Source organism: Melospiza melodia, chromosome 11 (genome assembly GCF_035770615.1).
Source record: "Melospiza melodia melodia isolate bMelMel2 chromosome 11, bMelMel2.pri, whole genome shotgun sequence".
NCBI lineage: Eukaryota > Metazoa > Chordata > Aves > Passeriformes > Passerellidae > Melospiza > Melospiza melodia.
This window is the reverse complement of record NC_086204.1, coordinates 31,439,717-31,561,612: the sequence shown is the minus strand read 5'-3', so window position 1 is coordinate 31,561,612 and position 121,896 is coordinate 31,439,717. Positions and strand designations below refer to the sequence as shown.

Genomic DNA, 121,896 nt, shown 5'->3' with positions numbered 1-121,896 from the left:
TCTCTCATTCCTGCAACCTCCTTTGAAATTGTTGTCTTACAAGTGTCTGGGAGCTGGCAGCTTGCAGCTGAGCCTGCTCTCATCATCCACAATGGCAGGGGGGAGGATGCTGAATTTGCTTCCTGATGAGTTACATTGAGGCACAGGACTGAAGGATTGGATGCAGATCCCGTAATCCCACTCTTGATGAGTGCCTCGGTGCTGCTCTTTGTAGATCTGGATGTTATAATAGACCACATTATGTTAAATAGAACATGTTATGTTATACCGAACATATTATGCATTTGTTATATATTTAACATTATTTATTTTACTTATACATGTAAAGCCAAACAAATCTGAGCTGTGAGGAACAGTTCTGCTGAAGTCAGTGGCTTTATATTGTATGGAATTGGTTGTAAGAGAGCAGTGGAGGCTGCAGGTATTGGCCAGAGTGGAGCCAAAACCTTGGCAGAGCCTTTGCAGAAAATGCTTGGGAAGTTGAGCTGCCCCTCGGCCCCTGCCCATCTCACAGCCTGCCCTGGCAGCATTGCCTGGGGCAGGGGCAGTGTGAGCCACATTTGCAAGCGCTGTTACTGCACCTCAGCCCCTCCAAAGTGCGCTCCCATAGCCCAAGCACACAGGGGAAAAGCCAACAGCCAAACTGCAAAACATTTAAAAGGGTGGCGTTACACTTTCCCTTTGCAAATTCTTCTATTCCTTCTGTGTTCTACAACAAAAGAAATGCAAAGGCCTCCTTTTAATTAAGCTCTTTATCCTTTGAAGTTATTTTGGACTTTTTTTTTCACATTGGTGATGTAATTTATGTAAATAATCATCTATCTATGAAAGGAGTGTGTCTGTCAAAAGCTGAAATAAAAAACATCCGTCATTTTGAAGTGATTAACATTCTCCAGATGTTTAAATCATCGGATTTCAGGAGTTTCCCTTTGTTGTGATAATGATATAGTATCCAGAACAAGAATGTTTACTTTTTTGTAGGGGTCAAACATAGATTTTTCACAATCCTATTAAAGCAAGCAGTTTATTGTAATTGTATGTGCAGATGAAAGCATATGCAGTTATTATTATTTCCCTTAATTGTAAACTGCTGCTGGTAATTTTACTGTAAAGCTGAAACAAAAGGAACATACTTGAAAGGACCACCACTGCCCACTTATGTAATCAATTTATAGATGTCAAGTTTGTACCGAGATGGTTATCCCTCTCCCTGGGAGCCCGGTGACAGGCTACCACCCTGCTTTGGGGCTGCCAGGAGGGCAGGAGATGTAGCTGATAATGATTAGTGACAGCTCTGAACCGCTGCTCTCAGCCTCGGCTGCAGGGAGGGAGCGAGGCGCACACTCCTGCCTGGGGCTGGGCCTGGTGCTGACCAGAGAATCCTGCCTGTCCAGTGCTGGCCAGCCCACTGTGGGGACTGCAACAGCACGGCCTGATGTAAGGAAAAGGAGGGGTATGGTCTTGGAAAAGGGGTACGTGTGAAGAATGGACCATTTTCTTTTGCTCTCATAGTCCTTGCAGAGCAACACCCTTCAATTCATAAAACTGGCCAACACACAGGGTGTGTATATCTGAAAAGTCACCCCAGTGGCAAGCTCCTCAGAGCTGACAAAACACAACTGGAGAGATCTCTGAGTGGGCTGATGGGCAACAGCAACTGGCCAACCTCCTTCAGTGTTTGTTTTTAACAGAACCTCTCCTGAAATATGAATTTAGAAGAAAAATTTATCTCTGGAAAAATACTAGATAGTTGTTCCACACAAATAACCACAGCATCTACCCCAAGATTTCAACTGAGCTGAAACTTTAACTAAGGATTGTTCAAAGTATAACATTTTTTCAGTTGATGGAAGGCTCTTGTCAGATGAGCAGATACACCCTGGGGCATGTTGCAGGGACAGAGGCAAGCTGGCCCTGTGACCACGGCTGCTCTGTGCCTCCCGTTTCCCCTCCGGGATGGTTTTGGCACCCATCCCTCTCTGGCTCCAAATGGGCTGTCCTTAGGAGGAGACACAACCCATTGGAGCAACTTCTGTGTCCCACCCAGGTGAGCTGGTGGCTGGTGGCTGATGTCAGTGATGCACCAGATCCTGCAAGCTGACATTCTGAAAAACATGTCTGAGGAACAGGTGAGTTACAGACATGCACTAAATACCTGTTCTGCTGCATTTGCAGTTTCCAGGACCTGGAAATATTAGTTCTGTTGTTTTTCCACTGCCTGTTGTTGCACACAGTCAACAGGACTATCCTTCTAATGCAACATCACATCACACTGCATCGCATCACATTTCATTGCACAGTAAACATCACTTTACATGGCTTTGCATGGCACAGCCTGGCCCCTGTGTTCCCAGGGCCTATCACACCACTGTAGTTGGGGATTTGGTGCATTTCCACTCACCATGGTTGTAGGGATGTGCCAGCGGCCCATGGAAGTGTTTTACTGGGTTAGCTGACACGGTTCCTGCCTGCAAATGGACTATGGGGCAAAACAGCTATTTCAGAGCAGCAGCAATTGAAGGAAAGAGGTCTGTGCCTGTGGCATGCTGCAGATGTGCTGATGTGATCCTGAGTCCAAAGTGTGGCAGGCTCAGTGGCTGGATGGAGCAGGGCGGCCCTGGTGCTGCTCTGCTGCTCTTGTGCACAGGCTGCATCAGTTCATGTCACAGCTGCGCCAGGCTGGGGTCAGGGTGAGCCTGGGGTCTGCCAGGCCCCAGCCCCTCAGCTGTGGAGCTCTAAAATACAGTATGCTAGCAAAGCAGATAACTTCTGGAAATAAATCCCGTAAATACAAATTCTTGGCTAAACTCTGAGTTTCAGGCAAACTAAACTCAACTCCAGCACCCAAACACCCGTCAGTGCTTCTGGCTTACTTGAGCAAATTACTTCAACTATTTTTATATTTTTCATGTAACTGCAGATCTGATATGTACATAGAGCCAGATGACAACCAGCCAGCTTCATCTGCCTTCTTTCAACTTCATACTTGTAACTAAAGTTCACACAATATTTTCAGAGACATCCATCCCCCCCATCCCCCCTCAAAAAAAAAAAAAAAAAAAAAAAAAAAAAGAAAGAAAAAGCATGAGGAAGGCAATGGGAGGATAAAAGACAAGCACAAAATGCAGTTCACTTAAAAATATCTCTGCTTGATGGAGGCTAAAAGGTGGCAGCTGTGCCAAAGTAGTGGACCCTAAATCGCTGAGCAAAAAAGAGCAGGGAAGACTCTGATTGCTCCCAGTACTGTGGTGAATGTGTGCTCTCAGCCACAAATCAAGCAAGCTTAAAAAAAAAAAAAAAACAACCCGGAAAAAAAAAGACTCAATCAAGGCAATAATGGCCTCCACTTCACAATCAGACAAGTGCTTCTACTTCAGAAATCCTACCATTTATGGCTGATTGCTAACCCTGGCCTCATTTCTAATCTAAAGGGTGAGTAATAATTTGGAAAAGGAATTATAACAACTTCCCAACCATTTGGTAAATCGTCATTACTTTTAAGGGGTGTTGGGGAGCTGTTGCTGTTTGTCAGATATTTTTTTCCTGCTACAGCTTTCCTACTTCCACCACTCCTTTTCTCCTTAATCTCATACTGGAAGGGAAGTAATGCACAGTGGAAATACGTAAGAAAGCAAAGTCTGAGGGATCCTCTGAGCGTGGGACTGTGCCATGCAGAAGCTGGCATGAAGCACAGAAAGGTGCAATGGCTCTTCCCTTTGTAGGGTGCCCAGAGATTCATGCAGGGGTCAGAGGGGCGCTGAGCATTGCTCCCAGCCCAGGGCTCCTGCGTGAGCTCCCTAGAGTGGGAAACCATCAGGAAATTCCCAGGGGAAAGGATGAGGACCACCCTGCAGGTGGATGGGCGGCGCTGGGCTGCTGGTGCAGGCAGAGCCTGCTGGAGCCCCCCTGGCCCAGTTGGATGGAGCCGGTGCTTTGCTGTCCCAATCCTGCTGGGACCGTCTGGAGCAGGCAAAGGGACATTAACCATTTGACCCATAGGTTATCCTGATGGGAAGTACCAAGTCTGGAACCCTGAGCTCCGTTTATTGCATTTATTTTCTGGTTCAAGCAGGGAGAACTGCATCTGTAAATATTTCAGTGTTTATGTGAATATTTTTTCCATCTTCTGCAAGTCTATTGTCATTTTCACATGCACGTCAGAGCTGATTGTAGAGGTTATTCCAACCAAAGCAATTCTGTGATTCTAGGGTTTTCGAGGGAGAAAATAACAAAACAGAGGACTTGGGCAATGTTCCTTTTGGCCATCACCTGTGAGGGCCACAGCTGCCCTGGGCAGAACTAAGGACTTTGCCTGGTGCTGCTGTTCTCACAGACAGAGTGTTTAAAAACAGATAAAACTTGATGCAGAAAAACAGAATCGGGGGGACCTGTGCTGGGGGAGACCTGTGCACAGCTTCACCTGGGTTACCTATTCCAATCCTGCAGAAATCATGATGATGTTTTGATAATAGCAGACATTTGTGATCAAAATACCTCTTATTTCAATGATTCAAGGACAAAATGGGATGCTATTGTCTCCCTGGATGATTGTGAGATGTTTTATGAAAGGTATGATCAGTGTGTTTGGAGAATGACAAAATTTCCTCCCTGTCTTGGGAGGTAACTGCAGTACTGGCTGTGCAACAGAGTCCCTTACTCCTGGTTTGTGCTGTGAAGGGATCTGTGTCTCAGTTATTTATGTCTGTATTTTAAATATGATTTGAAAAGAGGCTGATTCAAAAATTTTCAATGACCCAGTGAAATCTGAACTACTTATAGCAAGACAAGAAGTATAATGCTTCAATCAAAATAGCAGCTTGGAATGTGTTTTATTAAACAGAGTTCATTTAATACTACCCCAGAGTGCTGTGGATGTGAAAACACATTCTTGAATTGGAACTTTCATATCTAGGTAATAGGAATGAAGGGAAAATTGTCATTTTTAATATTGCATATTTTGGGACAAATTCTGGTCTCATATAGAACTACCCACAGCATTCCTGAGTATTTTCCAAAACTGGTGTGTCCCTGGATCCTGTATGTCACTACGAGGTGAATATGTTACAGGAAAAACAAGCAGATCCTGCACAGAGCTCTAAGTGAAATCCTGGCAGATTTAGCTTTCCTTTCATTCTCTCTGCAGTACTTTCAAGGTGTTTCAAGTGAGAGAAAACAAAACAAGTCTCGGACTAAGTGCGATTGAAGAAAACTCTGAAATAAGACATCAAGGGATGTAAAATAACAGAAAAAAAAAGTGGAGTATTTATATGAACCCTGGATGCATTTCCCTTGTAAATATTTCTTGATTTTTGCTAGCAATATTATGCAAAAATATTTAAATGAGCAGATTTTAAAAGAGCAGTGCTGCCTGTGTAACATGGATGCTCAATCTATCGGGGACAAGCGGTTGGGAAGTGGTGGGGCCGTCTGTATCTCCATGAGTGGACAGCTGCTGATCATCCCAAGGAAAGCAGGTTTTTCCTTGCCAGCTGTTCGGTGTTTCGGGAGTTTAAACGGCTTCGCCATCAGCCGGAGGGTGAGCAGGGGAGGCACGAGGGCTGATTTTTCCCGGGCGCCTGGCGAGCTCGGCGGCGCGGGGAGCGGGACCGGCGGCTGCGGGGGCTCCGCGCTCGTCGGTGCCCGCGCTGGGGTCCCGGTGCCCACGCTGGGGTCCCGGTGCCCACGCTGGGGTCCCGGTGCCCCTCGGCGCCGCCGCCGCCAGGCGCCCGCCGGGACACGAAGCCAAGGAGGGACTGGCGGACCGGAGCCGGCGCGGAGAGCCACGCTCCCTGCGCAGTGTTAACATACCATAAAAAAGAACTTACTGGGTCCTTATTGAGAGAAACGAAAAATCCTGTTCCGTTCACACGGAGGAGCTCCAGTGCCTGTACGAGTGAACTCTCACCCGCCGTTAGTGCTGGTCGCGCCGGCACCTTCCACCTCTCCCGAATCCCGAGACGGAGGGAGGGCGTCAGCTGAGCACCGAGGGGACGCGTCAGCATCGGGCTCTGCCCCCGCGGCACCGCGCTCACCGCCCGGGGCGGGCTGGGGCACGGCCGGGCGCTGGGGAACGCAGCGGGGCCGGGCGGTTCGGGCTGGGGCAGAGCAGAGCGGTGCGGGCTGGTGCAGAGCCGGGCTGTTCGGAAAGGAGCGGGGCCGGGCGGTTCGGAACGCAGCGGGGCCGGGCGGTTCGGGCTGGGGCAGAGCAGAGCGGTGCGGGCTGGTGCAGAGCCGGGCTGTTCGGAAAGGAGCGGGGCCGGGCGGTTCGGAACGCAGCGGGGCCGGGCGGTTCGGGCTGGGGCAGAGCAGAGCGGTGCGGGCTGGTGCAGAGCCGGGCTGTTCGGAACGCAGCGGGGCCGGGCGGTTCGGGCTGAGAGAGAATCGAGCGGTTCGGAATGGGGCAGAGGGCGATGCGGGATGGGGCAGAGTGGGTGTCCTCTGCCAGCTGGGCCAAGCACTCAGCAACCAGGCTCTGAGCTGTCAGAACTGCTCCGCAAAAATCACAATTACAACTATAAAAGCTGATTTTGAGAAAAATATTTCTCTTTTCTCGGGATCCTGCAGAAAATAAAAACAAGCTTTTCCCCTCACAGTATAAAATTGACCAAAATAGCATACCTGCTCAGGTACCATAAATAAACTGCATCCACAAAGCAGAACAAGATCTTTCATGTAATCTCTATATGGAATTTGGGTGTCATTCTCTGATTTAAGAAAAAAAAAAAACAAACGGAGAATTCTCTGACCTTGACCTCAGGTACTACTGTCACTGCCTGCTGTCACACCACTGCCAACACAGCATGCTTGACAGCAATTCTTGCCAGCTTTATTTTCTCCTGGTCTGAAGAAATGAAGCGAGCAGCTCAGGAAATTTAGGTATGTATATAATTTCTAAAGGCACAATTTTTTTAAAGACATACCTTTTCAAAAAAAACCACCCAGCATGTTCCCCTGGGGTACTTTCAAATATGGTTAGATCAGAAGTGAAATATCTCCCATAATATCCCACTATGTAAAATAAAATTCACAAGATATTACAAAATAATTGTGTATTTTCAGTAACCAAAAGTACTGAAGAGCTGCTAAGCCTCCAGTGCATTATACATATAATATGATAAATTCAAAAACTTGAGACTGATTAAATTAAATTGAGACCTGGTTAAATCCAAGTGAAGCCCTGGCAGGAGTGGAAGGTGAGAGGTGCAAAGCCACCCTGGTCTGGAGATGTTTAACCCCATGTGAGAACACGGATTTCACTGCACTCTGCAGCTGTTACTGCCATGCTCTTGTAAACCATTTTAAGTATCTGAATTTCAGAGGAAGCTGTTTCAAGCGAACACTTGTGATTTGCATGTACAGAATTATCCCAGCGAATGGGTCAAGGGACTTTGTGCCCAAGTGCATGATGCGCTGGGGAGCACAACTGGCTGGGAACCTGTGGCACAGCCACAGGGAATGCTGTGGCGCTGGTTTGAGTAGTTTCCTGGTGTGGATGTGAAATGCTACGGGGTGAGAAATGACAATCGGTTCCTGGAGTGAATGAACCCATCTGTGTCCCCTGGAAAACTGAGTACACAGGTAGTGAAACTGTAATTTAAAAAAAAATTTAACACAGTGAGAGCAAGTATAAAAATACCTTTTAGATTAATTAAGTGGCTAAGCACACCTACAAATGATAAAAATTTGACAGTTTTAGGAGTCTTGTTGCTTATTGGTGAATTTCCCTGCAGCCATAAGCCCCAGAATCCCCTTTTCAAGGGTGCTGCCTCCAGCTGCCTCTGGATGCTCTTCCCAATTGCTGCCTCAATTCCCACACTGACAGCCCAACAGAATCCCATACAGCAGCTGGAAATAAAACACAGCTTGATAAAATTAACCTCAAAATGAGCTGGTGCAACTTGGGTGAGCATGGGGCAAGGTGTAAGGGCAGTGGTGCACGGAGGAAGGCGTTGCTGGTCCCAGACACCTCCTCAGCATCACCCTCTGCAGCCTTGGATGGGGTTAGGATAACATTTTTGTGTTAAGACGCCAAAAAGTCTTCCTGAAGTTTTTATCATTTTTCAGAGGAATGTGGGATCAGTTTCTGACAACCTATTTCTCAGAATGTAAATACTGTAGTGCTGTTACACAGGGTGAGGGTTTGGGCTGTTACAGGGTCTGTGGGCACTGCTTGTGGTTGGTGCTGGTGCCATCAGTCCCTTGAGCCATGTCCAACAGACCAGTGCTAGACATTTTAAGAAATGTCACATGCAGAGGAGGGTTCAGACTATTCTGAACAAACTCCCTGAAATCCACAAGCAACAACTACCTCCTCTGTGTGCAAGACGTGCTCCCCAGGTGGTGAAGAGGGATCTGCAGGAATAGTGGGACTCCCAGCAGTGGGGATGGCAACAGGGGTTCCCCAGGGCTTTGCTAAGGCAGCAGCTTGGGAGGATCCTCTGCATGGAGGAAGATGCTGCTTTTTGTTGATGGAAGCCCTGGAGTTTCAGTTCAGTCCCGACAGGCAGTTGACCCTCAGAGCGGAGAGGAAGGTCTGACACAAGCCCGCATGCCAACAATGCTGCAGTACCACCTGCGGCAGAAGCCATGTCCCCACACCTGAGGAGCTGCTGTGCCTTGTCCTGCTGTGGGCTGCTCCCCCACCTGCCTGCTGCCCCACGGGCTGTGGGACTCCAGTTTTGTTCTCACAGCTCCTGGCCAGCAGCTCTGCACTGTTAGAAATCACGCCCCTGGGTTGAGTCATACTTTAGCCAGTCCGCCCAAACGCACATGAGGCCTGACACTGGTGCACACAGCGCTACTTTGGAAGGTTTCTGAGCAATTTCCACCGCATGTACTGGATGGTCTTCAGTCTTCAATGCCTGTCTTCCCCTTCCTGAAGGAGACACCTGCAGAGCCAGCTGGCTCTGCAAAACACAGAAGTTGTAAGTGAAATGCTGCCACACAGAACACAGTGAAAAGCTGCAGCAAACCAGTTATTTCTAAGATAACTGATGGAGTACCACTTTGTTAATTTAACAGTACACTTTAAAAACTCCCAAAACATTCTATGGCTTTGTTCTCTGTGTCCTGCTCACTATTCTGTTAGTTACCTTTTTTTCTGGTCTATGTCCATGAGAATATTACTACTTGGAGCACAGGAGAACATAAATCTCTTAAAAAGAGCATTACAATAACTTTTTCAGTTTGCCATTTGCTTTCAAATGTCTTAGTCTATATCATGATTTCAGCCAACAGACCAAGACTGCTTTCAGTATCATCCTGGGGTTCCAGCTCTCTGCTGGGATCAGCCTGTTCCCGAGCAGTCCGTCTCTTTCTTCTATGCACGTACACAGAGTGGCTCTTGTCTGGCCCCTCGGGAAACAAGGTGTCTGCGGGCACAGCAGCCTCCAGAGCCAGCTCCAGGCCTTTGTGGAATCTAGACAGAAACAATTCTCTAGTTACTGTCTTTACACATTTGCTCAGGATCTGAAAATTACTCTGAGAAACGAATGCTTTTAGAATGTAATCAAAACATGCAAGGGGAGAAAAGTGGTTGCTAACATTTTCCTTAATACTGAAGAAAAATTAGATGTCATGAACAGAACTGGTATTTTCTTACAAACCTGTCAATCCTCCTTATGTTTTCTTCCATTTTCTGATTGGCTACATGTACCAGAAATTCAATATATTCTTCAGAGACCATCAATCTCCCTTTGTGGCTCAATGGAACTTCTAAGCAGTGAGTGCTCCGCACAGCCTGAAAACACACACATGATTTACCTGGAATAAAGTTTTTTAGTTTATGAAGGTTATTTAAATAATGTAGGGAGTTCATTATAGCAAAAAACCTGCTTATCCATACAATTATTTAAGTTGCTGTCACCTAAAGCAGCAAGCTACCTCTTTGCTATAGCATGCCCTGTGACAGCTCCTAAGCACCAGTCAGGTCTTGGCTGGTACAAAAATCAAGGTTAACGTAACACCACAACTTCATTACATCCCTTACAGTAGCAGAGTACTTACCACTGTGATTTTTCCTCCTCTGCCAACTGTAATACCAGAGTTCCTGAACCCAGAGTCAATAGCCACTGAATGCTGCAGAAAAAATAAATACTTAAACAGGTCTTGTACACTTTCACAGCAAAAAATATTTATGGACGCCTTGCAATGCAACAATCTCAATTTTGCAAAAAACATATTCAAATAATCTACCCAGACTTATTAAAAAACGGTTACATTAAAATACTTTTTAAGATCAAACCCACAACTGGTGGGTGGTTTTCAGAGGCCCACGGTGGATCCTAATTGAATCCATCAGTGCAGAAGGGTGCAATGTCTCTCTGGGCACTGAACTGTTTTATGCCAAGGAGCTGGAACTGCACACAGTCGTGCCACGCCCTCACAACGATGAGCGCAGCTGCACTCTACCTGAGTCCCTCAGCTCTCCTGCACTAAACCCAAAACAAGCCCAGCTCAGCACACGTCGCTCTCCGCAGGCACGCTGGAAAAGCAGAAGGCAAAGGCATCATTCAGTGCACTGAAAACGGACCCAGATGGCCTGGCTGGTAGCAACGTACCATCTAAAATCCAGCCCCTTCAGCCAGTGAGAGCAGCCCAGGCCCCTCAGGCAGCGTTTCATGCAGCAGTCTGCTTCAGCTTGAGGACTCAATTGCAGGTGAGTCTTTTTTCTTTCTGAGTACAGTAAAACACTCACCAAGTTTAAAACTGTGTTTTTTCACCAGCTTACTTTACTACTCTAATTATTAAACACACAGCACACCTGGGACTGTTTCTAAGTGCAACTGCTTACCCAGGAGCCAATACTTTTATTTTTGCAGGCAAGAATGTAACAGAACAATGCCGCATTGCACTTGACGTGGCTTTACCAGCAGCTGCGCATCCTGCAGCTCTCGACACAGCACGTGAAGAACAAATGGTTCAAACTTGAACACAGCATCCCCAGTGGCTTTCTTCAGTGCTGTCATCTGGAAAATATACCATAATATTTACATAAAAATCATAGTACTTCCTCTCCTAAGAGTTAACAACACCCTGCTGTGTTCTCCTTGGCCTGAAACTTCAGCAAACTTTGCTTTGCTGGAACAAATACTAATGAAAACAAATATTCTGGAGGACGCTCCTGTGCATGTGTGAGAATGTATATGTATGGTAAAGTGAACTACAAATTGAGTGAGAACATGCTGATCTTGCAACTGCCTCTTTTGTGGGACAAAGCAATATATGCAAAGAGTAGATTATTTTGAAAGCATATTAAAAATGAAAAATCTGGCACTATAGATGTTTGTAATTTCAGGGTATTTAATGATACTAAATTAACAATGCTATATAAGAGATTCCCTGTTACACCACCTTCAGGTATCTGCCTGCAAGCACAGCAAGCTGGGCTCAAGAGATATTTTTTAATTCAAGAGTTTTAAATATGACTCCAGAGAGCAAGAAATTATCTAAGTTTCTGGAATATCAGCTGCCTTTATAACTGAGCAGAGAATCTGATACTGAGTTTAAAAGCATTCTCTTAAAATAGGCCTGAAGAATTTATTAAGCAACACATCTATGGAAAAGTTAATTTTGAGAGTCAAGTATCAATTCATGTTAGTAGCAGGAATAAAAACCCTTTGACACCATGTGTTTTCTATGACAACTGGAGCATTTCCATGAATAAAAATAAAGGCTGTATCTCACTGTGCCCTTACCACATCGCCTTTGACACACGGGTCATGTGTTACCAGGAGCCACGTGCAGTTCTTCTTCTGGATGCCCATGCCGTCTGTGTCCTGGTGATGGACAGAAACCATTAAAGTGGCTCGGCAGCTCGGTGAGGTTTAATCTCGTGCTGCTACAAAAACGCTCCTTGGAAATAAAGAAGCAGCCCCTTGAAGCAAGAGCCAAATCACACCGCGATCAGACCCACTGCCACGATCACCCGGCCGGTCCCTCACGCACCACCACGATCCCCCTGCCGGTCCCGTCCCTCACCCACCGTGACCATCCCCGTGCCGTTCCCGGTCCCTCACCCATCGTGACCATTCCCGTCCCTCACGCACCGTGACCATCCCCGTGCCGGTCCCGGTCCCTCACCCATCGTGACCATCCCCGTGCCGTTCCCGTCCCTCACGCACCGTGACCATCCCCGTGCCGTTCCCGTCCCTCACGCACCGTGACCATCCCCGTGCCGTTCCCGTCCCTCACGCACCGTGACCATCCCCGTGCCGTTCCCGTCCCTCACGCACCGTCACCATTCCCCTGCCGGTCCCGGACCCGTCCCTCACGCACCGTCACCATCCCCCGTGCCGTTCCCGTCCCTCACGCACCGTGACCATCCCCCGGCCGTTCCCGTCCCTCACGCACCGTCACCATCCCCCTGCCGTTCCCGTCCCTCACGCACCGTGACCATCCCCGTGCCGTTCCCGTCCCTCACGCACCGTCACCATCCCCCTGCCGTTCCCGTCCCTCACGCACCGTCACCATCCCCCGGCCGTTCCCGTCCCTCACGCACCGTCACCATCCCCCTGCCGTTCCCGTCCCTCACGCACCGTGACCATCCCCCTGCCGTTCCCGTCCCTCACGCACCGTCACCATCACCCTCCCGTCGCACGAGCTCGTGGTGCAGAAGCTCTCGCGCGCGTTCAGCAGCCGCGCGAGCTCCGCGGCTCGCGCGTCCAGCGCGCGCTTCCGGCTGGGGTCCGGCCGCGCGAGCCGCTGCGCCTTGCGCCGCGCGAACGCCGCCATCGCGGGGGGACGGCGTCCCACGGCGGACAAACCTCGGCGCGCGGCCGGGCGGCGCGGCGGGGCGGGGCCGGTGGTGGTTCGGCCCCGCCCTCCTCTGCGTTCCGCCGCGCGGCAGCGGCACTCCGCAGGTAGGCGGTGGGCGCGGGGGCTCCCGGGCGCTCGTCCGGGGAGACGGGACGAGAAGGCAGCGGCTCTGCGCTACCCGTGTCAGGCTCCACAGCCACGGGGACACGGCCGGGCTACACGGGGGCGACGGCTGTACGAGGCGGCCCGAAGGGGCGGGGCCGGATCGCAAGGAGCGCTTCCGGGGCACGGCCTGACCGCGAGGCGGATCAAGAGGCGGGGCCTGGCGGCGAGGCGTCTGTGTGGGCGGGGCCTGGGGGGCAGAGGTGTGTTTGTGGGCGGGGCCTGACGCTACGGGTGTGTGTGTGTGCGGGGCCTGACGCTACAGGTGTGTGTGTATGCGGGGCCTGACGCTACAGGTGTGTTTGAGGGCGGGGCCTGACGCTACAGGTGTGTTTGAGGGCGGGGCCTGACGCTACAGGTGTGTTTGTGGCGGGGCCTGGCGGTGCAGGTGTGTTTGTGGGCGGGGCCCGGCGCTACAGGTGTGTTTGTGGGCGGGGCCCTGCGGTGCAGGTGTGTTTGTAGGCGGGGCCTGACGCTACAGGTGTGCTTGTAGGCGGGGTCTGGCGGTACAGGTGTGTTTGTGGCGGGGCCCGGCGGTGCAGGTGTGTTTGTGGGCGGGGCCCGGCGCTACAGGTGTGTTTGTGGGCGGGGCCCGGCGGTGCAGGTGTGTTTGTGGGCGGGGCCTGACGCTACAGGTGTGTTTGTGGGCGGGGCCCGGCGGTGCAGGTGTGTTTGTGGGCGGGGCCTGACGCTACAGGTGTGTTTGTGGGCGGGGCCCGGCGCTACAGGTGTGTTTGTGGGCGGGGCCCTGCGGTGCAGGTGTGTTTGTAGGCGGGGCCTGACGCTACAGGTGGGCTTGTAGGCGGGGTCTGGCGGTACAGGTGTGTTTGTAGGCGGGGCCTGACGCTACAGGTGTGCTTGTAGGCGGGGTCTGGCGGTACAGGTGTGTTTGTGGCGGGGCCCAGCGCAGCCCGGGGCCTTCCCTTGCCCCGCTGCCTCCCTTGCCCCGCTGCCTCCCCTCCAGTTCGGTTCGTTCTCACAGGATCGATCGCCCTTCGGCCCCGCGGTGTGTGCCGTGCTCCAGGCGGGGTCCGCAGGGCAGGTGGCTCAGGCTGCCCGTGACCTGCACAGGTACCAGGGGTGTCATTGTGTCTTTTAGCAGGTCCCCTGGTCGCCATGGCAGCCAGCAGGAGTGTGATGAGAGCGGTCCGAGTGTTTGAATTTGGTGGCCCTGAAGTGCTTAAACTCCAGTCAGATGTGTTAGTTCCTGCTCCAAAAGAAAACCAGGTACACGTGAGCTCTGTGAAGGGATATAGTGATAATGAATGTTAACAAGTGCCTGCAGGACAGAATGAGAGATACAACCAAAGCCCTACACCTAGAGTACATGAGTTTTGGTCAGTGTGTTCGTACTACTTGAGATATCATGCTTAACAGATGTGGGCTCTTTACTCTGCTGTGGGCTTCCACATCAAGATTTCCCTGAAATTAGCTTCACTTTGACACTGGGTTGTTACAGAGGCTGTTTGAGAATTCAGTAAAAATGCTACAGCACCATGCTGTGAATTCAAGGGCTAAATCATTTTAGTTATTGCTTAAGAAGTGTCTTTTCTTTTAGGTATTAATTAAAGTCCATGCCTGTGGGGTCAATCCTGTTGAGACATACATTCGCTCTGGGACCTATGCCAGGAAACCAGCTTTGCCCTACACTCCTGGCTCGGATGTGGCTGGGGTGGTTGAAGGTGTCGGGGAACACGTGACTGCATTCAAGGTATTTACACACCAGGGTATATTCACCATTGCTTCGTGGGTCCTCTGTGGCTGACTGCTGTGACACTGTACCTGGTTTTGTTGCTTATAATCACCTAATCTCTTCAAGGGGGGAAACCCTCCATGGACTGTACAAGCACTGGCAAACCAGTCTGCTGGTGGGGCTGTGAGGAATGCTGTGCTCTCCTGAAGCTCGGGGCTCTCACGAGGGGCACTGCACTCTGTCTGCTCAAAGCACTGATATCTGGTGTACAAAAGTTGGGGTTTGGAGCTATTTTTCTGGCGTTGCAGAAAAAGTTGAGATTGGAAGCTTCTTGCTGGGGGTAGTAATTTCAGGCAGAACTAAAAATTTTTCTGTAAAGTATTTGAGAAATGGAAATTGCTTACTTATAAAGCTCCATAAATTCTGTTATTTGTTACTAAAATTGTTCAAATACCCTATTACTCCTGTCTAGTAATTTTATTTGGATTTCTCAGTGGGAAAGTCTCGGGACAGGAGAAGGCAAATATCAGTTTGCTAAGAAAGATATCTATGACGCCAATTTAGTTTTTAAATTGGTTCTCCTATTTAAGTCATTAGACATTTGGTCCCAAACCAACATAAAAACTGTAGGTAAAATTGGGCTGGAATTTCCTGATTTGGAATTTATGTAACAATTTTGGGAGATCTGAGAGACAGGGTTATCAAGAGAGAAGAATAATCTTTTTTCATATTTTCTTACTAACAGCTTGCTATATCTGCTATGTGTGGCTTTTTGCTTCCTCTGACAATTGTGATGCTCTTGGCTTGAATGAGAGAGAGATGTCTTAGGGTATATTGAGGGGAAAAATATTTCCACATTTAAATAATTTAGAAATGTTTCTTTTGTATTTGTAAAAGCTTTTGAGGTTTTTCATTTGGAATCTGTGCATGGAATTCCTGACTTCAGTCAAAGTTCATTAAGGTTCATATTAATGAGGCAGTAAGTTTGTGTGTTACACTGCTGGGTGGGGTTATAACTATGATACTTAGATTTAAGTATAAGAAATTACACAGTTTGTGTTGCGTTGCTGGTATGTATCGGATTTTATAAAAATTTCTTTGACAAATGTAACTGGTTATTTTTGATAGGAGAACTGTTAGAAATAGCCCAAACCTCTGTTAATTTCATCTTAATGTTTATGAAGGAAAAACTAAGGGAAATGATTGATTTCTCTGTGTTGTCTCCGTCCATTCTAGAAAGGTGACAGAGTTTTCACCCTTGAAACGCTTTCTGGAGGATATGCAGAATATGCAGTGGCTGCAGCCAGCAGAGTCTTTCCTTTGCCAGACAAACTGGACTTCAGGCAGGGAGCCGCGCTCGGAGTGCCCTGCTTCACTGCCTACCGGGCCCTTTTCCAGAAGTAAGGCACCAAACCATGCTTGTGCACTTTAATCTTTGCTATTTACAATGCCAAAGTTCGTGTTTGCACTGCCCTATAAAAGGTGAGTGGGAGATGTTTAAAAACATTACGCTGATGGAATTGTCAAATAATTGTGATCTAGCAGCTTGTGACTGTGTTTTCCTGCTGAGCCTTTTTTCTTGAGAGAACCTACTGGGAAAGGCTTCATGGAATAAAATATGTGACTCCCTCTCAGTACTCACTGGTATTTTGGCTGGGGAAGAAAAAGAGCAATACTTCTAATTTCCTCAGTAAGCAGACAGGTGCTGTGGAGCAGAACCACTGCCTTCCTGTGGCAGGCCAAAGTCCTGAACTGAAGCTCAGTACCAGGCTCTCACTGGCTGCTGGCTGCACGTTGCTTCAAGTCATCAGTCACAGGATTTATTTCGCCTCCTTGTTTTCCCAAAAAGGCTTATGATATCTGTTTAGCCATAAATTGGAATATAATTGGAACATAAACTGGAAGCAGTGCTGTGTGAACAATGAGATTTGGTGTCAGTATCTGCAGCCCTATGTGTGAACAATGAGATTTGGTGTCAGTATCTGCAGCCCCGTGCTCAGTCACAGTGCCAGCATTTCTTGTGTTCTTCTCCTAGAGGCTGTGCCAAAGCAGGGGAAAGCGTGCTGGTTCATGGTGCCAGTGGGGGGGTGAGTATTCCAAGGGGGCAAGGGGTAGAGAGCACTGCTCTCTGTCCCTGCATCTGCTTCTTCCTGGGGTAGGAGTTATGGTCATATTTGTGTCAATAGATTAGCAGATTAGGTTTTTATTTCAGACACTCTAGGGTACACTTTCTCAGAAAAACCCCGTTATTCCCAATAACTGAGACTGCACGAGTGCTGGTGTGAGTTCCCAGTCAGAGGGTCACATCCTAAACAGGTGGTTGCTCTGGAAGCTTTACTGCTGATAGCAGAAAGCTCTAATTTTCCAATATGTACAAATTGTTCTCAGTCCTCTGAGAATAAGTCACTGGTGCAGGGTAACTGTGCATTTCTGTTTGCAGTCTCATGTTTTTACCCATGAGCCAACAGCTGGCTGCACAAGGAAAGGTGCTGGAATATATAAACCTGCGACTGAATACTGCATGAAATTGCACTTCTAGTTTTCTTTGGGTTTTCTTGACAAATTTACTTTAGATCTTTATGACTCAACATTTTAGTTTATCTCCCACACTCTGTAGTTGCTCATTTCTGGTGATGCACCAAACAGCTTCTGTGAACAGGCCAAGTTTCCTTAATTATTTGTTAGACAACAAAAAGATGAATTCATATCTTATTCTGAGATACTAGAATGGCATTTAGCATCGTAAATCCTTTTTTAAATTTTCATAAACTAAATGTAGTGCTTCTATTTTTACTGTAGTGCAAAGCTGGTAGGAGACATTGAGAATTCACTTTCTAAAGTAGTGTTAGTAAAATTTGTGCCTGCAGATTTTCTTTGCAATGTGTAATGCTGGTATTAATAGCAGGTGATTCTGTGAAGAGAAGAATTTCCTTGGATTTGTATAAGAAATATTGGGCTCAGGTTTGACAGATACTCGGCATTCTACATCTATGTGTGTCAAATGTTGATAGCTATTAAAAAACCTCAAAAATTTACCATGCCTTGGTAAATATCTTTTCTTTTTTAAAGAGTATTTGGCTGTCTTTGGGATCCAAATTATTGGCTAAAAAACACTTTACCAGACTAGCTTTTTAAATGGGGAAGTTCCAAGTTGCTGGTAGACTATTTAAAATGCTAAGAAAGAGGTAAAATGATTTCTCTTTTGTTTTTTTTTTTTTTTCTCCCTTGAGGTGGGACTAGCAGCATGTCAGATTGCCAGAGCTTGTGGTTTGAAGGTTTTGGGCACAGCAGGGACTGAGGAGGGCATGAATGTGGTCCTGAGAAACGGCGCTCACCAAGCCTTTAATCACAGAGACCCGGATTATACAGAGAAAATTAAGGTAGGCCTGTGTCTGGACTCAGGAATGCAGGTAGTGTTGTTCTTAACAACTTGTGAACAGTTGTTTGCAGGAGACTTTAAAATAGATTTATGTAGATCAATAGTGTACTACCTTTTCCATTTCTACACAAGGAAAAACTTTCTTGGGCTGGAAGAGCTGAGCTTTCCTCACAGGCTGTGGCATTTAGAACTTCCTACATTCAGCAAATTCTAGTGTGGGATCACATCACAAGTTAGCACAGCAAAATGTGCTGCAAATCAGCTCGTTTGCTGTCAGCTGCAGCACAAAGGCTGCATTGAAAATTTAAACAATGAGCTGTAAAGTGGATACTTTCTGTAGTGTTTAAAATTAAAGATGGTACCAAGCACTGAAGTACCATCCTGTGTCCTGCACAGGCGTGCACAGGGCCGGGAGGAGTGGACATCATCATAGAAATGCTCTCCAATGTCAACCTGGATGCGGACTTGCAGCTGCTGTCCCGTGCAGGGAGGGTGCTGGTGAGTGTTTGTGTTTGTGTCCTGGGCAGGGAGGTGCTGATGGGTGCTTGTGTCACTGACTTTGTGCGTTCAGCATCACGCTGAGCAGCTCTGACTCCTCTGGGCAGGTCGTGGGCTGCAGGGGACGCATCGAGATAAACCCAAGAGACACAATGAGCAAGGAGTCCAGCATTATTGGAGTGAGTCTGTTTCTTGCAACTGAGGTGAGAGGCATTTCTATTTCTAAGTATGCTTTATTGACTTGTTCCAGCACCCTTCTATTGACAGTTAAAATTATTTGGAAGAATGAAAGAATAATTTCACTGTAACAAACTTCTTAGTTCATTCCTTTATGTTTTGATTCAATCTCAGAACATCATAAAATATTTTCAGGTTGTGGAATTTGCTTTAATTATTGCATAAATTGCCAATAGTATTCTGAAACACTTGTCATAAACACTGTGTTTGTTGCATGCAGGAGGAAAGGCGTGAATGTGCCACAGCAGTCCTTGATGGCATAGAAGCTGGCTGGCTGAAACCAGTTGTGGGCTTGGAATATCCCCTGGAGAAAGTAGCCAAGGCCCATGAAGACATTATTTGTAGCAGTGGTGCCCGAGGGAAGATGGTGCTCCTTCTATAAAGGAGCACCCTTTTCCATTTATTTTGTAGCTGTTCTAACTGCACCGTTGCTTACATGGTTCACTGAATGTATGTTATAAACATACCTTTGATCATGTTTGACAGTAGCAGAAAATGCTCACTTAGATGAATTAGCTAACATTTTCTTTTTGTAATAAGCAGAGTTGCATTTACTGTAATGTAATTTTGGTAGCTTTTTTGATTGATGTGGCAATAATAAATTTTCTCTGCTGGCGTACTTTGTGCTGCAGGGAATGGTAGGGTTTGGTATCATGGAACATGTGAAGGCCACTGTAGGTAACAGAATGAAGATGCTTTTGACAGATACACAGAAGTAAACAACTCACTATGTGTGTTAATACAAATTGTAAATTCTTTTAGCCACAAAGTGTATACTGAAATTTTGTACTCAAATTTTGTCACGTAATTTACTTGAAATTAAAGCTTTTACTGACAAAATAGTTTTCTTTCCAGCTGAAAAGATGGGCAGAATCTCTCAAACGGGAACTGTTTGGAGCCGAGGCAGTTGTTCTTGTCTGTGCCTCTGAGGCTGAGGTGACAGCATCCTGCCCATCCAGAGGGACTGTCACTCTGGAGCTGCATCCTGGGATTCGCCTCCTTGGAAATGACAATCATGACCAAAACAGCTCATTTCTGGATGGTGAATGGCTGAGTGTGAAGATTTCAGTTCTTCCCATGAGCTTTAATAAAAGTCTCCTGGATCCCTGGCTGCCCTGAGAGCGGAGGGGAGAGTGTAGGCTGCATGGCTTTGTGGCAGGACAGTTCCTGTGAAATTCCTGAAATTCCAGCTGCTGAGGTGGGCAGGGCTCAGCCTCACACTGGGGCTGTGTGCAGGTGTCCATGTGGGGTCACTTTGCCATGACCCCGGGGTCATTTCATTGTGCCTTGTTCTCATAAACCTTCAGTCCATTGCAAACAGGTGGTGTTGCCAGGAAGATGGGGGAATGTCTCTAGAGTTAATAATTTCCATTTAGTGTTTCAGCGAGTGGTTTCAGCAAGCTGCCTGGGGAGAGAAGGACGAGCCAGCTCAGCTGTGGGACTGTCTGCCAAGGTGCAGTGGGCTCCTTCCTCCCTCTGGGCTGCCCCAGGGCACTGGAGCTGGTTTCCTTGTTCCTAGCACTTCCCACAGCAGTAGGGAGCTGTGGTTTTTTGTGAAGATTTAAGTGATTCCCCTGGTGTAAGTGGTGTGTAGCTAGTGTCTCTGCTGATTATCCAGGTGAAAGGTGCTGACTGTTCCTGCTGTCTCAAGCAGAATGTGGCCTGAGCAGTGGTGTCAGTTGGGAACCTGCTATTCCTCTTGACAACTGTTAGAGAAAGTAAATCATCTCTTAATATCAAAGTACTAAACAGAGGTTAAAAGTAATGGTTAATGACATAGATTTTGGAGATGTGCATAAAAAGTATATACCTTTCTCCTATATTCTGTATTCAAATAATATTTTTAATTCGGTCTTAATTTAGTAGGGGTCCATGACATGAATGAGAGGCTGATGGTTTGCAGTGGCTCCTTTCTTGCTTAGTGCTGCCACTGCATGGTGGATGATGTTCAGAGGAGAAATTCAGAGCAAGTCTCTGGTCTGCCCTCCCCGTTGCTGTCCCAAGGGCCGAGGTTGTAGTGGAGTTTGTCACCAGAAGGTGTCAGAGCAGCTCTGTGTTAGCACATTATCAAAGGGTGCCAGGTGACCTGGCAGAGCAGCGCAGCAGGACTCGGACTGACTTGTTGGCAATATCGTATAACGTTTATTCTTCTGTCAATTTCCAATGTATTGTATAAATTGAAGGATTTTTTTTAAATTTTGGAAGAAGTACTGTGGATAGAACTAATGAGGTATGTCTGATTTGTGCAAGCCACCAATCTAGGAGATGTCATCCTGGAGAGTCTTTGGTTTTGCTCTCTTTTTGGGACATGCTGCTCCTTGGCAGTGCAGAAAAGGGTGAGGAAGAGAGTGGGGGGCACAGACCATTGAATTTGGTGGAATAATTATCTCAGTTTGGTGGAGAATCTTCTCCTGATTTGACTGGGTGGGATTTTGGAGGCGGTGGTTCCCCATTGCAGCCTGCTTGGTGCTGCCATGGGTGATTGGAAGGGCTGAACAGGCTCTTGTATTTGTGCCGACTTTGGCATCTGCAGGAGAGGTTTGGGGTTCAAAGTGAGGACTTGTGTGCAATGCAAGCTATGGAAGCTGCTGCTCTATGTGTTTCTAGAACACAAAGGAGTGGAATTGTTCTGAAAAGCAGCTGCTCTTGGTTAATCTCATTGTGCCCCAACTAAAGAAGCTGCTGGGGAGGGTCCAGCAGAGGGTCGCAGAGATGATGAGGCACATTGCATCTGAAGCATCTCTAACTCTGAGAGACTGCCCCAGGTGGGCGTGCTTAGTGTGGAGAAGAGACAGCTGAGAGAGGATCTCACCAATCCATACAAATATGTCCAAGGGGCGTCTCAGAACGGTGTCGGGCTCTGTTCAGTGGTGCCCAGCGACACGATGAGGAGCAATGGCCATGACCTAAAGCACAACAAGTTCTACCTCAGTGTGAGGGAGAACTCTCCACGGAGGGTGGCAGAGCTCTGAAAGAGCTGCCTGGGGAGGGTGTGGGGACATTCCAAACCCACTTGTATGCGTTCCAGTGTCACCTGTCCCAGGCTGACCCTGCCTTGGCAGGGGATTGGACTTGGCCTCTCCAGAGGTGCCTTCCAACCCCAGCAATTCTGGGGTTCTGTGATTCTGGGGCTGCGGGCGGAGCACCGGCCCTCTCCCGTTTCTCCCTCCCCCTTGTGCGTCTCTGCCTCCCTTTCTCCCGTCCCTCCCTCCGTCCCTCCCTCCGTCCCTCCCTCCGTCCCTCCCTCCGTCTCCTGGCGACGCCCGGGACGCGCCGGTGCCGGGGCAGCGCTGTCCCCGCTGTCCCCGCTGTCCCCGCTGTCCCCGCTGCCATGAGCGCCCCGCAGCCGCGGTGAGTGGGGCCGGGGCCGGGGCCGGTCCGTGCCGGCCTTTGGGCGCTGCGGGAACCGTGCCGGGCTCGGGGCCACCTCCGTGCAGCCCGCGGGGGCGCAGAGCGGGGCTGGGGCACAGAGCGGGGCTGGGGCGCAGAGCGGGGCTGGGGCGCAGAGCGGGGCTGGGGCACAGAGCGGGGCTGGGGGTGCCCGACCTGCCTGGAGAGCCCGGGACCGCTCGGGGCTCCGCTCGGCAAGGCTCCTCTGCGCAGGGCCCTGGAGCCGTGGGGAAGGGGCTGCTGCCTGCAGGTGAGCCCCTGGTTACCTGCCTCCGGACCCGCAGGTGTTGAGTGCAGAGCATCCCGACTCCCCCCAGCTGATGTCACAGACAGACAGCGAGGAACAGAGAATCTGCAGGGCTCTGTGACAGAACTGGGCACATCCTGGTGTGGTGGGCGATGATCTGAGTAAGCAAGCAGCGGTAGAACTTGCTCCTGGGCCGCACAAGAGATCAGTAGCAGAACACACCTTTGGCTCCCAATTCCGTGTGTGGTTGTGAGGCTTAAAACTTCCTCTGGGGGGGGGGGGATGGCACACGGGTGCCAGGTAGAGCACAGGCACCATGGTGCCCTGTGACTCTGCTATTAATAACTGAAGCCTTGCTGCTCTCTTACATCATTTGTTTGGTGATCTCCAATTTAATTGCACTGTGAAATATTAATTGTGAAGGTTTGCTTTACAAAACACATAGGATGCCTGCTGTGGCTTTGTCTTGATATCCTTCCAAATGAGTGAGAGCAGTCTTAAAATTTACCGTGGTACACAGCTCTGGCTCTGAGTGTAGGGCTTTGGGTAAGCTGCCAGCTGAGAACAAATATACTGTCAATAAATAATAGTGTTGATGATCATAGCATCACAGAACTCTAAATAACCTGAAATATAAAATTACTGACCTAAGAGTGACATGTTGTCACTGGCTGCGATGCCAGGGAAACAAACATGATACTCATCTTGGGAAGAGGTTTCGACATACTCCAGGAATCTACAGATCAGTCAGTTTAGGTTCTGTGCCAGGAAAATTGTCTGCTGTTCTAATAAAACCCCAGCATTTTCAGAGAGAAGAATGAAGAGGATAAATAGGCAGAGATAAAGGAGTCCCAGGAATACTCAGAAAAGGGATGTGATTTCTGTGATGCACAGGCTGTATAGAGCTGTCTGAGGCTGGTGCTTTCCCTTTGCTGTGTTTTTTCCCGACATGGATTTTGTCAGTTCTGCACTTCTGCCTGTTGCAGAGGTTTTAAAGGTGACTTTTGTGTGTGGTTCTTCAATACTGGAACCTTGAACAAGACAGCTCAGACAAGAGCTTCTCTTATCGTTGTGTTGATACCAGGGGCAGCCTAAACGGGAGCAGTGGTTGCTTTGCTGGAGTGTTCCTGAAATATAAAATTACCCCCAGGCACTGGTGCATGCCAGCATTTCTGGCTGCAGGAGGTTCCAGGGCTGGAATTGTGGCACAGCCAGACCCTGATGGGCCTGCTTGCGTTCTTTACGATGATTTCATGGATGTTGGTTCAGGCCCAACACAATTCCTTATTTCCTCTCATACTCTTTTGAACTCTGAATTTAATTCAATATGTTTGAAGGCCAGCCTGTTCATAATTTAAATGAGAAAATACATGTTCTGAGATTTTGGTGAAGCAGAAATTGCCACATCACTGTGTTCAGATGGGAGCTGCATTTTAACTAGCTATGTGGTCCAGGATGTCTTAGGTGGAGGGAGGTAAATTAAAAGGAGTTGGATTGAGTTTCTCCTCTGCCTCAACATGCAGCTGCCAGGTGATACCATAAATTAATACTTAGCAAAATTGGTAGAATCCGGTGGTTTCAAATGCAAACTCTGGATTAAAAAGGTAACATGGAACAGTTGCTATAAATATCAGTATTTAACCAACAGGCATAAAAGGGTAACCTACATTGTTTATTTAAAGTTTAATTTATTGTGGGCAGCTACCTTTGAGGTTATTGTGAAACCCTATGTAAAATTCCTGTAAATCCATGATCTCTTTACTTCAAAGCATTTCTGGTTTCTTTCCTTGAATATGCTTTTGTGTGTGGCAGATCAGCCTGGCAATAAACACATAACTGAGTTGTCCAGCTGAAAGGGATGTAATAGAGGCACAGTGCATTTAAATCTACAGCAAAGAAAACAAAAGAGTTCAGTCTCTTGAGTAACTTGAGCCCAGAGAGCCCAGAGATCAGTCTGAACGTATTATGTGACATGTACCTGAGTGTGCAAACTGTACAAATGTGAAAGGATTTTGACTATTACCAACTGCATCCTCGTGTCACTGACTTCTCTATTTGTCCTGTTTTCCAGAGGGTGAAGTAAAATATGTTGTTCATTTTGTGTAGTAAACTGTTGGGTAGCTCTGTTTAACGTAGACTGTAATAATTTGTCAGTCAAGGAGATTATAAACATCTCCATTTTTTATTGCAGCATTCTTGAAACCTATAACAGTCTTACAGACAAACACCTGGTTGGATATTTCAGCAATGCCAGGATAAGACGACATCTTCAGAAATCAGGACTGGTGAGACTGAAAAGTTTTCCTCAATTCTACATTCAATTCAAAATGTTTTTATGCTTTTTTCCCCCCAAATATTTCCTTTTACTCATTTGAGTTTCCCTCTGCAAAGTGTTTCAGAATCACATGGGTTCACTCATGGTTTTTACACTGTGAAATGTAAGCATCTTTGGCTTGTTTAAATAGCTTCAGTGCTATTTTTCACAAGTGTTTAATGGAAAACTGAAGGATTTGGTAACGGTGAATATGCCGAACATTTTGTTAAAAGCCTGGTGCCCTCCTGGGTGTGCCTCGTTGGCACGGACAGGGGCAGTGGGGCAGCAAGTGTTGATCCTTGCCACGCCTTGGGCAGCGCCCGTGGCGGGTACGGCTGAGCCCTGGGCTGTCAGAAACGCGGCCGCTGCTCCTGCCATGGGGCTGGCGGAGCTCGTGGGGTCACAGACAGCACAGTGCTGGAAGGTGAGCTCCATCCACACACGGCAGGGGCGGAGCGGAAACAAGCCAGAGGGAGGAAGCGGTCTTCTGGGAAATTGTATTGTTTCCAAACATGCTTTATTTCATCTTGTACTTTTCAGTAACATTCTGTTTGTGCGTGGCAGATCTCCAGGAGCGGCAGAATCATACCGGAGAAGGAATACCGCCTCAATGCCATAAGGAGGGACCACCAGAGACACGTCCAGGGCTGCTTGGCTGATGCCATATATCACAAGGTCCTTGACATTGAGGTGTGCCCTTACTGAGGACGTGTGAGCCTGTTGTTATCTTGTTGTTGCATTTCTAGAGTCCCACACTGTCACAACCATATTTCTAAAGTCTCGTACCTCTCGGTGATACTTCTTGGGGGCAGTTCTTCACAGCTCTGACTTCTCCTGCTTGTTGCTCCTTCTTTGTCAGGGCTCCTTGTCAGCTCAGCTTGACTGGCCAAGCCCAGCCCCTTTTATCCCAGTTATCTTCACTAGCTAAAACTGCAGCCCAATTAAGGACATTGCAGCTGCAGCCCATCAAAAACAACCGGGGCTCATCAGGGCAAGGCCCATATACAGATATTCAATATACAATACAGATATTTTACTAAGACTCCTACTGTATGAGCCTTCTCGGGTGTTTCCCCACTGAGAGCCAGGGGCTGCTGACGTGTTCTGGGCTGTTTTCCTCGTGTGCCCTCGTGCTCCCCGGGAAGGCTCTTTCCTGCAGGGAAAAAGGACAGACTTTGTGCTTGAGGCTCCCCACATGAACCTCCACGGGCCTCTCATTGTCACACCATGCTATTGTGAGAGCAGGCACTGCCCTGCCTTCCTTATTGCTTTTTGACAGCTCTCAGATTATGAGATGATATTCACAGGGCTAGTTTGCTTAAAAAAATTCTGATAAAAACAAACCAGTTTGAACATATTTATATATATGCTGTCTGAGTACAAAATCTGGGCACATTCCTATGGGATATCAGGAATGGAGCTGGTTCCTACAACTTTACCAACTGTACCAGTGCTCAGTTGTTCCCTTGGCTGCGTGAATACATGCAGGTGAAATGCAAAGAGATTCAATACACAGTAGTTTTATTAGAGGGCTCACTGAGAGTAATGGCCAGGGAGAAGGCATGGGACAAGCAGGACAGAAGCAAGAGTTCTTGCACACACTGACATCTCATGATGGCCAGTAATGGGATTTCTCTTCCTCTTATATTGACAGCATCATCATCAGCTGGGTATTAACAGGAGACTTGATTGTTCTGCAAGGAAAGAGACAATGCAGTCAGCCAAGGTAAGGCTTCAGCAGTTTTGCTGTGTTGGGTGGCAACCGTGGGCCTGACCAGTGGTTCACTGAGACAAGTGCTCTGCCTCTGATGTGGAAAAGTACAAGAAACAGGCAAGCAGAGGATGATCCCGCCCCAGTTACATCTCCTTTGTCCAGAAGTTCAGGAGCTTCCATTTATGCATTTAATTCCCTCTGAATCTAGTTATTCTTCTACTTCTGCTGTGGTCTTGTTTGGGTGATTTAATAATGAATTGCATGAAATGGTATCTCCTTGCATTTCTGCATAGTAATAAATGTATCTGCTGTCTGATATGTCTGTTCGATGCTCCATTGTTCTCAGTATGACAAAAGTTATTAAATGTTCTCTTTTTCCAAGGCGTCTGTGGTTTTACATACGTTCTTCTCATTCCTTCTCAGTTTTCCAAGCTGAAGGTCCTCAGTCTGAGTTTTTCTTACATGAACCTCTCCAGGCTTCTCATTACCGTTGCTATGTTTTTACCTTTTCTCGTTCTACTATTTCTGTTTTGAAATGGGGAACCATACCAGAATGAATAATTCAAGACACGTTCTCCTCCCAGTAATTCTAGACCTCTCTGCTTTTGACTGCTGATGAGCACTGAGCTCATGTTGTTTGCCTCGCCACAGGATTTGGGCAGAACTGGCATGTGAGAAATCAAAGAGTTTTAGGAGTCTTCATTTAGCTGTCATGTAGGTTGAACTTGATTCTCTAGTTATAGTCATGGAAATCCCATAGAAGTCATTGGTTCTTCTCCCCATGCAATCACCTGAATTCATATGGGAAAAGTCATCCTCATTTTGGCAGAAACATGCTCAGAATTTTATTTCTGTATTAGGAACCTGAGTGCTTTGAGAAGAGTGCCTTGAGAAGATGGCTGCTTCATTGAGCAGCTGGTAAACAATGTCAGGTGTGTTAAACTGCAAATAATACATCTGTAAGCAAATCATGGCCTAAAGAGAGGAGGAGATTTTCCTGAAAGACACTGATAGCCATGGAAATTGCAAAGGTGTATTTTGCTGATGGAACTCCTGTGGTAGGGAGTCACCCCATGGAAGCAGTGATTCAGGCACCCTGTCAAGGGATCCTGGGCTTGAATAATTTTGGAACGTAAACCAGAACTGCTTCCTTCAGAAAGATACCTGCAGACACCCGATCTGTGTGTGCTGTGCTGCCATGCTGGGGTGCAGGAGCCTGGCTGGAGCCAGTGGTGTAATTGAATTCCCACCTCCTCTGTTCCGTGAATTCATCTGAGTCGCTCATCTGAAAGGAAAGGAGAAAGGCAGATGGCTGAGCAAGGGAGGGTGAGAGACAGAGCTGTCTGTTTCCAGGGGGGCAGCCATCCCAGCACTGGGCTGGTGAGGTGAGAAGGTGGGGAGAGGCTGCAGTCACCGCAGGAAAGTGGCAGGTGCGCTCAAATTTAAAACAGAAAGAGACCTTCAAACAAACCAAGAATTGTGAGATACACAGAAACAGACATGAATTGAATCCAGTGGGTCAGCAGCTGGAGAGAGCTGCAGGAAAATGAATCGGAGATGGGGACAAGTCTTTTAGCTTGTCCCTCACACTCTCCCATGATTTTTTTCTTTCCTTAACCAGCTGTTCCATCGGGTCCAGGCCAGCTGATTGTCACAGCTGTCCAGTGACAGACAGATGTAATGAGACAGACATCACTGTTTTGGATCCAGTGCCTCAGAGACATAAATTGCCTTTCTTTCAGATCGAGCGCTTGATGGGACAAGTGTCGCCCCTGTACGCCCCCCACCCGCCCGTGGCCCCCCGGAACCACCACGCGCTCTGTCCCTTGGTGTCCGGAGAGCGCACCGGGCGCTCGCTGCGGGTGAGTGAGCAGCTCCCCGAGGGCTGCCATGGGGCACAGCCAGCTGACAGTGTGCCCAGGGAGCCAGCACAGGGCACTCACTGCCTGGGGCACTCTGCCATGGGGCACAGACACTGAGTGTGCCCAGGGAGCCAGCACAGGGCACTCTGCCATGGGGCACAGCCAGCTGACAGTGTGCCCAGGGACCCCAGCACAGGGCACTCACTGCCTGGGCACTCTGCCATGGGGCACAGACAGCTCCAGGTGTGCCCAGGGCACTCACTGCCTGGGGCACTCTGCCATGGGGCACAGCCAGCTGACAGTGTGCCCAGGGAGCCAGCACAGGGCACTCCCTGCCTGGGGTACTCTGCCATGGGGCACAGACACTGAGTGTGCCCAGGGAGCCAGCACAGGGCACTCACTGTCTGGGGCACTCTGCCATGGGGCACAGCCAGCTGACAGTGTGCCCAGGGAGCCAGCACAGGGCACTCCCTGCCTGGGGCACTCTGCCATGGGGCACAGACAGCTGACAGTGTGCCCAGGGACCCAGCACAGGGCACTCCCTGCCTGGGGCACTCTGCCATGGGGCACAGACAGCTGACAGTGTGCCCAGGGACCCCAGCACAGGGCACTCACTGCCTGGGCACTCTGCCATGGGGCACAGACAGCTCCAGGTGTGCCCAGGGCACTCACTGCCTGGGGCACTCTGCCATGGGGCACAGCCAGCTGACAGTGTGCCCAGGGAGCCAGCACAGGGCACTCACTGCCTGGGCACTCTGCCATGGGGCACAGACACTGAGTGTGCCCAGGGAGCCAGCACAGGGCACTCACTGCCTGGGCACTCTGCCATGGGGCACAGACACTGAGTGTGCCCAGGGAGCCAGCACAGGGCACTCACTGCCTGGGGCACTCTGCCATGGGGCACAGACACTGAGTGTGCCCAGGGAGCCAGCACAGGGCACTCTGCCATGGGGCACAGACAGCTCCAGGTGTGCCCAGGGAGCCAGCACAGGGCACTCACTGCCTGGGGCACTCTGCCATGGGGCACAGCCAGCTGACAGTGTGCCCAGGGACCCAACACACGGCACTCCCTGCCTGGGGCACTCTGCCATTGCAGCACAGACACTCAGTGTGCCCAGGGACCCCAGCACAGGGCACTCACTGCCTGGGGCACTCTGCATTAGGGCAGCACAGACAGCTCCAGGTGTGCCCAGGGCACTCACTGCCTGGGCACTCTGCCATGGGGGCACAGCCAGCTGAGTGTGCCCACAGACCCCAGCACAGGGCACTCTGCATTAGGGCCACATCCTTCATCACTGGACGCTCATTTCCTCTTTGCTGGGTTGGGTTAAGGAATCTCTAGAAGCTAGTGTTGCAGGAATGGCACGTCAGAACCTGGGAAAAAACCCCCAAACCTTTGCTGTCTGATAAATCTGCTTCAGTCTTTCCCTTTGAGCTGCCTCAGGACCTCAGGCAGGCCAGTGTGAGTGTGCTGAGCATTGTCAGTGGGCACAGGGGCTGCGGACAAGGTTACGCATGTTGTAAAGCCCTGAAAAAGGTGGGAGTCTTTTAGAAAACAGAGTTGAAGGAATGAAATCAGACTGGAGCTCATTTCAGAAGGCTGTGTCTAGGAGCTCTGGCTGTTGCTCTTTGTGAACAGCAAAGGAGTGTTAATATAATGAAAATATACTTGAAATATAATAGTACTAAAGCCTGAAGTCAAAGGTCAAATATCTAGGTCAGTTTCAGCTGGTTCACTATATCAATAATGATAATTGATGCAGATTGAAGAGAAACTTTTGAGTCCTGAATGACCTTTTTTTTTTCATATAGAGGGGACCCAGACTTAGATTTGATTATGGCGATGGGCGTTATTATTTCCGAGCCAAGGAGCCTCCCGTCTCTAAGGTGGTGAGTGAACCTCAGTTCAACAGTGCTGTTGGATGTTAACATTTTAACTTGGCATTCTGAAGGGTATACAAGGAAAACATGAAATAAAGCAGTCAGAAAAATCTGTGAAATTGAACAAAAACGGTACATTTTTGTTGTGCATTCTCCCTGGGTCCGTGTGCTGAAGTCACAGTTTCTGTGAGTTCATTGTGTTTGCTACAAGACTGCATAGTGAGGAGGGGATAGTAGCAAACCTTGTATTTATGGCCAAGAGTTGTTTTGAATGGTCAGTCAGAGGTGCCAAAAGGCTCTTTGGAGGCAGACTAGAAAATGTCATGTCCTGTAGGTACCTGTAATCACTCACCACTTCCAGATATCTTCATCAGTGCTATTATTTTCCTTTGTGGTGCTGCTCTGCACTGGGAGCTATACACTGAGATTTTGTCATTGTTTTCTTTCTCCTTTTGTAGAGTTCCTTGTGACCAAACACAGCTCCAGGAAATATACAGGAAATATACCCCCCTTCTTGGTGGGGCTGCAGCAGGGTTTGTATCAAAGGCTTCCAAACAGAAGTGCCATGCACTGGAACATTGTCAGCAATTTGCCTGTGGGGTGAGGCTGCACTTCATTCTGAAAATAAACTGTCCCACTTTAGGGACAGTTTTGTAATATTGTTTAAGTACTGTGGTTCCCAGAACTGTATATATGACAGGGAACATCCCTTTCAAATGGCATCAACTTTTATTTAAACTGTCCTTTTTCACTTCCCCTCAATTTTCAAGACAATGTCTTACTGGTCTAATTCCCAGTTCTTGATCACAGTGAAGAAAAATGTGGTGACTTACCTTTTATAGTATAAAATCTTTCTGCATACAAAATTTTCTCCCTCTATGTAGATTTTCTCTTATGTAGAGAGAGAGAGAGAGGCAGCACCTGGTTGACTCCAGGAACTTTGGAATATTTTCAGTTGCAAGCCCTACAAGTTTTCATCATAACCTACAAAGGAGCTGCAAAGCAAAAAATTCCTTTTTTTTGATGATTCCTTCTACTAAATCACACTAGTGGGCTTAGAGAATTAGAGTCAAACATGGTCTTGATATATTTGCAGTTACTTTCAAGAGACATTTGGACTTGTCTTCTGTTCTAGAGAAACATAATGTAATTGGTTTTGTGATATGCATTCCATGGGGTGAGAGGGCTTTGGAGTGGGACTGTGATTTGCTACCACTGGTGTAAATAGCTCCCTTCTGATCTGTGCTTGCTGTGTATCAGCATGGTCATGGTTCTTCAAGAATTTGCTGGTTGGTCCTGTTTATGTCTACTCAAATTATGGGTGATTTAATGGTTTCTTAGATGAAAGTTAAATCAGATGTAATTTCTGAGAACATGATGCAGAACTCAGAGCCACAGCAGGCAGCCTTTACAGAACTTGTTCTCTATAATGTCTTACTCTTATGGGCTGTGGTCCATTTCATTCTGCAGAGGACTAAATCTGTAGTCAGATGAGCAAGCAGCATTTTGAAGCGCATCCTGTATAACTGATGCCAAGATGTTTCTGTTGGATGACTGGCTGCTCTGGGATGTGCTTTCCAGCTGCAAGGGAGCAGCAGTGCTGCAGGGCTGTGCAGGGTTCTGTCTGAGATGGGGTCTCGGTGGCGCTGGAGCCAGGGCTTGGTGTGCAGTGCTGTCTGTGTCTCTGAAGGTGACATTTTCAAGCAATATGGATGTTGCCTTGCAAATAAAAGAAAGTGGTTTAGCACAGGAGTATTTTCACGAGCAGAGTTCCAGGCCCTGGGTCAGGAGCTGTGTCAGAAGGGTTCCGGACTGCGGCCGGTTCCGTTCGCTCGGGGTTTTGCGGAAGCGGTGTCACGTCACTGCGGTGTTTTTCCAGAGGCAGAGCAGCGAGCTCAAGTTCAGGAACCCCATGGATTACATGTCCGGCGCGTCCCCGTACCGGCCCCGCAAGCGCCGCCGCCGCGCGGCCCCGGTGCCGCCGCCGCGCCCGCACGTCGGGGACAGGTGCATCCCCGGCATCCGGCGCGGGCTGCCCGTCGAGAGATGGTTCCACTCCACCACGGGCTTCAATGAGCAGTTCTTGATCAACGTGAGTGCTCTCTGGCCCCGTACAGGCGCATTGCATTCCTCACTGCTGTGTCTGCCTGATGCTGAAAGATGTGCATACCTAGTTTGCATAAAGAAAATGTATAACTATTAAAATATATATAAATGCTATGCACGTTCCCTGTAAACTAAAACATTTGGTGTTTTTCATCAGCTGGGGAGAAAAAAGGTGCTGAACAACAACGTAGATTAACAGTTATTCAAAGCCTGCCACTTCAGTCAGTCTGATCCTGTCTCTGGCACTAGAATCTCAGGGATTTGTGAAATGCCTTGAGTCTATGAACAGTGCATCAGTTACACTGTCTGCAGCCAGTTTTAACTCCTGTAAATAAAGGTGTAGGAGCCCTGGACTGGGTGGGATGATATGGGTCATTAAACCTGGTACTTGACATTTGGGGCTTTTCAGTGCATTGGGTTTTCAGTTGGAAATGTATCCCACACCCTCTGCATGTCACAAACACTTCCCCATTTGATCAGCTCGCCTCTTGTTATAAAAGCCTGGAAGTCTCAAGCGTGGGCTGCACAGATGTGAGCTGTGGTTTTGCCCCTTGTTGGAGCTGGGAGCTGAAGGCATTTCTGTGCATTTTCTGCTGCAGAATACCAATGGGTTCCCCAAGTCCCCATTATGCAGCAACGCCCTGGTCACCATGATCTACCTGGGAAAGAGTAAGCATGTGTCACTCCGTGATCACAAGGATGAAATCAAAGTCTATCAGCAATACTGTGGAACAGAAAACATTTGTGTCTATAAAGGCGACCTGTTGGAAGGAGGTAAGGATGGAGCCAGAGAGTTCGTATTGATTGTGGCAACGTCGTTTTTTTGCTAAAACTTTGCCCTGACATCAGAATGATTACAGCTCAGCTTGGTCAAGATATATGCATCCAGGGATGTTTATACCATCTGCCTCCACATTAAACCTGGATCTACTGTCCCATGATTGAAAGTGAGGTTACAATTACTTTTGCAATGATGGTAGAAGAATTTAGAGAATTGATTTAACAAAATACTTGTGGCTTATGCTAATTATCTCTAGAGTTATATGGTTAATAGAGCAGCTGTAGTAATAAACCATCCTTAAAGGGGGGTTATCTGAGTTGCTAATACAGGTCAGTGAATGTTGCTTCTTATTCCAGAAGTAAAAGTACATAGTGAGAGCCCAGTTCCCATCTCTTTTTGGGAAGTGTGAGTGCAATTTCATCACAGCAGTAGAAGATGAATTGTGTTCTGGAAAACTGGACACAGGAAATGGCTGGGAGGCTCTGGTCTTTGTCCTGCTGTAGCAGTGAGTGGCCAGGCTGACAGTGTGACACTTGTCCCAGCTGTCCCACCTTAGGAATCTGGGGCTGGCAAGAGCCAGGGCTGTGTGTGTGGAGGGGTCGAGTTGAACCAACTGTTGGACAGGCCTGAGAGCCCCAGTGCCTGTCCACAGAGGGTGATGTGGTGATGCTGTGGTGATGCAGTTGAGACAGAGCAGTTGCCACAGGCTGACAGTGAAGCACAATGTTCTTCTTTGAACCCTTTTTTTCTGTGATTGCAGACACCTTCCAGTTCATCTCTAAGAGGTACCTCGGTTACCCGTTCAGCCTCACCTTTTTCCTGAACGGGCTCCAAGTTGACAGGCTGAGCTCTTGCTGTGAGTACAGAGGCTTTCAGACCAAGAGGCCGTGCCGGCTGCAGCGCAGAAACACCTACTTCAGGGTGCTCCACGTGGCAGGAGCCCCTCCTTGCTACAGGTACGGCTACAGCGCGCTTTGCTCACAGGGACTCCGCTTGCAGAGTTTCCAGCTTGCTTCTCTTCTTTCATCTCCCTGGCTCCATCCACGCTGCTCTGTGGAGCCTGCTCTGTGTCTCAGTGCCCCGTGGAAGGGGCAGGGTGAGGGCACCTGTCAGGGCTCCCATCCCCGGGCACCAGCTCAGGTTCCTGTGGCTGCTCAGCCGGTTCCAATGCTGTGTGCCCACAGAGGGGACACTGCTTGTGCTGGAGCACAGGGCAGTGCCTCCGTGTGCCACCCGTGTGTCTGCGGCACAGTGGCAGTGGAACAAACACCGAGCGTGCTGCTCAGTTAGCTGTGGTTTCCGGAGGCTTTTTTTGTCATAATTGATTTTTAACCAGCTCTGCCTCTGAAGTGAGATTCTGTTGTAATAGTCCTAGCTTCAGAATAAGGCAGCACTGAATATTTGTTATGGTTCAGAAACCAAATCTGTGCAGAAAGGTCTTGGGCAAATGTCAGTGCTGTGACCAACAGCTGTGATTCTGCCAAGAGGATTTAATTTTCATAAAATCTTCCTTTTCTGTAATTGTTAATTCAGGCCATACATAAACTTACGGACATGTGGATAATTTAAAATCTTCTGTATTATTTTAATAAATAATTTTTAAAAGCGTAGCTAGCAGTTGGAACAAGAGACTCTTCACAGAGTTGTACTCTGTTCCTTCAGGAAAGGACTAAATTCTTGGAAAAAATGCTAGTTTATTGTACCATAGTTTTTGCTCCAGTCTAACAACGAACATGATTTATGTTCATTGCATGTTCAAAGGAGTGAGAAGCATCTGAACTCAGAATGCCTATAGTGGCTATAGATTTTAGGAAATGCCCCAATCTCAGCTTTTTGTGATTTCTATAAAGATGTGAAGTGAATTTTCATAATTTAATATAGTATCCAAAAACTGGATTGATTAATTAATTCCTAAGTTACTCTCCCTTTCTGTCCCCCTTTCCCTCTTACATTTAGTGATATCTCTCTTTTCCTGCCTCTTATCAATCCAGCTGACCTTATCTGATGACTAAAAATCATCTCCATTAACCTGATTTTCCCCATAAATGACAGCTATTTTCACGCCCCTTCAGGCCCAGTGCACTTGGGTTTGTTTTCTGCTGTATGACACACATGGAATGCCCACTCTTGTTCCCAGTAAAGTCCCAGCTGGTTCTCCCTGGTGGGGCGAGGCTTTGGCTCACAGCGAGGGGATGCTGCAGGGATTTCTGTACATGCTGCAAGCCTTGCTCTGAGAGCTTTCTGCTGGCCAGGGTCTGCAGTTCTGTGGAGCTCCTGACTGTGAGAGAGAGGGGGAGCATATCACTCCATTTTATACAAGAGGGGCAGTCTCAACAACTCATTCAAAATGCTTTGTTTTCCATCTCTTTGGGTTTCTTTTAAGTAGGTAAACAGAACAGAAACAGAAAATTACTTTCAACCTTCTTCTTCCCCCACAGTTCTAGACCCAGCAGATAAGTACAGAACCCCCCGTGTTACCCCCAAACCCTCAGCTATCACACTGCTGGGAGTTACAGCACGATCTGGGTCCAGAGCACGTCAGAGCTTGTCTGCCTTTCTCAGTGGTCCTGTCTTCACAGCCAATGCTCGGTGCAGCTTCAAATGAATGGGCACCTGTAATAGTTTTGGTTCTGTTTGTGTGTCAGTTGTTGCCTCAGTGTAGGCAGCATTACCGTGCTTCAAGGAAGAGCTGTGTCTGTGTTGGGGGAGCTCTCGGGGATTTCGGGGCGCTTCTCCTGCGGGCAGAGGCAGATGGGCATTGCTGTCCCTGCTGATGACGAGCTGAACTCGCTGTGTCTGCTGCCCTCTCTTGTGCAAAGGAGGAAAAATGTGACACTTCCCAATCTGCGTTATTTTATAGGTGCTTTCTCGCGATGGGTCTGGACAAAAAGCTGTACCCTCCCAAGAAGAAGCTGAAGTTCTACTCGAGGCCGCACATGTGCTCCTGCTCTCCTTACTGCGCGCACAGCGAGCCCTGTGACAGCAACGTGCTGCCCAAATCCATTGAAGACTCGGTGTCACTCACCATAGCCAGCCAAGAGGACAGCGTGGACACTATCGACGAAACACTCGACTCTGAACAGGAGTGCTGCGAGGAAGAAGAGGAAGAGGAAGGAGAAGAAATAGAAGGAGAAATAGAAGGAGAAGAAGTAGAAGAAGAAGCACAAACAGAAGACCGATCTTTTGTGGGGACCGAAGGCACCACTCAGGAAACCAACACTCAGGAAACCACCAGTGAAAGTGGTACAGTATTCCCAAACATGAGCGGGGGATGAGAAACGGGAGGGGATGGTTCTGGAGGAGGTCTGGGATCGTGGACCGCCAGCTCTGACTGGGGCATGAGAAACGCGGTGATGTCTGTATCTGGGCACAGAACTGGAGGGGCTCCTTTCAGCCATGCAACAGGATGAGGTGGTTTGCAAGAGCCAAGAAAGTGAGTAAGGAAGGGTGGTGAGGCAATGACACAGGATCCCCAGAGCAGCTGTGCCTGCCCCATCCCTGGAAGCATTCAAGTCCAAGTCAGACGGGGCTTGGAGCAGTCTGGGATAGTGGAAGGTGTACTCAGCTATGGAAGAGGCATCAAGCTCAGTCTCTGCCTTTACTTCCTCCTTATCATAATCTTCTTTGGAGGCAATCGCATTCACAGAGAGATTTTAATTCCTACTTCCTATTCCTATTTTTGCTTTCACAGTTCTGCAGTATTGCTACTCATCTGACAGTCGTTAGTCCCTCCGGATGTGTGTTTGGGATTAATGAAGCCTTTTTCCTTCAGGAGGAACTGCCCTTCTGACAGACACCTCACTGCCAACACTGCAATTGGAATCTCAATTGATTTTTAATACAGAAAAATAAATCTCCTTATTCCCTTAGTTCTCATTGTCTTGGTAATTGTTTGTTTGCCTGACTGGTTCTGCATCAGGAACTCTTCATTTCTGTCCTTGGTGTTCTGTCACTTCCGTGTGTTAAAAGCCCTGATGGAAGGAAGGGAGGGCAGCAATAAAACCTGCAAAGTGAGGAATGGTGTGGCAGCAGTGCAGCTGCCCTGCATGGTGCAGTGTGTTCCAGCAGTGCAGCTGGTGTGGCAGCAGTGCAGCTGCCCTGCATGGCGCAATGTGTTCCAGCAGTGCAGCTGCCCTGCATGGCGCAGTGTGTTCCAGCAGTGCAGCTGGTGTGGCAGCAGTGCAGCTGCCCTGCATGGCGCAGCGTGTTCCAGCAGTGCAGCTGCCCTGCATGGTGCAGTGTGTTCCAGCAGTGCAGCTGCCCTGCGTGGTGCAGCGTGTTCCTGTGCCCTGCGCAGGGAGCCCGCGGCTGCAGGGCTGCTCTGGATTTTGGGTGGGAATCCCCGACGTGCCCGTGCTGTGCCTGGGAGGTGCAGAGCAGAGCTTTGGGGCAAGGGGAGCTTCTCTAATGCGCCTGCATGCAGAGGGTTTCGCCTCCAGAGCCGAGCAGAGTGCTGAGCAGGGCCGGGAGCTGCACTCGAGGGTCCCTGTGGGTCCCTTCCAGCTCAGGGATCTCTCAGATTCTATCAGATGATTACTCTGTGGTCCATCAGACGTCAGGCCAGTGCCTGCCTGAGTTCCAGAATGTGGATATGAGAGTGGTGATTCTATGCAGGCTTTGTTTGAACTGGGTTTTCCCCCGGGTCCTGGAGGAGCGCGTTAGAGCACTGTGATAACAGAGTGCCTCTGCAGTGCCCTTTGGCTGTGTTCATTAAATTAATTGAGCTTATAGGACACTTCTTTGCTATTTAGCCATGTCAATATACGTTTATTGTACTTTGCAGTATACTATATTACCTTTCTCCAGCTTTCTCAATTGCTTTTAATTTCTTTTCATCACGTCCAGTTTTTTCTCCTGTTACAAGAGATTCTTACATTTAATTTCTGAGTTTTCCCAGCTCTAAATTTTCACTTTCCATAGCTGGTAACTTTGTTTATTTTTGGTTTAATGTATTACTCATACCTTTAGTTTTGCTACATTTTTGCTACTCTATGAAAAACACAATGCTTTTTTATGATAATATGCTCTCACAATTCCTATCTGTGGTCTTAGATTCTCTCATGGCTTTAAAAAGACTGTGCAAATTCAAGGGCAAAAGGAGATTAATGATGTTAATTAATATCAACTCAGAATGTTAACACTGGCTCAGTGTTTCTATCTGCTTAAAAAGAACTTTTAAAATTGTGAATTCTGTTTCCTGTCTCACAATACAATTCTTCTATTTTAGAATATGATGAAGATTTTGAAGATGAAGAAGTTAATGAAGAGGGACAGATTGGTGATCAAATGAATGGAATGTCAAAGTCATCCTCAAATGATAAAAACCATAATTTAGACTATGGAAAGGAGAGTGAAACCTCATCTCAGAAGGCACTGCAGGCCTCTGACAGTGAGAAAGACAAAAGTGGCAGATATTCTGATGACAGGGACTCTGAAGATGATCTGCCAGGTTAGTTTTGGTCATGACAAGGCTTGGAGAAGCTGACCTGATGCATGTTTTACAGTTTGCACGTGTCCAGTATGTATGTTGATCTGCATATGCCCTTCCTACTGAAATCTGTTTTATCTGCCATTAATGGTGCCACTGAAGTGCAGTGCACTTCTGCATGGATTGTAGCTCTGACACTTTATTTTCTTGGCCTGACTAGATTTTTCGGTCTTGAGTTAGACCAATCTCTTCTTGAACCCTGTAGATTGTGGACAGCAGCAAGGCTGTGCAGCAGTCAGCTCTGCTGTTCAGCTCACTGTCTGATGAACAATTACAGTCTTTTTTCCCCTCAAATTTTCCATTTAGGAATTTAATATGATGGTGCCTCTATGCTTTTCTAGAGGAGACAGTGAGCTTCATCTCCAGTTCAGCCTGAAGGGTTTACACATGGTTTTGGAGATCTTTCTAATATTCAATGAGTTAACAGAAGGGCGCTGAGGGATTGTTGCTGTAGTTGAAGTATTTTATCTAAGGAAGCTGAAGAGTCTGTATTAAACCCTGTCTGAGCCATATTTAAAGGTGCATTTGGAGGTGTATTTCTATGTGATTCATAGAGCTACTCTATAAATCTTTGATTTATTTCTATTATCAGAAAAAAACCCTCCATGTTAAATGGCTTTCATTTTAATACTTCATACATCTGGGCAATGTTCTTCTATTTACACTTACTGGAATTTTGTCACAATGTCCTCAGACGGTATAAAGGATTGTGTCCCTTTGTGAGTGTCCAGTGAATGCAGAGGTTTAGTGACAAATACTAAATTAAAATTTGCTGTTTTCAGAGAGGAGGCCTGCAGACTCTCTCTCATCCATGAGCACTCAGTGCAGCACCGAGACTGACTCGCAAGCTGAAATGAAGGCAGACCATGGGAATTGCAAAAAGGATTGCAATATCAAAAGTACATCTGATAGTGCAGCACATGCACACTGTGGAAATGAGAATGGGGAGAAGAAACTGCTCAGAGTGAAGGGAAATCAAGAGAATTCTGCACTGGAAAAGAAAGGAATATATGAAGCAGACAAGACAAAACCAGAAGATCTAACAGCAAGGGAAGATACTAGAATTTTTCATGAAAACATAAGGGCAATGCAGCATCAAAACCCTGAGGCTAACGGGGAATTCAAGCAGACTGGGTCAGGAGAAAGTAGCATGAATGAGGAGGAGGAGGAATGTCCTCCAGTGCCTTGGGAAAGCAGGGTATTGGGCAAGGAGGATGGCAACGAAGAGGAAGGAGCGGGTGAGTGCAGTCCCTCTGCCCAGCTCTGCATGCCTGTGCTGCTCTGTTTGCCTTGCACTCACCTGTGCTGCAGCACGGGCAGCTCAATATCCACTCACAACATTACACTGGCTCAGTGTTTCTCTGCTAGTGCTTAAAGTGAAAGGATTTGGCCAAAAATGAATTTTAAACCATTTTAAAGCTGAGATGGCTGAATGGCTTCTACTCCCTTTTTGTTTTTTAATGGTTTCTCTTTCTTGCTTCCTGTTTTCTTTGTGATAGTTTTTGAAGACTGCAAACCAGTCCAGGAGGAAACAGCAAAAGCAACTGGAAATGATCATCCTGTGAATTCTGACCCTGAGCCTGGTGATTTGTGTGCCAATGAGGAAGAAAAGAATGCAGCAAATACAGAGCATAGTGCCAGTGGAGGTAAGATTGGCTGTCAGTCAGACACAAGGATTACCTGAAGTCTTGTAATGGAAGCGTTTGCCCTTTCCCTTTCCTTTGGCTATCTAAGTCTCCTTGTGCTTTGTTTCTTACCTAACTTGTAAAAATCAGGTGATGACTAGGTGGCATCTGCAGTCATGTATAATTAATGCTTTTTTTGGCCGTTAAATGGTTCTGGGAGAAGAATCCAGGCCATGAAAAAACTGTGAGTCAGAAAATGGCTGTGGAAAGCAGGAATGTAGTGAGGTACCATGTGCTTCCTGGTAGCGTGCAGCCTCCTTGGGAAATGCCTTGGTTCCCAGGGGCAGGAATTAACCCTGTATTATTCCCTGGTGTAATTACAGAATCCACAGGAAGCTGAATGTTCTTTGTCCTTTCTGTGCATATTTCACATGAGCAATCTGTCAGCTATTTCTGACTTTCTGAGTGTCACTGTCAAGCTTACAGGTGTTGCACACGCACATGAGCTCCCTGCAGGTAGGGAGGGAGGCAGAGCAGGCAGGACAAGCATGACTGGCCTTGCATCAACACTTTTAGTTAAATTCTTTATGCCAGTGCCAGAACAGCAGTACCAAATCATGGTCAGAGTGCAGGGATGTGATGAGCAGCAGCACAGCACGTTCTCTTCGGGTGCCCAGGCTGCTGTCCCTCAAGGCTGGGCAGAAATGGCACCTTTAGCACTAACCCTGTGAAGCATGCAGCGCTGGCAGGCTGCTGAGCAAACCAATGTCTGATTGTCTCCCAACAGCAGCAGATGGAAGGCTCCTGGCAGAAGGGAGGAGAAGCCTGGATGTGCAGGAGGCAGCAGCACGAGCAGGGGAGGCGGCAGGGCCGGGACAGACCCCGGAGCAGGACGGGGCTGCTGGGGGAGATGCTGGCAGCAGAGAGGCCGCAGGAAAAGCTGCAGCGGCAGGGGATGCACTGCCCCAGGCAGGCACGGGGGCTGCGCTGGGCGAGCTCGCGCCTGAGGAGGGCACCGTGGCACAGGAACGGCCCCGAGGAAAGGGAACAGGGCCGGCAGCGGAGCTGGGCACAGAGGGGTCGCCTGGGGAGCAGCGGGTGCTGGCGGAGGGCACGGACAGAGAGGTGGCACTGGGAATGGCAGCAGCTGGCACAGAGGGGTCGCCTGGGGCGCAGGAGGTGCTGGCAGAGGGCACGGACAGAGAGGTGGCACTGGGAAGGGCAGTGGAGCTGGGCACAGAGGGGTCACCTGGGGAGCAGCGGGTGCTGGCAGAGGGCAGGGACAGAGAGGTGGCACTGGGGAAGGCAGCAGCTGGCACAGAGGGGTCGCCTGGGGAGCAGGAGGTGCTGGCAGAGGGCAGGGACAGAGAGGTGGCACTGGGAATGGCAGCAGCTGGCACAGAGGGGTCGCCTGGGGTGCAGGAGGTGCTGGCAGAGGGCACAGACAGAGAGGTGACACTGGGAAAGGCAGTGGAGCTGGGCACAGAGGGGTCGCCCGGGGAGCAGTGGGTGCTGGCAGAGGGCACGGACAGAGAGGTGGCACTGGGAAGGGCAGTGGAGCTGGGCACAGAGGGGCCAGCTGGGGAGCAGCGGGTGCTGGCGGAGGGCACGGACAGAGAGGTGGCACTGGGAAAGGCAGTGGAGCTGGGCACAGAGGGGCCAGCTGGGGCACTGCCAGGGGGGCAGGCACACAGAGCCGTGCCCCAGGGGCAGGAGGGGGCTGGGGGCACCACTGAGGAGGAGGCTGCAGACGAAGGCCGCAAAGGAGCAGGAGGGCCCCCAGCAGAGGAGGAGGGGGGCCAGCCAGGGTCCGGGGCAGGGGAGCCCCTGGGGCAGGGAGGGTCTGCCACGACGGTGGCGGCTGTGTCAGAGGGAGAGGACGCTGGGGAGGATGCTGATGTGGCAGCTACAGATGGGAATGCCGGAGCTGTGGGCCCTGAAGGAGAAAAGGCTGTTGAAGAAGACTTTTCTGAAGGGGAGGAGGCTTTGGGGAAGCCTGGGGCTCTCTGGGAAGCACTAGGGGATATGGAAACAGGAGAAGTAATGTCTGGAGGGGAAGGGTTTGTTAAGCCAAGTCAGTTTTCCCAGCTGAAAGTGTCAGAGGAAGAGTGGATGGAGATGGGGAAAGCTGTCCCCGGAGCTGCAGCAGCACTTGAGAGTGCTCAGGCTCTCCAGAGAGTGGAGGACACGAGAGAAGAGTCTGTGGAGGCCGACAAGGGTCCCGCACTGGAAGTGGCACCTGGGTTAGGGGCACTGGGGGCTGCTCGGGGGGATCCTGTCACTGAGGGCTCATCACAGGTGGAGGAGACACTGGCAGTGCAGGAGGAGGGTGCAGCAGAAGCACTCTGGAGTGGAAGCCCATCTGAGGGCAGCGAAGCAGAGACAGAGGGAGCAGTGGAAGGAAAACCCGAGGGAGAGGCGGTGGGAGGGTCTGCAGGGGCGGCCGGAGCGGGCTCGGGGGATGAAGAGGAGGCCACAGATGGAGCGGCAGGTTCAGAGGAGCCGGCAGCGGGGACAGAGGGGTGGCTGAGGTGTGGGCAAGCGGGAGGGCAGGAGACGTGTCCCGGGGAGGGGGCGGCGGGGCCGGGCGGGAGCCGGGCCGGGGAGCCGGGGCTGGTGGCCATCGCTGTGCTGGGCGGGCAGGCCGGGCCCGGAGCGCTGCCCGGGGGGCCCGCAGTGCCCGGGGGGCTGGCAGTGCCCGGGGGGCCCGCAGTGCCCGCAGTGCCCGCGGAGCCCGCAGTGCCCGGGGGGCTGGCAGTGCCCGCGGGGCCCGCAGTGCCCGCAGTGCCCGGGGGGCCGGCAGTGCCCTCGGGGCCCGCAGTGCCCGGGGCTGGCGGGCTGGGCACTGGGGCCATGGCACAGGCCGGGGTGACGGCAGCAGCGCCGGGGGCACAGAGCGGGGCAGGGGCACAGCCGGTGTCGGGGCCGGGCGGGGAGCCGGGAGGGGCCGGGGAAGGGCCGGCCGGGGCACCCGCGGCTGCCGGGCCCGAGGGGAAGCGGGAGGCGGCAGCAGGGGCCGAGGCGCGGGCCGCGGGGCCCGCCGGAGCACAGCAGCCGGAGCCGGGCGCGGGGCCGCTCGGGCACCCAGCGGGGCTCGGAGCGGGGGCGCTGGGGGAGCAGGCCGCTGCAGAGGCCGCCCCGAGCGCCCCCGGGCACGGGGGAGTGGCGGCGAGGGCGAGAGGAGCGGGAGGCGAGGGGCTGTGCCCGGGCACCCCGCCACAGCCGGCAGCCGCAGGGACAGCGCGGGGCAGGCACGGGCGGCAGGAGCCGGGCATGGAGCGGGATGCAGGGCAAGCCGGGGAGCGGCAGCCGAGTGCCCCTGAGAACACCAGAGAGGGCGAGGTGGCCGCTGTCTCGGCCAGTGCCGGGCCCGCTGCCGGAGCCGCGGAGCCGAGGAAGGACGGTCCCGTCGGAGGGAGCCCGAGTGTCCCGGCAGCCGCTGACGGGGGCGACAGGAGCCGCAGTTCCCGTCAGGTGAGTCCTGCCTGGGGCAGCCACTGCCCCCGGCAGTGCCCAGGCTGATTCCTGTCACAGACGGAATGCACCACCTCGTCCCATTCCTTATCCGTTCCTCAAATGTCTGCTGACGGTAGCTGGGTCAGGGGGTGGTAAGTCCTTTTGAGTGGCGGCTTCTGCGTTTTTTCCTATTCCCCAAATCGCGTGCAAATAAATCCCTTCGCTGTGGCACTAATTCTCACAGCCCCTCCGCCCTCCCTCCCCTCCGGGAGGTGTTACAGTTGTTGTGGCATCGAGTGAGCCCTGGGAGCATTCGGCTTCCCTGTGACTCCGGCCTCTCCTTGTAGGAGATGTCACAGCAGTACCTCAGCAGCTCCGAGTTCAGCGCGGTTTCTGTGATGTTTGGTTGTTGTTTTGTAGGATAGTGCATACCCAGACTCACTCATCATGTCCTCAGAAGAGGATGGGGAAGAAACCCTGCTCTGAGCTTTTCCTGCAGCCCTCGGTGTTGTGTACTGCCCCATGCTCTCAGCTGGCCGCGGGTTTGTGCCGGCTGGGATGTCGCTCCTCTCTCTCTTCACCCCGTGAGTAGCGCAGCCACCTGCCACGTCTCACTGGAGCAGCTCCTCAGCGTGCAGCAGACAACTGGAACAAGCTTGTGTCTGCCAGCCCGGGAAGCAGCACTCCTTTGGAAGGACGAGGACAGTAATCACAAGGATTGTTCCACACCTGTCTGCCTTGCTTTTCTTGAAAACCAGAGAAGTACTGGGCTGACTGAACTTGCCCTCGTCCCCTAGGCGCCGCTTGCTCCTGCAGGCAGGCAGGGCTGTTCTCCTGGCATCTTCCCCACCCATGCCAGGGCAGGGGAGCCCTCCTGCTTGCACAGTGCCCCCGTGCCAGGAGCGTGTGGGGGGCTCCCCTCCCCTTGGCATCCAGGCTTGCTGCTGGCCACACTCCAGGGCATTCTCAGCACGTGGAAATGTTGAAATTTGTTAAATCAGAACAATTGCAACAGGTATTTGTAAATGCATAAAGCTTGGCCTTCTGCTTTTGCTGGAGTCACTCAGGAGGAGTCAGTGGAGCCTCAGCTGAGGCTGCCAGGAGGGTGGTGAGTTTAGAGGTGCCTCAGCCTGGCTGCCCTTCCCTGCTGCCCCAGGCTCTTCCCAGCTCAGCTGCGCCTCTGGCAGCACTGGGGCCTCAGGACCCTTCTGGGCCAGGCAAAACCCCTTCGGGGCTGGGTGTGCAGCAGCCTGTAGGCACTCCAAGCTTGGTGGGTGCAGCAGACTCAGCCCCACAGAGTGGGGACTGTAACTGCCTTTTCAAGGAGGGAGAAGACGCTGAAATGGGCAGGATTTTGAGCGGATTGGTGCTGTGAGTCACGGCAGATCAATAGACACGGAACTGGAAACTCAAACGTGATCAAGTGGTTGCTGTGTGTTTGCTCCTAGAGACATTCCTGTACTAGAGCTGGTTGCATGTGTGTGTTTAGTCTGCACATGTCTCAGAGGGCTGCGCTTTCTCTGTCCATACCCATGCCTACGTGTTCACTCAGGCCTATTAAATACCTGTACAAGTCTGTGCAGCTCCTTCAGTTTGTGCCAGGGGTTTAACTGTAGGAATAAGCCCTGCCAGTGCAGCAGGGCTTGAGCTCCAGTGTCTGCCTCTGGTTGCCAATGGGCTGACTGATGTTGGGGTGAGTGTTTGTGCCATTAAAGCTGCCTTGTGCAGGTACCCTCTAAAGCTCACGCCCAGGGCTGCAGGTGTGGCCACACCTGGGTGTTCGGACCCAGGGGTGGCAATTCCCAGGGACGGGTGAGCAGAGACAGAGAGGGATGCAGGGATTTGCCTTGGCAGAGATTCCCTGGGAGCCCCTCTGAGGCTGCAGGAGACCCAGGGCATCAGAGAAGGCCTTGATGAACAGAGCAGTGTGACTGTAAGGAACTGGAATGCTGACAGATCATTATTTAACAGTCTTGAAATATTTATGAGTGACACTTGTGTGTATGGTTGTAACAGCTGGGGGAAAGAATCCTGTGGTTAGGAACATATATGTGGACTTCCAAAATGTTAGTGTCCCTGTCACTTGAGCAGGCAGAAGTTTGGTAATAAGCAAAACCATGGAAATGGATAATTGTATAGGTTTGGAAAAGCTTCCCATAGTCCTTTCTGCTTTCCTATATTGTGCTAATTAGTAATTAACTTCAAAATGAAAAGTAGGTTGCACTTAGGGAAAAACAAGATGTGCAGCAAAAAGAAAAAAAGACTAATTATTAAAGTGTGAGCATATGTGAGCAAAGCAAACTATCCAACAGTGTTGCCACTGGCAAAACTCATTCTTGGCTCATCAGGAAGGCTTTTTTAACTCCCTGAAGTGTCAGGTATTTTCAGTTGCCTGTCATTGGTTTCTGATGGTTGTGCCTCAGATGTGCCTCAAACAGCTGGAACCTGGTGACATTCCACAGCTGAAGAGATGCATTGAATCAGTTCAAAACCATGCCAGCTGTGCACTGTGGACACAGGATGGGAAAAGTCTAAAGTCTAGCTCCTGGAATGGGCACCAAGCCCTGGCATTGCTGGCAGATACGTGGAACAGTGACTCACAGACACCACCAAGGATGCTGGGGGTGCACAGCATGGGCAGCTCATCCATCTGTCTGAAACGAGGGCTGCAAGGTGGGTTTCCTGCCTGGGAATTGCTGCGTGGCTTTGGGGCTCAGCTGTACAAACCAGACAGGACCAACTCCTCTGCCTGCCCATTGGGGCTGAGCCTCTGAGGCAGCCCCTCTGTGCTGTGCCAGCCACGCAGTCCTGGCTGTGCTGTCCTGGCTGTGCTGTGCTGTCCTGTGCTGTTCTGTGCTGTGCTGTCCTGTGCTGTGCCATGCTGGGGAATGTTGGGACCTGCTGCTGGGCTCACTTCTGGCTGCTGTCCAAACCCTTGTCTTGTTGGACGCCAGATTGTTTTAATCTAGATCACCTATTGCTGATATGTTAAACCATTTAAAATATCACTACAGCTGCCAGGCACTGGCAGGTGTCCAAAACAGGGTAAGAATCCTCTTAGCATCTCATTCTTGGTAAATATTTTGGAGTGCTGGTGCTTCTCTGGGAACAGCACAGGCTACTTGCACTCTCACAAACTGCTTTGGAACATGTTCTACTCATTTACATATTTCAGAGTTTTTGTTTGTTTCACTAAGTGATCACTCCTATGAAACACGTTTTCCCCCTGAGCCTGATTTTCTGCTATAGAGAGCAATTAACTAAGACATTGTATCCTTCAAGGAACCAGTAATTTTAATTGGTATTAAAATTAGTTGCAAGCACTTGTCTTTTTAAAGAGCTTTTCAACTAAAAAAGTTTTGCATTCTGATTTTTTTGTTGTTGTTGTTTCCCTGTGTTCCCCTCTGACATGTTCTGAGAAGGTGCTCAGGGATGACACCAGCAGCTCAGGTATCAGTGAGTACACAGAGGTATTAATGCCCATGAAGTCTGCTTCCTTGCTCCACTTTTGTTTTCTAATCCAGTTTAGTTTCTGGTTTTCAGGCCCAGTCACTGAATGCAGAGTCACTGCCTGGTTACTTTAAGCCAGGGAAAAAGAATGCAGAGATATTAGTAAGATACCTGTTGAAAAACAATCTGTGCTGGAACTGATGGTTCAGATATGACACCAATGGTGTTTCTGGCCAATGCAAAGACCAAGGAATGAGACCTTATCTCTACCCACCCTCTTTCATCAGCCTCTTCCCTGCCTGTGCTTCTGTAGCTCAGCCATGTGGAGCAGATCATTATCTGGCCAGTTAGAGTCAGGCAGCCAATTTTCATCAGCATCCCAGATGCAGCTTCTCCCTTCTGCCCTGCCCCTCTTCCCTCACAGCATGCAAACTGCCAACCTTGCTTGCACTCCTAGAAAAAATACAGCAGATTTCCTCCAGTTGTAGACAAATCTGGGTGTTGTGTTGTTGTGGTTTGCTGGAGCTTTATAGTTCCTCTTGTTCAGCCCCTTCCATGGGAATCTCGTGACTTCCTGGAGGCTGCAGACAGGGTCCAGCAGGGTCCTGGTGGGCCCCATCCCAGGCTTTCCTGCGTATTTATTGTGGCATTTCTACTGTCCCAGCAGCTGCTGGTGTAAATGGAACAGCACCTGAGACATGAGCCCAGTGGAGCAGTGGTAACCACTGACTGGTACCAGGGGCAGTGCTGGGAGAGCTGTGACAGAGCTGTAACAGCTTCCTCCCAATCAACTTTTCAGCAAGTGAAACAGAACAAATGGAAAACGACCCTCTAAGCTTTACTTACTGAAATGTTCCCCATTTTTATTGCTTCAGCACTACTGAAGTAATGGCAGGTGTGCCATTGTCCGAGCCCACCATGCAGTCATAGCTCATGTCTGTCACACTGCTTGAGGCCTCTTTGCAGACCTGCTTCAGGGATCATGGCTGCAGAGAAACAAAATCCTCAGTAACATCACAGAACCCTGCCATCAATGGGAAATACTGATTCCTGCTCAGCCAGGAAGGCAGCTCTGCCTTGGCCACACAGGACAGTATTGCAGATAACTTTTGTTACTTTGAAAAAAAGACCCCAGAAAATATCAGCGTGATTAACTCTGTAATTGCTTCTAGAGGAAGAGTTCAACTTCTGCTGCCCTGCTTCTCTTCTCTTTTTCAATGCCCCAGGGTCAGAGGTGGTGCTGCAGGGCAGGGGGTGGTCAGCTGAGGGAGTGCAAAAGCAGAATGCAGGACAGGGACATTTGTCATCAACACCAAAGCTGTTCAGCCCAGGGATGGCAGCGTGACACTCAGGGCTCCGCGGTGATGCCGGGCGGGGGCAGGCGGGCGCTCCCTCCCTCAGCTGCCGTCCTCCAAGCTGCTGCTGCAGGAGTGGAACCTCATGGTGCTCAAGGGGTCTGACACGTAGCCTGCAGAGCAGAGAGGGTCCCTGCAGCTGGCACGGAGCGCTCCCCAGCCCTGCCCCGCAGTGCCAGCACGGCAGCCTGGCCCGTGCCCCGGCAGCGCGGGGAGCGCTCTGCAGCAGCTCACCGTTCTTGTCCACGGCTGGGTACTGGAAGGTCCTTCTCATGTCATCCAGAGACAGGCCCTGAGAAGGGGGCTGCCCACTGCTGCAATTTAAACACGAGGCGTCAGTTTGTAAGACTGATGATGGCACATCTCCAGACCACGAGCACTTTTTTTCCAGAGTGGAAGGAAAGACCATGAGACATCAGCGTGGGGCCTGGCCACAGCAGTGCAGTAAACAAAAAGCAAGAATAAGTCATGAAGTGAGACCATGGCCCCCAGGGCTTACTGACACACAGTTACCTTCTCAGAGTAACTGCCCTCAAATACTCCATTTGGGGCTTCACAACTGTCTCTGGATTGCCATCTTGGAAACAATTCCAGGCATCAATCCGGGGTCATTGACATGTATTTTATGTGTCACTGCTATAAGGTTCTTGCAAACACATTTCTCAGGCAAAGAAGATAGTGGAATTATCTTCCAGTCATGGACAAAACCCACTATCCTGCTAGCATGTGGTTCATCCCTGATCCTAGAGATGGGAGTTGCTATGCTTGCCCTTGAAACCAGTTCTTAATGGTACAATAATGTAGATCCCATGTGTGTCCCTACCTTAAAAATATCAGGCATTCTTACTGTTCTGTAGTCATGAAATGAGTGATACCCAGCTTTTAGGATGTACCCTGGTAGAACCAGTCCCAGCAATGCTGACTGCCACAAACCTCTGTCAGGCTCTTCCTTACATAGTTGTCTCCTGCCTCTGTAGCTGCTGCAAGGCTCTGGATTCTGTCTGTCCACCTGCCCCTTCCCTTCTCAGCAAGGACACTTTCACCTTCCCCCGCTGCTCTCCCAATGAAGCCTGTGCTCTGGGATGGACAAGCTGATGGCACAGGTCCAGTGCTCTCCCCTCCTGCCACGCCACCTCCCAGCAGCACAGCCTACTTCTGTCCTTCAGTCATGTCAGGGGAACCTGAAGGGCGCGGTGGCTCATACCCACCCCTGTGCCCAGGCAGGGTGTTGGGTGCCCACCCCGTGAGCAGCCCGGGTGTTGGTTCCATACCCACCCCTGTGCCCCGGGTGTTGGTTCCATACCCACCCCATGCCCAGGCAGCCCGGGTGTTGGTTCCATACCCACCCCTGTGCCCAGGCAGCCCGGGTGTTGGTTCCATACCCACCCCATGCCCAGGCAGGGTGTTCCGTACCCACCCCATAAGCAGCCCGGGTGTTGGTTCCATACCCACCCCTGTGCCCAGGCAGGGTGTTCCATACCCACCCCTGTGCCCAGGCGGCGCAGGCCCGCGCGTTCACGGCGTACTCCAGCTCGAAGCGGGTGCGCAGCGCGGCCACGTGGCTGCGGCCAGGCCCACCCCGGGCCACCAGGCAGTCCGAGGAGGACGAGGGAGACAGGGACCCGCTGCTGTTGCTGGAGGCTGGAGACATTAACTGGATTTAAAAAAAAAATAAAAAAAATAAAGGTACCATTATGGCATATTTACAAGTCCTTCCTCATCTCTCTCATAGGTCACATCCCACTTTTCCCTGGACTTTTGCAGCCGCTCCTAAGCCACCGCTGTCCCCGGCTGCTGCCGCTGTCCCTGTGCCCACTGGCACTCCCATCCGCTTGCACACACAGACCTCCCCTGCTGGCAGCCAGGTCCTTACCTCAATATTGCACAGACACTCCTCTAACTTTGTGACAACTTCTGAAAACTCTGGTCTCCCCTGTGAACACAGCAGGAAAACCAGAGCTGGGTTAAAAATGGAATGGGACAAATCTGATGGCATTAGATTGACACACAGGGAAGGGATGAGCCACAGTCCCCATCATTTCCCCTCTCTGAATTTCATGGCATAGCTGTCAGTCTGTTTGGGAATCTGATGAAATCTGCAAGTTCAGTGCTGAGCTACAACATGAAGACGTGTGTGTATATGAACTTTAACTGCAATTGATCTCTCTTTCTGTAACAATTAGATTTGAGCTAATGATGACTAGATCACAAAAAAACTATCAATAAATTATTGGCTCTGCTCTTTACGTTGACTTTCTCTCTGGCCATGAACAGGACTTCAGACACAGCAACAGCAGAGATGAGCAGTGGACGAGTTCCTGGCCAGCCTGTCTGTGTGGCCATCCTCCTCCCTCCCTTGTCCATGAGAGTTGCACTTAATAAAACTAAATGTTTACTTCTTTACAGAGCTCAGCCCTAGGCCTTATGGCAAATTCTCTAGCTCTAATTAAAGCTCACAAATCCAATTAGCCAATGAAAAAGACTTCTCAGGAGATGCTGCTAATCTTCTAATCACCAGTTTGCCTTTGGAAACAGCTGCTGTCAAAAGATTCTGGGAAACAGATGTTCAACTACCTGATAAATAGAAACAGGGACATGGCACATGGGAACTAGTTTTCAGCTGGGATGAGCCTTGAATGAAATGAAAGATAAATAAAAGGATACATTTTCTAACTTGGAGGCATGTCATGGCCATCCAGAAAAACCCCCACTCCCTTTCTTTCCTTTAAACTGAGCAGACCTTTGGGGACCAGTGGGGGATTTTACTTGAGAACACTCGTTGAGCCCCAAAACTCACCATTTTTCCATAACAAATGGTAGCAAAACACTTTTAGTAAAGCAAAATAGAGCCTAATAAAGAACGGTAGCAAAAAACCCTTAATAAAGATAATTTTGGCAAGTTTTTGATCACATCTTGCGCAAAGTTCTGGCCATCCATGGGCTGATTGAACCATCAATAGTTTTATAGTTCTGTCCTGAAGCTCTAAAGATGAAGTGACATTGGAGTCACAAATGGGCAACAAACTGTACTGGGACTCTGAAAAGATGGTGTCTCCTTACAGGGGCTGACTGGCTGTGGGAAAGGTGACAAGACACAGGGACTGTACCCATCTCAGTGCCCGCCTAAGTCAGCACTTTAATATGACATCTTATTAATGAATTTAAAATGAATGTGTGTAACATGCTGTCATTAACCACTGCTTACAAAAATCTGAGAGCAGCAAGGAATTTTCTACTCATTCTGTAACAGCTCAAGTCATAATCAGCATTACGTGATTAATTAAGTTTTTTTGAAAGGCTAAGTGTTAATTTACTTTCCTCCTCAATTCACCAACTCTCCTGTATTTCCTGACACACCGCATTACCTGCTTGGGGGCTTTCTGCAGTGACCCTTCCCACAGAAACTGTGATTTTGGGGGCACCAGCCAGAGCTAAGTGCCCATTTTCCCTCTGCTGGGGACACTCACCTCAGGACAGGCGTTCCAGCCCCTTATCAGCAAGGCAGAGATGGGCTTGGGGATGGAGTAGCCGATGGGGGGGCGGATATGGTGATAAGCCATGTCTGCTGCTGCTGCCGCTGCACGGGACAGCCAGAGACAACAACCATCAGCACCTGGGGTCACCCCAGGAACACCCCTGCCCACCACTGAGACAATCATCAGCACCTGGGGTCACCCCAGGAACACCCCTGCCCACTGCTGAGACACAGCCCTGCAGTCACACCAACCCCAGGAACACCCCTGCCCACCACTGAGACACCCAGCAGGTGTGGAAACCTTCTGCTGAGCTGTCCAACCAACGAATAAAGGCTGGCTGGAGGTTAAAGGAGGCTTTTTCCATCGGACCAAGAGCAGACTGGGATGCCCTGCCATGGCCCCAGGCCCACCTCTGTCACAGGTCAGACAGCAGTGGGGGTCTCACTGGCACAGGGGCTGAACCCTCCCTCCTTTCCCATGCTGGCTCTGACCTTGTCCTGCAGCACTCATCACCCCTAACAGCTCTTGTCAGACACCCAGGGGGCAGAATCTCACGAGTGCAAAGGCCAGCCCTGGAAATGTTGCTCTGCTGTTGTACACTCCCCTTTACCCCTGGTTTGTGGAGGCTGTCCTGAGGCACACCAAGGAGATGTACCAGAGAATGGCTCTGCAATCCCAATATTCATGTGAGAGACAGACACTCTGTAGTCAGTGTCTTGTTGCTAGTCCTAGACCTAGATAGGATAGTTCTGTGCTCTTCACCAAATGCTGTATCTCAGCACTTAATAGCACACTTCAGTATGGTATGGGTTAAAAATTACACAGTGCAGCTACTTCTCGACTTCAGCGAAATTTAAAACATTAATTCATTGAGCATGTTACCTGGTTTCAGGTGAGCAAAGGGAATTTCCCCCGTTAACAGCTCCCAGAGGCACAGAGCGTAGCTGAAGACATCGGCCTTGATGGTGTACCTTGTGCACTGGGTGAACACCTCAGGGGCCATCCAGCGCAGGTTCTGCACACCAGGAAACAGCAATCACACATTAGCAGTGTTTGCCTCCTCAAACAAGCACCTATTCCTGTATTTGTATGCTTGTTTTCCTTTGTTTCCATATTTCCTGCCTCCAACACTCCATAAAATAATTGGTAATCTGCCAGGAAAAGCTTTCACCTGGCTTGCAAGATCCAGTCAGTGTGTTACAGTGCATGATATGTACCTGCATTAGCTTGGGGCTGTCTCAGGTCCATAGAGCCATAGATGTTTCTTAAAACATCACAGTAGGGTGAGAATAAAAGCAGAACCCCAGGCTCAAAGTCCAGAGACCACATCACACGGTCTGAGAGATATATGCACACATGCCATTTAATGGGAATTAACCACTGCTCCAGCTGGCAGAAGTAAAAGCTGGCAATAGCTGCATTGGACTGGAGCCTGCTCTCTTGGGGTCTTGCTGCTCCCTGCAGACCCCCAGTTCTGAGGCTGCTTCACAAGCCACTCATCTCTCTCTGGGGTGATGGGTTCAGGGTGGATTTTTAGAGTCCTTGTGCTCCCTACCCTCCACCACGCAGTGAGTGCCACTCCTGAGCGTTAACGAGCTGCTTGCCAAGGCCTGGGGCAGCACCCCCATCCTCTGGCACTGCCCCCTCATTCCACGCCATCACCCACCCCGGCCCACGTTAACAGCTGGGATAATGTGAACATTCCTGGCCATGGAGTGACACACAGCACACATCTGGACGCAAACCCACAAAGAGAACAGCTGTCTTGTAAATCTGACTGTGAGCAGCAGGCTGCTGTGAAGAAAAGAACTGTGAAATAAGGGAACCAGTGCTGAGTAGCTGTTAGAAAAAGGAACCACCTGCCAACAGCATGTGAGTAGGGAAGAGTGGATTAAAAATAACTCTTTAGTAAGGAATTGGAGCAACAGAGCTCCAAAGATAGCCTTATAAAGCATTGTTTTCTGCTGCAGATGTTATATATTCCCTCATCTCTGTTATTGAAGACAGAGGAAAAAAATAAAATCAAGACAGAGAAACATTGAGAGAGATTTAAAACTACACCTGTCCACCTATTCCAATAAAGGTATTTCCAATGTCTTCTTCCCCTAAACTGCGTTTGCCTGCCTATTTGATATTAATTATGTGGAACAAAGCAAGAAACAAAAGACACAAACCCCAGGTTGTTTTGTCATGTTGTCTTCATCCAGGGATTGTAGAAATCGAGATTCTGAAACAGAGCAAGAAAAAGAATTACTCTCAGGCCAATACACTTACTATACAAAACTCCTACCTTAAGTGCAATTCCACAGGGATTTCCATGTGCCCCCTCAGAAAGCACATGTTTACTTTTAGAGAATTTGGGTTAATTTATAAGTGTTTCATAAAAACTCCTACCTCCAAAATCAGCAACTACTGCATGACCATCCTCATACAGGAGAATATTGTGACTGGGGAAAAAAAACATAGGTAATTGTTTGATAGCATCTTAAAGACGGTGAAAATGCTATAGTTTTTGGGTCCTAGCTAAACATTTGAGCTCAAATCACCTCCTCAGATAGCTAAATGTCTATAGGTACGCCTCATATTTACTGTTAGAAAGTACACATTACCCCAAGAGGGCAAGCCAACCTTTGACTGACTTGTATGCAACAAATCCAGAGAGACTTTTAGAAATCAGCAACAAAAACTCAGGGTTTCAAACAAAATGGAAACTTGGGGAAAGACCCACAAGCTGCTTTAGCTAGGTCACAGGTTTCCAGTACCTCTGGGGATGAAGATTTCCCTGCCCCAGTCAATACACCTTCATGGCACAGGGCTGTGGAAGGGCTGAGCAAATCACAACATAAGGAATGTGGACACAACAGTGCTCTCAGGATATTTATCAAATGCTGACTGAGCCAAGAAAATTCAGAAGAGTGAAAAGTGTATGAAAAACAGAAATGAAAAAGTTGGCAAGAGTTTACATGAGGAGGGAAAATGGAAGTAATATTGATGGTCTCAACAAAAAGCACAACTTGCTTATATTAGAGCTGCGGATACAAACAAGAACAGTCAAGTGAGGAACACAAATTTTACCAGATAACAGTCTTAGGACAGAAAAAAATTTAAGCTCTCTCAAGCAGCACTCCCACAAATCACTGTCTTCAAGATTTTCACCTTCACCTAAATCCAACCCTTGGGATGATAAATTTAACCATAAAATTGTAACCATGACTCTCTTGATTTATCTTTGATCTGATTTTAGCTCTCACACGTACTTTCCATCAAAATATTGACATGATTTTAGTATGACATGTGGAATTGTTTTGAGACCCACACCATATGCCAAATGAAAATATGAATCAAACACAAGGCTGAACTAGAGAGACTCTTGAAGGCTGTGCCCCAGGGTAGGTGCAGGTACACAAGCCATACAAAGCTACAGACTTTGCTGTGGTCTTTGTTCAAACTTGGCCTCTGTCAGCAGGGACAAAAAATATCACCGTGTCTCGATGTGAATAAACTGCACTGAGCCCTAGCTTCAACTTCAATCTATTCCAGGATTGTGTAGACCTGAATAAATCCAACTTGACAAGTCAAGACATAATGAAGACCTAGGCTGACAGTTTTTGTGGAGAAGCAGAGAAATAAACTGAAATTCCCTTTCTCCTCATGGCATGCATCAGCCTTTCATAGAACCACAGAATCTTTGAGACTGGAAAAGAAGACCCCCAAGATCACAGAGTCCAACCTGTGACCAATCCCCACCTTGCCCCAGCTCAGAGCACTGAGTGCCATGTCCAGTTGTTCCTTGGACATCTCCAGGGATGGGAAATACACTACTGCCCTGGGCCTGGCAGTATGTATCTTCCAATGCCTGGCCACCCTTTCAGTGATGAAATTCTCCCTGATGCCCAACCTGAACCTCCCCTGGGCCAGGATCTGAGCAACAGTGCTGAAATGCTCATCTTGGTGCTGAGTGCATTGATGGGCATATCTGAGAGCAGGAAGCAGGCTCTGGGAGGGCTTTGTCAGTCAGCTACCTCCAGGAAGCACTACAGTTACTGATTTTTCTTTTTTAAAGTAAAAAATACACCCCACAGATATAAGGCTTGGAAGGTACATCTTAAAAATGCTGTTATTGCCTCAGTGGCACTTGAAAATTTGAAAACCTCAGATGACACAGGTAATTCTTAAGCTTGTGTTTTTGAGAAATACAGCAAGAAAAATCCAAGCTGAACTGAGCTGGCAGAAGATTGAGTTCAGCAGAATCAGAAATTAATTGTCTTCTGTTAAGGTCACACAGGGAAGGAAGAAAACGAGATAAGAACGAGGAGCGTGCAATCATCCTGGCTTTGTGAAAGGACGTGGTGCTGGGTCTGCCAGGCACGGAGGCCTCTCTCTCCCATGGCAAGTGACAGGCTCAGCATGTCCCTTTCACAGGGATTCGGGCCATTAAAAGATCCTTCTGCCTTTAACATGCTGTGGGTGTAATGAAAAGCAATGGATATTTTAAGATTTCACAAGGGATATTTCAACAAAGAGGAGTCGCAGACTCCATCCTCATTACACCAGGCTGCCATCCTCTCTTTCATCTCCCTCACCAAGCAGCTCTCAGAAGTGTTCACAGATAGTTAGAGTCATCAAAAGCAGGTCAGTTGCTCAAAGGCTTCCTCCAGCCATGTTCAGCTGTTATGGCTTAAATTAAATGGATAATAAAATGGTCTCTTTTATTAAAGTGCTATAATCATCGTGGCTGCCATCCCTCACCATGGTGTAAGTGGAAATAAGTTGATGCATGTCACCGTTTCTGATGGCTGTCAGAACTGAAAAGCAAAATAAAACTCCCAATTATTCTTCAAATGGAAGGATAACCCCTTTTCCAGGGTAGAGACATGAAAGATTAATTTTCCTCTCTATTCTGTCAAGCCATATTGCAGGTTTATTTAATGCATTATATGCAGTGCATTAGATTTCAGAATTCACAAAGGTGGTTATGAGTTATGCGAAAATTTAAGGTAAAAAACATGAGGCTCCTGTGAAGCCACTGGCAAAACTTAACACAGAATTTCACTCTTAGTCTTTCTCTTAAGCTGTTGCAAAGATTTTCATCTGGTAATTGTGCCTGGGGGTTGGCTGGGACTCATGCTGCAAACATGACTCCTGCTCTTGCACTAAACTTTCAGAAGTTGAGTTCTCTCAGCAGCACACATGAATGGCACCAACAACCCCAGAGCACATTATCTTCTGACCCTTACAAATATGATCTGTATGGCTGCTGTGGGGCTTTCTGGCTCTCTAGGAAGGTACTGGTTTGGGTTTTCTTTTGAGGAAATAATTATCTAAAATCCTGCAATGCAGAATTGTTCTCCTCAGAGCCACCAAGGCATTGGGCTGCACTGTGAGGTCTGAGCCTTGGCTGCCCTGGTCTGAGCCCTGGCTCCCCTAGAGCAGTTCCACAGGCTGCAGAGTCAGCCATGGGGCTCTTGGCTCGTGCCACTGCCCCAGGAGCAAGGCTGTCCCTTGGAACAGCACAGGTTTGTGGCCTGGAAGCACTGGGCAGGGATGCAGGTATGTGAAGGAGGCTCAAAGCACAGTGCAGATGCCATTCCAGCCTGCCTATAGCTCTGTCAGCCCTCGAGAGCAAAGGACCATGTTTTGGCTTTAGCAAAGGGTCATTTTCCTCCAATCTTGCAATCAGCGCAGCTCAGGTATTTCATCCCCTGTTGCTGCAACATGCACAGGACTGTTCCCATAGCTAGAACAGAAAGAACAGGCTTTTCCCTGCAGACACCGAGGCCTCAGTGCTCCCACTGGGACACCACCAAGGAGATGGAGGAGTGCCCAGTGCCATGCAAGATCCCAGCTCCCAGGGGCAGCAATCAGAGCTGCTTGCTGTTTGTTAGCTGTAACAAACGAGCTCAGCAAACCGAGAAACACACCAACTCAGTGACTGGGGGGAAATATTTACACAAAAGAGACAAAGCAAAGGGATGAAGAGGAAGTGATGAGGGAATGTGACCAAGTGCCCTTTGACAGACAGTGTTAGGCTGAAACTCAGCACTGGAAAACAGAGATTCAGGAAAACAAACAGATGCAGGAAAACACTGCCAGCTACTGCAGCCTTCCAGGACAACCACAGTTCAGCTATTGTGACTTGTACAGGTTTGTATAAAACCCCTGAGATTATTTTCAACTGAGTGCTAATGAGACACTGGGGTTGCAGGACACTGCACAGTGTCCCTGTTGCTTTGAGCCTTCATGTTGTCTAAATTTTTAGGTTAGAGACAGAAACTGACCTGTTCAGATCCCGATGTATGATGGGCTGTGTGAGATTGTGGAGGTATTCCATGCCTTTGGCCACATCTACAGCAATGATTAGTTTAGACTGCAGATCAAGAATTCTGTATTTTGTAAAAAAATAAAAGATTACTTGAAGTTAATAGACAGTTGAAAATTATTCTGATCTGTAAATCATGCAACATTTAAAACTGTTTTACATATAAAATAATGTTACATAATCTATGTAAAGTAAATCTATATACTGTAAAATAATGACAACAACAAGTTTGTGAAGACTTATCAGTTTACTTTGCACACCCAATAAACTGAACCAAAGCTCAACATTTTCTAGGGTGTTCCTTTCCCTGTTGTCCTATGCTGAAATGGATATTTACATGAGCTTAGATTCCCTGCTGTTCCAAATTCTGTAAGGAGGCCCGCTGGTGGATGAGGGAGTACCTCTTCTGCTCGTGGAGCAGGGAGAAGAGTGATCCCCCCGAGATGTACTGGGTGACAATGGCAAACTGGCTGGGGTCATCCAGGCAGGCTCCCACGAACTGGATGACACAGGGGTGGTTCAGCCGGCAGAGGATGGAAACCTCGCGGCAGAACATGTCCACATCAGACTTGGAGCAGTAGGTGTTGGCTCGGTAGCTTGGAGTGACATGAGAGGAAGCAGAAGGCAAAGGTATCATAAAGTATGGGCTTTTGAAATGCTTCAAATTAGGTGACTGACCAAGCAGGATGGAAAAGCATGACAAACTTACCGTTTGATTGCAACAATTTTATTTCTACATCGTCCCTTATAGACTTTTCCAAAAGACCCTAAAATAGTTTAAAATAAATAAGCTCAAATATGTTTGTTATGAACATGGAACATTTAAAGTGAATGCCTTTTCACTTCTGGTACCTGAGCCGATGATCTCATGGAACTCTATCTCAGAGAGCTGCAGGTGGAAGTGTGATGGCAAACCAGCACGGAGGAGGAGGACATCAGCCTTTTCTGCAAGAGAAACACCCATTCCGTTTGTAAAACATGGCCAGGGGGAGGACCAAGCGTAAAAGCACTGAAATTCAGAGCTCTTGCACCGGGAAAGCTGATTTTTCCCTGTAAATTGACTGCCAATCCTGCTCCCTGCTACAGCAAAGCCCAGTGACAGACACATCCTTGCAATGCCACAGGCTGCCTTGAGCCCTGCTGGCTTTAGCACCTGCCAGCCATGAGCACTGCCCCACGTCCCCAAACTCTGCCTGAACCATGGGATGGTAGTGCAGAATTCCTTACATGGAGAATTCATCCCTTCTTTCTGTGCAGCCAGTGCCCATTGCTGCTGCTGGGGATGCTATTCCAGAGCCAACTAGCTCTTGGTGACATGTGTAATCTAAACTGTGCAACTGAATTTTGTTGTCAAATGTCTTTCTCTTGTTGAAATTTTTAGTTTATTATTATAAAGTTTATCAGAATATTTCTAAACAGAGCATTTTGATGCTGCTATGTGAAGGATGCAAGGATTTGATGACATTCAGAGTGAACATTTAAAGTGGAAAATTGAAAGTACCACAAAAAAAAAAAAGAGGAAATATATTAAAATATCTTAAAATATTTATCTGAATGTTTCAGCTGTATTTTTTTCAGAGCAACACAAATTATTTTTGGACAGAAATTTTCTTATAAGGATAATTCAGGCATTCTATGGTGTGATTTAAATGATACTTTGCATTCATGGAGAAATGGGTATTTCATTAGTGTTATTTCACATCACAGCCTTTCCTCAAAGAAATAAAAAGAAATATATATATATTTTAAAAATTAATGAAAACAGGACAAATATAGGAATTGTCATTATACTGAGTAACAAAGCTAAGTATGTTCCTAAAATTACCCCAGGGAAATAGAACAATGTACCACAGAAAGTCCAGGAATAATGAATCCTGTGTAGGATGCTCAGGCTGACAAACACATTGGATCAAAGGACCACAAAAGTTCACGTTTTCCCAATCTGCCATTGCAAATACCTTTTGTCATGCTTTTAATCTTCCCTAGGGGGGATGGCACTGACACGTAGGAACCGTCTGAAATAAAGAACAGAGGGAAATTATGGAGTTCAACGACAACATAAGTGATGGTGCTGATAAATTAATGAGTCAATGATGCCAGAAAGAATTAATAATAAAGGGTGAGAATTCAGATGAACACACCAACACATCTGATGGGAGCTGGCTTGGGCTGGGATACAGTTCATTTTCCTCACTATACCAAGCACAGCAGACTGGGGTGCTGGATGGCTGCAGCCTCGAAAGGAATCTGAGTATGGCCAGAAAGTGCTGAGTCTCATGACTGTGATTTTATTTGTGCTGGACTGGACTGACCCAAAGCTCTCTGACATGGGTGGAGCACTTCCAGAGATTTCAGCAGTCTTTGGATCAGGCCACTTGAATAAAATGATTGCTCAGCCCATACCTCCTCCAGGCTGGGAGTATTCATTGCAGGGGGATTCATCCTGAGGTCTCTTGTAATGCTTCAGGAGGGTCACAATTGCATCATGACCTAGGAGGGTAAGTGAAATACAAGGATTTGCTGGTAACTCAAAAGGCTTTTAAAAAAATATTAATTTATACAAAATCAAGGGATTAAAAAAAACCCGTAAAATGTGACTACAAAATATGCAAAGACATGGTGATGCTAATCTAAATTTACTGCGATTCTTCATTGTAGAAATATGGGAAATTTCTGGCAGTAAAAACAAGCACATTATTTTCTTGAGTCCACTTACTCTGAAAATGTAAGATATGGCAAAGGAAAACCCTACTGCAGGAATTGTGCAATGGAAACTGACAATATATAGTCTTCAGTGAACTCTTCTTGAGTTTGTGCTGGATTAAACTAATGTTTAGCAGAGATCTGAGATGACAATTGAAGGGCTGGTGTTTATAACCCTTTGTGCCAGTGCCTGGGAAGCAGGTGGTGGGAGCTCTGTCTGCAGACATTGGCAGGTTGTTTTTCAGTGTTATCTCCTTCCCATGCTGCCCTCTCCTTCCTGCAGAGCTTCTGTGGGTTTTGCAGCAGAAACTGGAGAATTGAAATACCTTTCTCATAAGCCCACATCAAACAGGTCTGCTCATCCTTTTCTCCACTGGACCTGCTGGGATCACAAGCTACAAGATTCATATCAGCTCCATTATCCAGCAGGAACTGCACAAGGCGAATGTGGCCATGGTAGCAAGCACAGTGCAATCCTGCAACATCAGAGAAGCGTGGGGAGCACAGCTGTCAGAACACAGCAATGGGACTGCAGCAACAACTGTAAAGTGCAAATTGATCTCCTTGATAAATAAATATGTTGTCAAAAAATACCTGAGGCAAGAGGTGAAAATTAAACATTAAGGTTGCAAGAACCAATCTATTGCCTCTGCACAATGTGCCACCACTTTGCCACCTGCAAACCCCATTTAACGACTCTGTATATGAAAAAAAGCAAGAGGAAACAAAGGCAGCTCTGTGTAGTGGGGACAGGAAGGTGTGCAGCCCTTCAGACACTACATTCCAGAAGCCTATCTCTTTGCAGAATGATCTGTAAGACTAAGAAGCCTTAATATGGGAGGAACAGTTTATACCAGGTTTTGTTACTCATATACACCCTAATGAGCCTGATACATCCTCATTGAAGTCTTATCACTTCTATGCCTCCAGTAAAAATATTTCAAGAAAGCTGTGCTCTGCCTGAAAGGTACTGGGGTGCTGGAAATCCTGGTGATGCATGGCTTCCCAATATTGTGGGGCTGGTATATACCCTCACACCCAGTAAGTATGGAGATGTTACCTGTGTGCCCATCTCTCCCCTGATGATTGATGCTTACAACATTCTGGTCAAGAAGAAACTTGACAAGTTCTATGTTCTTTCCATAGGTGCAAGCGCTGCAGAAGTAAAGGGAGTGGTGAGTTCCATAGTCCATAAAAGAAGTACTTTGGGTAGGCAAAAAAGAATTGCAAAGAAATAAAAATGCAGTAATAAAGGATCATTAGAAATGTGCAAATGCATGATTAATCCACCAGAGCATATTCATTTTTATTGTTTCAGAAACATTCTAATTATTGCTGAATCACCTAATTTTGCACAGTTGTGCAAACAGTCTGTTCAGACTGGACAAGGAGAGGAACCACTGTCCAATCAGGTGTTGGTGAATCTGATTTTCACTGCCTTGTTGTGCCTCTTGCTTCATACCCTGTCATGTATCTCATGTCACAAACTCACCCTCCCTGTGCAGCTCCCTGCTTGCTCTGTCTCTCACCTGGGTGTGGGGAGACATCTGTAACTTTGGGTGTGGGGAGACATCTGTAACTTTGGGTGTTGTGAGACATCTGTAATTTTGGGTGTTGTGACACATTTGTAATTTTGGGTGTTGTGCTGCACGCGTGTGTAAGTGAAGCTCTACTGACGTTGGCATTTGAACACCTCACCTGTGGAAAGCTGTTTCACTGAATATATTTTCTTTAGTGAGACTTTCTGTTCCTGAGAGCTGAATTATTTCCTTGACAACTTCAAACTTCCCATTGTAGCAGGCACTGAAGAGGAAGCCAGTACAGAGGAGTTAGCCAGACCAGCCTTCCCAAGAGCCCCAAACCTGCCCAGCAGCTGCTCCAGGGCACTCACAGGTGTAGAGGTGTGTCTCCATAGATGTTCACCACGTGGGGCTGCACCTCGAAGCTGCTCTGCAGTAAGAACTTGACAATATCATGGTGCCCAAATCGAGAGCAGAAGTGCAGAGGCACATGATCTTCGTTGTCCTGAGCATTCACTGCCGGTTCACCAAGAGAAAGACCACAGCAAGGATTTTATCCTTAACACAGTGTATCTGGGGTGGTTTGGGATGTTTAGTAGAATTTTATGTGTTGTGTCTATGCGTTTTGAAACCTCCTGGAACAATATTTGTGGGTGTATTTGTTCAAAATTGAAATTTCTGTGATCTTTTGGATATCAAACCCACATTGCTCTGTGCCACCTGCAGTGCACTGTCAAGGTGATTTTCTGAACTTGGGGCATGACTGCTTTCTTCCAGCCGCAAACTTACTGAGTCTTTTGACAAAGCTTTCCATGAAGGAATCATGAGTTATAAATGACCTTTAGAAACAGCAATTTTGAAGCAAAAGTAAGACAATAACAACATCAACAGAACAGGGAACGTCCAGGCAGCACAGAACTGCTGGCATGTACCAGTCGTAGCAAAACATTCCAAGGGCAGTTGCATAGAGTGTCCCTGGGGCATCCTTGATCTGCAGATGGGAATGCTGGAGCCTGCCAGCTGTCATGGAGCTCCCCATGTCAGGGAGCCTTCTGCCTGCTTATGCGATGGGCAATTGCTGCGGGTTTGGGCTCACATTGCGTTAAAAGAAACAGTTCAGGTTTGTGACCCCAATTACTGGTCTGCACTGAACAGTGCCAAATTTATTCAGGTTCTTTCCCCAGTTCCTTTCATTCCTGGGCACTAAAGACTTTTCCTCTGCTGCTGCATTTACAGCAAGTTTCAAAGTGTGCTACTTTAAGAGCAAAAGGCTTCCAGCTTCCAGTCTCCCTTTTCTTTTTTTCTGTGCAGAAGATTTTGAGTTTAAAGAAAAGGACCTGAAATGGTGCCCCAGATTCTTTCCTTTTGGAATAAACTCTCTAACAGAGGGCAAACCTCCCACTGCCTTGTCATGATGAGAGAACGTCTCTTTTCCCCCCCATTTATTATAATTATTTCAGCCCAGTGCATACACATTGAGGCTGAAACACCCTGAGCTCACTTCTGAAAACAGCACGCACAGACCTGACTGTGCTGCTTCCCTCCATGCATTTTTATTGCAGGAGGAGGATGTGTGATTGCAGGCAGGACTCCCAGAGAACATGGTAAATTGATGTATTAACGAGCAGTACATTTCCAAGCAATGTACTGCTACGTCCCAAAAAACATTTCTCTTACTCTGAGGATAAGACATTAATCTTTAAATAATTTGGAATTTGCTCAGTATTTCACAGAATCGTAGAATGGCCTGGGTTAGAAGGGACCCTGATCTTTCAGGTCCCTCCCTGTGGGCAGGGATGCCTCCCACTGTCCCAGGTGCTCCAGCCCCAGTGTCCAGCCTGGTGTGGACACCTCCAGGGATCCAGGGGCAGCCACAGCTGCTCTGGGCACCTGTGCCAGGGCCTGCCCACCCTCACAGGGAGGGATTTTTCCCTGTGTTTAATCTAACCCTGCCCTCTGCCAGTTGAAGCCATTCCCCTTGTCCTGGCACTCCAGGCCCTTGTAAACAGTCTCTGTGGAATTTTGACTTCCTTATGAATTATTTTAAATTACTTGCAGCATAATTTTGACTTTAAATCCTTCTCCTACACCTCGTTCACTAGTTCTCTGTGCATTTGAGTCACTTTGACTACAGATCCCCACCACATGGCCACATGTTCCCTACCTGAATCAATGTCTAAATAATGAGCCACCTCTGTATATTAATCTTAAGTTCGTTTTCTGCCCCTGTTTTTTACCTCTAACTTATTACTGAAAATAGAGTAAACATGAGATGACAAACTGGCATGCTTAACCAAGGAATGCTTTCCAACTGCTGTTTTCTTGTTTCAGTTGTCCAAAGATGATACACAGACACACATACAAAGAGTATGTGTTAGGAAGCTAGGACTCTGTCTAGAAAAGACAGTGTTACAGAGGATTTTTAAATATGTTTTCTTACCATCAGCTTTGCTTCCCTCTTCCATCAAAAGCTTTGTGATGTTGAGAAAGCCTTTGGCAGCAGCCAGGTGGAGAGGTCTGTCCCCAACTTCACCACTCGCATTCACATCGGCTCCAAACTTCAGTAACAGGTGGGTTACCTAAATAATTAATTAGGGTTGATTAAAATATCACATGAAATAAAACCTTGAGGAAACCAGATACAACAGTGCATTGGGTGATACTATACATGGGCATCTCTGTAAAGTTAAAACAGGGAGAAGAGATTCAATAGGAAACTCATTTTCAAGTCACATGTCTATAAAAATATTAAAATTCTCAAAAGCAAGCACACATTAATTGTGAAAAACATTCCCTGTGGTGAACGGACACAGCCCAAGCAGCACAAGAGAGGAGCAGGCTCGGAGTGCCCGGGGCAGGGCTGAGGGCCCGTTACCTGCTCGTGGCCGTAGTAGGCGGCGATGTGCAGCGGCGTGAAGAACACGGCGTCCTGCACGTTCACGTAGGCGCCGTGCTGCAGCAGCATGTCCACGGCCTGCAAGGAAACAGCAGCACTGCCCACCACCAGCACTGCGGGGTGTGCTATGGGCCCACTGCAATGCTCCGTGCATGCACTGTGTGTGCTCAGCTGGAGAAACAGGACTGTGAGACCTCACACCTCCCATTTAAAACATGTCAAACAGCCCCAAACAAACGGGTTACAAAGGTGCAGAGCATGTAAAAGTGATTAGCTTACAGTACTTGAACTGAACACTGAATGTCACTGATGCTTTATAAATGAGCCTGAAAATCGGCATGCCACTAACAAAACTGATTTATTAAGTAAGAGATGCAGAAATGGCTGTCTGGCTGTCTCAAACAACCTTTAATTTTCTTCTAGCCATTATGAACAAAGAGCTGTAAACATACCAGAGTTTTTAGAAGTGAAAAAGTCACACAAAATGAAAGATCCTTTTAAATTTAAATGTGTGAAGGTAAATCCTCAAACACAGAAAGATTTCTTTGTATTTTAGAACATAAGAGCTCTTTGGCTTCAATAAATAATCCTAAGTGCTTTCTTTCAAATTTTTATTTTTTTTGGTCCTTCAGGAGGCCAATGTCATTTTGAAAGCTATGAACTCTCAGGAAATGCCTTGCTGCATAGCTGCCAAAATAGAAGGCTGAATGAAACCACTTTGGGTTCTACATTGAAGCCTGAGGGGGTTTTCCTGAAGCACAAGGGAGTCCTTGGGCACACAGAGGGCTTGGGCTGGGGATTGCTTCAGAAATTCTGCATACCAGTTTGGTGGGTGCAAAGATTTGAATGTCATGATGATGAAGGACACAGAACCATGAGTCAGGACAGGGTAAAGAGCTGGGGCTGAGGGGCTACCAAGGACGGGGCAGGGGCCATCCTGCACTGTGCTGCTCACACTGGTGCCTGCCCATGGACAGCCCCTGGAGGAGGGCAGCCAGTGCCAGGTGTCACCGTGCACCTCTGTCACCTGCTCGCTCAGCAGAGACCCCCAAATCACATAAAACATGCAACAACAAGGACAGTCAGTCCAGCCCATGCAACTCTCGAGGGCTCTGAGAACACAAACTCTTCCCAGGCAACATCAGTGTACAGGGATTGCTTCTTTACACAGTTACAATTATTCTTTTTTCATAGGAAGGCCTGAAGATATTTTCTGCACAAAGTGTGTGCCCTGACAAATGTAAATGTATCCATTTCCCATTATTTTTAACCATTTTTCCATGGCATCAGCTATGATTTCCCCCAGAGGCAGCCCTGCAGGGCCAGGTGTAATTATTGCCAAGTGTGGGGTTCTGCATCCTCCCTGCAATGCCCTCAGTGCTGCATCACTCTCGTTGTGATCCCCTCGCCCCCTTCACATACAGTCAGAATTTCCCTTGCCAAATGTCACATATGTTTTGCTGCTGGTTTCAAAAAGCATTTGACTACATAACAAAAATCTGAAGAGAGATCCCCTGAGATCTTTCTGCTGGCTGTTCTATCAGCTCAGCAACAGGCACTCAGGGGATGGGTGGGAATATGCTCAGCTGCTAAATAAAGAACACACTCCATTATTGAGCTAACACAGCTGATTCCCTCCACTGTGTTTCCTGTGTCTGGCCAATTTTCAATATCTTGGTGAGCCAGAGGTGGGAACACAGAGCCAGCCAGCCAGGGATTTAATGGTTTGGTGGCTTTCAAATGCTTAGTCTACTAAGACATTTTCCAGCAAACTACCATGAAAAAAACCTGAAGTTGTAGCTGTTGTCTCTGAAAAGAGATGTTTGGGCCCGTAGCTTTTCCATTAATATAACTGAAATGTCTTTGGATTAGCCTGATTTTAATTTAGCCATGAAGTGTGAGGATGTAACACATTCAGGGATGTGAATAACTCCAATTAATAACTCCTTATTCTCCTCAAACTCTTTGGGAGCTGGAATTCAAAATTTAGATTCATCTAGAAGCCTTCAAGGTGGATCGTCAAGGTGAAAAAACTGTGTTGAGTGATGTGGATCCATCCCTGATGATGAACATAAAACTAGATGGGTTTTGACACATTTTCCAGGCTGTAGCAATGGCACCCGTGCCTGCTGCTTTGTGATCCCCTGATAAATAGAATTCTGTGCGCTGTACTAAGCAAACTCCACTCAAGTGTAAATGATGAGAGGGGTACAGAGACAGGCTTGATAGTCTCCCAGACAAGATATCTTTCTCGGAGAGAAGAAAGGAGTCTTAGAAAGCACTGAAAGCTGTCATAGGCATCACAAGCAGGAGGCTATGCTGGAGGGATAGAAATACTTCAGAAACTAAGTAGGAAAAAAGCCAAAGATTTTTATCCTCAGGAGACTGACGGTGAGTGAAGGTGAAGCTTGTAACCCAGGGGACGTTCCCAAGCTGCAGAGAAAGCAGCTGGGTGGGCTGGTCTAAGGCAGCCACAGCATCCCAGAGGGGTTCACACCAGCACAGCCTGGAGAACAAGGGGAACTAATGCTTCCCTCTCCTTGCACAACCAAATGTTATTTCAAAACAATACTTAAACAACTTGCACATTAGTCTTACTTTGCAATTTTTCTTAAAATTCTCTTACAAAAGGTTTATTCAGAAGTTTTTTGATCACTCAAGTTAATGATCTTCACTTCAAAGACAATTAATTAAGCTGCTCTGAAGGTTGGAAGGAGCCAACAAAAACCCCACGAGACAGACATAAGGATTTTGTCTTTTGGAAAAGGGCAAGAGGTAAAAACTCACCCTTATAACGTGGTTTGAAAAAATTATTCCATGTTTCCATGAATATTAATGAAATTGTGGACAAAACAAGTTACTTTATCTGGCAGAGGAACTTCTAAGCCGACTCAAAAACTCACAGCTATGTAAAGAAGGAAAGCAAGAACTCGGACCACGAATCCTTGGTTCCCTGAGCAGCGAGCTCAGGACAAGGGAGCAACAGCAGGTCTGCCTTGCAGTTCTGAATTCTGTTTTGAAAGACAGCAAACCAGAACGACCTGCCAACGCCAGCACTCACCTGAGTCCCGCAGAGCCCAGGGACACGTACCTTGTGGTGGCCGGCGATGGCGGCGACGTGCAGCGCTGTCAGCGCCCCGTACCCGACCTGCTGGATGTCAGCCCCGCCGTGCAGCAGCGCTGTCAGCAGCTCTGCGTTGTCCTGCAGGCCAGGATGAACCCGCATCATTCCTGGGACAGGCTCTCACAGCTGCAGCGCGCAGCCCAGCCCTGGCTGTGATGGAGAGGGAGCAGCCGCGGCGCAGGGGCTGAGTGCGGGCAGCTCTGCCCAGCGCCAGGCCTCTCTCTTCTCTATACTGAGGCCTGGCTGTTAAAAAACTCTCTGTCCTGATTTTATGGTGGCACTGGACAACTCCTCTGTCTCCAGTTGCACTGGATGTTGCACTGGAGTTGCACAAATGACACTGCAAAAGCACACGCTGATTTCTGTGCATGGGCTCATTAAAGGGCATTTCTCTATGCACCACAGATGTGAAACTTACATTTTCACCAGAAATAATGACTAGAGAGCTCATCTGGACAGTTCAGACAAATCAGTTGCTCAGTTCTGATTTCCCGTCATCAATTCCATTTAAAATAATTTACCTTATAAGCTGCCAAGTGCAGAGCTGTAAATCCATTTCTCGTTAGTCTGGACGGGCGCAGCCCTTTTAGCATGAGGGTTCTGATGTGGGATTTGTTGCCTTTAGAGAGAAAAGTGGAGAAAAGACAGTTACAGGAAAGAACATGCAGATGAGGCAAGAAGCTCCTGTGTGAGTTTGAAAGCAGAGAAATAGATATCTTGACTGCTGACCTGAGGCAAGTAATAAAATATATATTTTGAAACTTTAGAATGATGAGATTGATGGAAATACCTCATTGGCTGGGACAACTGCGGGTCTGGCCATATACCAGCTCACTGTTCACACTTTAATGAGGGTTTGGTAAGGGTAGCTGAGCTTCTAGAGAAGCCAACTCCTCCTTTAGCATGCAGAGCATGCTGCAGAGAGCTCCATGAGCCAGAAGGTGCTTCTGGAACCTCTGGTTCCCCTGTCACTGAGCTCCTTTGCCATCTCAGAACTGGAGCACTGCTCTCCCTACACAGGACATCCTCACAAGGACAGTCATTTTGGGCAGTGCTAATGTGGCTCCATTAATGTGGTCCAGGCCAGGAGCTTTGCTCTGACCTTTCTGACACACAGTGAATAAATACATAAATTCAATAAATTCATCTGCCTTTTGAGCATTTGTGACAATAGCCAAGGACAATGTCAGATCTAGCAGCTCTACCCTTCTCTGAGTGTTCACAGAACTAACGGTAAGTGTGTGTTTTCCTAAACTTCCTCTCAGCTATCCCATCTGCACTGAGGTTCCCATATATTGATGCCATCTTTGGATAGGATCTTGCACTCAAAAATGACAAGTAAAGATCCACTCATTTTTCAGTAGTGCAGGATCAGGTTGTTCCTCATGGTGAACATCTAACTAAGATTGATAAAATCATTTATGCATGTCAGTACTTTGCAGAGCTGAAACCTCAGAGTAAAAGTCTCTGCCTCTCTCAGCCAATATCTGCTGAAAATTGTATAACAAGAGCAAAGCAAGTACATGAACTAATGACTTTTTTGTGGATAACAGAGCAGCTGTGTGGATCCAAGTGGAAAATCCCACCATTAGTATGTTTGTATGAGCATCCCAGAACACATCTTGCCCTCCTCCCTCGTGTATTCTGATGTGCTATCTGGAAAAGCCCTATCCGCTGATGCTTCTCAGTAGAGCATTTCAGTAATTCTTCTTTTAATCAGTGTGAAATGAAATACAGATATTTTCATTACGGTACAAAAGTTGGTGGTGTAAGTACCACAAAGTGCCGCTACAACAAGGTTCCTGTCCTGCAGCCCGAGCCAGGACAGAAATGTGGAGCCAGAAATGCTCTGCGATGGGTTTGGATTGATCAATCAGAAGCAATTTAGGATGAGCTGAACACCTGCAGCGGATCATGCTGCATCATGCACAGAGCCTTGGTCGGACGGAAGGATCAGCCCTTGTGGGGCTCCACTGCAGCCTGGGCAGGGCAGCTCAGAGCCCTGCTGGGAGCTGCTGCTCCCGCTGAGGCTTTCCCTGAGGGGCCAGGCCTCTGCCAGCCATGGCAGACCCGCGCTGGGGCAGGGTGCCGTGCCCCACACCTACCCCACACATGCAGCTGAGGAGCGCCCTGAGGGCCCAGGCATGGCAGACCCATGCTGGGGCAGGGTGCCGTGCCCCACACCTACCCCACACATGCAGCTGAGGAGCGCCCTGAGGGCCCAGGCCTCTGCCAGCCATGGCAGACCCGCGCTGGGGCAGGGTGCTGTGCCCCACACCTACCCCACACATGCAGCTGAGGCTTTCCCTGAGGGGCCAGGCCTCTGCCAGCCATGGCAGACCCGCGCTGGGGCAGGGTGCCGTGCCCCACACCTACCCCACACATGCAGCTGAGGCTTTCCCTGAGGGGCCAGGCCTCTGCCAGCCATGGCAGACCCGCGCTGGGGCAGGGCGCCGTGCCCCACACCTACCCCCACAGACGCAGCACAGGTGCAGCAGCGAGAGCCCGCTCTCCGTGCGGTAATTCAGGTTCACTTTGCAGAAGGCTTCATCAGAGCTGAAAAAGGGATTTCACAGATGAGTATTTCTTTCATCTTTCAGCACAGCCTCTTGCATGCGGGAAACATTTAAAAGAGAAATCTCAATGCAATTTTTTCTGAGATGCGAGGTTGAATTTATACCCACAGTACAGTCTGTAAATCCAGAAATACTTTATTACTATCATGTTGAGTGGTCCAGATTTATTGCTTTCTGAGAAATCTGGCTATGCAATCACAATATATACATTCTAAATTTATCTAAATTAGGGGAAATCAGAAGAAAGACTCTTTAAAAATATAAACAATCCATATAAACTACACGTCTCTATTAATGTAATAATAAGTATGATGTATTTTTAAAATATGTGTATTGATTTTAAAATGGTGAGTAGGACATGCATATAGCAGGGGCCATCTTGCTAAATGAAAAGAATAACCAGGAAAAGCCTATAAAAAAGTGGGTTTATACTCCACAGACGAAATGACAGGGGCAGTGATCACTGTGCTTGCTTACAGGTTGTTAAATGAGACAGTACTTGGACATTTTATCTTTTGTCATTGAGCCTTGTGGGTTTCCTTCAGCACAGACCAATTTGTTAGTGATCCATCAGACACTCTAAGTAATTATATTTGTTGAAAACAAAATACACCTACAGTTAATATTGCTTTGGAGAATCTCAATTTTGGCCTGCCCATAGAAGTTTCCATCCAGTATCAGCACACCCACGACCCTGACTTTGCAGAACACTTGGATTTGTGTAACAATAAACCCACCCTGAGGGAGGAGCAACCATTACAGGTATTTAACAAGGTTACAATAAAAAAGAAGTTTCAATACTTTTCTCAGCTCCTTTCCAGTCTATGAGATGGGAGCTGGCTGCACTGGAGCTTTGCAGGTAACGAACAGGTCTGTGTTACTCAGCTGGGTGAGCCTGAGTGTGAGCATGTGCTGTCCTGAGAAAACCAGTCCCATCCTAACTTTGAATCCACTGCTTTTGTGTTTGCTCACAGCGGTACACTTCAGCAATATTCCCGTCTGCAGAAACACACCAGCAAAACTGAAAAGTGCACAGCAAAATCAGACATTGTACTAGAGCTAACTATTTTACAAAAGTATATAAGTGTGTGTTGTAAAATATTGGCATTAATAATCAGCAGCCACTAATTTTGGTACTCTGCTGTGGGGCTCTAGCCAGCACTGTGATGACATATTCCCAAAAATAGACATAAGGAACATGCATTCCACACAGGAGAAACTCTGTCCATATAAAACACCTGAAACTGGAAACACTGTTTGATAACAAATAGTCATTTTAAATAAATCAATAAACAGATTCACAGAATATTTTACCTGAAAACATGCTTTAACTCTGCCAGCTCCTTTTCCTTGATTTGCAGGTCGTCCTCCAAGCGCTCTGTGACTGTGGCATAGGATTCACTGACTTTCTTCTTCCATTCATCTACAACAAAAACTCCAAACTGATAAAACACTTCAAAGCACAGAAATAACAATGTCGCAGTAACCAAAACACTGGATTTTTAAACGTCCAATTGTACAGTTTCACATATATTTCTAATAAAGTTTAAAATATTACAGCTATTAAACTGTTCCTACTGCAGCCAATATAGAACCATATACAAGGATTTCAGAGACAGTGCATATGTATTTTAATATTAAATAATATTCAAGAGAAAACTTAAAGTTCAGGTTGCATTTGTTAGCTCTTTTTTCCTCAACAGACACACAGCAGAAAAAGGTTAGAGACTTAAAGGTTTTTCTCATGAAATATGAGTTAAATCAACATAGTATACAAATTATTATGATCTTACATTATTGCCCCAAATAAATTTAGTTTAGTAGTTTTTTTGGCTTTTTTGTCTTCTTTCACAGCCTGTATCTGGGTTAAGTCAAGAACAATACCTGAGCCTTGAACTCAAGAGTAAACCAGGAATGAGTTATCTCCTGAAATACCATTTGCTCCTTTCTGATGGATGGATGGCACACTGCCTGTAAAAAAGTGACATTAGTTACCCGTGCAAGTCTGGGTTGGTCTAGATTTATAATTTCCCATTTGTCCAATTTATCTTCTTTGTTTCAGCAAAGTTCTTGCAGTAATATGATTCCCTGTTCAGGGGCAGTGACAGTCCTGCTGAAAAATACTTGTGATAGTCTCTGGCTAAAAATAAACATTGTGCCAAGAGGAATGTCATGCAACAATAGCATGGAGCGAAACAGCCTGTGCTGTCCACTGGGCTAAAGTCATAGAAACACCCACTGAGCTTGCTTAAAATCCCCAGTTCATTCCCACACAAACACTTGCCTTCATCTGCGGAGCACTTACAACTAGTGGGAAGTGGTAATTTGGCAGCTTGCTGCTGATTTTGTAGAGAAAAGGGAATTTGAGCACCTGAATCCCAGGTGTTGTGTGAGGATCCCCAAGGAGCGCAGGGGTGCCCAGCTCAGAGAGGCCAGGGATGATTGCCCCTCACAACCCCCTGGCACAGGGGGTGGCACTGGGAGCATCTGGGGATGGCACTCAGGAAGGGCAATATAGAATTCAAAGTGAAATGCAAATATACACACATAAATATTTATATCGATATATTTATGTATTGAAAGTGAGGTGATTGACCTTGGCAGCTGTTCTGTGTGTGAGTTCTCATCACAGTGAAGGATTTCAGGCAAGCAGACAAGTTAACAGAACACACATCTCTAAATCCTCCCACACACTGCAGCCCGCTGTAACAACCTTGCTGGCATTGCCAGCCTGTGCCTGTACCTGCACAAACTTACACACCGATCCAAGGATCTATTTCAGAAGAGTTTGAACACCTGGCACTACCAGCCTGTCCCTTTACTTGCAGAAACTTACATATGAACCCAAGGATCTTTGTCTGAAGAGTCTGAACTGCCGTCTCGGTGTATCCTGTGATATTTGACCAATGATTTGCACAAAGGCACCAGCCTGGCAACTGATTCCCACATCCAGTCTCCAAACAACTGGGAGATCTGAGGTTTTAAATGTCCTTTGCAGGGAGGGCTTACAGGAGTAAGTCTTTTGAAATGATCTTTATTTCAAATAATCAGAACACACCCACAATTAACACTATCCACATCTATAATTTACTTGAGGAAGCTGTAAGCTGCTCCTATAAACTTCATTGCCGTTATGGTGACATTAAGGTATGTCCCAGATAATGAAAAGGGCGCTAAAAGAAAACACATGTTTTGAAGAAGAAAGCGGAGGAACCCTGGCCCTTGTAAGGGAGCAGGTGTTTGCAGTGGCTCCCCCGTGGCAGCAGATGAACGGAGCGCACAGCAGCACTGCGCTGTTATTTCTGCTCCACAACATTAGAGAGGTCTTTGCACCGGGGCTCAAGTGCAGAGAGCAAAAAACAAAGCTCTTACATCACAGGTTTGGGAACGAGAGGAGGCTGGAACTTGTGAGCTCGAGCAAAAACACCCTGACAAGGCACGAACATCGCTCTGCAGATCCAACTGATCCTTGGAGCTTACTTCCTCTCGTCAGCTCCCCAAATCTTTCTGGCACAGATTCTTCTCAGCTGCTCATTTTTATTTCAGCTGCCCTCCCTTGTGCTCTTTGTTAAGCGCCCAATTTCTCAGGTTTCAGTTTCCTGCACCAAAGGTCACTGAAATACCCCCTCTCAGGTTTCAGGATAGCACAGACAGCAGGGCTAAACCTCTGCTGATCACAGCGCCTGCTCAAGGCATTCAGGGAAATCATTGCAATCATGTTCATTATGAGCCCTATTATTGCACTACACAGCAAAACTAATTGAATAAAGAAAGCTGACATGAAAAAAATCATTAAAAGCTCATCTTGAGTTTGTTTGAGATTGTACCAGCCCGAATTGCATTTCAGGATAGATGGAGCCAGGCAACGATCTAGAGGATATTTGTACGTTGCACCCATCTGGGAAACTGTGAGGATCAGACAAAATCAAACTGTAGGTTTCAGTAGATGACTCCCATCCACAGAGGTCCTGCATGCCTGGCACTCTCACGACTGCATCCTTCATCACTCAGACTGCAGGAAAATCATGGGCCAGGATGCTGTGATGGTCTTGTTTTAAGGGCCTGGTACTGGAAACCAGCAGCCCCCAAATTACCGACCTTGCTGTGGACTTTTACTGGGTCGCCTTGCACAAGTTTCTCAGTTTCCCTGGGACACAGTTATCCGAGCTGGCTGCACGAGAAAATTATTGTCATCTACATTAACAGCTGACTGTGGAATACAAAAGATTACCCGGAGCTGTAAATGCAATAGGATAAAATACATACATGGATTGAATACCTCAGCCTTGGATTATTGTTGTCAGGAAGGGTCTGCTCTGCAGGCATTCTGATTTTAATAAGATGCACTCACACTGTAGCATGACCTTTGCTGTAAGGACTGCCATTTGTTATAGCTAAAAATGTACTCACTTCACAAATAGCTGCAATACAGAGAACTGTAGGATCAAAGAAGCGTTTGGACTGAAAAAGCCCTCCCAGACCATCAAGCCCAACCATTCCCCTGGCACTGCCAAGGCCACAACTAACCTCTGTCTCCAAGTGCCACATCCACGTGGCTTTGGAATATATCACAGAGGAAAATAACTAGTATAGCTGTCTGTAAATAAAATATACAATGTTTTTCGTAACATTTTACGTTAAACTTGATTGCAGTGTAAAAATCAGGAATGGCACACCACCAGATATTCCTATACCCGTAGAGTAATCCATTAAGCCTGCTGATGTTATCCAGGGCTAATACTGACCAAAATCTGCCTTCTCAATTTGAGACAAAAATGTTCAGAGCAAGAGGAAAGCAGTGGGTGACACTCAAGAGTTAAAGCAGTGCAATGTTTCTTACTTGGTAAATCCATGCTTATTCCATTACAACAGACTTTCTTTTTTCCTTAAAACCTTTGCCTCAAGATCTGACCTGGGGGCTAGCTGTGCTGGTCCATGGCTACCACCAGGACGACACTCCTTTTTTTTTTGCCTTGGAATTCACACTGCTCCCTAAACCACAGCAGCTGCTGCTGGCCCCACCTACTGCAACCTTTTCCACAAGTTGTTCCGTCACCATTTTTCCTCATTCTCCCAATACTTATGCGCCAGAAACAAATCCACTTCCTATTTTTATCCAGTTTGCTTTCAGTAATGAAATCAATACCTGGAATTCAGAACAAATGCAATTGTATCAGTTAAAGTGGATAACCATGTTAAAAAGATGCATTTCACTGTCACCAAACACTCAGAGAACTCAGCTGGCAGCACAGCAACCCTCAGGGAAGTCTGTACCAAACAAAGTTTGGTCTCCAACTCAAGATGCAAAGTCTGCATCAAACATGTTTCTCCTAGAATCTTTTGTGCAGCAACAGATTAATAAATCATGCAAACAGGATGATATACGAATGACAACTCCATGCTCTATGACTACTTTCACTTTCTGACTTAAAGGGCTTATCTTGGACTTGAGTGTTCCCAAACCTACTGCTTCCATTGTTTAACTAATAATTCATACTGACTGTTAGACTATTTGCTCAGAAATTCTTATTCCTTTGAAGCCAACTCCAGCAATTCCCAACCTCCACATTTAACTTCTTTCTATTTCTTCTTGGAAGGTTTATTAATGAAGAAGAAACCTACTGCCAGTTAAAGAAGGGTGGGTAATGCTCAGGGGACATTACTCTGCTGCCTCGTAGGTGGCATAAGAAAGGTGTCATCTGGGATTTCAGTCAGCAGGGAGATAAACACTGTCATCATGAGACATTAAATAAAACATGAAAACCCACAGAGACATTCAAGAGAAAAAGATGCATCACATTTACAGCCAAATCACGCTGATACACTGCACAGCATACTCCTAAAACCAGCAGATTTATCTGTTTGGACCTGGATCTTGGGCATCTAAAGCAGAAACAGGAGGACTTCAATATTAACTTTATTTGCAGAAGGGAAAGAAGGGGAAGAGGGTTTGTCAAGAAGATAAGTACTGTGGGGCCACTCACAACAAACCTCTCTGGCTTTTGCTCTGCCCCACCAAGGACAGCAAAGACTGCAACAGCTCAGTTTAGAGAAATACAAGGTGCTTCTTTTTGCAAGGCACACATCAGTCAATCCGTGGGTGACAAAGAGCTGGCAGCTTCTCCATCACACTGCCAGCTTCCAACAACCACAAGAAAAAAAATAAATCATTATGTCTTGATGACTGGTGTTGACCCCAGTACTATGAGTCACAAGGGGAAGAATAATCACTCATGCCAATCTTTTTTCTTCTGACAAAAACCAAGAATAAAAAGTTAAGAAACAAAAGAGAAAAATTTATTAATGCCCAGGACAAGATATCTTGAATTAAAAGCACTTTTAATCATTTTACCTCCACCTAACTACTGTCTGAAACTGTATTGCAAAATGGCAGCATAAAAAGAGGGAAACATAAGTTGTTGTATTATTCCACATTGCTACTATTCTACCCTTTAAAAGCTTTTAAAGCTGTTTTCAGCCAAACAGACATTTTTTCTCTATTGTATTCTGACAAAAAGCTACAAGACATAACATCCAACGCACAAAAGGTCACCAAATACTGTTTTTAGATCTGAAATATTTCCCTGTTTTAATCAAAGAACACTTTATTTGCATTTGCTGCATTATTAATGTTATGCAATTCCTTCATTTCTACTTCAATGAGATCAGAGAAGAGATCTGTGTACTTCTCCCTTAGGATTCTTACAAGCAGGGAAGTAATCAATTGTCCACAAATGAAAACAGGAGGTTTGATCAAGTACCGTTCATTCTATAATCAGACTTCTCTTTTTGTCTTTCTAGGCAGATTTCATAATAAATTTGTTTCCTAAACTTCAGCATGTCTTCCACATCTTTGTAGGTGAGCATTTCTTCAACAGACAGAAGCTGAAAGCCACTCAGTTTGAAAGCTGACTTGTGCTGCACAGAATTCAGCATGTTCAGGGACATCCTAACTGATTCACTCAGACTAGAACAAACAGGGAAAATCCTTGCAGTCCACAGCCCCAGATGTGTGCCCTCACTGGAGAAGAGCTGGTCTGAAGCCTCTAAGCTCCAGAGGTCAAGGCATTCTGGCAAGCTGACTCCAAAAAACTGGAGGGAGTGTATATCTGACAGCAATTTCACACACTTTTTCAAGTCGTCGCCTACACCGAACACCATGGTGACATACTCCACTCGACCAGTCATTTTCACACTTACTGAACTCAGGAAGCAGTGTGAGGGTATGTCCACACTGAAATTTATGTAGGACCCACTAACAATGCTGCCTTTCCCTACTGAGACTTCAGGCCCAATTCTGGAGTATTCAACGACAGAGCCAGGCCCTATCACACACCCGGGCTCAAGGATGCTCTGGATGATGCTCAACTGATCCAAGGTCTTGGCTGAGTCAGGGAAGATGCTAAAAGCCACAGGCCGCAAGCCAAGCTCAAATCTCAGTTTGCTCTCAGCAGTAAAATGAAACAAATACTCCTGAGTAGTCCCGATGTGGTAGAACTGGGAGTTGTTGAGGACTATGACATTCAGGGCGGTGCCTTGCAGGAGGGAGTACAGCTGCTGCCGCACTGCCACCAACCCTGGGTCCACCTTGGAGACATTACTTGTGTTTTTGGTGTAATCTGGGGTGGCTCCAGGCCCCAGGGCCTGGAGAAAGTCACCATACGCATCTATTTCACAGGCCAGAGTGCCCATCTGCTTATAGAACTGCAGGAGCTGCTGGGCAGTGCTGTGGTGCATGTAGAATACACTGTCTGTGTACACACACTCCGAGGCCACGGCCGAGTCTCCGCAGCTCCCGGGGGAGCCGAGCTGAGGGTGACCCCTCCTCACGCACACCGCACCACTCTGCCGCATGGTCTGCACGTCAGGCTTGTGCAGGAAGCGGTAGCATGATCCATACTCCAGCCCTCCCTTTCCTGAAAAGCTGCACGGATCCAGCACAAACACCCCGTGCGTGGTCCCGACTGCCAGGTCTGAGGGGTGGGCCAAGGCAGTAAAGCCAGGTTTGTCAAAGGTGATGGCTTCTGTGACGCCGGTGCTGTACAGCTCTATGTCATCCGAGCACGTGACGAGCACTCCTGGTTTCATGTGACGGGGGAAGTCGATGTACATGGCCAGCTTCAGCTCCAGCATCTGGTACACGGGCTCGCCCAGCGGCAGGGCTGTGAAGATCTTGCCCAGGGCACTTGCACTTGGCAAACGCTGGCTGTAACCACCTGGAAAAAGACTCTTTCAGTTCCACAGAGACACTGCACATAAGTGAGCAAAAGACTAAACCTAGGCAGCTATTTCACAGCTACACAAAAGCGTTAACAACCTCTCAGCTTGGTCATACACCAAGTCTCAGAGCACATCTGACCTTATGTCCAAAACCCAGCCTGCCTTATTTAGCTCATATTAAAACTGTGATTGATTTGTTACCTTTTTGTTTCAGAGCTATCTGTTGCTGAAGTGACAAAAGCAAACATTACCCGCTTTGTGCTTGGAGGAGAATCACCACATTCCTGATGGGAATTTTAAGCCAGTAATGGGTCAAAAAGGCCAAGGTTTGGTCACAACACTTGTTATCACTTGGTTTCTTTCTCCTCTGCAGCACTGATGCTCTCCCACATCTGGAAGTGGCCTGACTCAGTGGATGAGAAGGCAAGTATTCAGCCTGCCCAGAGGCATGAGGAGCCCAAGGTCCCCTGAGGGACGGTTGTGTTCCTTAAATTATTGTTTCAAGGCAGAAATTTAAATCACACCTGCGAATCACATCTTTCTCACTGACTGAGCAACTTTAGGTGCTGAGAAAAAGTGTTGAAGTGACAGTAACATCTGGCAAGCACCAGCCTAATTTCAAATTATCAGACACATGGGTTACTTTTCTCAGGGAACAGTATTTTGGAACTCCAGCTCCTCTGCCACTTTATTATTTTAAGGAAGAACAAAAGAAAAGGTATCACTTTATAGTAAAATATATAAAATTTACCAGAATGGATTAGCAGCACAGTGAAGGAAGTCCACTGATCACCATACTGCTCTTCCAAGCACCGAAGAGCATGAAGAGTTGATCCACCATTTCCTAAAGGAAAAGTATTTTAGCATCTGTGAGAAGAGCTCCAGTAACACCTGTTCTGACAGGTGAGGTGTACTGGTGCCCAGCCAGAGAGATGGGATAGACTTTCTACCATATCGTGGTTGATAAGATCACACACAGAAGCTGATGGACAGTCCCTCTGGAAGCCTGTGCTCTCTGAGGGGATGGCATCCTGAGCAGACAGCTCCAGAGAAATCTCTGTGATTTCCCCTCCCAGTCACCTCTGCACAGCCCCACCATTTGAAGCATTTAATCAATCAAATAGGCCATAACTCAGCCACAAAAAACAGCTCCTGTAAGAAACAAGTCACATAAAAGCCTACTAATGGATTCAAGGCAGTGTTCAGAAGTACTCCTGACATTTACAGTATGGAAATAAGAAACGTTTGGGATCTGAGGGAATGGTTTGGGATATTTTATGAGCTCATGCAACTTAAAACTGCCAGATTCCTGAGAATTAACCTCTGCATATTACTGTACACCGCAGATAATACTGAGATTACTTAATTTGTACATCAAAGCGAACAGGAATTAAGACTTACAGGAAGGTATTATGAGCAGTGAGACCACTTTTACATCACCAGTGGGTAGTGTACTAAAACATAATCAGACTGTTTAAGTAACCAGGTCAAGCAAGTACGAATGTGCAACACACGAGTTAGTGCTATCCCACACCCAGAGGACACGCTCCGAGGAGCGGCACAGCCCGTTCCGCAGCACCCCCCGGTCCCACATGGGCTCCCGCCGCCCCGACGCCCGCTGTCCCCGCAGCGAGCCCCGAGCGCTGTCCGGAGCCCCGCGGCCGCACGCACCGATCCTGGGCCCCGGCGGGTCGGCGCACACGAGGTACCGGACGGCCCTGGGCAGCTGCTCCCGCCGCAGCTTCTCCGCCAGCTGCTCCCGGAACGCGCCCGCCTGCGCCGCGTCCGCCGCCGTCAGCACCACCACGTCCCACAGCTCGCCGGGCCGGGCGGCCGCGCCTGCGGGAACGGCGCCGCTCAGCCTCCGCCGGCACGGCCTGGCCCGACCCCGCGGGCCGCCCCCAGCCCCGCGGGACACGGCCCGGCCCAGCCCGGCCCCGCAGGCCGCCCCAGCCCGCCGCACCTCGCAGCGCCGCGAACCGCGCCAGCCGCCGGGCCGTGTCCTCCCGCCGCGCCGCGCTGCGCTCCCCCATGCCCGGCCCGGAGCGCGGCCCGGAAGCGCCGGCGGGACGGGGGCGGGCGGAACCCTCGGGACCGCCCGGCCGGGCGGGGCCGGGGCTGGGCTCTGCGGAGCTCTGCCGTGCGGGGCTGGGCTCGGTTCGGCTCGGCTCGGCTCGGCTCTGCCCGGCCCGGCTCTGCGGGGCTCCGGGCGGGCGCGGCTCGGGGCCGCTCCCTGCACCCACCGCGGGTACAGGCGGGTGCCCGGTTTGTAAATCCGCCGAGGAGCAGAGTCCGGCAGCTCCTGGACTCGCCCTTTGCCGTCCGCCGCCCCTCCCGCCCCGCTGGGAGCTGGGGAGCGGCACCGACCAGGCCGATAGCGCCTGCGTTCTCTCATAGCGACCGGCAGGAGTCACGCAGCTGAAGGTTTTTCCTGCTGAAGATTTTTCGCTCTGCGGTTCCTTGCCTCGGATATTGTGGGTTTTGATCTGCGGGTTCCGTTTGTATTCAGAGTCTGGTGAGATTACAGATACCAAATGCAGTCAGAGGGGAATGAAAGAAGGCTTTGCTGTGATAAGATCTCATTATACACAAATCTTACAATAAAAAGTAGCTGTAAAAGCACAATAGGAGCTACTGAGAAAAAAAAAAGAATTTATGAAGTTAAAAAAATGTACGATAAATCCATAGTTTTTCGTGATTGTAAACCGCTGACAGAGAAGATTAAAGAAAAAAAAGATAAATGCTTCACTGTGCTTCCTCAGTGTGAGGCTGTGATGCAGGGGATAACACTCCTAATCAGAGCAATGCACACCACAAAGATCCCTTTGATCCTTCCTTGTGCTCTCGACCCGCTCCAGGAAGGACGATGCTCTCTTCTGCTGGAGCTGCACCTCTGCTCTTTTGTGCGGGGTTTTCGCTGCTGACAGCAACGCTGCCCGGCAGTCCCGGCTTTCCCTGGAGTCCTTCTCTGCTCAGCGCCCGGGCTCTGCAGGCCCCGCGCATCTGTGGCCCCTGGCCGGGCTGTGCAGGATCTCTCTTTGGATGCTGCACCAGCACGCCCAGGATGCCCCACTCCAACATTGGCACTGCACCTCCAGCACGGCCCCGCAGCGCCGGCACCTCGCTTGTGCTGCGATTACAGGACACAACCCCAGCTGCATTTATCACTGAGCAGGTATCCCTTCACTCGCGGCTGTGCTAGAGTAGTGCAGTGAAAAAACAAGCACGGGCATTTGTTTCTGAGCACACTTATTCCACCAAATCCCATCAAACTGTGTGAGGGAGAGGTTTCCCACACCTGTGGTGTGAGCTATGCTGCCAGTGGAAGAGCCCGAGTCCCTCCAACACCTCAGATGGAAAATGCTCAAGCCCTGAATATTTATGAAAGTGCTGAGATTTTATGTCATTTTTGTAATCTAAGCTCTTGCAGAGGCACAGTGAGAAACTGCTTGTTCTCAGCAGTGATGGACCTGTAACACCAGACCCGCTGCTCAGCTTTGCCTGGCTCAAATAGCAACAAAAAATAACTGCTAAATTAAAGTCTGTGATTTAGCTCAGATTTCCTATGCTCCCACCCAGAACAGGAAATATCTGGTATTTCAAGGTGAATTAAATGTGTTGATGAGTGCTGTGAATCTGTGCTCTTATGGTCCTTTTCCTTAGAACTGGATTTTAAATGCTGCATAAAAATGGGAGGAAATGCCTCCGTGGTTCAGGTGGCAAAAATAAACAGGTGTGGTGCTGGCTTGTGAGGAATTCCTCACTGAAAGGGGGTCAGGCCTTGTCAGGGAGGGTTGGAGTGCCCGTCCCTGGAGGTGGCACTCAGGACAGGGGGCACGGGGCCCAGGTGGCACTCGGTGGTCCCGCAGGTGTTTTCAGCCCCGCTGCTCCATCTGCAGAGCGCGCCCTGCTCTGTTCCACGGATGGGCTGTCCCCTCCCCGCTGTCCCCACACCTGGCACAGCCCCTGCTCCTGCCTGCCAGCGCTCATTAGCGCTGCCTCTACTTGATTACTTTCCCAGTTCTCACACATGCAGTTACTTATGCTTTGGGTTTATTTTGCATAAATTATCTGTGTATCTGTGTCACAGTGGAAGTGTCCCCACTGCATGCTGGTGGCCAGGTCAGCTCATGGAAAAATAACTTACATGTGTTGTTATTTGTATACTACTGTATATTAATATAAATATTGTTACACTGGTGGTATTATAAAAAAAGGGGATACAGTTCAGACCATTTGCCTGTAAATAAGCTTTGCCTCCTTAAAATATATCTGGGTAAAAGAAATTATTTTTTTAGCAATACATAATTTGGTAAAAAAACTTCCACTAAAATAGAGGTGGAACATTTTGTAAACATTTTATTAAAGTCATATGTAAGAAAAATGTTAAATACTTTCTAGGCACATCAGCTGTGACTGTGCTGGGCTTAGATACCTGTCAAAGGTAATATCTGCAATTTATTGGAGACAAAACAATTGAAATGCTTAGCAGAAGATAAATGATCTTTTTAGCTGGAGTATAGAGTCCATAATTACAGTGGGAAACAGATTAGGAAAAATAGCATTCCATCATTTGTCCTGTTTGACATTTGCAGAAGTTCAGGGTATTTATTTAATATTTAAACAGCCCATCTCAGGAATGTTTTCAATGTTTGATTTGGTTGAGCACTTCCCTGACACCCTTCATCATTCACCCAGATTATTTTTGCAGGCATACATACAATATTTTAAGATTCTGTCTTTTTATCTGCAGTGTGTTTGTACCCAGACAGTTTGTTAAACTGCTAATGAGTCCCACGGGGCAGTATGTTAGAATTAAACAGACACTGATACCTGCTAGAAATAAATTTACAAAGCCCAGAAAGAAAGCCTCTCTCTCCCTCTATACAAACAGTCTGAAGCTAAGCTGCCACTTTACGGGCTGGGTTGCCTTCTCCCTGCTCTGGGGTGGGCAAGCTGGCACTGCAGGGCTGCTGGAGCACCATGCCCAGCTCAGGAAGGACCTGGAGCTGCTGGGGAGAGCCCAGAGGAACCCATGGAGCTGCTGCAGGGCTGGAGCCCCTCTGGAGCCAGGCTGGGACACCTGGGGGTGCTCACCTGGAGAGGAGAAGGATCCAGGGAGAGCCCAGAGCCCTGCCAGCCTCTAAAGGAACTTAGGAAACGGGGAGAGTCACTTTTTACATTGGCAGATAGTGAAGGGACAAGGGGGAATGGTTTTAAACTGAAGAGGAGAGATTTACATTGGAGACTAGGGACAAATCCCTCCCTGTGAGGGTGGGCAGCCCTGGCACAGGTGCCCAGATTTGCTGTGGCTGCCCCTGGATGCCTGGCAGTGCCCAAGGCCAGGCTGGGCACCGGGGCTGGAGCACCTGGGACAGGGGAAGGTGTCCCTGCCATGGCTTTAAGGTCCTTCCCAAGCCAAACCTGTCTGTGATTCTGTGAACTGTAGGGAAGTAAAATCAAATGCTTCTCAAGGTTTTTTGAGAAAAACACTTAACTGTTGGTAGATTCGGTTATACTGTCCAGGAGATGGCACCATACATTCAGTCTTTCTTTAAAAAACCAACCCAACCCCAACCACAGTAAATCTTCAAAAAGTATGGAGGAGATGCTAGCAGAAGTCCAATGTATTATCATTACAGTGTTGTATACAAGTTTCTATTTTTGATATAATCACCAAATATTTGATAACTATTACTCCTAGTGTAAATCACTCTTTGAAAAATGTCTGGTGAGAAGCAGAGTGGAGGAGTTCGGCAGAAAGACTCCAGTGGAGTGTTCAGTGAGTGGGAGAAGGTGTCTGTTTCTGACTGTGGTGTGATTTTTGGGCCTGAGACGCGAAAGAGCAAGGCAGGGGGATGGGGTTGGTTTGTTCTGACAGGAACATGAGGTCCTGTAAATCAGGCTTTACACTAAAAGTGATGATACTTTTAGTAGCATTGATGGGATTGGACCCAAGTTCCCTGATAGCAAATGTACCTGAGAAATGTTTCTTTTTTTTGTTTGTTTGTTTTGGTGGGTTTTTTCCCCTGATTGTTTTAAAGGTTTGGGCTTGTTCTTTGCTATTTAAGCCACCTGAGGATCTCCCCGGTGAGGGTGGTGGCCTCGTTCTGCAGCTCAGCTGGGCACAGGCTCAGCCCCAGAACCCACCGTGGGCCCAGCCTGGGCACCCTGAGCAGGGCTCCCTCCTGGCACCCACCGAGCTCTGACCTTGCAGCTTTGTACTGGAAATGAGGGGTTGGTAGCAAAAACTGGCTTTGCATTCTCCAGGTGTGCTCCCTCAACAGTGATGCTGATGCAGGAAGACAGGAATGATTATTTTGTACTGCTCCTGGCAGCAGTATCAATATTCTTATTTTCTGTTCGTTCCCAGCACTTTCCCTTTTCAATACTGCACTTTTTTCCTTTAATATATCGCCTATGTTTCTGTTGCACTTATTTGTTATAAATATATTATTGTCTATTGGTTGCACAAATGTCTTTTGGGAATTTTTTCTTCAAAGGCAGGGAAGGAAACAGAGAAAGAAGAGAGGTTTTCTTCTGCTTTTGAGACTGGCCCGTGCTCCAGCAGCTCCATGGAGCCTGTGTGCCACATCCTGTGTGGGACAGATAAGCCCAGGGCTCACTGAGCTCTTCTGGAGCCATTTCTCTAATGCATCAGGCACAAACTGTCTTTCTGCCTTTCAAAGTCAGGCATGTGTGTCTCATCCTAATTATGTTCTTTCCCCTCTAACCCATTTTTGTTCAAGTTGTTGCCATAGGCAATTGTGACAGTGTTCTCCTTCCATTGCTACTATATAGAGGGGATCTGCTATAATTATTGCTTAAACTGAGTTTTTCGTAATTGAAAATGTTAGAACCTATATTGACCAAATGTGCTGCTTTGGGCCAGGCCAAAATGTGCCTTCTGTCTCCTGGTCATCCTGCTGTGTGGGGTGTGCAGGGCAGGCTGCAGGAGGGCAGGCACAAAGCAATGTGCTGTTCATTTCAAACTTTTTGCAGTATTTCCTATTTATTTGAAAAACAATCTCGACTCTTGCATGACCAACAGAGGAGATGGGTCAGGTCTGCGTCAGGGGGCAGACATGTGGGAAAACTTTCACAGCATACAGCTTTCCCTTTAAAAGTAGAAAAAAGTAGAGAGAATTTCAAATAATTCTCTCTTTTTCCATCCCTGTCTTTAATAAAAGTCTAACAAAGCTGTGTTGAAATGAGTAACTGTTAGATGTATAACTAAACCTCCCTGTGTAATCTGGGGCGCTGCAAGATCGAGTGAACCGTGAGTTTCCCTTCTGGATATATGACCTCACTGAAAGCTCTCAATATTTTTCACCAAGAAAGAATGAAAGATATGGGGTTTAAAGAATGGGGAAGTTATAGACTACAAAGCTGCCTACTATTGGCTCTGCAAGGAAAAAAGCAAAGTCTACAAAGAGCTATTGTTGGTTGTATGGACATCCAGGAGCCAGTGGTGCTGGGAGTGATGGGTCTGGAACAACTTCAGTGTTGTGTTGCTGTTCTGAGACCCTTGTTTACAACTTCAGCACCAAGATTTAATGGTTTCTGGTTAGTTAAAAGATGGAGAATGTTACCAATTACATTTTAGATGCAAAAAATGGGTGCTTGATTTTTCTTGTCTTTATCACATCCTTAAAGGAAGAAGAAAAAGACATGAGAAGCCTTTGGCAGACAGGCAAGGAAGTGAGGCTCCCGGAAGACTTTTTAATGTGATTCTAAAGAGATTCCAGACACTGCAAAAGAGCAAAGCACTTTCTAAACTGCAGAGAAAAATAAATATTTTTAAAGGATTTCAGCATATTTAACATAAAACTTGTTGATTTATAAGAGTCTAATTATTACAGTCATTAAAAGACCATGATTATCATTAAAAGGCTATTATCAGAAATGAAATGCTAAAAACAAATGATATATATTGAATAGGATCATACATATTTCATAGAACATATTATACTGCAAAATAAGTTGTCATGTAGCCATGGCAATGACTTTTAAGTTACCCTTTTTGATGCCTTAATGCACTGCTCTGCATGTTTTAGTGTCAAGCCTCTGAACATGCCCAGCACTCAAAAGCTCCAGCTGAGAGTGAATATAAAGTGGTAATTATGTACCTAACTGGTCACATGCATGGATAAATGGTGTTTGTGGGCACAGGCCATGGCCCTGGGAGCCCGAGCTGTTGGAAGGCAGCTGGAGGTGTTGGAGGGGAACTGGAGGTGTTGGAAGGGAACTGGAGGTGCTGGGCAGGAGCTGGAGATGTTGGAGGGGAATTGGAGGTGTTGGGTGGGAGCTGGAGGTGTTGGAGGGGAACTGGAGGTGTTGGACAGGAGCTGGAGGTGCTGGACGGGCGCTGGAGGTGTTGGAGGGGAACTGGAGGTGTTGGACAGGAGCTGGAGGTGCTGGACGGGCGCTGGAGGTGCTGGACAGGAGCTGGAGGTGCTGGACAGGAACTGGAGGAGCTGGGTGGGAGCTGGAGGTGCTGGACAGGAGCTGGAGGTGCTGGGTGGGAGCTGGAGGTGCTGGACAGGAGCTGGAGGTGCTGGGTGGGAACTTGAGGTGTTGGACAGGAGCTGGAGGTGTTGGACAGGAGCTGGAGGTGCTGGACGGGAACTGGAGGAGCTGGGTGGGAGCTGGAGGTGCTGGACAGGAGCTGGAGGTGCTGGGTGGGAGCTGGAGGTGCTGGACAGGAGCTGGAGGAGCTGGGTGGGAACTTGAGGTGTTGGACAGGAGCTGCAGGTGTTGGACAGGAGCTGGAGGTGCTGGACAGGAACTGGAGGTGCTGGGTGGGAGCTGGAGGTGCTGGACAAGGCGCTGGAGGTGCTGGATGGGAGCTGGAGGTGCTGGACGGGAACTGGAGGTGCTGGGTGGGAGCTGGAGGAGCTGGACAGGAACTGGAGGTGCTGGGCAGTAGCTGGAGGTGCTGGACAGGCGCTGGAGGAGCTGGGTGGGAGCTGGAGGTGTTGGACAGGAGCTGGAGGTGCTGGGTGGGAGCTGGAGGTGCTGGGTGGGAACTTGAGGTGTTGGACAGGAGCTGGAGGTGTTGGACAGGAGCTGGAGGTGCTGGGTGGGAGCTGGAGGTGCTGGACAGGAACTGGAGGTGCTGGATGGGAGCTGGAGGAGCTGGACAGGAGCTGGAGGTGCTGGATGGGAGCTGGAGGTGCTGGACGGGAACTGGAGGTGCTGGATGGGAGCTGGAGGAGCTGGACAGGAGCTGGAGGTGCTGGACAGGAGCTGGAGGTGCTGGACAGGCGCTGGAGGAGCTGGGTGGGAGCTGGAGGTGTTGGACAGGAGCTGGAGGTGCTGGATGGGAGCTGGAGGTGCTGGACAGGAGCTGGAGGTGCTGGGCAGGAGCTGGAGGTGTTGGACAGGAGCTGGAGGTGCTGGACAGGCGCTGGAGGAGCTGGGTGGGAGCTGGAGGTGTTGGACAGGAGCTGGAGGTGCTGGGTGGGAGCTGGAGGTGCTGGACAGGAGCTGGAGGTGCTGGGTGGGAGCTGGAGGTGCTGGACAGGCGCTGGAGGTGCTGGATGGGAGCTGGAGGTGCTGGACAGGAACTGGAGGTGCTGGGCAGGAGCTGGAGGTGCTGGACAGGAATTGGAGGTGCTGGGCAGGAGCTGGAGGTGCTGGACAGGAGCTGGAGGAGCTGGGTGGGAGCTGGAGGTGTTGGACAGGAACTGGAGGTGATGCATGGGCCCCGATCTCATAAACCACAGGGAAATGGATTTACAAGACAGAGATTGTGTCTGCACTTCTAAGTGTCCATATCCATTCTACATGTCCTTAATTAAGAAAGTTTTCAGTGTATAATTAAAACACCAAGGCCAATATTGACTGCTCAATTAAATTCAAGGCCAGGGGAGGTATGAATGGGTTTGTTCTAGGCCATGGGGCTCCTCCTGATGATCTTTGTTATGAACAGGGCATCTGTCTGTAACAGCATTTTATTTGAGAAAAAAAAAAAGAATGGGATTCTGGACTATATTTGCGCGTTTAAAGTTCATAATATTTTATTGATAACCCCTTCCTCTGTCATACTATGTCTGTCTACTTTTATTTCGAGTGTTTTCTTTGATTTCTGTGTCAAAGAGCTGATGGGTACATCACAGCTGATAAGATCCAGCTGAGATTAAATGACTTCAGGTTTGTGGTAGAGAAGAGAACAGTTTCTACATACCAGACCCCATAAAAGCAGAAGGTTTGGATGCATGGTGGGCGCTGAACTCTCATTTACCCTCTCATTAGATCACGTGGGACAGGAGCTGGTCTTGGTCCAGATGCTGCAAAGGCCATTGGAATCTTTTATTGCAGCCTTTTATTGCAGCTGCTTCACTGAGGAGCCAGAGGTGGAATCATCCATGTGAAGTCCTTGCTGGCAGTGTGGAGTTCCTTGTGAAGGGCCTCTCCTTGTCACACCAGGTGTTTGTTGCTGACTGGGCTTGCCCTGTTTGCACAGGGGCTGTGTTGGGCTCTGGTGGCTGCAGCTGATGGGGAGACCTGCAGGTGTGAGGAGATGGGGCTCCCCAGAGGCGGCTGTCACCCAAATCCCCCTTGGGAGAAATCCAGTGTCTGGCCTGGCAAGGAGCTTGGAAAGCACAAGCTGCCCAGAGCAGCTGTGGCAGTGCCCAAGGCCAGCCTGGACACTGGGGCTGGGAGCACCTGGGACAATGTTCCTGCCAATGGCAGGACGTGAAACTGGAGGAACTTTAAGGCCCCTTTCAACCCAAGCCAGTCATTCCATTATTCTATGTATCTGTGACATTTAAAAAGAGAGTGTAGAAGAATATCTCAGGTTTTGTCCTCATTCTTCAGGGGGACATTAATTAACATGTTTGAGGCCAGCATTTATGTCCTCGCCCTTGGCTGCAGGTTTTGTGCTGTGGTAGGTGAGACAGTTTTCCACCCATGTACTGCTCATGGTGCCTGCTCTGCCCACCCTGCATGGGGCAGCCCTGCAATCATGCCATCAGGGTGCCTTACGCAACCTCCAAGGTGACATTGCAGTCACTCAGAAATTACACAGATGTGGTAGAGGGTGACATTCTTGTCGTCTTGACACAGTGGTGACATTAGCATCTAATTATCTTGTAGTCAATTTAACAGCACCAGTCACATCCTGTAGATCACATATTGTACCACCTTGATGAACTGAATCTCCTGGGGACATTAAATGGGTTTGGATCACCAACAATTCAGGTGATCAAGGAAGCATTCAATGGATTCAATAAGTGTGGCAGTGCTCAGTTGTCTCTGCAATGGTGGCTTGCTGCTGTGAGGCCTGGGTATACTGTGGTAAAAATGAATGGAAAGGAAGATCTTGGGCTGGAAAACCAGCCAGGAATAGTGTTACACCAGGATCTGGTGCCTGCAGGATGTGGCAGCAGCCCTGAGAGCCCCCGGGCACGCGGGGCAGCACGACAGAGCCCAGCTTTGCTGGGAGGACAGCCTGGTCATCTACACAGCGCAATTACAGCTGACCTGGCTTGAGCTGGATCAGCTTCTTCCCATTGTTCGGGCCTCCCTAATTTCTCATCAGCCCTGTCTGCAGTCAGGGCTGTCACAGAGTTTTGTGTGAGCTGTGAAGCACAGCCTGGTGAAGCAGGGGACAGGGCGATCATTGCTGTCATCGCTGGAGCCTGCTGTTCCATCCGGACACCTGAGCCTGCTCTGAGCTGGCCACCACGTAACCAGAGACAGCTGGGAGTGAGCATTGCGCTGACATTTCAACGGGAGTGAGCATTGTGCAGACATTCCAATGGGAGTGGGCATTGCGCTGACATTCACACGGGAGTGAGCGTTGCACAGACATTCCAACGGGAGTGAGCATTGTGCAGACATTCCAACGGGAGTGAGCGTTGTGCAGACATTCCAATGGGAGTGAGCGTTGTGCAGACATTCCAACGGGAGTGAGCGTTGCACAGACATTCCAACGGGAGTGAGCGTTGTGCAGACATTCCAACGGGAGTGGGCATTGCACAGACATTCCAACGGGAGTGAGCGTTGTGCAGACATTCCAACGGGAGTGAGCGTTGCGCTGACATTCCAATGGGAGTGAGCGTTGCACAGACATTCCAACGGGAGTGAGCGTTGTGCAGACATTCCAACGGGAGTGAGCGTTGCACAGACATTCCAACGGGAGTGAGCGTTGTGCAGACATTCCAACGGGAGTGGGCATTGCACAGACATTCCAACGGGAGTGAGCATTGTGCAGACATTCCAACGGGAGTGAGCATTGCGCTGACATTCCAACGGGAGTGAGCATTGGGCAGACATTCCAACGGGAGTGAGCGTCGTGCAGACATTCCAATGGGAGTGAGCATTGCACTGACATTCCAATGGGAATGAGCGTTGCGCTGACATTCCAATGGGAGCGAGGGGAACACTCTGCGCTGGAGGCTCTGGCTGGTGAGGCAGCCCTCAGCTCTACAAACTGCTGCTCTCTCTGCGAGGCGCTCCTTGTCTCCCAAGGGTGAGCAAAGCTCCTGAGTCACCGAGCTCCTCTGCAGGCTGCTCCAGCCCGCCACGGCTCCCCGGCTAATGAGCACTTCTGAGCAACAACTGCAGGCTGCCTTCTGCGCGTCCAGCCACCAGCATGTTTTCCTCTATTTAATTAGATAACAGGCAACATATTTCACAAATAATGTCTCTCTCTCAAGAACCATTTGTTGTAGGTGTCTAGCTTTCTGTTTCTCAATTACCCCTTTTTCAGAAAGCATTTCTGGTTTTGATTGATCCTCAGTTGTTATTAATGCATTCCTGGCTGTATTATCCAGAAATGAGAACTATAAACTCATATCTCTGGATGTAATCACACCTCTATTACTGTCCATCACAGAACACACAACAAAAAAATTGATGCAGCTTTACACCTCAGTATTATTCAAATGAGTTCTGATTTTTTTTTTTTTTAATGGGTGACCTGGTTTGGGGATAGTTTAATGCATATTTATTGTAATCACACCCAAATATTACCTTCTTCCTTAGCATTTGAGGTCGCTTAAGGTAATTGCAAAATTTAGTTTTAGCGACATGCATGGTTACTAATGAATTACATTGACCACCCAGAGCAGTTGTCCTCATGTTATCAGTCCCTTCTTTGATATTCACAAGGGAAATCTTATCGTCTTGCACAGAGACAGAGAAACAAACATTAAATTTGATTGTATGACCAAGCACCGGAGTAATAATCTTCATATGACGGTTAATGCTTTTACTACTTATCAATTCACTTATTATGTTACTCTTTGAAAAGTGAAGTGTTGAACAAATAAGTAGATCTTTCTCTTCTACATATGTAAAGACAGAGTGTGATTGAGTAAGCCTACTGAAAATTTTGATTTTATATGAATTGTTCTACTAAATCATGATGGCATCTCTGTGTCTCCCTAAATAGATATCTCTTTCAAATTCAGGAAAAAGTTTTCAGGTATTTCATATATTTCATGAAGTCTAAAAGAGAATCAAGGAACACTGTGAAAGTCCCAGAGTCAGACTGAAATGTTGGTGCTACTTTGATGAGTTTTCTAAAGTTCTCACATACATTTGTTCTGTGTTTTGTGACCAAGCTGTGGTGGCGTTCCAAAGCAGTGTGGTCAAAGCGCTGCTGCAGTGGGATGTGTTTAATTGCCGCCCCTGCTGATGAAGAATCTCGGGGCTGAGCTGTCCGTGTGGAGCCCCAGGCAGGGGTGCCCGGTGAGCCCGGTGCCCAGAGGAGTTTGCCAGCCCTGTGGGGCACCAGGTGCCCTCAGTGCAGCCTTGCTGCCTGCTGAGGGAATGGCCAGCACCTCCAGCTCCCCTCCAACACCTCCAGGGAATGGCATGGTGCCTGAATGAAAGCTGCTCTCTGATTCCTGGAAGGAAATGAGATGTGGCCGTCTTTTCTACCAACCCTTCAGATATGTGTGACTGACAGAGGCAAATACAAACACAGACTCTCTGTGCATGCTGGGGGACAGGGGCCTCGCTAAGCCTCCCTGTGCCGTGCTGGCATCAGGAGAGCTAAACCAGGCTTTTCACCTTTAATTAAATCCAGGAGTTAATTTGTCCCTGCAATGGCAATGGAGATGTACCCACCCACAGCACGGTGCACGCTGGCCTCCTTCCCATTCAGTAACTCTTGCTGTGCTCCTCTACTTGCTCTGGAACCAACACCCTTCAGCAGGCTCAGGCTTTAGCTTATATTTATATGATTGCAGTGCTGGCAATAAAGCTTTCATGTGGAGCAAGAAGGAGATGAACATTAAAACAGGTTAAGTGGCCCAGTAATTGAACCTGCTAACAAATGGGGGGAAGCCCTCTTTGTAGTAATTTCTTTGCTTTGCATAATGTGTGAGTCTGGAGCAAACAGGGTTTTCCGTGGGCTGTTGATGTGTGTGTACTCGATGTGCCATGTTAATAATGCACATGGAAATTGAGTAATCGGCAGGTTGTCCTCTCAGCACACAGATTGCCATTGCCCAGAGTGCATGGCAAATGAGGAGCTCGATAATCCAAACGGGGCTGTGTGCTCGGCAGAACCCAGGGAGGGAGGGAGGGTAATCCTGCCTCAGAGTGTGGGATCACCCCGAGTAAAACCCCTTGGGAAGTGCAAAGGGTCATAAACAAGCAGTGTCTGAGCTGCTGCTCTGTGCGTTTCAGCCAGACAGCACTTCAGTTATTGCTTTCCAGGCTCATTGGATTGTTCTGGCTGCGTTGGTCTGCAGTCTCAGCATCACGCTGACCTGCCAGGATTTTGTCCCTGTGTTCCCTTTTGCTGTGCTCCTGCTGCCCTTGGCACGCCCTGGGTGCTGTGCTCCCCGAGGTGCTGCACAGGTGATGGCTCTGACCACCTCCATCTGTTTATGGGCCCCTTGTGCCCCTGGGGCCAGGTGACAGAGGGCATTCTGACAGGTGATGCACCGTCTGAGGATGTCTCAGAATTGCTCCTGCAGGGCAGCAGTGCAGCTCGGGAGGGATCCCTGTGGGATGTGGCTTTCTCAGGATGCCCACTGCCCATTGCCCACTGCCTGGGGACCTGGTGCCACCTCCCCTCACCTTCCTGCCTTGCTGCCACTGTCAGGACCCTGCTCCAACACACACCGCACCCACATAAGAATTCCCCCTCTGATTTCTGTTCTTGTGCATTATTAAGCAGCATCGTGGCCTCTCAGTGTTTCTGTGTTGCTGTTTCCCTCTATGCTGTTGCTGTGTGCAAATGCTGAGATGCACAAACACCTCAGTGAAATCCCCCTCTCTGTGCAGAACTCACAGTGATTCTGTCATTTTTAATACAGCACCTAATTTACAACCCTCAGCATGCTGCTGCAGCAGCAGAACGATAACAAATTACCAACCTCATTTATTTTGTTGCATAGTTTGTTTTGTAATTACAGGAGCAGGGTGGTGGTGGTGGTGGTGGGGCTGCTCTCAGGCTCTGGTGGGTGTGTGTCTGTCTCAGGCATGGTGAATGAGTGCTTGGTCACCCTCAGAGCAAAATGCCTCCCTGTGCTTAATGAAATTCCAGCCTGGCCATGGTTTCAGCCTGGTTTGTGAGTGACGCTAAAGGCTTTGAGATTCAACAGTTGCCACATCCTGTGGATTGCCAGAGACAATTGGGGCTAAAGAAAATACCCGCAATCCCTGAATTAATCAGCAAATGAATTTGCTCTGCCTGTGCTAACATTGATTTTTCCTCCAGTTTTGCAAGTCTTGGCTAATGAACCTTCTGGCAAGAGTGCTTGCCAAAAAAGAAAAATTTGGTCAAATATTGTAGAATTTTGATGGCCTATGAAATGAGTGTATAAATCCCAGAGTATATTTGCTAGAACCCAGTTATGAAGCTCATCTTGCCAAGAAAAATATGGACTATTATCTGACTTGCTTGCAAGCAGGCAGCAGACAAATTTACTTCCAGGATGTATTCAGGGAATGGCTTAGAGCTCCAAAAAGGGAGTGATGGTCTCCGAGGCAGAGGCTGCAGAGGAGTTAGAGCAGCTCCTCGCTGTAGTCTATTTACCCAGCTCCCAGTGCATGGTGTGCCTGCTGAAGTCTCCCTGCTGAACACTGCTCAGGACCTCCAGCTGCAATACTGGGTGCTGGAAGGCAAGCTAAAGGAAATGGTGTTTGATTCAGCAGCACCAGGGCGTCTCCTCCGTGGCTGGGGGATGGAAGGCAGGGCAGAGTGGCCACTGTTGTGTCCATGTTGGCCAGCTGGGTACCCCCTCATCCCCTCTGCCCCAGAAGGCCCCAGGAGCAGCCACTGCAGCTCCTGTCTGCACAGCTGGGAGCAGCTGGAACTGGGGGGTCTGTCCTGGTCTCCATCCCTTCCCAGCAGCACCTCTGGAGTGCTGCAGGACAGTCCAGGGGTGTTGTCCCCATGAGTTCCAGAGGGAAGGATGAAGGAACAGAGCTTGTGTCCAGAGACATGGCCAGGGGCTGAAAAAGCCTCTGTTGCACTTGGTGCCATTTGAGCTATTTTAATTTTATCTAATTTTTTGTGTTGTCAGACTCAATACCATCAGCCTCACCCCCATGCCTCTGCAGCATGGCCACTGCTGCTGCCACCACTGTGGCCATGGTGTCACTGCTGATAACTTGTCTGACATTAGAGAGATTAATTTGCTATGAAAATGACCCTCAGGAGACTCGTGCAGACGCAGGATGAATCATATTTGAGATATGGGATGTCATTGTTTCGGAAGTTCTAATTAACTTTTTTTAGCCGTCAAAAGTAGTGGTTACAGGCAGATCATGTCTGCCCCATCCTTCCAATGGGATGGCTCAAGGAGCAAAAGCCCTCTTACCATTCTGTGGGAGGCAGGATGATTGCTGAGTTGTGCTGGGACCTGCCCAGCCAGGCTGCTTCCATCCTCTGCACTTTCATTGCGAAGGTAAATGAACATGTGGATCAACTTGGATAAACTTGGAACTAAGACTTCTCATCTCTTTCTGGAAAACCTAACAATCAAATATTTCAAATAATCAAACAGAGACTCTGTTTGGGACGTGTGAGACTGGAGAACATGAAAAATTAAACCAAACTTTCATTTTGAATCTGTAACTGTCTCAGTTTTATGATCAATAATCTGTTTTTTTTTCCTGAGGTTATTATCATTTTCCTCACTGTTTCTCCTGTTGTCACCTTTATCCAATATTCTAGAAAATATGATAATACAGAACTGTCCAGACATGGAGGCTGTAATAAGACCCAGCAGAGAGTCCAGCTGGGGAATTTCTACTATGTAAATGGTTTTGTCTTCCTATTTAGGCCCATTTGATATGCCCAAGCAGGTTCCTGCTGTAGGAAATGGTGTGTCTCAGCTGTGCAATTCAGCTGGGACCCGGCTGAGATGTGTTTGAGGGCAGCAAATCACTGCTCACACCTGGGAGGAGGAGGAGGAGGAGGAGGAGGAGATGACACAACCACAGCATGGATTCACTCTGGCACTCTGCTGGTGGTAGAGCAAAGAAAAGGAAAAGGGATTTCCCTCTTTCTTGCCTGTGAGTGGTGCCTCCAGAGCACCCTTCCTGGCCTATTTTCAGCCCGAGGTTTGGGTGCTCAGAGCACTTTGCAGCAGAACCACAGGGTTTGCTCTGTCTCTGCAGGAAGCCACACCTTAATCACCTGTGCCCTGGTCACTGCCACCTGCACCATCACCCAGGTACCAGCGATGGGTTCTGAGCCAGCCCCCAGAGCAGTGACGGCACTGGGATGAACCCCTGTTTGCCAGGAGTTACGCTCTCCTCTCCCGGGAGAAGGCAGGGTGAGCTCAGCCCAAGGCCTGAGCTCCAGGTGTGCTCGTAGGAGGTGCTGGGCACTCTCCTGATGTGGCTGGGAAGAGCCGAGCTGCCTTGGGGAACCCTCCTCTTCTGAGGGGCTGTGTTTGGTGAGCTAAGACAATAACTGAAGGCAGTTCAAGCTTTCTGGTTTGAGGGTGCTAGCAGCAGGTCCTTCCCTTGGGAGGTCTCTGATGAGACATCCCCAGCGTGAGCAGCAGCCTGGCACGGGGCTGTGCCAGCTGGTGTGCCCAGTGCCTCTGCTGCTGGCTCACCCAAGATGTGCAGGGAGGGAGCTCTCAGTGTGCTCCCCAGGACAGCTCTCCTCACCTTGCTGCCGTCCTGCTGCACATCTCCTGCTCCTGCCCACAGCCCTGCTAGGCAGTGAGGTGATGCTGTGCCACTGCTGCCAGCTGTGCCACAGCCTTCCCTCTCCCTGCTGGGCTGGGGCAGCACCGAGATTCCTGTTCCACTTCATATCCGAAAGCTCTGTCTTGAGCATTATGGTTGAGAGCTTCCTGATGGCTCTTGCTTGGAAACTTGGCACCAGCTTCATTATGTTGGAGAACAGACAATTCATCCATTAGGTTTCCTAGAGCAGCTTTCTGGTTTGCAAAGGAAAAAAAAAAAAAACAACCCAAAAACCTACATCCACAAAAAAGCATTGGGTAGCATGTGTCAGAACCATCTGCACATGTAAAACATGGAAGGGAGGGGAAAACTGTTGTTGAAATGTAAATGCCAGAATACCGGATTTGAATGACCTCGTTTCGGCAATAACCAAGCATGAGATTCCCAATTTACCAGCCTGTGTATGGTGTCACCTCATCTGACAGAGGCTGGGGGTCACCCCATGCTCAGTGCCTGGGCTGTTCCCACCCCATAGGGGGCCAGTGCTCCCAGAGACCTCCATCTCCCCTGGCTGGGGTCACCCCAGCCTGTCAGCCTACAATGCATCTTTTCCCTCACCTTCTTCTGTGCAGTTTTATCTGGGTTTTTGTACCAGGGTGATAAGAAAAGGCAGTTTTTGTCACTGACAGACATGATGCAAAAGGTGATGGTCTCCTAGAGGTGTGGCCAGGTGCTCACTGGGATTTTCCCAAGGTTTACTTTTTCTGGAAATATATTTAACTCTTACTAATGTAAATGTTTCCATCAACTTCTGTTTAAGCTGGGCATCTGCCTAGTTTGAAAATCCATCTGAGAAGTTATGAGCAGTTATGAGCAAGGTTTATGGGCAGTTATGGGCGAGGGTTTTACCCAAACACCCTCAAAAGGCATGTTTTTAACTGAACCATGATGGACAACAGGGGTGAGCTCCCAGGTGCATTGTCCATCCCTGGCTGGAGGCCCAGCCATGACCCCCGCCCAGGCTGTGTTTGGAGCTGGGGCAAAGGCAGTGCTGCCAGGTGGGGAAGGAGAGCTGCCACGAGCCCAGGGCTGGGGGCTGGAGGAGATTTCCTTCCTGGGCTCAATGGAAAACACTGTTTGTGTCGCTGTTTGCTGGACAGAGAGGCTGCTGCAGAGGTATCTGACCTTGGTGCCCTCAGTTTGAGTTCCTTACTGCCAGAAGAGCTGCTGCCCTGGGGCATGTGGGGCTCAGTGCTGTGCTGCCATGGCAGTGCAAGTACAGGGAGCAATGTATTAATGAGCAAAGTAATCAGCCAGCAAGCAAATGAACACCCTGGGCTGTTTGTCACGAGCCAGCTCCGTGGACAGAGCTCTCTGCAGATCCCTCAGAGAGAACAACAGCTCTGTGCCAACTTGTCTGTCAGTGTCAAGGAGACTCTAACGCACTGGTGTCTGGAGAGAGCTGTCTCGGGGGCAGGAGGCTGTGGTGGGCCGCAGGGAGCAGCCAGCACATGGACTGTGCTGTGTGGGGCATGGGTAGAGTGCTGGGCCTGGGTCAGAGCCTTGGGGGCTGTGTGGGGCACAGGGACAGCTCTGGGGCAGGGTCAGAGCCCTGGGGCTGTGTGGGGCACAGGGACAGCTCTGGGGCTGTGTGGGGCACAGGGACAGCTCTGGGGCAGGGTCAGAGCCCTGGCTGCAGAGCCTTGGCTGGTACCTGCGGTGCTGAGCGTCCCTTGCTCCAAAGTGCCTCGGAGGCCTGCTCCGATGGCATGCTGCAGCCAGCTCTCCAAGGTCCCAATTAGTGTTTGAGCACTGCCCACGGCTCCTGGTGCTTTCTTACTGCACCTAGTGCTGGGATTTTACTGCTTTTCCTTCAAAAAGCTCCTTGGCCACTGCTCTCCATCTGGCAGGTGCCAGCTGCAGCCCCGGCCTGGCTCTGGTGCCCATGCAGGGAGGCCTGGGCCTGTGGAGCCATCTGCAGCATGGCATGGCAGGTGTGCAGCACTGGGCTGAGGGAGGGATCCCACGGCACTGGGGGCACTGGGGGCACTGGGGGGCACTGGGAGCACTGGGGGCACCGGGGGCACCGGGGGCACTGGGGGCACTGGCACACAGCTCCCACAGCTGGGGGTTAAGGCTCCACACCCTGATGTCTCTCTCCAGCCCTGACCTGTGAGGGGGGATCATCTCTCTCTGCACAGCTCCTGACAGGAGGGCACAGCCAGGGGAGTCAGGGAACAAGGACAGGAGCAGAGGGAACGGCCCCAGGCTGGGCCAGGGCAGCTCAGGGTGGATATTGGGAATATTCCTTCCTGGAAAGGCTTACCAGCCCTGGCACAGCTGCCCCATCCCTGGAGGGATTTAAAAGCCCTGTGGATGGCACTTGGGCATGTGGGTTAGTGGTGGCCCCTGCAGCGCTGGGGGATGCTGGACTTGGTGGTCTGGTAGGGCTTTTCCAACCTAAACAATTCTGTGATTCCCAGATGTTTTGAGGGAATGGGAATGTGCTGCAAAGTTGTTTTGAATTGACAAGTCATGACAGCATGTTTATAGGTACCGTTGGGAGAAAAATCAACCACAAAGGGAACTCGGTTTTATTTGTCATTAATTTTGAATTGCTTCAACAGATGTTTGCTGGGAGCTGCTTTAACCTGCTTAATTTGTCTCTGTGTAAAGCAAAACAGATAGCCTCAATTAAGAGACTGATTAGCAAGTTCTTTAATGACTTTCAATAGTTTTAGTCATTATTGCTGATACAGAATACTGAATCCTGAATCCTGGGAGCTGGGATTTAGTTATTGTGTAAAAGCTAAAACACATTGCAGTTGTGTGTGTACCGGGCATTTTTAAAATGTTGTTTTTTGGTAGGGAATGGTACCTTGGGGTGTCCCCCATTAACAGGTTTAACTCTAATGAATGAATGCCATCTCTGTGTGCACTGCCAGCAGACACATCTGCAAGGCTGGGAGGGGTGACAGGTTGTCATCTCAAAGGTGCCTATTCCAGCCCCCCACAGGCATTCCTGCTCTCCTGTGTGCACAGGTGCCAGCTCCTCTCCTGGCAGCTAATCTTGCACAGCTGCTGGGCTTTTCCCCTGGTGCCATCCCACCTCGCTGCCCCACAGCACACCCCAGCTGGAGGCTGTTCTCTGCTGCTGCCTGACACCTGGCTGAAGGGACTGCTGTACCTGTGTGTCACCTGGCCACAGGCTTGGAGCCATGCAGAGCTTTGCCTGGGAAGGGCTGGTCCAGCCAAATACTGCACGCTTAATCTAAGTGCTGAGGTGTTCAGAAACCAGTGAGGTGAAATGCTGGGTTGGTGCTGCACTTCACCTGGGCAGCAGCTGCTGAGGAGCGAGATTGATTCCATCAGCTGTAGAGCTCACGCTGTCCTGGCTCCTGCCTGCACTCCTTGGGCAGAGCTTTGCCCTGCACCTGCAGTGTGGGTTTGGGACCCCTGATGGCACGAGCTGGGGCAGGAGCATTGGGAGCAGCACAGCACCTGCAGCTCACAGTGATCCACCCATCACCTGGGAAAGGCCAGGCTGGGAACTCCTCCCTAAGAGGTGACAGCTCAGAACATTTACTGCTCCCTTCTTGGTTCTCACGTAGGAGCTGTGTATATTTCTCCAGATATTTCAGAAGTCAATTGTTCCGTGGCTTACTGAAATCCGTGACTTCTCCCTGCATTTCTGGCTTCTCGAGCATCCTCCTGCCATGGGGACTGCCACACCAGCACTGCTGGCAGTCACTGGGCACATCCAGGGGCTCTTCCACTGAGGCCTGGATGCTGAACGACCTGTTGTGTCTCACAGCTCTGCGATGTCTGGGACTGTCCTTTGGTTTATGTTAAACATAAACACTCCATGTTTCCTATTGAGTGGGAATGCTGCTTGCACTAAGAGGGCAGCCAAATTTTTTAAAAAAATCAATAATTGTTTTGAGGGCCACCATTTAAAAACAAACAAACAAACAAACAAACATATTGGGAAATTACATGCTGAAAAAGTTGCAAGCTGGCTACACAAAACAGCCAATCATTTCTGGAAATCTTGACCAGCAATATTTTGTCCCTGTTTGGCTCTGCTCAGCTTACACATCTTATTGCCATGTCCTGGAGCCAATGTGTGCTTTCATCACTGAGAATTAAGTCAATAAATGAATGTAGAGAACTCAGCCAAGGGCAAAAATCAGTCTTTACAGCACCATGAAAAGGTGTTATTTATTTATTTATATTGTCACTCAGAGAATGCTGCCACAGTTACATTGAAAGTTATAAACAACTTGTGGCTGAAAGCTGCATTTTAGGTAGATGAGGCCAGTTTTTTTGCTAAAAAGAGAAAAATAAAGCAAACAGAGGAAAGAAGATCTGTGAGAAGGAGCTACAGGAAAGCAGTAAATTCCAAAACGAAAAGGCAAAGTGCACTGTCCAAATCATTCACTGCAGGCTGATGGTGAGCAGCAGTTCAGCCCTGGTGAGAGGAGTGCTCAGTCTGCAGCCTGGGCTGTGAGACCAGGCCCTAGTGATCTCAGTGTGCAGTTAAAACTCACTTTGGTGAGCTGTTCTCAAGCTTTGTCTGCCTGGGAAGCTCGGAGGAAGGTTGTGCTGTGGTGAGGGAGGGTCTTTGGCAGAGCCTGGTGGTGGCCCTGCTCTGGTGGTCCAAGCTGCAGTGTCCAGCACCACGAGCAGCCTCTGCAGTGGCAATGCCAACAGGAATGGCAGTGATCCTTCCCAGGTGCATTAAACTGTGCCACTGCCTTCAGAACCACATGGGAGCAGGCAAGATTTAATCCAGGAAGTGTTTACAGCCAAACCTCGTTTCGGTTGTTTTTTAATATGTAAAAAAATCTTACCTCTCTGTTGGTGAGCAAAACTCCTTGAGTTTTTGCAGATGTGCAATGTGGGTATAAAAATCTCTGGAAATGTGTTTAGTGAAAATGATTATTTTCAAGGATAAAAGAAGAAAACAAACCTTCAGCCCTGGTTGGGAGTTTGGTTTCACCCGTCGAAGCTCTTTTTCTTCTAGGACATCATAAACAATCTGTTCAACTGTGGAAGGACCTGTCAAGAGACATCTGTGAAGACGTGAGGTAACGAGTGGAACAGCACACAGGGGCTGTCCCTCAGGCTGAGCTCGTTAAAAGGCACCACTGACATTACATGCTACAGGTTTTAATGGAGTTTTATTTGTGATTGTTACATCAACACCTACCATGGTTACAGCGGAGGAGAGACCCAGAAGAATCGATTTCTTCTGCAGGTGGTTTTGAGTCTCTTTATTTCGAGCAGCTAACACTTCAAGGTTTTTTTCTCTCTGTGTCTCAGTCAGGGCAGTGCTCTTCCTTCTGCACGTTGAGTCCCTCCCCAAGTCCAGCATTCATGACAAGGACTGTGCATCAAGAGTGTGGGCAAGGGCTCGGCTTGTCTGGAGCCACAGGTTCCCTCGGTTTTTAAAGGCAGTGTTACAGGAAGGTGAAGTTATTTTTTCAGTAGGGCAATGAGATGATAAGGCAGTAAAAGTGGTGAATGAGACCTGACAGTAATCATGGTGTATTGTGTGCTAGGAATGACCTGATCCAAACATTCCCAGCTGGTGGTTCTAAGGCAAGGCTGCAGGTCAGAAACACACCTCAAACCCCCAGCTCTGCAGGCGTGCAGACCTGAGTCCTGGCCAGCTCTGCACACCTGAGGGAGAGCACCTTGCCCTGGTGGTGCTGGTGTGGACTGACACGAAGCCCCACCTCTGGGTGGCATCGGGGCCCTTGGCGTGGCTGCTTGGAGGAGTCAGCACCAGGGACAGGTACATCAGAAAGCAGGAAGAGACGCTGGCATACCTGGTCATTAGCTTCAGAATTGTTCTAAAAAAGCCTCAATTTTTTCATTCGAGCAAAATCACAAGGATTATCTGTAACAACAGAATGGCAGCTGATGATTTAGCTTGGATTTGCCCTGTCAGGTGCCTTCATGAGGACACGCTGGCGATGGGGAGCCCTCCCACCAGGCAGGGAGCACAGGCTGGGGCCACAGAGCTGGGGCAGGGGCTGTGCCCATGCAGGGCTTGGCAAGGGCGCCGTGCCAGCCCTGGGGGCACAGCCCTGGGGGCACAGCCCTGGTGTCCCTGTGCAGCCCGGGGGCCTGGGCACCTGGGAATGGCTGCCAGGGTCCCTGTGCCCCCCAGCCCGGGCAGGAGCCACGTCTGGAACAGGGTGGAACTGGCGAGGGCTCCACTCCACACTATTTCTGCTGCTCATCTGGTCAGCGCCAGTCTGTTGTGTGGGCAGATTGTGCTTGTCTCAAGGTATTTGGAGTGGATAATCTGATCAGTGCCAGTCCGTTCTTGGCTTCTCTGTCCACCTGCTGACTCCCTTGTGTCACCCTTCTGGTGCTTCATCCATCTGTCAAGAATTTACGTACAAAATGCATTAAAATAAATCACTGGGATTTTATGTGCACAGGGATCCTGTTTCCAGCATCTCAAACCCCAATAAATACCCGTGTCTATAGTAAGAATGTTGTAAAGTCCTGCACTAGTGATTTACAGGAATGCCATGATGCCTGGGGAGCAGCCTTTTGACATTCAGATTTAGTGGTTTTCAGGGTTCATTTTATACCTTGCTGTTGAGTAATACAGGCTTTCAGTGCGGGTGCATGTGCTGAGCACCGTTATCAAAGAAATATATTCAGATGCAGAGCACAGCAACAGCTTCCATGGAATTATTGCCTGACTGAAGAAGTTCATAGCTGAGACCTGGGGCTACAGTAATCCTACAGATTCAGGCATTTGTTGCTTTCTGGGCTATTGATTTGTCATGGGGAAGAACAGGGTGACCCTTTGAGGAGTGGGTTGACTGACCCAGGGATTAAGATCTTTGAATGTTATGTCCAGATAGTGAGCAATGTGATACAGAAAGATTCTAATGCATTCAGCACAGCCAAACACAGCAAGACCTGAACAAACCCTGAGGACACCAGGACAGCCAACCTAAAATACAGGTCAATGGCTTCAAATTTGGTGTAAGTTCTTTTTGCCTAATTAATCTATATCTGTCTATATGTAAATGAGCCGAGAGGCAGAAAGCTGGCTGCTGCTGAAAGGTCCCTGAGGCTGAAAGAAAACACCTCCAGCTTGTGGCTAATTATTTTTTTCCTCTGGAAGATAAGCAAACATGGAGTTTATTTGACCTGTGCACCTCGTACCAGACTCTCTTTCCAAATACTGCTCTTTAAAACAGCAATTAAAATATTAGAGACAGGGAAGGAAATGCTGCTGGAAGCACAGCAGCACAGCGAGGCAGGCAGGAGATGAGCACGGCCTGAAATCACAGCTGCTGCACCGAGGTGTTCGTGGCCTGTGGCTGTGCCCGTGCGAGGCGTGGGCTGAGTTTCCAGCCTTGCTGGTTCTCCTCAGCTCTCAGGACATCTGCCATTTCCTCCTGAGAGCCCCAGCCTGTAATGTGCAGCTGAAGGAGGCTCATCCCTGCAGCACGAGGTTCTGTGTCCCATTCTCCAGGCTGGTACCAGGGGCTGTGCCCACCGCTGTCTCACTCACTGCTCTCCATCCCTCCCCAAGGTGAGCTGCAATCCTCAGGGAGCCATCAGGATATCTGATTTATGCAAGCATCTGTAATAAACTGGCAACAGTTATTTCTGTAGCTAATGGGAATGTAAATTTTCAGATAACATATGTTAGTAATGATAAGCAAAACCTCTGATAAGAACACCCCCCACCAGAGAAGAAAACTCTGCTCTGCCTGCTGCAGTGCTGCTGCCCCTGGCTGTCAGGAGCTTCCCTGAAGGATGAATTTGTGGCGTAGAAGTGGCTACCGAGACTGAAAGCGTCTGTCTTGGCAGAGACCTTGTTCTTCCCAAGCAGGTGAGTTGGCTGTGCCTGTGTGTGGTGTCTCCATTTAGCCTGGAATGAGGCAGAGAAGGGCCTTTCTGATTTACATTCTGATTTACCTTTCTGATTTACATTCTGATTTACTTTTCTGATATACACTCTGTTGCATCTTCGGGAAATAAATCTGAAAATGCAATGCCCGGGCAGTGCTTAGGGCGATGGAAGGGAGAGCTGTGGCACACAGCTGCTCCCACCAGTGACTGACTGGGGCCCAGAGGCTCCAGATGGGCCTTTGATCATCTATGGATGGCTCTGGAATGCACAGATTTGCTCCCTCCGTCCTAAAGGCTTCATAACAAATTCATGGTCTCGCTCTTCAGAGTGAGGTTAAGATGTGACTGACTGCTCTGCTGAGCAAATGGCTTTGCTTTGTGGTGTTTCTATCAGGCTTGAAAGCAAGTATCACTGCCTGGCCTAAGAGGAGGTTTATATTTCATGTAATGGAGGCTATACATCCCGATGTGCATTTGTAATGCACTGGTGGAATTTGTCATAGGAACATCCAGACCTCTTGAACACGCATTAAATTTAACTTTAAAGCAATGCTAATTCAGGGGGAAAAACCAGTATGCATCATCTGTCGTCAATCTGATAGTCTGTGATATGTGTAACCAATTGTTCTTATTTACATTAATTTGCATTGTGAAAAGCAATTTTACAGTTTCAGTCAGACTTAATAGGCAATTTGCAGCTCGCTGCCTAATGGCGCAGTTACTTAAGCCTGCCCCGGGGTGCTTTCGAGACCTGAGAGGAGACTAAACCTTTTAAATGTTCAATTGAACAGCTTAAAAAGTCAGGAAGTCTCAGCTGTTAGCTCTGGCTCCTGCCTGCCTTGTCATATTTGACATTGTTACTTCAGATGCCCTTTGGTTCCGATATGTTTTGCCCGAGACAGCCGAAACGCTGATGTGATCCTGCAGAAGGCGGTGGCACCCGTGGCTCCCAGCCTGCAGAGACTCTGTGCTCCAGGGAGGGCAAGGCGAGAGTCCCCCAAACCTCGTGCTGTGCCATTTGTGGGTCACTGGATCTGCTACCTGTGTTTAATGACTGAATTTGCACCGAGGTGTAGCACCTCGGTGACCCATTTCTGCATTTACAGACACAGGAACCGCCCTGGGTAGGTGTGATAAAAGCAAATTCTGCAAGATGATTGAGTGAAAACCCTTAATTTGCAGCACTTTTTCTTCAGGTTGGATGTTTGCAGGCAAATTGTAAAATAAAGTAACCTCCAACTGGGTGAGCAGCAGAGGCTGTTGTGATTCCAGCACTCTGGAGCACTGCCTCAGAATGGTCTCTGCTCCATCCAGGAGCTTCTCATTGTTCTGAGAGTTGGTTTGCTTGCTGCAGAGGTGCTTTGGGAAAGCTGTAAGCAGTCCTGTGGGGAAGGGCTCTGGCTCTGTGCACTACAGATGAGGAAGTAACAAATACCTTCTCAAAAGTTGGAGCCCCACTTAAATCCTTGCTCTGGGAACGAGTGAAGGTCACAGGACGTCTGAAGATGTGTGTTGTTTGAAGAATGTGAGGTGCACGAGACTGAAGCAGGCCATTGGTGGTGGTCATTGGTCACGACCATGGCTGTTTCTCTGGCCTTTGTGCATGGTGGGTCGTGTGAAATCACAGAATCCTCAGTGTTGGAAAAGACCCTAACATTTGAGGTCATCCAATCCAGCTGTAACCCACCACCATCAGCATCACCCCTAAACCATACCCCCAAGTGCCACCTGGCAGCTCCAGCAAGAGTGAGTTTGGTGAGAATTGCACAAGGGTTGGGCTGCTTGTACTAATGGCTGATGGAGACAGTGGAGAGCTGGGATTCTCACTCACCCTCGTGACAACGCTGGTGTGTTTGAGGTCACTGTGACTCAGGGCCTGTGCTAATGCTGGGCTGGGACTGATCCTCTGCCACACGCAGCAGTGTTTGCTCCCAGCACGCTCCCAGATGTTGAGGTACTGATTTTGTACCCAGGCTGATGTCACATAACGATATGCCCCAGTGAACCAATTCAGTACCCCATCCTGCTTCTTTAGGAGCTTGTTTTATTCCTGCAAGAGGGTTTTACTTCAAAGGATGTCGCAATTCACTTCACAGCAGAGTGCTAGAGAGATTCCAGAGCAGTGCCACAGCTCTGTGCTCCTGGGCATATCTGGTGTTTGCAGCATTGTGTGGAGGAGCACGGAGAGATAGGCAGGGGGAGTTCCTGATCAAATCATTCCGTGTCCTCGCTCACAGAGTCCCTTATCTACAATTAGCTCAAAGGGTTTGAGGCTGTGAATATCCCTGCCACTTTGGTGAAAAGTAGCTAAAGCAGAATTATGCTTTTATAATGTTTTTCAACTAGATCTGGCTAGTTGGAGGCCATCTGAGCTTTGTGATGCATGGAGGTGGTGTAGGTAGCCGAGGCAATCTGGCACTGTCTATATTTGTACTTCAGAATAGCAGAGATCCAACCAATTTTCAGTTTTAAACTTTTTTTTAGGATGGCCTTGCCGTTTTCTCACGGATACATAATTAAAAAGCATGAAAGTTCAGAGGCCAAAGTGTGAGAGGTTGAAACAAGCTCATTTAAATGAGAGGTCTGGGACATATTCACAGCACTAGCGTGGATCTTTACTGCCTTTTGGAGGTTCACGTGTAACACAGCTGATATTTTTAGCTTTTTGTGGGAAACAGTGACAATTGCAGCTGGACACGGTGTGACCTGTGGCTGAAAGCAGTGTTAGACCTGGGGCAGCTCCTGGCTGGAGCTCCTCTTCTTCCACCCAGGCTCAGACAGCTCTGGGCAAGGTCTGCCGTGTCCCAGTGATGATTCACTGCAGCCCAGACTCTCACAGGTGCCTTTACTGCTGTCCTTTGGCACCAGCTCCTCTGGCAATCCGGCTGCAGTGTCTGCCACAAAACCCAACAGGAATAATATTTTTTTCAGCCTGCTCTGGATTGTTCCTCTGCACCGACCAAGAAGTCCCTGTGTAGAGAGGAAGGCTGTCACCTAAGTTAGCCCTCCACTGCTGAGGTTTGGGCTGCTGCTGGCCACCCTGGGTGTGCACTCACAGTCCCAACGGTGCTGGGAGCAGCTGCTGCTGTTGGCCACACGTTTCAGAAGCAGGATCTGGTGGAGCTGCCACCCAGCCTGTGTTCTGCTGCTTGGACACCCGGCCCTCTGCACGGCTCTGGAAGGCAGATGGGTTTTATGTTTTGGAGTCTATAGTCTCTAAAATGCAGAGGCAACATTTAACAAAAAAATCAAAATAATGCAGGGTTTAGATCAGTTGTACTCTTTTGCCTTTAAATCAGGGACTGATGGAGACAATTTCTAGTTTGCAGCACAGTGCAGACACAAAGCTGTTGGCTAACACAGCAGCTACAGGATGGCACGTTCTGGGCTTGTACTCCTCCTTCTGTGAAGATGACTCGCTGCATCTCAGCCTTCTGCTACAGGACACTGAGCCTTTCATCTTTCTTTGATTTTTGAGGATGAGCTTCATCAGCTGAGCTGCAAACCCTCTGGTTCATGCTGAACACTGAGTACATTCTTTAAAGCCTTGAGGAATGCTCAGGGGAGACATTGGTCTGTCAATCTCTTGGATGTGCAGTGACCTTCATGCCTGTCTCTTGCAGGGTTGGCCACGGCTGCCTGCATGGTGACACCAGAGAGTGTTTGTCCCCAGCCCGGGTGGGAAGCAGACACAGAGGTGGGCACAGAGGAACAGCACCCACGGAGAATGGGATTGGTGTGCAGAGAGCACCCAAAACACAGAAGTGGATCAGCAGCAGGTGCTGTGGAGTGGGGATGGTGCCAGCAGTGCCCAGCAGGTTGGTGCAGGCAGAGTGAGCCCCAGCGTGTCCCTCTGTGCCCAGCCTGGCCCTGCCCTCCTCAGGGGCCGTGGGATGAACCAGCATGGAGAGCTCTGCACCAGCCACAGGAGGGGACATTGCTCCTTAAGGCACCGAGGCACACAGAGAGGGGTCTGGCACTTGGATGTACTGAAATTAATCTTGTGCAGATTGCACAGCTGTACCCTGGGCACACACGGGGCCCAGGCAGGGGCACTGGGGGCAGGAGGGGACAGCAATACCTGTCTACTAAAATAAGCATGGCCTGGAGCACAGGGCCACTCAGGCAAGGCTGGCTGTGGCTGGATCACTTGTTTCTGTCTTCAGGAGGAATGCTGAGAGGTGCTGCTGTGATACAGCCTGTGACCTGTGCAGTGACGGAAAAACACTGGTGAATTTATTCTGAGTGGTTCTGATACACTGAGAATCCTGATCTCACTGTGATTTACTTTCCCACCTATGGAGCTGCATCCTTCCCAGATAACTCCAGCGTCTACTGTGAAGGTTCTTTGTTTTCCTCTTTGTTTCCTCCCTGCTAGACATTGAAACAGAGATGCCTCCATCAGCTCTCTTGGCAAGGCTCCCTACCTCTTCTCGGAACACCCACACCCGAGCAGCTTGTCTGTGGGTTCTCACTGAACCGCCGGGGAAGCTGCTTTGTGACAAAAGTATGATTAATGATTGCTTTTGCATGTTTCTTATAAATGAGATGCTCTGTCACCAAATAAATACACAAATAAATGGGCTGGGTGTAAAAGAACATGTTTTTCACCAAAAATGACATCCTTAGTTGTAAATTTTAACAGATGTCATGAAACCAAAGATATTATAATCTATTACAAAAACCCTTTGAAGTTCTATTTTAATTAACTGGCAAAGCCATCAGAACTCTCGGAGAGAAAATGATATGTGCATGTATCTCAGGAATCTCTTGAATGTGATCGGGAGGATGTGATTGGCATGGTTGGAATATGAAGTGCTGGGGAATAGAAGTCAAGAGCAGGCACTGCTGTCACAAAGCATAGCTGATACTTAGCAAAGGAACTCTGGCATGGAAAGCAACTGAGAAAAAAATTGGTGCCTTAAAAGCCCTTCATTCTCCAGCAGCAACAGGGGAAGTGCAGTGAGCCAGCACTGGAGCCCCTCTGCTGCCAGGCTGGGCTAACCCACTCAGCTAACCTGCAGCTTGGGTCAAAAGGAACAACAAGAAAATTTAGAGTTTGACCAGTGTTATGAATAGGGTGTAATGCAAATGAAGAGGAGTTATTAGGTAGGGTGGGAAGAAGTTGTGTTAAAGTTTATTGTTCTTTTGACAAGTACTTTTGTTGTCCCAGTTTGGTTTTGAGCCCTTTTCTGAGCAGGCACACCTGCTGCTGGTGGGACGGGCAGGGTGACGCCTCAGCAGCAACCAGGGTGTGACAGGGGCTCCACCAATGAGAGGCATGGAGGGACTGACTGACAGGCCTTGGGCGGAGCCAGATGCACTTATACACACGAGGCCACGCCCATAGGAGGAGCCAATGTACACATATGGGCAAAGCCATGGGCTGTGGGCGGTGCCAGAGGCCATGTAAGGACTGTCATGAATATTAATGTCACGGTTGCAACCTTGGGTATATAAAAGGTAGAGATGCCATTTTGTCAGCTGAGCCTCTGGTGAGCAGGAGCCCCACCAAGCTCCCTGTGCTGTCTCCCTTTTGCTTTGTATTTTTAATTGGTTCTTAACAAAATTTTTATTAGTCATTCCTGTCCGGGGTCTGAGTTGTTCCTAACATCAGTGAGAAATAATTTGAGTTTGTTTGAAGAGGGGTGAAAGGAAGCAAGCACCACAGCTGTGGCATCAGCCAGGAGGCTCTGCTGCAACTTGGAAGCTGAACATCTGTGTTCAGTTCATGACCCCCCACCATTCCTGCAGCTGGGAAATGCCAGGAGAACCCTGTCCCTGCTGCCAGGAGAGCCCTGTCCTGTGACGGTGCTCACAGGGTTCTTGGATGAGGGGAGAGACGAGGGTCTGACCCCATGGTTCAGAAGGCAGATTTATTATTTTATGGTATATATTACATTAAAACTATACTAAAAGAATAGAAGAAGGGATTTTATCAGAAGGCTAGATAAGGATAGAATAGGAAAGAATGATAACAAAGGCTTGTGGCTCGGACAGAGAGTCCGAGCCAGCTGACTGTGATTGGCCATTAATTAGAAACAACCACAGAGACCAATCCCAGATGCACCTGTTGCATCCCACAGCAGCAGATAACCATTGTTTGCATTTTGTTCCTGAGGCCTCGCAGCTTCTCAGGAGGAAAAATCCTAAGAAAGGATTTTCCATAGAAGATGTGTGTGACACTGTCCCTGCTGCCACCCTGGGAGGGGGAGCTGCAGGGAGACCCCAGCTCCGAGCGCTGCCTGGGCTTGCCCAGCCTCTGTTCCCAAGTGCATGTTCCATCGCCGTCCCCATCTAAATTGGATATTCTGAATGATGCCTTCAGTACGTTTTACTTCTAATGTGTCCCCCTTGTGTTAGAAAATACGCTTTTTAGAGATGATCACGTCTTCTGAGTGACTGTGTCAGCTGCTTAGCCGGGAAGTGAAGTGCCTAGGAAAATCGGATCCTGCAGCCTTCCAGGGAAATGGTGGGAAGTCCCTTCCTCCTGGATTGAGGCCGCTCTCAAAGAGATGCCCAGGTTTTAACCCTGGATTTATCTCAACAACAGCCGTTCCGGAGCTTCCCAAGCTTTTGGTACTTACAATAAATATATCTAATGCAGCTTCAGAGCGCTCCAAGTAAACACATCGAGCTTGGCAGACAGCTTGGATAAACCTGCTCTGTTCAATCATAAGGTCAAACTGAATAAATTTCCACCTTCTTCAAAGAAAATTGTGAGTGAATGTTGAGGCTGAAGGGATTTTAACTTCCTTGACAGGAAAGCTTTAGTTACATCGAGGAACAATGAGCAGTTGAAAGATGCAATTTTGGTTATAAAAGGACTACAGCAAGTACATATTGAAAGACAAAATAATTCTTGCTATTCACCACACCATAATATTTAAATACATATGACATTTATATTGTAAGACTTATTTCTGGAGTCAGCTGATGGCTCTGAAACTTAGTCCCCACACAGCCTGTCAGATCCTTGACTTCCCCAGGAAGAACTGTGCAGGAAACTGTGTTCTCTGGCAGGGCTGTCACCCTCTTCTGGAGCCATAAATGGCAGTAAATTGAGCTCCGGGGATGGGGAGGTCGCCGCAGGGTGTTTGGAAAGGAAAGGACTATTTTGTGTCTGTTTAGAGACTTTTCTCTATTTATTGGTGTGTGGTTTTCAGCAGCCGGGTAATGGGCCTCAGAAAAACATGTTGTTTAAGGAAAATAGCAGTGGTTTTGGGGGTATAACTGAATCAAAAGTTCTGGGAAGCCATGGCTGTTCCTTGGGCATTGTATCTGCTGCTAAGAGCAAAGCAATTTTTTCTAATTCCAAAATCCCAGTTCGCAAGATGCTAAATCATCCTCCGGCTTAACACAACAGTCTCTTGGCAACTGCAGATGCTTATCTTGAAAGATTTGCTTTAACAACAGATTGAATTCTCAGAAAAGAGGCCAAACATAAAGATGTTAGAAATCAAAGCGAAAATCCAAAAGGATTTTGAGGCTTGATTTGGTTAGGCATCAAAATGTTTGGATATTTATTTGAAACTTATTCAAGCTGCTTAAATCTAAAACGGGGTAATAGGCTCTATCCCTGCTTGGTGATGGGAGTCTTGGCACATACACTTCCAAATTGCATTGACCTTTTGGGCTGCCAAATTCTATTGCATTTTCATGTCTAATTTACTGTCCAACCCAGCCCCAAGGTCTCCAGCTTTACTGCTTTTCTGGGTTTCCATTTCCTGTCCAATATGTGCTTTTCCCCCTTGCTTCATAGGTTTCATTTTTCCCCCATTAAGTCCCATATTATTACTCAGAAGTTTAGAGAGTGATATAGGAGATCAGACTGACAATCCATCCCTTTTGTTATTCTTTCTTCTATAATTTTCCAGGCTCAGATGCTTCAGAAGATACATGAATACACAGAAATGGATAATCATGGAGACCTTTATCCACAGGAAAAAACTCTTAGTGTGTTTCTGTGCAATCTATTGCAGACGAGTTTGTATCCTCTTCCATAAAGCCCAGCTGAAATCAGTGTTTCACTTTGGCACCGATCTACGTATTCACGTTTTTCTGAATCCTGGTAAATATTTGCTCTCAGCAATATCCACTGGCAATGAGTTATACAGGTTTATTCTGGAGGTTTTTTGGGTGTCTGTGTCCCCAGACTATTTCCTCTGATGATACCAGTATCACCCCTCTTTTTGGCTGGTTTGCTAATTTCCCAAAGAGGTGTCACTTGTGATTGTCATTAACGTGGTGTCACTTCCTTTGGAGTGCCAGGAGGCTGCTGAGCAACGTGAGCCACAGTGCTCATCCTTCCTTGAACTTCAACGTGCATTTGTGCTAAGGATGTTCTAAAACACATGTTAAAGCATATTGTAAAGGATGGGGAGCTCGGGTGACTGCTCACCAGGGGTAAAGGTGTGGGATGGGGTCCCCTGTGCCTCTGACCCTTTGCCCCCAGCACAGGGGCCTGTGCCTGCTGTGGGGGCTGTGAGGGGCTATGAGCACCATGGGGGCTGTGGGTTCCTGTGGGTTCCTGTGTGTTCCTGTGAGTCCCTGTGGGTTCCTGTGGGTTCCTGTGAGTCCCTGTGTGTTCCTGTGTGTCCCTGTGTGTTCCTGTGGGTTCCTGTGAGTCCCTGTGGGTTCCTGTGGGTTCCTGTGGGTTCCTGTGTGTTCCTGTGGGTTCCTGTGTGTTCCTGTGTGTTCCTGTGAGTCCCTGTGGGTTCCTGTGGGTTCCTGTGAGTCCCTGTGTGTTCCTGTGTGTCCCTGTGTGTTCCTGTGGGTTCCTGTGAGTCCCTGTGTGTTCCTGTGAGTCCCTGTGGGTTCCTGTGTGTTCCTGTGGGTTCCTGTGTGTTCCTGTGAGTCCCTGTGGGTTCCTGTGGGTTCCTGTGAGTCCCTGTGTGTTCCTGTGTGTCCCTGTGTGTTCCTGTGGGTTCCTGTGAGTCCCTGTGGGTTCCTGTGGGTTCCTGTGGGTTCCTGTGTGTTCCTGTGAGTCCCTGTGGGTTCCTGTGTGTTCCTGTGGGTTCCTGTGTGTTCCTGTGAGTCCCTGTGGGTTCCTGTGGGTTCCTGTGTGTCCCTGTGGGTTCCTGTGTGTTCCCGTGGGTTCCTGTGGGTTCCTGCAAGTCCCTGTGTGTTCCTGTGAGTCCCTGTGTGTTCCTGTGGGTTCCTGTGGGTTCCTGTGTGTTCCTGTGGGTTCCTGTGTGTTCCTGTGGGTTCCTGTGTGTTCCTGTGGGTTCCTGTGGGTTCCTGTGAGTCCCTGTGGGTTCCTGTGGGTTCCTGTGAGTCCCTGTGTGTTCCTGTGGGTTCCTGTGTGTTCCTGTGGGTTCCTGTGTGTTCCTGTGAGTCCCTGTGTGTCCCTGTGTGTTCCTGTGGGTTCCTGTGTGTTCCTGTGTGTTCCTGTGGGTTCCTGTGTGTTCCTGTGGGTTCCTGTGTGTTCCTGTGAGTCCCTGTGTGTTCCTGTGGGTTCCTGTGTGTTCCTGTGGGTTCCTGTGTGTTCCTGTGTGTTCCTGTGAGTCCCTGTGGGTTCCTGTGGGTTCCTGTGAGTCCCTGTGTGTTCCTGTGTGTCCCTGTGTGTTCCTGTGGGTTCCTGTGAGTCCCTGTGGGTTCCTGTGGGTTCCTGTGGGTTCCTGTGTGTTCCTGTGAGTCCCTGTGGGTTCCTGTGTGTTCCTGTGGGTTCCTGTGTGTTCCTGTGAGTCCCTGTGGGTTCCTGTGGGTTCCTGTGTGTCCCTGTGGGTTCCTGTGTGTTCCCGTGGGTTCCTGTGGGTTCCTGCAAGTCCCTGTGTGTTCCTGTGAGTCCCTGTGTGTTCCTGTGGGTTCCTGTGTGTTCCTGTGGGTTCCTGTGTGTTCCTGTGGGTTCCTGAGGGTTCCTGTGAGTCCCTGTGGGTTCCTGTGGGTTCCTGTGAGTCCCTGTGTGTTCCTGTGAGTCCCTGTGTGTTCCTGTGGGTTCCTGTGTGTTCCTGTGTGTTCCTGTGGGTTCCTGTGTGTTCCTGTGAGTCCCTGTGTGTTCCTGTGTGTTCCTGTGTGTTCCTGTGAGTCCCTGTGGGTTCCTTTGTGTTCCTGTGTGTCCCTGTGAGTCCCTGTGGGTTCCTGTGGGTTCCTGTGTGTTCCTGTGAGTCCCTGTGGGTTCCTGTGTGTCCCTGTGAGTCCCTGTGGGTTCCTGTGTGTCCCTGTGGGTCCCTGTGGGTTCCTGTGTGTTCCTGTGTGTTCCTGTGAGTCCCTGTGAGTCCCTGTGAGTCCCTGTGAGTCCCTGTGGGTTCCTGTGTGTTCCTGTGTGTTCCTGTGGGTTCCTGTGTGTTCCGGTGGGTTCCTGTGGGTTCCTGTGGGTTCCTGTGTGTTCCTGTGGGTCCCTGTGGGTTCCTGTGAGTCCCTGTGTGTTCCTGTGAGTCCCTGTGGGTTCCTGTGGGTTCCTGTGGGTTCCTGTGGGTTCCTGTGAGTCCCTGTGGGTTCCTGTGTGTTCCTGTGGGTTCCTGTGTGTTCCTGTGGGTTCCTGTGGGTTCCTGTGAGTTCCTGTGAGTCCCTGTGTGTTCCTGTGTGTTCCTGTGTGTCCCTGTGAGTCCCTGTGGGTTCCTGTGTGTTCCTGTGTGTTCCTGTGTGTCCCTGTGAGTCCCTGTGGGTTCCTGTGTGTTCCTGTGTGTTCCTGTGGGTTCCTGTGGGTTCCTGGGGTCAGTTCTGCTGGCTGTGCAGTGGGATGGACTGGGCTCAGGTGGGCAATGGGAGCCCTGCTCCAGGCTGAGCTTTGGTGCCTGACCCAGACCCAAGGCTGGGGCTACCTGGGACTTTGCCTCTTCCCTTTATTTATTTCCTTGTTTCAGCCCTTGAGTCCTGTGGGCTGCTGGGACCTTTGCAGGTGTTCCCAGCTCTCACTCACTTTCCTTCTCTGTCTTGGGTGCTTTTGATCCGTGCATGGGATTTACTGGTTTAATTAATCTAATCTCTGCAGTATCATCCTGCTAACTGAAATAATTCCTGACAATGTTTTGTTGATCCCTGTGACTGCCGAATGTCAGCAGAGTGATGTGACAGCATATGGCAGAATTTCTTATCTGTGATGGCTCAGTTTAGCATTTTAGATTTTTTTTCAAGTCCTTTTCCTTTTAATCAGAGTTGTCTACTCGCTAAGAGATTAGGCTGGTTTTGTGTGCTTCCTCTTTGATAAAACTATAGGATTTAATGTTCTGTGAAATCCTGTTGTGTTCCCACAGACTTTTGCAGAGCAAACTTCACACACAAATCACTGGGTGTTGCTGCAGTGAAAGGCAGTGGTGGGGTACACACACTTGAAGTATTAAGAGTTGTTTATTTTTAAATGCTTGCAGAAAGGATAATGCTCTTTAATTTAGCACTTGTCTGGATCGGTCCAGGACTGCTGCCAGCAATGTCAATGCCACGATTTGAGCCCCTCAGGGTCACCCCCAGTGACATTCCCTCAGCAGTGTCCCATCACCAGTGAGGCAGGAGCTGTGGGATGATCCATGGGTGTGCTGAAGCATTTGGACCCCAGTGCCTGGCATTTACAGAGTGCTTTACTTGTACAGGAACCAGTCCTGTAAGGTTTGATGTCCATGCCATAAGGGATGCTCACAGCAGCCACTGGCTCCAGTCAGTTTTGCTGGAAGCAGGGTCAGGCCTGGGCCCCACAGACGACACAGTGCCAGCATCAGTGTCTGCAGCTCTGCCCCTAATCCACACATCAGCTAAAGTGGATTTCATTCTGAGAAGTCTTGTGGACCCCAATAAAGATCAGTAATCATTAAAATTAGCCACATGCTGATTTAATCAACATATAGCTTTGTTAATTACCAGCTCTTTCTTCATGTCCATCTGTTTTAAAGATTTTAGCGAACCTGCAGCAGATGTTCATGTAAATATAATAAGCTGGTTGCCGTGTAAATATAAAATTTTCAGGAGTATTTTTGTATCAAGCACCCAATTTATTTGTGCTGTTGTCAGGATCACATCTTCAGGGGCTTAAACACAGAACTGATGACTTTGTTATAATCCAGGCTGGAGGCAGTGTCTGTTGCTGGGCCACCCCCCTGTCTGGCCTTGCTCCACAGCCCACTCCATGGCTGGGCCCTGCATTCCAGCATTCAGCACTGCCCTGGGAACTGCCACCCAACAATGGAATCAGGCCTGTCTATTCATGCTCCCCTCAGGAGTGTGAGCAGTAATTTCTGCTCTCAAGGTGAACACGCTCTCAAGGTCCTGCCTCTGAGCGTGGTGGGTGCAGCCAGTGTTCCAGAGTGGATCTCCATTCCATTCCATTCCATTCCATTCCATTCCATTCCATTCCATTCCATTCCATTCCATTCCATTCCATTCCATTCCATTCCATTCCATTCCATTCCATTCCCTGTGCACAGCCAGCGTTCCAGAGTGGATCTCCATTCCATTCCATTCCATTCCATTCCATTCCATTCCATTCCATTCCATTCCATTCCATTCCATTCCATTCCATTCCATTCCATTCCATCCCATCCCATCCCATCCCATCCCATCCCATCCCATTCCCTGTGCACAGCCAGCATTCCAGAGTGGATCTCCATCCCACCCCATTCTCCCATCCCATCCCATTCTCCCATTTTCCCACTCGCTGTGCACAGCCTGCTGCACTGGGGCTGGGGGCTCCCAGCCTGGCTCTGGCTCAGCCCAGGGCAGTTGCCAGCCCAGCCTGCAGCACAGCGTGCCCAGGTTTGTGCTTCCATCCCAACAAACACCTTCCTGCAGGTGCTCATCTCCCTCTCTGTGGCAGGGATTTACCTCCACGTGCAGAGGCTGATCCCAGAGCTGGCTGGAGAATCCTTTGGTGCTGCTCAGGGAAATGCTGGTGTCACCTCCCAAGCCCTGCAGAAAGCTGGGTCTGGAGTCGCTGCTCCTTTGGGTCTGCACTCGCAACAGCTCTGCTCTCTGGGTTCTGCTCTCAGGTTTTAGCTTCCAAGGGAAGGGAGCACAAGATTCAGGCTCCTGTGGATGACTGGGATGTCCCCAGAGCTGAAGCTGGGGCTACAAACCACGCATGAGGAGAAGGGCAGAGCAGCAAGGTGGGCACAAACCTGACACCTCAGCAGGGGCAAATCCATTTCAGCAACAAAAAAGGGATTTGGAGATGAGAGAAGATAGTCAGCAATGCAAGTGGGAGTTCATCTAAACCAAGATAATTAATTTTTTTTTTATACAAAGGCACATTTCTACATCTTTGTATAATATTTCCACTGTTTAATTCTAAAAACATGCCTTGTACTAAACACGGAAAATCCTGGAGAAGCTTTTAGTTCACACCATAATTGCATCTTACTACGTCAAATCTTTAAATTTCAGATGACAGTGTAAATTAATAGCAAGAATTAAATCTTATAATTGAAACTGAAATGAAACTAAATCTTGCAGCTGGGATAGTGGCTCAAACTTCAGCCCGAGCGCCTAAGGAATCACTGTGTGCTTTTTAATTCTTCATTTCTTTTCCATAAATGTTTTGACATGCTCAGAAATTTGTCTTCGTGATTAAGGCTGCTGATCATCACAGAGTGATGAGTCCGAAGTCAAAATCTTTACTTACCATTTACTCAGGAATAGATTTCCAGATGAAACTCTACAGTAAGGACTTATTGCTCCTATTAGTCAGTCACAGAAGGCTTTGCTTCTCACCATGGTGCAGCCCACACCTGGGCTTGGGGTATTCAGGTATTCAGATTTTTATTATCAAATAAGGTACCTGATGCCCCTTATATTCCTATAACATATATTCACTCCTATGGCATACATTCTCCTGCCTAGAAGCCCTGTTGATTTCTAAAGAGAATATTTGTATTTTAGACCTTGCTGATATTTAATTAATAGATTCAGGACTTTGCCTTCTGCATTGGTTTCTCTTCAAGCCTGTCCTTTCAGATGTTGGGTTTCCCTTGTGTGCATAATTAGAAGGTGGCCTTAAACACAGGAGGCCATGGGATGGAGGAGGAGGAGCACCTTGGATTGGGCCTTTGCCCCCAGGGGCTCTGTGCACTGAGAGAGGAGGCTGGTTTTGGGGCTGTGGGGATGTGTTTGTGGGGCTGGGGCTGCCCAAGGACAGAGGAGCCAATGCCAGGCTGGGCTTTGGGTTCTGAGGGTTCTGCCCCAGCCCCACTTTGGGGTTCCCTGCAAACACTCCGTGGTGATTTACTGGGATCACGCTGAGCCTCTTGCCTTTGGAGGGGAATTAAAGCCACTGCAGAACATAATAGAGGGAAGATCCATTAGCATTGCCTTCTTTATAATTCATATATCTATAATATACTTTCATTTCCTCTAAGCTCCTTAGGTGCCTGCAAAGGAAGGAGTTGGGATCCTCCCCAGGCTGTTCATTGCTGAGGAGGGAATCATTGCCAGGAATGGTCCCTGGGAGCCCCTGGGTCCCTCCTGGAGCTGCCGTGTCCTTCTAGGGGCAGGATCGCTCCTGTGCTGCTGCTGCTGAGCGAGGAGAACACGGGGTATTTGTGTTTATTCATGTTGCAAATCAGCACTAATTTCCCGAAGAACCAAATTTATTGGCTGTATTCCTTCATTTGAATAATCACCGCCAATAAATATCTCAATAAGCTGCCACTTACAAAGTCATTTTCATAAAAATTAACGTCCAGCTACTGTGCGGTGATAAACCTCCTCGCTCGGTGTGTGGAGCAGCTGCCAGAGCTCCCTCTCCCTGGAAATGTGTAGTCACTTTTCCTGATCGAAGTGTTTGTCGTTTTTGCTCTTGGTTGTTTTTGCATTTTACAGTGTTTAGTTATTTCCCGTTTTTATAGGTTTGGTTATTTTTCCGTTGTTTTACTTTCAGAAGTGTTTGATCAACAGAAAGCAGCACCGGACTCTTCTGTTAGTTTAACAAACATATCAGAGGAGGATTCTGCCTAATCTCTTTTCAATTGCCCCGGAGAAAGCCCTTTCCTTTGTTTTGTCTCTGGAAAGATCTTTATCTCTCGGTGCTCCCAGGAAGGAATTTCCATATCAAGGGGCTGTTAGAGGTGCTCCGAGACTTCCAGGCCATCCCAGAGGTCCCAGGAAAAAAAAAAGAAAAAAGAAAAAGAAAGCATTAGGTGGTATGGCACCATCGCAACCCAAATCTATTCTATTTTATGGTGTTAGTTTATTTTATTTTTCAGAAAAGGATGACTGCGAACTGGAGGAGAGTAGCATGTGTTCCGGGTAACATCTCTCCAGGGTTCTGCTTTCCCCAAACCTCTCCTGGTTTGAGCGCTCCTCTCCTCTGTCTGTTCCCTCTCTGCTCATCACCGTTCCCTGACCAGGAGCTTTACCCGCTCTCCCTGTCCATCTGTCCGTCTGTGGTGCAGATGTGCATCCCCCTGTCCTGCCCCGCAGAGAAACAGCCGTAGGTTTCAAATGCAAATACAAATGTAGTTTTCAAGGGAAATTGCTGTTTCCATCAGCTGGCACAAGAGATGAATGTGGTCAGGACAGCAGGAACACGTTCCAGTATTTGCTCTGGGAAGCAGCAGCTTGCCAGGCCCGGGGATGAGCCAGGGCAGTGCTCACCGTTTGAATTAAAACAACTGGAGGGCACAGCCAAACCCAGCCCCTGGAGTCTGGAACATGCAGGGAATTCCCTGTATGGAACCCAGGGAGTTACTGTAACCCAGACTGCAGTAACTGTGTTCAAAGAAGCTGGGGAATGTACACAGAAATATCTTATCTCAGATGCAACTGAGATAAGAAACCATAAACCTGATGTAAAATTAAAATGAAGGATCTTCCAGGTGTACACATCATGAGCTGGTCCAGTGTCGGCTCCATCCTCCCATCCTTGGGAAAACGCTGCTTTCCAGCTCTGCAAGAGGCTCCTTTGGACCCTAAGGGCTCACCAGCACCCCGAGAAGGCACATTGCTGCTGGGGAAAGACCTCGTCTCCCTGTGTGTGGGTTTAGGCCAGGACTGTAGAACGGCCAGCTTCAGCAAACAGTGCAGCAACCCTTGCACGGCAGCAGCTGAGCTGAGGTTCAGGCTGTATTAAATCATGACATTTTAAGGGAGCAGAATAAATAAAAACACGCTCACTGTTTCAGCGCAGGCTGAGCAGAGCCAGCCCTGCTCCTGAAGCCCAGGAATCTGACTACAAGGGTAGCTGTTACAGGCAAGTCAATTGGGAAATAAACCTAAAAGTCAAGCTAAGCAGCAAAATATTGGATCTGCTAGAAAACGAGCCCACTGTGGCAGTGTGTTTCTGCAAGAGGAGGTTGATTATAACTGACATCACGGGACCTCACAGCCACAAAAGCTCCAGCTTCCAGGGAGTTCCCATCCTCGTGGCACTGAACCGTGACAGCACTGAACTGTGTCAGCACCGGCCAGCGAGCATCAGGTGAGAGCTCCTCTCCTCTCCTCTCCTCTCCTCTCCTCTCCTCTCCTCTCCTCTCCTCTCCTCTCCTCTCCTCTCCTCTCCTCTCCTCTCCTCTCCTCTCCTCTCCTCTCCTCTCCTCTCCTCTCCTCTCCTCTCCTCTCCTCTCCTCTCCTCTCCTCTCCTCTCCTCTCCTCTCCTCTCCTCTCCTCTCCTCTCCTCTCCTCTCCTCTCCTCTCCTCTCCTCTCCTCTCCTCTCCTCTCCTCTCCTCTCCTCTCCTCTCCTCTCCTCTCCTCTCCTCTCCTCTCCTCTCCTCTCCTCTCCTCTCCTCTCCTCTCC

General features: G+C 48.6%; 5 protein-coding genes across 16 annotated transcripts; 2 read left to right on the top strand and 3 right to left on the bottom strand.

Annotated features, from left to right (window-relative positions):
* Positions 1–6,871: 6,871 nt before the first annotated feature.
* Positions 6,872–12,732, bottom strand: TYW3 (tRNA-yW synthesizing protein 3 homolog). 4 transcript variants are annotated; one of them, XM_063166356.1, is made up of 7 exons: positions 12,574–12,732; positions 11,697–11,777; positions 10,869–10,967; positions 10,006–10,077; positions 9,606–9,739; positions 9,240–9,418; positions 6,872–8,906 (listed from the first exon to the last, which is right to left on the bottom strand). In XM_063166356.1, exons 1-7 carry the CDS (start codon positions 12,730–12,732, stop codon positions 8,848–8,850), a joined length of 783 nt encoding a protein of 260 aa, XP_063022426.1. In that variant the 3' UTR covers positions 6,872–8,847. The 4 variants fall into 4 exon arrangements, with proteins under 4 accessions (XP_063022426.1, XP_063022430.1, XP_063022429.1 ...); XM_063166360.1 differs by lacking the exon at positions 12,574–12,732 and adding an exon at positions 12,463–12,517; XM_063166359.1 differs by lacking the exon at positions 12,574–12,732 and adding an exon at positions 12,463–12,478 and having other exon boundaries at positions 11,697–11,853.
* A 62-nt stretch (positions 12,733–12,794) lies between these two features.
* CRYZ (crystallin zeta) lies at positions 12,795–19,870 on the top strand. Of its 8 annotated transcripts, none has more exons than XM_063166348.1 (9): positions 12,795–12,860; positions 14,018–14,145; positions 14,477–14,629; positions 15,848–16,011; positions 16,647–16,698; positions 17,842–17,991; positions 18,387–18,488; positions 18,596–18,691; positions 18,946–19,870. In XM_063166348.1, the coding sequence occupies exons 2-9, from the start codon at positions 14,035–14,037 to the stop codon at positions 19,105–19,107; spliced, it is 990 nt and encodes a 329-aa protein (XP_063022418.1). In that variant the 5' UTR covers positions 12,795–12,860; positions 14,018–14,034; the 3' UTR covers positions 19,108–19,870. The 8 variants fall into 8 exon arrangements, with proteins under 8 accessions (XP_063022418.1, XP_063022423.1, XP_063022420.1 ...); XM_063166353.1 differs by having other exon boundaries at positions 12,811–12,860; positions 14,021–14,145; XM_063166350.1 differs by lacking the exon at positions 12,795–12,860 and adding an exon at positions 13,126–13,214.
* Positions 19,871–21,994: 2,124 nt separating this feature from the next.
* On the top strand, positions 21,995–45,165 carry ERICH3 (glutamate rich 3). The gene is made up of 15 exons (XM_063165130.1): positions 21,995–22,076; positions 24,554–24,647; positions 25,241–25,366; positions 26,331–26,402; positions 28,133–28,252; positions 30,065–30,139; positions 32,013–32,225; positions 32,839–33,013; positions 33,781–33,976; positions 35,881–36,263; positions 38,248–38,469; positions 39,291–39,746; positions 40,008–40,154; positions 40,921–43,607; positions 44,010–45,165. Exons 1-15 carry the CDS (start codon positions 22,057–22,059, stop codon positions 44,073–44,075), a joined length of 5,052 nt encoding a protein of 1,683 aa, XP_063021200.1. The 5' UTR covers positions 21,995–22,056; the 3' UTR covers positions 44,076–45,165.
* A 2,711-nt stretch (positions 45,166–47,876) lies between these two features.
* Positions 47,877–73,151, bottom strand: TNNI3K (TNNI3 interacting kinase). 2 transcript variants are annotated; one of them, XM_063166345.1, is made up of 25 exons: positions 73,004–73,151; positions 72,323–72,431; positions 70,903–70,988; positions 68,954–69,051; positions 68,400–68,510; positions 65,288–65,386; positions 64,853–64,991; positions 62,784–62,928; positions 62,591–62,695; positions 61,953–62,047; positions 61,219–61,368; positions 60,593–60,679; positions 60,148–60,204; positions 59,042–59,134; positions 58,899–58,956; positions 58,591–58,785; positions 58,149–58,253; positions 54,265–54,317; positions 54,045–54,097; positions 52,753–52,885; positions 51,862–51,971; positions 50,268–50,327; positions 49,879–50,048; positions 48,629–48,708; positions 47,877–48,507 (listed from the first exon to the last, which is right to left on the bottom strand). In XM_063166345.1, the coding sequence occupies exons 1-25, from the start codon at positions 73,041–73,043 to the stop codon at positions 48,437–48,439; spliced, it is 2,502 nt and encodes an 833-aa protein (XP_063022415.1). In that variant the 5' UTR covers positions 73,044–73,151; the 3' UTR covers positions 47,877–48,436. The 2 variants fall into 2 exon arrangements, with proteins under 2 accessions (XP_063022415.1, XP_063022416.1); XM_063166346.1 differs by having other exon boundaries at positions 72,893–73,029.
* A 4,132-nt stretch (positions 73,152–77,283) lies between these two features.
* FPGT (fucose-1-phosphate guanylyltransferase) lies at positions 77,284–103,187 on the bottom strand. The gene is made up of 6 exons (XM_063165129.1): positions 103,087–103,187; positions 82,120–82,358; positions 81,192–81,740; positions 80,900–81,067; positions 79,980–80,072; positions 77,284–79,224 (listed from the first exon to the last, which is right to left on the bottom strand). The coding sequence occupies exons 1-6, from the start codon at positions 103,185–103,187 to the stop codon at positions 77,762–77,764; spliced, it is 2,613 nt and encodes an 870-aa protein (XP_063021199.1). The 3' UTR covers positions 77,284–77,761.
* Positions 103,188–121,896: the final 18,709 nt, after the last annotated feature.

What these genes read in the sequence shown, in the direction of transcription:
- TNNI3K (XM_063166345.1), bottom strand. Translation starts at nt 73,043, where the DNA reads ATGGGAAATTATAAATCTAGACCAACCCAGACTTGCACGG. An exon ending in AAAATTGTTGCAATCAAACG is followed by an intron (nt 58,786 to 58,898) that starts GTAAGTTTGTCA and finishes TGTCACTCCAAG; the next exon opens with CTACCGAGCCAACACCTACT. An exon ending in ATACATCGGGATCTGAACAG is followed by an intron (nt 54,318 to 58,148) that starts GTCAGTTTCTGT and finishes TTTTTTCCCCAG; the next exon opens with TCACAATATTCTCCTGTATG.
- FPGT (XM_063165129.1), bottom strand. Translation starts at nt 103,187, where the DNA reads ATGACCAGGTATGCCAGCGTCTCTTCCTGCTTTCTGATGTACCTGTCC. An exon ending in GCGGTTCGCGGCGCTGCGAG is followed by an intron (nt 81,068 to 81,191) that starts GTGCGGCGGGCT and finishes CCGTTCCCGCAG; the next exon opens with GCGCGGCCGCCCGGCCCGGC. An exon ending in CCCGCCGGGGCCCAGGATCG is followed by an intron (nt 80,073 to 80,899) that starts GTGCGTGCGGCC and finishes CTTTTCCTTTAG; the next exon opens with GAAATGGTGGATCAACTCTT.
- CRYZ (XM_063166348.1), top strand. Translation starts at nt 14,035, where the DNA reads ATGGCAGCCAGCAGGAGTGTGATGAGAGCGGTCCGAGTGTTTGAATTT. An exon ending in CTGCTCCAAAAGAAAACCAG is followed by an intron (nt 14,146 to 14,476) that starts GTACACGTGAGC and finishes CTTTTCTTTTAG; the next exon opens with GTATTAATTAAAGTCCATGC. An exon ending in TTCATGGTGCCAGTGGGGGG is followed by an intron (nt 16,699 to 17,841) that starts GTGAGTATTCCA and finishes TTCTCCCTTGAG; the next exon opens with GTGGGACTAGCAGCATGTCA.
- TYW3 (XM_063166356.1), bottom strand. Translation starts at nt 12,732, where the DNA reads ATGGCGGCGTTCGCGCGGCGCAAGGCGCAGCGGCTCGCGCGGCCGGAC. An exon ending in GAGGAGGAAAAATCACAGTG is followed by an intron (nt 9,740 to 10,005) that starts GTAAGTACTCTG and finishes GTGTGTTTTCAG; the next exon opens with GCTGTGCGGAGCACTCACTG. An exon ending in AACATAAGGAGGATTGACAG is followed by an intron (nt 9,419 to 9,605) that starts GTTTGTAAGAAA and finishes GTTTCTGTCTAG; the next exon opens with ATTCCACAAAGGCCTGGAGC.
- ERICH3 (XM_063165130.1), top strand. Translation starts at nt 22,057, where the DNA reads ATGAGCGCCCCGCAGCCGCG. An exon ending in ATGAGCGCCCCGCAGCCGCG is followed by an intron (nt 22,077 to 24,553) that starts GTGAGTGGGGCC and finishes TTTTTATTGCAG; the next exon opens with CATTCTTGAAACCTATAACA. An exon ending in GGAGCCGCAGTTCCCGTCAG is followed by an intron (nt 43,608 to 44,009) that starts GTGAGTCCTGCC and finishes GTTGTTTTGTAG; the next exon opens with GATAGTGCATACCCAGACTC.